Source organism: Cricetulus griseus, chromosome 2 (assembly GCF_003668045.3).
Source record: "Cricetulus griseus strain 17A/GY chromosome 2, alternate assembly CriGri-PICRH-1.0, whole genome shotgun sequence".
In the NCBI taxonomy this organism is placed as follows: Eukaryota; Metazoa; Chordata; class Mammalia; order Rodentia; family Cricetidae; genus Cricetulus; species Cricetulus griseus.
Genome location: NC_048595.1, coordinates 312,152,756 through 312,296,934, shown reverse-complemented (window position 1 = coordinate 312,296,934; position 144,179 = coordinate 312,152,756). Strand labels below are relative to the sequence as shown.

The 144,179-nt window shown below is 41.1% G+C and overlaps 1 protein-coding gene and 1 pseudogene across 1 annotated transcript; one reads left to right on the top strand and one right to left on the bottom strand.

The window, feature by feature from the left end:
- Positions 1 to 12,822: 12,822 nt before the first annotated feature.
- On the bottom strand, positions 12,823 to 13,412 carry LOC100759215 (annotated as a pseudogene).
- Positions 13,413 to 78,134: 64,722 nt separating this feature from the next.
- Jmy (junction mediating and regulatory protein, p53 cofactor) lies at positions 78,135 to 142,966 on the top strand. Its single transcript, XM_027401722.2, is given in 12 exon segments — positions 78,135 to 79,643; positions 93,300 to 93,473; positions 102,510 to 102,660; positions 110,680 to 110,849; positions 123,280 to 123,445; positions 123,831 to 124,018; positions 124,503 to 124,589; positions 131,262 to 131,357; positions 132,575 to 132,960; positions 132,962 to 133,173; positions 134,411 to 134,721; positions 137,691 to 142,966. Coding segments are annotated over 11 exon segments (2,937 nt in total). The 5' UTR covers positions 78,135 to 78,644; the 3' UTR covers positions 134,719 to 134,721; positions 137,691 to 142,966.
- The last annotated feature ends 1,213 nt before the right edge of the window (positions 142,967 to 144,179 follow it).

Sequence of the window (144,179 nt, the reverse complement as noted above, 5' to 3'; positions counted from 1 at the left end):
TATGCTGTGGCATTATCACAGTCCTGGTAGAATCATCATTATGAGGCCCCATCCTCCTTTTGGAGAGTTCAAAGGTCACTGTTAGGCATAGTCATGGTTCACTGCCAAAATTTAAGCATTTTAAATGTCATATACAGCAGATCTCAAAGAGGTTAAGGATTTTTTATATACATCCAGAGTACAAAAACTTAATTCCTAGTTACCTGATAGAGACTCAAACGTGAAATTATATATAGGAAGCTAGATGAAGCCCCTTTCTAGAATTAGTTAGTACTCTATATGACCATTAATATCATGACTAAAGTTTAAAATGCATATTAATCTTATAAATTTTGAGATAATATTTATTATAACATGAACTTTCTGGCCTGGCTGAGTCCCACCGCCCTTCTCAGCCCCAAAGAAAACACACGGACGCTATATTAGTATAAAGCTGTTGGCTGGCAATATGGGCTTCTTATTCTTAACCCATAACTACTAATCTATGTATTTCCTCATGGTCTTATCTTACCTGAGAAAGGTCCAGGGACTTCTTACTCCTCTGGTGTCCTACATCTCGACTGCTCAGCGTCTCAGCAATGAAGAGAGAAGAAGAAAGCAATTTCCTGTTTGTCCTTGCTAATATTCTGATTCTGCCCAGCTACATATCTTCCTACCTGGCCAATCAGCCAATCAGTGTTTTATTCATTAACCAATAAGAGAAACATATACATAGAATGACTTCCCCCATCAATTTATACCTTAAGAAAAGCTTTAGGCTGGGCGGTGGTGGCTCACTCCTTTAATCCCAACATTCAGGAGGCAGAGGCAGGTGGATCTCTGTGAGTTCAAGACCAGCCTGGTCTACAGGAGCTAGTTCCAGGAGAGCCGACAGCCTCCAAAATCACAGAGAAACCCTGTCTCGGGGGGAGGGGGGGAGGAAAAACAAAGAAAAAGCTTTAAGGAATCGAAATAAAACCAAAGGATTATATTAGTATCAATACAATAATCCCTAATTTTTGTTTTTCTTCTGTCCCATATCAGGTGACTCTTCTGACATGAGAGGGAGATTTTGGATTTCCCTTTAACAAGCATGGTTGGGTTTGGAGAAGGAGAAAGCCACACTCCAACTCCAAACACAGCTTTAATTTTTAATTGGACTAGGACTACGAAAAGACCATGTGCATTATGTATCTGTAGAGAACAACAGAAACAAACATTTGGGAAGAAATCTTATCATGTTAGAAATGTGATATGCTTATAGACCAATTTACTCTTTTTCTTGGGACATTTTTTTTTTCTGGATGACTTGTCCTTTCTCTTCAGATGTTTCATTTGTCCAGTGGTCTTCAGATTCCTTAGCTGGATACCTTCATTTTCCTGAAAAGACAAAAACAAAACCCTGCCCCAACCCTAACTTTGGGGAGGCTCCCTTTTGGCAAGTTATATCTGACCAAATGAAAAGCACTTGTTAATCTTATAAGTTAGTTTAGATTGAAGGGCCATGTTGTTTGATGAACTATCACCTCTTCTAATCAAGAGGTCTCTCTTGTTCAAATCTGATCAGTTTTGATGGTATCCATAGCTTTTCTTCTCCTGCGGAAACAAAAGCAAAACCTTTTCCCCAATGTAACACATCCTGGTTTCCATTCTGAGGTCAACACATCTTTAAAGTATATAGGCTGATTTAATTCAGTAGTTTTTTTCTATTATTCAATGTCTCTCTGAGGCTGTCATTCCTTTCTTATTAGCATTTAGAAAATTTAAAGTTAATAAGCATTATGCAATCTATTTATTACTCCTTTCTGTTTATTAAACATATCTTTTAGAGTTCGATTTGATCTTTCTATGACTGCTTGCCCTATAGGATTGTGTGGTATACCTGTAACATGCTTTATGTTGTAATATGCAAAACAGTTTCATTTTATGAGAGACATATGCTGCAGTGTTGTCAGTTTTAATTTATACAGGTATACCTATGATGGCCATAACTTCTAGCAATTTTGTGATTACAGAATCAGTCTTTTCAGAACTCAAAGCAGTTGCCCATTGAAGCCCTGAATATGTATCCATGGTATAGTGTACATATTTTAATTTCCCAAATTCTACAAAATGGAATACATCCATCTGCCAGATTTCATTTCTTTGAGTATCCTTTGGGTTACTTCCTGTCAGTAGTGAAGTTTGGTTGCATAAAGAACAAGAAGAACATTTCCTTATAATTTCCTTGGCTTATTGACGAGTGATGGAAAAATATTTTTGCAAACCTTTGTTATTAACATATTTTTTATGAAATTCTGAGATTCCAGCACATTTTCTATCAATGGCCTGGCAGATCCATATTGGATGTGATATATATATGTGTGTGTGTGTGTGTGTGTTTATTCCTATTTCTTGTAACTGAATAAATAATAAAGTCAACTCTGTATCATCTGGTATAAATTCAGAAGTTTCAATATGCAAAACAACTCTTTTTTCATATTGTGAATCAGTAACTTTGTAAAGAGGTTCTGGAAAATCTAATACTACCATGAGAATAGCATGTAATTCTGACTTTTAGACAGAATCATAAGGGCTTTGAGACACTTTACTTAAATTTCCTGATTTGTAACCTGCCTTTTCTGATTTGTTTGCATCAGTATGGAATGTAGGGGCTCCAGATATTGTTGTTTCTCGTACAATGTGAGGAAGGATCCAGTTAGTTCTTCTTATAAAAAGAATTCTCTTGCTTTTGGGATATTTGTTGTTAATATCTCCCCCCAAAATTACTGCAAGTGCTTTGCCAATGCTCATTGTCTGCCCATAATGAGTCAATTTCAACATTAGTAAAAGGTACAGTTAGCTGGACCTATTCCTGCTAATTGATGAAATCCTGATTTTCCTTTTAGAACCAACTCAGAGATATTTTCCACATAAGTTTTTAATTCTTGACTCTGTTGATTTGGTAAAAATATCCATTCTAAGATAATATCTTCCCTCTACGTTAAAATCCTTTTAGGGGAATGCATAGAGGATAAAATAACTGGAGTGCAATCAAGCTTTGGACCCAAGCTATCCACATGTGCATCCTGTAATTGTCTTTCCACCAAAGCCAATTCTCTCCCAGCTTCAGTTTTTAATTTTCTGGGACTATTTAAGTCCTTGTTACCTTTCAAAGTTTGGAACAAATTATTCGGTTCTGGATTTGTCACTCCAATAGTGGGCTGTAGATGGCAATGTCTCCCAGCAATCTTTAAAAATCATTAAGAGTCTAATTAGCACCTTTTGGGGTTGAATTTTTTGTGGACCAATTTTATATCCTAAGTAATTAGCAGAATCTCCTCTTTGTATTTTTTCAGGAGTAATTTATAATCCCCATCAAGGCAAAATTTTCTTTACTTCTTCAAACATTTTTCTAAGGTATCTACATTTGAATCAGCTAGTAAAATATCATCTCTATAATGGTAAACTATAGATTAAGGAAACTTATTATGTATCATTTCTAATGGCTGACATACAAAATATTGGCACAGGTTAGGGCTACTTAACATCCCCTGTAGAAGAACATTCCATTGATATCTATTAACAGGCTTAGAATTATTATATGTAGGCACCCTGGGGGTAAATTTTTCTCTATTCTTTTCTTATAAAGATATAATGAAGAAACAGGCTGTTAAATCAATTACTATAATTGATCATCTTTAAGTAACAGAGAAGGCAAGGGAATTCCAGCCTGTAGAGAGTCCGTTGGCTGAATTCTCTTATTAACAGCTCTTAGATATGTTACCAATTCTCCATATTCCAGATTTCTTTTTAATAACAAATACAGGAGAATTGCAAGGGCTGGTTGATTCTTCAATATCTGAGCATTTAGCTGCTCCTGTACCAGCTGTTCTAAGGCCAGCAGTTTCTCTGTTGTTAAAGGTCATTGTTCAACCCATACAGGTTTGCCCATCAACCATTTTAAAGGTAGGGCTGTTGGTGCCTTTGGAAGATCAGCAGCTATTATGCACTGTTCTTCATGTACAACCTGAATCGTCAGAGACTGTTCTTTTAATGCTTTTCCCATAAGCATACCTTATTTTATGATTTGTTTCTGAGATTTGGAGGAATGCTTTTTTGTTGTTTTGATTTTGTTTTTTGAGCCAGGGTTTCTCTGTAACTTTGGAGGCTGTCCTGGAACTCACTCAGTAGACAAGGCTGGCCTTGGTCTCACAGAGATCCACCTGTCTCTGCCTCTCAAGTGCTGGGATTAAAGGTGTGTACCACCACTGCCCAGCAGGAGGAATGTTAATCTGAGTATTCCATTGATGTAACAAATCACATCCCCATAAATTCATTGCTACGTTAGCCATATATTGCTTTATTTGTCCTCTCTGTACTTCTGGACCTATACATTTGACCCATCTTGCTTTCTGTTTTACCTGAGATGAAGTTCCAATCCCTAAAAACTGAACATTTACCTCCTGATGAAGCCAATTTGGATGCCAAGATTCTGGTACAATCATTATGACATCCACACCTGTGTCTACAAAGACCTTCAATGACAACATCATTTATTTGTATTTTTAACTTTGGTCTTTGATCATTTATAAAAGTTTGCTTTGTGGTTTCTCCTGAAACTTTGTTTGTCTTCTATAGCTGTTCTATCATGCAGAGGAGTATGGTTTTTTTGTTTTGTTTTTTTCAGTAGGCATTAGGTTCTTAACTGCTCTGGGAAGGAGTTTCCTCCATGGTGACAGGAAATGAAAGAACTGAATTTGGCACTGGGGTATGTGAGAGGCTCCTGATGCTTCTGTCAGGCATTTCCTGATGACAAATGGTTACCTTGTCTGTCCCTTGTTGATCTACATTCACTGGTCTAATGCCGGCCTTTGCCACACCTTCTGCATACTCCAGAAGGCAGAGGCAAATCTGTTTGGATTATTCTTAGAATAAACATTATTTCTAGGAACACCTGCTTATAATCCCTCTTTAGGTGACCTTGTTTGCCAAAATTAAAACATCTGACATTTTTAAGTCTTTGGAAATCACCTCTTCTATCCAAGCATCACCAAGGTTATGACATTCAATATTGACTGTATCTCAGATCCATTCCTCTATGGATGCTGATCTTGCCTTTAAAGGCCTAATTACCTTTTTGCATTGTGAATTAGCATTTTCAAAAGCCAGAGATTCAATTATTATTTGTCTAGCTTCTGAATCTGGTACCATTCTATTTACTGCTGAGATCAATCTTTGTAAAAAATCAGTGAAGTTTTATTTTTGGCCTTGTATAATGTTAGTAAATGACTCAGTTCTCTTTTCAACTTCTTTAATTCTTTCTCAAGCATTCAAGGCTGTTGCACGGCAGAGAGCCAGAGTGTGGCCATCATATATAGACTGCCTTTGTATATCAGCATTGTTAGGACATACACCTGGCTGACCCAGCCCCCTAATGACAGGCCGGCATGCACAGGGACAAGTTATGTCACCTGTCACACATTACAGCCTGCATGAGGACTCTGCGCATGCATGGAACCTCAGTGCACATGCACAGTCTTTCCTTTATAAGTTCCAACTTCCCCACTTCACTTCTCTCTGCCCCCTCTCTGTCCCTCTTTCTCTAGTGACTGGCCATAGCAGTCAGCCATTAACTTTGTCTCTCTCTGCTTCTCTCTCTCTGCCCCTCTCTCTGTCTCTCTCTGCCTCTTCTCTCTGTATGGCGATCAGCCCTTAACTCTCTGTCTTTCTCTTCTCTTACTCTCTGTCCTGCTCTGTTCTACTTCTCTCTTGCTCACTCTCTTGTGATATAACAAACTATCGTTAACATGTCTCTTAGTCCCATGTCTCATCCTGCGCACTTCTTTCTAATTTAAGCCGAAACCTAACAAACATAATTTCCCTCTCCAAGAAGTTGGTCTGGGGAGATTTCAATGCCTCCAGCCCTACTTCATTGTTTGATAGTCCTAGCCTCATCTTCTACCAGGTCCTCCACTATAACACAGGACTAGGCTCTAAAGCTGCTATGACCAAGTCTCCTCCAGTCTTGTGGGATAATTCTGTTACAAGTTAATCATGAGTTTAACATCTGCTTCATAAAGCATGAAGCATTGCCATATGAGACTATCACTTTCTTAAATCTCCTCAAATCTAACATTTCCACAGGAGTCCATTCAGCTCTTGCGTAGCCTTAGGTATATCATTTGGCAGTTCCTGTAAGGTGACTGGATAAATTAACTGCCAGGAAGACAGAGGGTGGGGCAGAGGGGGCAGTTGGAGACTGTTTATCAGCTAGGATGAGTTATTGCACTCTCCTGTTGAGAACTCCCCCAGTACCTTCTGTCCGCCAGGAAGGGGACAGCCTGCAGCTTCCTAAGGCAGGTCTGGGGCTGCCAGATGCTCCAAGGCAAGAGCTGAGGAAGGTCACAACTGTTTACCCTCTAGCATGGATGACAGTGTTGCTACCCAGTCTCTCTGAGCTTCTCAGAGGAGCTTGCTAATTCCCTCTTTATCCTAGCCAGCCTCTTTTTGATGTTGTCCTTGGAGCCACAGGGATCACTTTGAAGGGGTGCACTCTTGGGGCCCAGAACATAAGCACCGGGCTCCCCTTTTTGCATTTTGCAATCCTTGGTCTACTAGGCAACCTCATAGAGAGCAATGCTGGAAGTATGGCCACAAAGGTGGTGCAGAGGGCACGCACCATGTGCTCACATCACACTTACAGGGGTCTCCTTGGCCTCTTCCTAGATGGTGTCTGTCTTGTCCTCACTCAGGCAGTAGAGCCCCACCTACAGAGCTTCCTCACCTCCTCCTGCTTGAGGATGAACATGCCTTCAGGTCATCAAACACCTTTGTAACACCACTAGAGATACCTACACCCTAACCCTTGTTTCCAGACTCAAAGGGGAGCAGCCAAGGAGAGGCTGGAAAACGTCAGCCACCCAAGTGCTGCTGGGATGTGACTAGCAAAAGTAAGAAGAAAATAATATTTTTAAAATATTGTCTCACATTGCCCAGGCTGCTCTCAAACTGCTAGGCTCAAGTGATCCTGCTCCAGTCTCCAGTGTAGCAACAGGCACATGACAGCTGAGAAAATAATTAATTATTATTACAATCAAGAATTCAAAACTGGAAAAAACAAAGCATCTTCAACAAATGGTGCTGACATAACTGGATGCTGGTGTGTAGAAGACTGCAGATAGATCCATATCTATCACCATGCACAAAACTTGAGTCCAAATGGATCAAAGACCTCAACATAAATCCAGCCACACTGAACCTCTTAGAAGAGAAAGTGGGAGGTACCCCTGAACGAATTGGTACAGGAGACAGCTTCCTGAACATTACACCTGTAGCACAGACACTGAGATCAACAATTAATAAATGGGGCCTCCTGAAACTGAGAAGCTTCTGTAAGGCAAAGGACACAGTCAACAAGACAAAAAAGCAGCCCACAGAATGGGAAAAGATATTCACCAACCCAACATCTGATAGAGGACTGATTTCTAAAATATACAAAGAACTCAAGAAGCTAGTCACCAAAACACCAAATAATCCAATTAAAAAGTGGGGTACAGAACTAAATAGAGAATTTCAATAGAGGAATCTAAAATGGCTGAAAGACACATAAGAAAGTGTTCAACATCCTTAGCCATCAGGGAAATGCAAATCAAAACAACTCTGAGATACCATCTTACTCCTGTCAGAATGGCTAAAATCAAAAACACCAAGACAGTTCATGGTGGAGAGAATGTGGAGAAAGAGGAACACTTCTCCACTGCTGGTGGGAGTACAAACTCACACAGCCACTTTAGAAATCAGTATGGCAGGTTCCTCAGGAAAATGGGAATCAGTCTATCACAAGATCCAGCAATTCCACTCTTAGGCATATACCCAAAAGAAGCACATTCATACAACAAAGACATCTGTTCAACTCTGTTCATAATAGTAACATTATTTGTAATAGCCAGAACCTGGAAGCAACCTACAACTGAAGAATGGATAAAAAAAATGTGATACATTTACAAAGCGTAGTACTACTCAGTGGGAAAAAAACCCAGTGGAATCTTGAATTTTGCAGGCAAATGGATGGAACTAGAAGAAACCATCCTGAGTGAGGTAACCCAGTCACAAAAAGACAAACATGGAATATAGACATAGAGCAAAGGATTACCAGCCTACAATCCTCACTGCCAAAGAAGCTAGAAAACAAGGAGAACCCTAAGAGGGACATACATGGTCCCCCGGAGAAGGGGAAAGGGACAAGATCTCCTGAGCAACTTGGGAGCATGAGGGAGGGGAGAGGGAGTTAGGAAAAAAGAGAATGGGAGAAGAGGAGGGGAGAGTTGGACATGAGAGAGCAGGAAGATTGAGTCAGGGGAAGAATAGAGGAGAGGAAGAAAAGAGATAATAGAGGGAGCCATTATAGGTTTAAAGAGAAATCTGGCACTAGGAAAATAGGATGACCCCCAATTAACAATCTAAGCAATAGTGGACAGGCTACCTAAAATGCCCCTCCCAGATAATGAAATTGATGACTACCTTATATGCCATCCTAGAGCCTTCATGCAGTAACTGATGGAAGCAGAAGCAGACACCCACAGCTAAACACTGAACTGAACTCCTGGAATCCAGTTGCAGAGAAGCAGGAGTGATGGAGCAAAGGGGTCAAGATCAGGCTGGAGAAACCCACAGAAACAGGTGACCTGAACAAGAGGGGAGCTCATGGGCCCCAGATTGATAGCTGGGAAACCAGCATAGGACCGATCCAGAACCCCTGAACGTGGGTGTCAGTTAGGAGATGTGGGCAATCTATGGGGCCTCTAGTGGATCAGTATTTATCCCTAGTATACAAATAGACTTTGGGATCCCATTCCACATAGAGGGATACTCTCTCAGCCTAGACACACAGGGGAAGGCCTAGGCCCTGCTCCAAATGATATGACAGACATTGAAGATTCCCCCATGAAAGGCCTCACCTCCCTGGGGAGCAGAAAGGGGATGGAATAGGGGATTGGTGGGGGTCAGGGGAGGAGGGGAGGGAGAGGGAACTGGAATTGACATGTAAAACAAGCTTGTTTATAATTTAAATTTTAAAAAAGGAATAAGGAAAAAAAAGAATTCGAAACTAGCCAGCATGATAGCACATGCCTTTAATCCCAGCATTTGGGAAATAGAGGTAGGTATATCTCTGAGTTCAAGGCTAGCCTTATCTACCTAGTGAGTTCCAGGCCTGCCAAAGCTAGGTAATAAGACCCTGTTTAGAGAGAGAGAGAGAGAGAGAGAGAGAGAGAGAGAGAGAGAGAGAGAGAGAAGGAGCAGATGATGGAGGGAAGGAGGGAGGAAGAGTGAGTATACAGCATCATCAATAAAATTTTGGAAGATCTTCCCTGCAAAGTAAAATTTTAACCCTTGAAAAGGTGTATTAGAGCTGGGTTGTGGTGGCATATGCCTTTAATCCCGGTATTTAGGAGGCAGAGGCAGGTGGATCTCTGTGAGTTTGAGGCCAGCCTGGTCTAAAGAGTGAGTTCCAGAACAGCCAGGCTACACAGAGAAATCCTGTCTTAAAAAAGGCATACTAAACTGAATAAACTGGAGGAAAAGAGCTACTCTATATGTGACACGTAGTTCTTCTTCATTACCAATAGCTTCTGGGTTGATTTTAAAGAAATTTTATAAGCAATAGGAATCCTCATTTATTGTTGGTGGGAATACAAAAATGGCACAGACACCTTGGGAAACAATACAATAGCTTCATACAAGACTAAATATGCTCTTCCATAGAATCCACCATCCTTTGCATTTACTTGAGGGAGCTGGCAAGTATGTCTCCAGGAAAAGCTGTACATAAGCTAGGCATGTGTCACACATAAATAAGGCTTGCTGTGATACAGCACCCAGAGGCAAAGGCAGGAGAACCATGAGTTCAAGGCCAGCCTGGACCAAACCTGCATATCAGTAGTCCTTCAACCAATGAGTAAATAAGCCATAGTTTCAACATCTACACACTAAAATATCATTCAGCTTTGAAGACACAAAGAGAAGAACATTAAATTGCTGTGGAGTATGCTCATTGTTAATAAAATGCTTTGCTGATAGCTAGGCAAAAAGTAAAGGTGGGGCCATCAGACTGATGATGCTGGGCGAAAGAAGGGAGGAGTCAGAAAGATGCTAGCCAACTGCTGGGGAAATAAGATGTGCTAGAGGGCAGGTAAAGCCACAACCTGTACAGACCACCAGACCCCTACGGTTAGCTAGTGGCAAGCTCCATTCTTTGACCCTCAGGCAGGCTTTATTTGTACAAGCAAGACATCACTACAATGTGGCAAAACAGAGATTAATAGAAATGGGTTAATTTAAATATAAGAGCTAGTTAGTAATAAGCCTGAGTTATCAATCAAACATTTACAATTAATATAAGCCTCTGTGTGGTAATTTGGAAATGGCTCCTGGGATGGGGAAAACTCTACCTATATTAAATACTTGTTACTAAGTCTAAGAAGCCAGTCTGGACTATGTACTGTGTAGTCCCAACTATAAAATATATGGAAGCAGTAGGAAGACTGGGGGTGCCAGGGATTGAGGGTAGGAAGGCTGTATATGCAGAGCACAGATTTTTAAGGACTATTCTGTATGATCTTGCAGTGGTGAATACATACATGTCATATGTATCTGCTGAAACCCATACAGTATATTGTTGGCTTTCTGTAGCCGTGGATTCTACTTTTTCGGATTCAACCAACCTCGGTTTACCTGTCTATGATAGTTGTATCTGTATTGTACATTTACAGATACTGTCTTCTCATTATTCTCCAGACAATACCATTTTGAAATACTTTACACTATTTACATTCTATTGGGTACTAGGAGTAAGTCAGAGATGGCTTGAAGTATATATGTATGGAATATGTGTGTACTTACTACATATGAAAATACTACATCATTGAATGTAAGGGACTTGGGCATCCATATTCATGGACTTTGGTATCCTGGGGAGGGGTCTGGGAACATTCCCCTTCAGGTACTGAGACAGACAGCAGTCCTAAAATACCAAGGAGGAATGCTAATGTGAGATTCAGACCTCAGTGAGTAGTAAGGGAAGAATATTGGCTCATCAATGGCAATGGATGTATGACACCAGTACAAGGTACTAATAACAGAGGGAAATAGAGGGAAGGAATGGAGGGTGCTGAGAGAATGGGTAGAAATGTATACGGGAGATCTCTACTTTCTACACTTTTTCTGCAACCCTAAACTGCTCGTAAAGTCTATTGACTTAATGTATTATAAATATGCAAAATGGGCAACAGTTGAGGACTCTATCATTCAGTTAGAAATAACTGGCTATCCCAGTACTTAGGAGGCTGAGAAGGGAGGATTTTGAGTTTGAGGACAGCCTGAACTATATGAAACTTTGTCTTGGAAAATGAATAAACACAAAGTGGCTAATAAACAGAAAACATTTTGAAAATTGTTAATAGTGAATGATTACAAATATAAATGGTAATGAAGCGCTCTGTATCCTTTTAGCTTTGAAAGGTATTTTAATTACAGTAAGAAGCGGGGACATAGCTCCGTTGTGTAGCACATTCCTAGCACATGTGATCTCCAGGACTGCAAAAAGAAATAAAGCACAAAACCAGATTTGTATACACCAGTAGTGGAAATAAAAACCATACTCTTCCCGAGCTGAATGTGGTGACTCACACCTGTGATCTCAGCACTTGGGAGGCTAAGGCAGGAGGATTGCCAAGGGCTTGTTGAGAATAACCTGAGCTACAGAGTGAGACTGTCTTACAAAACCAAAACAAACAAAAGGAAACCACGCTGGAAAGAAACTGCCTGGCATGAACCTCAGTGTGTTTACTTCTTTTGGTGTGTTTGTTCTCTTCTAGAGATCCACACTAGAAAGGCTTGTATGTGTCTGTGTGTCTTTATGTGATACTGAAAAATTAGTACAACAAATGGGTGAATTATTGAATGTTCACATGACATATGACACAAACTATAAAGTTATGCTTTTGAAGAATATTTAATGAGAAAATGCTCAAGCTATATTTAAACTTTTGCATGTGTATTGTGGAATGTGTATGTGTTTGCCTGTTCACATGTGTGTGGGCCCATGTGTGTATATGTGGGGGTCCACGTGTGTGCACATGTGTGTGAAAACCAGAGGTGATCATCTAGTGCTTTCTTCAATCACTTCCAACTTACAGACTGAAGCAGGGTGTCTTATTTGAGCCCAGAGCTTGCTAATTCAGCTAGTCTAGCTACCCACATTACTCTGGAGATCTCTGTCCACACCTCCCATTGAGTGGGATTCCAAATGGGCTGCACCTACCCAGCATTGACATAGGTTTTAGGGGCCCAAACTCCAGTTCTCACATTCTCCTCCTTCTTACACTTTACCTGCCGATCCATCTCCTGACCCTTTCAATGTAGACTGTTTGTTTGTTTGGAGGGTTTTGTTTCATTGGTTTTTTGAGACACTGTCTCACTATGTAGCTCTGGCTGTCCTGGAACTCACTCTGTAGACCAGACTGGTGTTGAACTCATAGAGATCCAATGGTCTCTGCCTCTCAAATGCTGAGATTAAAGGTGTGCACTACCACACCCAGTTTCTATGTAAATTTTTTGTAAGTCCATAAACTATTTATTCCATTTCCAATTCTCTGGAAATCTTCTAAATTCAAGTTTCAAAATGGCACACCAAATTCAACAAGGTAGAAGATGTCATTAAGGCAACAATTTCACCATCATAGCTATGCCCAGAGTTCTGATTTCACCATATCCCTTCCCTCATCCTTCAGGACTACCTAGTCCTGCCTACTGCTTCTCAGCAACAGTTGTCCAGCATCCAGAAGTCCTGAACAGTCCTCAGCCTCACAAGCTGGGGGCAATCCAATTAAGGATCCTCATGACAATTTCAAAGCCAAGGAAGCAGGCTGCATTGGCTGGGAAGGCTCTTATCATTACTGCATTGAATCCTTTGTACAAGGAAGAGTCTCTCAACACATCTCTGAAACCATTAGGATATTTTCCAGGAGGTGCAGTCTGGAATCCAGACTTGAGCATATCTGGTGGGATTGCCACAGCCCAGTTTGAAGATCCCCGAAAAGCCTGAAGCCACCAAGATCTGAAGTACACTGAGGTCACTGACACTTTCCCTCTGGAGTGAAGAGATTTTTAAGCCATTCATATGTCATGAAATACATCCCACTGACTAGAATACCTTGCACGAAGGTGAGCACAGTCCCTTTGTAGAAGCCACGGATCCCAAACTCCTGATAGAGCTTCTTTGAGCAGTCCAAGGTACCATTGTATTTGGTTTCCCCTGAAGAAGCCTGAATCTGCAGTAAGAATTTGATCCATTCTCCAGGGGTCATGATTCTTGGGGTGAACACACCAAATAACATCCCAGCTTCAAACAGCTGTAGGAAGCTCAAAAAGGCTGCCACATCTACTTCAGACATACAAGCCAAGCACACAGCTGACAGATGAACAGTCAAAAGACTTTGTTTTATGTTTCTTTTCATTTAAACAGAGGTCTTACATTGCCCAGGATGGCCTTGGCCTCTTAACACAGGCCACGGGACCAACTTACAGGGTCTCAGAAAAAGACTATAATAATTTACTTGTCATTAAATTTGATTTTCACTTTTTTTGAAGTTTTTTTTATATATCTGCAATTTGAACTGGATCCTGAATTCCTCCTTACCTATAAGGCTACAAAATCAGCTTTTCGTCACTGTAGTAAAATGCTTGAGGCAGCTGACTTTATAGAGCTCAGTGGTTTATTTAGCCCACAGTTTGGGACATTCAGAGACTTGGTACTTCAATCGGCTCAGTACTGGTAAACATTTTAAAGTGAATAGAGATGGCAATCCAAGGTTGTGGTAGAGGTTGATTTTGATTGACTCATCCATGTGTTTCAAGACATGCTTCAATAGATATGAGGGGCTCCTATTAAGCCCCACATCATTTCCTTATTTTTTAGTTCTTATTAGTATTTCTGATGCTGTAAGGGTAAAATCCTCCATTCTAGAGTTGGGAGTGTAGCTCAGTGGTCATGTTTGCCTAACATCTGGAAGGCCTGGAGATCGACCCCAAGGGAAAATTCTTGATTCTGCTTCCTCATATTCCTCACTTTGTCTCGTACCACCATGGACAAGAAGACAATACAAGTAAAAACAGCTAGACAGTGGTGGTGCACGCCTTTGCTCCCAGCTCCAGAGAGGCAGAGGCAGGTGGATCTTTGTGAGTTTGAGTGAGGCCAGCCTGGTCTCCAGAGCAAGTTTCAGGACAGCAAAGACTACACAGAGAAACCCAGTCTCAAAAATAAAAACAAGTATAAGCCATGCCTGTTACATAGTAGGTGAGCAGTAATGCTTCCTATACTTGAAAGGATAATTTTTAAACTCAAAATTAACAAATCATCAAGGAAATAGTCACCTAGATACCGGGAGGCCAGAGCAAATGTCCCTGTTGTGTGATATTTTGATCATATTCTGACAATAAAGTTTGACTTGAGTCAGAGGGCAGAGCTAGCTACCAGCTGGGCAAAATTAATCAAAGAGGTTTTAGATGACTAAGGACAGATAGGAGACAGGAAGTAGTAAGATCTTCCCTTGTGGGCTGGAGAGATGACTCAGAGATTAAGAGCACTGACTGCTCTTCCAGAGGTCCTGAGTTCAATTCTCAGCAACTACATGGTGGCTCATAGTATATATGCAGGCAGAATACTGTATATATAATAAATAAATAAATCTTTTTTTAAAAAAAAAAGATCCTCTTTTACTTTTTGGATGGAGGAATGGAAGAGATAGAAGGTTACTGGTGGCTTCATCATCACTTATCTGATCATTCAGGGTCTTACGCCAGTATCGGACTCTTGAGTTTTTATTGATAAAGAATAATTAAACACTTCACATCCTGGGATTCTAAGACAGCTTAAAAGGAAGCTTGGCCCTTTTTCCAGGTTGGAGTGTGAGTGCCCAGAGAGAGTATGATACAAACACTTCCACTCACCACGGAACTTCTCAGACTTGTCCAGTCTTTACACAAAGCAACACCTTCCAACTACTTGACATTGGAAACATGTATTTGATCATCTAACTCAGTTTGCCAACAAGAGTTAGCAGTTTTTTGCCTGCTTATCTGTCTCCTAGACTAGCAGCTAAAAGCTAATTCCCTATAATGACTTTTTAAAGAAAATCCTTCATGTCTCTTTTGTTCACTTTCAACATAGCCAGTAGGGTGCATCTGTGTGTCATAACTTTGGGGCAATTTCTGCCCAAATTCATGCTTGTCCACCAGTTTTAAAAATCTCAAATCTAAAAGACCTCAATCAAGTTTGAATGTAATTTATTCCTACTCAGAGAAAGGGTTTAAACAATCTCCCAGAGGAATCAATAGCATTTCCTGGAGGTTGGGGTATAGCTCAGTGTTAGGAGCACGTGCCTAGCAACAAGCATGAGGCCCTGGGTGCAGCCCTTAGCAAACCTGGGGAGGAGGGAGCTGATGCATGAGCATTAGGTGAAGAGGTTCCAGACTCCTTGGGAAGATACATTTAATTTTGAGTTTTAAAATCTACCCTTTCAGGTACAGGAAGCATTACTGATCACCTGCTAGGTGACAGGCATTGTTTTCACTTTTATTATCTTACCTTAAACAAAACAAATGCTTATTAGATGTGTTGTGTCCACTATAGTATAAGACAAAGTGAGGAAAGTGGATAAGTGGAACCAAGGGGAAGAGGATTATTTCAATTTAAATCAATTCTAAATTATCAGGCCCTCCCCCTTTCTATTCCTCCATTTATCATCCATTCACAGACCATTCAGGAATTGAAATCTCATGCCTAAGCCTTTGTCTCCTTAGGATTTGAACAGTTAAACATCTAAAAATTTGCCTCATCCTCCTGGACTTCTCAAAGGTGACTGGGTTTAACACAAGTTCATGGTTTCCCTATCACATCCCCCTCTCCCCCCTAATCTCTTCACTCAGCTTCCTTCTGTGTTACCCAGTATCAATAAACTAGCCATCCTGTCACCATGACAACTTTCCCTACCTCCATGTGAAAGCCATCTACAATCTGTCAAAACTCACTTTCCCTCTGTTGTCTCCACTTCTGTTACTGAAGCATGCGTGTTTACATTTAATAACCTCCTACCCACCCTCCCTAGACCCTTTCTAACCTCTGCCAAATATATTTGCCATGCCAGAGTAAAAACAAAAATGACTCAACTGCATACCAAGTCCCCTCAACAGCTCCTACCATAGATCCTTATATACATTGTATTAAATTAAAATGATCTTCTCTCCTTAATAACCGGAACTTCTTTTTGAGGCTGAGTCTCACTGTATAGCTCTGTCTGGCCTGAAACTTGCCATGTAGACCAGACTGGCCTCGAATTCACCAATATCCACCTGCCTCTGCCTCCCGAGTACTGGGATTAAAGGTGTGTGTAACACTAAAAATAAAAGACCCAGAGACAGATATTGGGGTTCAAAGTTCAAGCTGAATATCAGAAAAGCAAAACAGCTGGCCACTAGCTTCTTACCTCTACCTCAGGCTGAATGGGCTATATAGGTACAATACCTTGAACTATATTAGAAACCTATGTACAATATGTCTTAACAAATTAATCTCAAATTTTATCAATATACAATATTTGTATACAACATACAGAAGTCCAATCAAATGTGAAATATTTCAAACTAGTAGCTGCTTTTTAGAGTAGATTCAATAATGTACCTTTTTTATGTCATCATATCTAGAAGTAAAAAGTATTCATTCTCGAGCCACACTGAGGAGAGGTTACAATCTGAGGCTTAGTGAGAGCTCATGGAGATAGGATCAGCTCGTTCAGCCTGAGGTAGAAGTAAGAAGCTAGTGGCCAGCTGCTTTGCTTTTCTGACATTCAGCTTGAAGTTTGAACTCCAATATCAATCTCTGGGTCTTTTATCTTTTGTGTTACAGGTGTGCATGATCACACCCAGCGCCCAACTTTTTCACATTTCTAGTGAAGCAACAATTTCCTGTGGAGCTTTGCTTTCCTTTATAATGAGGTCAAATCTCTACTTTTCAATTCTGTGCAATTCTTTAATATTGCTCATCAACTTTGGTTTCTCTTCAGATTGTATAAATCTTTTGCCTTTTAATATTGCTTATCAAGTTGAAATCTGATATCTATCTGTTAAGATGTCTCACTAATCTCAGGTGTAGGTCACAGTTAATATCTTCTTCTTCTTCTTTTTTTTTTTAAGTACATACCAACACCACGTTTGGAACATAGTTGTTGGGCAGCTATTTATTGGGTAAATAAATGCATGAATTCCTACATCAAATCTTCTCCCAATAATAAATGCCAGCCAAAAGGAAAACTAAACATTCTCTTGAACAAAAGAACATATGAAAATTACTTAGTGTTTTGTAGGTGCACATGTTTATAAAAGTGTACCTACTTTATAACTCCCACAAAGCCAGGTTCTGCAAGCTACCCTTCTGTGAATTTCTGGAGACCAGGACCCAGGATTGCTATTTCTTTCCAGAATGCAAATAACAGTATACTTCTATTCATCTAATTCCTAATGTTCTTTGCTTTGCACATACAGACTGTGAACACAAAGACACATGAGCCCAAAAGACAGGAAGAGTGCCAAGGACATCCACTTGCCTGGTGGTCACGTTGTCTTGGAGGAACAAAGTACATGTAGGCACTTAGCTATTCAGTCCTAAGGCCAAGGTGAAAACTATGTTCTAGAAAGAGAATTATGTCTGAATACAGGACAGAAGATTCAGAATGTCAGATTAGCTCTCTCCATGTGTGAGTGAGCTACTCAGAGGAATGGAAGATGAAAGGGTTTAAGTGTGTGAGTTCATTTAAGGACACATCCCAATAAGGAAAAGCAGGGCAACGTCTGATTGTTTTAGAAAACAGTGTGAAGGGAATTGTTTGGCACTGATTGTACATAACAAACTCACAATCTTGTCTTTAAATATGAAACCCAAATCGCCTCCTCTAAAATAATGCTTCCTATCAAGAGTGCTTAGTGACTACTCACAGGAAGAAACACAGGCCTGGAGGTGGAACCCTCAGCTCTCCTCAGACAATGACTCCCACTTAGAATCTGGTCAAGGCACTTCCGGTTCCTGCCCCATTTCTCTGCTACTCACTGACTCTGTGGCTCTCGAGAGGCTGCGGTGCTTCAAGGTTGAATATTTTAACATCCTTAAAGTCCCTTCCAGTTCAGAATCACTTGATTTGGGCCTGTGTTTCTGCCAGGGGATTAGAGTCACATTAACAGTTTGTCCAGTTGCATGAACATTTGATGAAAAGGTTCTAGACTCCGAAGAAGGATCCATTCATAGGAGGAATTGATGTAAACTTAATAAAATGGGTAAAGAAGCCTGCCCTTTCTTTTTAAACAGGAACTAATAAAAGCTGGTGTGGTGGTGTGTCCTAGTTAGGGTTACTATTGCTGCCATGAAACACCATGACCAAAGCAACTTGGGGATAGAAAGGGTTCATTTGGCTTATACTTCCATATCAATGTTCATCATCGAAAGAAGTCAGGACAGGAACTCAAACAGGCAGGAACCTGGAGGCAGAGGATGATGCAGAGGTCATGGAGGGGTGCTGCTTACTGGCTTGCTCCTCATAGCTTGCTCAACCTGATTTTTTATAGAACCCAGGAGCACCACCCACCATGGGCTTCACCCTCCCACATCAATCACTAATTAAGAAAATGCCCTACAGCCTGATCTTACGGAGACATTTTCTCAACTGAGGCTCCCTTCTCTCTGATGACTCTAGCTTGTGTCAAGATGACATAAAACTAGCCAAGATATGTTGGGAGGCAGTAGTGTGGCTACTTGGGAGGTCCATCAGTTAAGGTCACAAGTTCAAGATAATCCTGGGCTACAACTGGGAGACCCTTTTCAGAAAAGAACACTCTGTCCCAGTAATCCAAGAGCTTTGGAGGCAGAAATGGGAGGTTTGCTGAGCTTCAGAGGGATTCTACAACAGCCTGGATGGCATATGATGACTTTGTATAGGGGAGGAGGTTGCTATGAGTGTGGGCCACACAAATTCAGGGTGCTCCAATCACCTGCTGCTTCCTCCCCCAAAAGAGAGACACCTCGTCCCATCTTAGGAAGACCAAATGTCAGCCACTTGATCCATAAGACCAAGAATATGTGGTGTAGATGGAAGTCCTGTTTGCTCAACTCCTCTGCCAGAAAAAAAGGACTCTGAAGTTAATTCTTTGCTTTGTTTCACGGTTGCCAGATATACTGCTTTGCCCAGGCTTTTCGTGATGGTTTGTTTGTTTGTGTGGTTTTTATAAGACGGGGTCTCACTATGTACCCCAGGGTAGTTTCCATCCATCAAGCCTCCTGCCTCAGCCTCCCAAGTGCTAAGATTAACAGCATGCATTGGTATATCTGTCCCCTTATAAAAAATACTCCTTTACTTTGAGATTATAACATATAATATAATTACATCTTCACTTTGCTCCCTCCAAGTCCCCCCATATCCCTCCTTGCCCTTTTTCAAATTCATGCCCTCTTTTTTCATTAAATGTTGTTATGTATGTGTGTATGTAATATATATTATATATGTATTACATGTGTGTAATAATATATGTGCGTATATATATATACACAAACATATATATTCCTAAATACATAAATACAACTGCTCAATCTGTATATCGCTACTTGTATACAATTGGCTGAAAACATACAAACAATTGGATAGCCAATTGGTGTGCTCTTCCCTGAGGAAGACTGTTTCTCCTGCTGTCAGCATCTCCAGTTGCCTGTAGTTCTTTGTTAAGGCTTCCTGAGCTCTCCCTACCACTTTGGCATGTCTATTGTCCTTTTACAGCTCATGTTTAGGTGGTCACATTGGTGAGACTTCATGGGTGTAGCTTCTGACATTCCTAGGAGAAAGTGCCTCACAGCAAACCCCTTGTTACCATAAGAAAAGAAGCTACAGAAAATAGAATTTGTTAAAGTAATTCTCAAATTTAGCACCTATGACTATAAAATCTCTAACATGTAGCAAAGTATAATTTTCATGAGTAAGCTGAGAAACATATTTGGCTATAATACACATCTATCATTTCTCAGACAAGCTTAATGTCAACTCCCTTTGGAATCATGTTGGCTTCTGTTACAGATTGACTTGAATCTTACACAGACATGATAAAAAGGAATTTTGCTTTGAAAGACCACAATGAGTTCATTTTTTTAGTCTCCAGTACTATAAACTTACTCTGAACATTTTCAGACTAAGCTGATCTTTCAATATTTATGTAATGTATGTAAATAACACATGGCCCTTCAGGCAATGCTGCTAACATTCCAACAAAGCAAGTACTCCAAGGACCCACTGTTGTCACTGGCGTCTCAAGGCTTCCAGTTCAAGTTACCCAGTGACTGTGGGCACCACCCTCATCCTATTGGATTCCTTATGAATAACACAAGCATAAGGACGCTTGTAATTAGCTATAGTCAGACATCCCTCTTTGAAGTTCCCAAGAGCCAACTGTTCCGGGTTGTCCACAATCGTTTATTAGTTGCTCAGATTACAAAGCATATCTTAATTTACTCAAAGCAAAGAGGCATTCTTTCATGTTTTAAATCTAAGTGTCAGTATCACTAACTTAAACACAGAATCTGCACATAGAAACAATCTGTTTTCATGGAAAATAGCACCATCAATAGATTTGAACATATAACCCCTTTTGTTTTAAGAGAATGGTTACTAACATTGAAAATGGTCAAGTCCCTATAAAAGGAAAAGATAATATTTTCCACGTAAGGTATACCATGCATTTCAGTGATAGTGACTCAGTGCTCATAGCAAATTGCTCATCTTAAGATGGTGGAGCAGGAATATGAGGTACACCTGTAACTCCAGCACTTAGGAGGTTGGTCAGCGTTATCCTCAGCTACACAGAGTGTCTAAGACCACTCAGGCTACATGTGACTGTCTCAAAACAAAATGGCAACATAAAGTTGAGTAAGAATGCTCTGGGGACACTGCCATCTAAATTCATCACGGCTGGCTACTCCTCCCACCCCCACTGCATCAAGTCTTAAACCTCCTCTTTTTGTTTTGAAAGTCTTTGTCTGAACTTCCTGGTGACTCTATATCCCATTTTTTTTCAAGATTTATTTTAGTTTTAGTTTTGTGCCCTTGTGTCAGGGAGGAGTAAGTGCACATAAATACAGATACCCTCAGAGACCAGATGAAGGCATCAAATCCCTGAACCTGGACTTACAGGTAATTATTACTCCAGACCTCTGCAAAAGTAGTACAAGATTTTACCCCTGAGCTGTCTCTCCAGACTCTACATCCTATTTTTATATAGGAAATTTGATATAAGAAAAAAAATCCCATGCTTATTTTCATCTATCACCATAGTAACTACACATCAACAGCCCTGTAAAACATTAGACCAAGACAAAATCATATAATCAAGAAGCAAGTATTTCCTGAGCATTGGCTCTCTGAGCCAGTTTGGTTCATGTGATGGCCAAACACAGTCTCCACTCACAGTAATAGAATCAACTGTACCCTTCCCCCAGCCCTTGAGAGATAATATGAAGTCTGTGTGGAATTGTGCACTATCCCATCTTGTGCAAAATATGTAATGGTAGAAACAAAATTAGGGCTAAAGACCTGAGTTCAGATCCTTAGTCCCCACCAAGTTATAGTGGCCATACCTGTACTCCCACCACTACGAAAGCAGAGTCAGGAGAAGGGGGATTCCTGGGGCTTATGGCCAGCCACATACGTGGTACACATACATATTTGTAGGCAAAACACTCACACACATAAGGTAAAGTAAATTAGTCCTTAGAAGGTGTTAGTATAAAATAATAATCATGTGGAGAGCAGTTGAGGAAGACAACAGACAGCACCCTCCAGCAACCACAGGCACACACACTGGCATGCACCTGGACCAAGAGCCAAACGGAAGATAAACTTTGCTATCAGGTGTGTCATAAGTGGCTTCCCAACATTTAAGCACAACTATGAGTTCCATCGAGGGAGTGATTCCCCTCTCCAGCAGGAAAGTCACTGGAACTCCGATGAGTCACTTGTTGATATGAATGTGACATCAGCTTGCATCCGCAGTTCAATCCCATAATTTTTCCATGTGCTCTTAAAAGTCTAAAGTGATGATTTTGTGAGCTGCACATTCCTCAGATAAACATGACAGACTTTACAATGTTATGCAGCCAAGCAACAGTCATCCAGTGGCTGGCCCTCTGCCAGACAGGGCAGATCACAGCAGCACAGCACAGTCACTTCTGTGTTTATGCTCCTGTCTCCCCACCAACCCTCATAACGCTCAGGTGTTATAACACCTCAACTATTACAACATGCAGATTGACAAAGATTGATGCGAACGACGAAGTTGTGTTCTCATTGGCAAATGCTTCAGATAATTAAAATAAAGATAACAGCAGTGAAGTTAGTAAACGGAACCTAACAATAAGGAAAACAATGGTTTACAGTGTAGAAAACAAAGGGTCCTGGCCTAGAGTCATAGAATCCTTCAGATGGACAGTGTGTTATAGGATATCTAGTTTAACCAGCCACCTGATACAGATACTTTTCTTTTTTTCTTCTTTTTTGTTGTTGTGTTTTTCGAGACAGGGTTTCTCTGTGTAGCCCTGGCTGTCCTGAACTCACTCTGTAGACCAGACTGGCCTTGAAGTCAGAGGTCTGCCTGCTTCTGCCTCCCCAGTACTGAGATTAAAGGTATATGCCACACCTGGCCCTCTTTTTTAAAAAAACATTTGTTTCTCCCTCTTTCTTCTCTCTCTCTCTCTCTCTCTCTCTCTCTCTCTCTCTCTCTCTCTCTGTCATACACACGCACACACACACACACACACACACACACACACACACACACACACACAGAGATATCTTCTGGAGCAGCGTGACGTGGGTGCTGGAACCAAACTTTGATAGTCTGCAAATCTGCAAGTGCTCAGAGCTGCTGATCCAACTCTCCAGCCCAGACACCTTTCCCACACTCTCCTTGACAGCAGGCACTCGGCCTCTCCTTGTCCCCGTGTGAAGAATACACCGCCAACATCAAGTCAAACTATGCTTTGCTGAATCTTCCTCTCACCAGCTGTTCTGCCCCTCCCTGCAGCAGTTCAGTTGTTTTGGTTTTATAAAGTACATCATGATGGCACCTGTCCCCTGCTGTTCCCTGCTGTCCCTGGACAGCACCTTACCCCAACCCCTGGTTTTTACTTTCCTGATTTCTGTGACTCCACATTATATAATCACATCTGAGGAATAGATGCAAAAATAGATTCCTTGCTAGGATCCACAGATAGGCAAGTACGTAGTGTTTGCCTTTCTGGGTCTAGGTTATCTCACTCAGGATAACATTTTCTAGTTCCATCCATTTCCCTGAAAATTTTATTTTTTTGCAGCTAAATAGTATTCTGTAATGGATATATGCCACATATTCATTATCTATTCTTCAGTTTGAAATGACCCACATGAGATAGTTATTGACAACCAAACTGATTAAGCCAATTAAAGTTTTAGGTCCTTTTTATTGATGGCCAGACCAAGAGCAGGCTTGTGCCTCTGAAAAGCCTCTTCATGCCCAAGCTCAGGGATGCAGAGTTTTAAAGACAAAACTACCAAGACCATAATTTACATCAAAGTTAGATGAAGGTCAGCATAACCTTGAACTGTTCATTCCTGACAGAGCGTGGTAGTTATTTTAGACATAACTTGTCAATTATTTTTGACTTATATCTTTTCTTGTTGTTTCATTTACTTAATGATTTTGATTAATACATCTGGACCATGGTCAAGGCCATGGAAATCCCAAATCACGTTGACAAGGCAGTCGTGACTGTTGTGGGAAGGGGGGTAGAAACTGTCTAAGCACACAAAATGGAATTGGAACAAAATGATGCTACTTTAGTCATTTCAGGTTGAAGGACATTTAGGTCATTTCCATTTCCTAGCTATTGTGACTAGAGCATCAACAAACATGGCTGAGAATCATCTGTGGAGTAGGATGTTAAGTCCTTGAGCATACGCCAAGGGGTGGTATAGGTGGGTCATATGGTGGATCTACTTTTAGCTTTTTGAGAATTCTCCACATGATTTCCATGGTGGCTGCAGTCCCATCAATAGTGAATGGGTTCTGCTCCCCACTCCTTGCCAGCTTGTTGTCAACTGTTTCTTTAGCTGCCGAATGGGGTGAGAAGAAATCTCAGAGTACTTTTAATTTGTATTTCCCTAATTATTAAGGAGGTGCTAAGAAAGAGGACAAAAGAAAAATGGGGGGCAGACTTTAAATTGGGGAGAGGGAGAAATGGCTATACAGAGAAAGGGGAGAAGGATAAATAGCACTAAGGATGTTGGAAAAGCCATAAGAAAACATTTCATGTTTAATATATGTAATTATGTATAAATATACATTTAATATACAACATATATTTAAACATTGTACAAGTTGTTTGACTTTTTGTGCCTCAGTTCCTCAGCTGTCTAAAAGGAGGGCAGTAGTAACCATAATGTCTACCTACTAGAGCTGAGGAGACTGAGTGCTAGCATGTGTGATGTACTTAAAACTGTATCTAGTGTAGTGCTTTTGCCTGACATGGTGGGACACACTTGTAATCACAGCACTTGGGAAGTAGAGGCAGGTAGATTTCTGTGAGTTCAAGACCAGCCTGGTCTACAGAGTAAGTTCCAGCCCAGTCAGAGCTACACATTGATACCTTATCCCAAACAAACACACAAACACACAAACACACACACACACACACACACACACACACACACACACACACACACACACACCCCCCACAGCATGTAATACAAGAATAAGCATCTAGCAATGTTGTTATTATTTATTTATTTATTTATTTTTCTTTCTCCCCACTTCTCCAGCTCTCTGTCTGTCTCTCTCCAAATACTGGGATTAAGCCTGGGGCTTTGCACAAGCAAAGCAAGTATTGCCACCGTCTTAGGGTTTTCTAGTGCTATGAAGAGACACCATGACCACAGCTACTCTTATAAAGAAAATACTTAACTAGGGTGGTGTTGTGGGATATTTGTACACTGTGAAGAGATGTCACTGTGATTGATTTAATACAAGGCTGAATGGTCAATAGCTAGGCAGGAAAGACAGGCAGGACTTCCAGGCAGAGAGAGAAAGAGAATAATTGAGGTGTGCATGACACCATGGAGACAAGGAACAAGTCAGACACACAGAATGAGAGAGAGGTAAAGGCCATGTAGTAGAACACAGGTTAATAAAAGTACCAGTTAATTTAAGTTATATGAGCTAGTGGGACAAGCCTAAATTAAGACCAAGCTTTTATAATTAGTAAGTCTCTGTGTTGTAATTTGCAGGCTGGTGGTCCAATGGAAAAAAAAATTGACTACAGGCTTGCTCACTTAGTTTCGGAGGTTCAGTCCATTATCATCATGGCAGGGATCATGGCAGCATGCAGGCAGATGTGGGTGCTGGCTACATCTTGGCTTGCAGGCATCAGGAAGTCAACTGAGACACTGGGTGATATCCTGAACATAGGAAATCTCAAAGCCTGCCTCCATAGTGACACATTTCCTCCAACAAGGCCATACCCACTCCAACAAAGCCACACTTTGTAATTGTGCCACTCCCTATGAGATTATGGGGGCCAATTATATTCAAACTACAACAGCCACCAAGATACAAATTCAGCCATTATTTCTATAGTATGTGTATATTCATGTGTATGTGCACATATGTGCAAGTGTAAGGGCACAGTGTGTGTGTGTGTGTGTGTGTGTGTGTGTGTGTGTGTGTGTGTGTAGAAACCAGAGGTCAATGATGGCAGGTACAATTAAATTTTTCTCCATCTTATTTTTTTTGATACAGGCCACTTATTGGGTACTGGGTCTTGCCAATTAGCATTGGCTGGGTGGCTAGTAGCCCCAGGTATTCTATTCTCTCTACCTGCCTAACACTGGAATTACAGGCAAAGGCCATCAAGACCGGCTTTTTCCATAGATGCTTACACTCACTTTGTGCTTGCCAGGCAAGCATTTTCCCTCCTGTGCTGTCTCCCCAGCCCCTTTGCCATCATTTCTATAATGCTCCAGTTTGGTAGATGAGGACACTGCAGTGAAGGCATTGGGTGACATAAGTATGGCAGTTTCAATTATTGTCAAATCACTACAAGAATCAACATTTTTACCTCTTTACTATTTCTTATATATTTGCTGTTCAGTTAGTTTTGCATGCTAGCTTTGCATGTTGGTCTATTTTTAAACAGATTCCATTCCAGAATTCCTTTCAGTGTCTGGTTTATTCTGAGTTTGGAACTGAAACTATGGCTTCTTCCTAAGAAATACTCCTACTACTATAGTTTTACCATTAAATAAAATTATCTAGTATTAACTCAAAGGTGGCAAAAGTATATTTGGAAAACAGTATATTATAAAATGTATCAAAATTCATACAACTGGGCTAGGTCTGCTGATAAATTCTTGTAATCCTAGTTAGTGTTCAGGAGACTGAAGCAGGAACGTCACAAGTTTGAGGCTAGCATGAGCTACATAGCTAGTTCCAGCACAGCCCTGGCTACTCAGCAAGGCTCCGTTTCAAAAAGTAAATTAAAATTAGCCTTTAACATTGATATATTGGCTTAGCAATAAAAATATAAGCTATAAAAATGCATCTATGCCATGGAGTCTCTACTTGACTTACTTGGCTCTCCAAGCTGAGATATTCAGGAGCGCTCTGCTATCAACAGCACAAAAAACCTGCCGTGTGCATTATGCAAGAGAGGAAACCGAGCCCAAATGGAGCAGGGAAACATTACTATTTAAATTGTCACACCAGTAGCAACACAACTGAAAATGACACCCCCGCAGTATTGTTTTTCCCAGAGAGTGAGTTTCACAAGCCCTCTGTGTACAGCTCCGTGTCTACACTTGTGGATTCCTCCTCCTCTGAGCCTCTTTCTGACTCTAACAAAGGAAAGGAGAGAGAAGCCCATCTGTTAGCGGGGCTTGTCAGATTTCCATGGTGCCGGGCCAGCAGATACAGTGGCAGGATCGCTCTGTGAACAAGCAAGGGAGAGAATCAGCTGTCTTCAGAGGCCGGGGCTCTGAAGATGGCCTTGAAGTCATGGGCAGATGCCAAGGAGGCTGCAGTGGCCCGTGCTTTACATTGGTTAGAAGAGAAGGAGCAGGGTCCTGGAGCAGGTCCCTCCACCCACTAGCTGTGGGCTCTCAATGGCTTTCTCTTGGGCACTTGGCCACGGACTTCTGTCTTCGTGTTCACTAGAGTATAGAAACACACTTAGGAAGAGAAAGAAATATGATAGGTTTTGGGGTTTTTGAAACCAAGTATTTGTAGTTTAGGCTGTCCTGAAACTCACTATGTAGCCCAGACTGGCCTCCAACCCACAGTGGCCTGCCTGCCTCAGCCTTCCAATTGAGGATTACAGGCATGAACTACCACACCTGGCCAAACAAATTTTTTTCTGGAGGTGGGGAGGACAGGGTCTCACTGTGTAGTCCCTGGTTGGCCTTGAATTTGCTTCAATTCCCTGCCTCTGCTTCCAGAGTGCTAGGATTATAGGTATGTGTCACCACACTTGGCAAGAAGTGATTTTTATAGCAGAAAATAATAAAACACAGTATATTGTATATTTTGCATGTATACTGTACATTATATGTGTTTGCATATACATATACATACATACCTACATGGCGGTGGTGTCCCACACCTTTAATCCAAGCACTCAGGAGACAGAAGCAGACAGATCTCTGTGAGTTGGAGGCCAGCCTGGTCTACAAAATGAGTTCTAGGACAGTCTCCAAACTACACAGAGAAACCCTGTCTTGAAAACCAAAACCAAATCAAAACAAAACAAGAAAACATACATACCTACATATACACACACACACACACACACACACACACACACACACACACACTTGGGTGCTTTTACAGAACACAGAGACACCCTCCTTTACACAGGAGAAACAGTAGCTCCGGGTTCCACTGAGGACTGAAGTTTCTCATGGGGAGAACCTGTAACTTCAGACAGGCAATTAATTCTTTAGGTTGGTGGATTGAGAAGTCCATGATCCCAGCATGCCAGGCAGTTAGCAATATTTTTATGAAGGGCCTGAGAAATCCCGTGTCACAAAGCTTAGCCAAAGAATGACGGAGAGAGGAGAAGGAGCATATAGAATGAAAACAACATTGCTGACATCCAGGTTAATAAAGAGCCAGGCCCAGCTTTGAGGCACTCGCCTTTAATCCCAGCAGTCAGGAGGCAGAGGCAGGGGGATCTTTGTCAGTTAAAGGCTATCTGGTCTACATAGTGAGTTCCAGGACAGTAAGGACACAGAGAAACTCTGTCTTAAAAAACAAAACAAATGATCAAAAAAAGAACCAAAATGGATAGACCTTTGTTCTTTGGGTAGTGATGAAACCTAGGGCCTTGTATGTGCCAGGGAAACACCCTGCTGCTAACCCTCCCAGCCCAAAAGATTGTTTAGTTCCGATAGTGCAGTAAAATAGTCAGACTATGGAAGAGACTAAAGAACACCTTGTTAATATTTCCTTTCCTCAGAGGCTTTTTTTTGGGGGGGGCGGGGTCCAACAACTGATTCCTTTAGCCTCTTTGTCAGAAGACTCATTGGAGAAAAGACCTCTGCACACTGCCTACACCAGAGGAGGAGTGAATTCTGAGACAGCACAGATGGGTGTACTGTAAACAAATGTGGGCAGAAGCAGGAAGGGTAAGAAATGCCACTGCAGCTACTGTGTCCATCTCCCAGAGCCCAAAACAAAAGATGAGAGGAAAGCTCCCTTCCAAGAATCATTTTGATATTAATTAAATTGGCAGATACAGTCAAAAGCAACAAACAAAAGTAAAACAAAGCTATTTCAGCTTTAATGAAAAGGCAGGGCTTGCCGGATAGAAAAGACCTCAGCCAAAGCAGGAAATGATGTTCAACCTGCCAAAGGATGCCAGTCATGATAACTGAAGCCAACTTCCGCTCCACAGAGCAACATGAGGAAAGAATTTGTGGTTCTAGTAAACACTGTGGTCAATTGGAAAGGGAAAAAATAGGTATTTTTAATGGCTCATGCATGATAGTGATTTTCTGAAATGATACAGGGAAAATGTCTAACAATCTTAAACTCAGTCAGTCACTGGGGCAATAGCTGAGCAAGACTGCAAAGGCTTCTGCAGCCTGGTGTCTCCAGAGGCCAAGACCAGTCTGACCAGTTTGCAGATAGAAATAAAAATAAATGAGAAAGAATAGATCAGAGAACAAGCACTGTGCAGAGCAGGTAGAGCCTGTCAACAGAGAAAATGGATAATTCTCAACCCAGGAGAAGCAACTACATCATCCCGTTAAAAAGAAGTCAACTAAAAACTTAGTAAAGCCGACAAATTAAACAAGCCCATTATCAACGAAGGGTCGGCATAGACCTCTTGGGCAGATCACTCCTGCTTAGAAACAGAACAGCTCCTGCATGAGAGTTCCATATGAAGATGTAAAGGACATTATTTCATTAATCTAATACCACTGTGAAGAATTTGGGGGGGGGCAAGAGGGAATAGGTGGACAGACAGCACATGACAGTGACTCTAGAGTTGATGACCTAAGTGCTTCATCAGAATACGACTGAGCCAAAATTTGGGAGAATTAAAGTTGATGAAAAATAATGAGTGTTTTATCAGAGGCAAATAATGCATTCTAGAATATTGTTTTCTAAATTCAGTCAAAGGGTATGTTCAAGTTGTCTTCACTTGTGGAACAGAACACATCAGTGTTTTGTTTTGTTTTGAGACAGGGTCTGTGTAGCTCTGGCCGTCCCAGAACTCATTATGTAGATCAGCTAGCCCGTAAATGACAGAGATTTAATCCCTGCCTCTGGATTAAAGGTGTGTGCTATCACTCCTAGCTCTTGAATATATCTCCTATATTATCATTACAGTGTAGACTTTTTTTTTTTTAAACAGGAGCTCTATATAACCCAGCCTGGCCTTGAATTCACCTCCCCAGGCTGAGATCACAGTCACACACCAGCATGCTGCAGTGGAAGTCCCCTTCTGACAGTCCTTCCCCCCCAGTGTCGTGGTTATCAGTGGGGATTCCATCCTAGTGATGGTACCTGTGGATGCAGATTTCTGGTTGTGTTATTGTTTACATTTTGTTTTGAGACAATCCTCCTCCCTAACCCTCTCTGCTATCTTGATTCATTAATAACTTTAGTTGTGGCTGGGGAGGGGCAGTAACCATACCCTTTCATTGCCATCATTTCTGGCAGAAAAACGTGTTTTACAAGGCCCACTTCCATGCCAAAACTCTACAGATAGCATTGTTCATTGTTTACAAATGCTTCTTTTCCAGACTCTGGGCTGAATGTGGGAATATTTCTGAGGATGAACCCTGTCCAGAGCTCTATCCCGAGTGTGACAGGATCCTGCCTTTGGGTTGAGGGGCAGAGGGTTGGGTCAGAAATGGAACCTTAAGAAGAATACAAGATATAGACATTCCCAATACTATAAACCTTGCAAACCTAGAACTAAAACCATAGTAGACTCCCACAGCATGCTTTTCAGAAATAACGGTTAGCAATTAGTGAGTACCAAAAACCATAAATGTTTTCAGATACAGACTTCAATAAGACCAGTTCCCCTCTGGCAGAGCAGGACACTGTCAGCATATCCATGTGACTTCATAGATGTCACAACTTCCCAAGACCAGATGCTATAGGCGGAGAAGATGGAATCTGACTTTGTGGGTCCCAAACCAGACTCTGCCCCTAACACCATGCTACTCTATCACTTGTCTTCACATTCTAGGGTCGCAATGGCAGCAAGTACTGTAAAAGGGACCTTCTCTGTGATCTAATGAAAAATTCACCATAGAATTCTGGTCTCAGCTCTGCTAATTAGCCCTGTGAACAAGGACACATGTTTTGGCAGTGTCCCCATGTCCCCTGTCCGTTCCGCCGCCCCAGTCTAAAAAGCATTGACAGGAATCATACCACAAGGACACTTGCTCAACTATGTCCATAGCAGCATTATTTGTAATATCCAGAACCTGGAAACAACCTAGATGCCCCCAAACAAAGAATGGGTAAAGAAAATGTGGTCCATTTACACATGGAGTACTACTCAGTTGTAAAAAACAATGATATCAGAATTTTTCAGGCAAATGGATGGAACTAGAAAAAAATCATCCTAGGTGAGGTATCCTAGACTTAGAAAGACAAACACAGTATTCACTCACTCATAAGTGGATATTAGATGTAAAGAAAAGGATAACCAGACCACAATCCAAAGCCCCAGAGAACCTAGGTAACAAGGAGGACCCTAAGACAGACACACATGGATTGCCATATGAAGGGGAAATAGATAAGATCTCTTGGGTAAACTGGGGGCAGGGGGGGGAGAGAGGATGAAGGATGAGAACAAGAGAGAATGGGATGGTCGAGTAGGGGAGCGGTGGAGTGGGAGAGCAATAAAAGAGACATCTTGATTGAGGGACCCATTATGGGGTTAGGGAGAAACCTGGCACTAGGGAAAATCCCAGGAATCCACAAGGATGACCCCAGCTAAGAGAAGTTACCTAAATCAGCCTCCTGTAATCAGATTGGTGACTACCCTAACTGTCATCATAGAACCTTCATCCAGTAACTGATGGGAGCAGGTGTAGAGATTGCAGACAATTACTGGGCTGAGCTCCTGCAGTCCAGTTGAAGAGAGAGAGGAGGGATTATATGATTGGGAGGGGGAGCTCAAGATCATTGTTTTTTCTTTTATTCTATCCCTATGTTGGAACACTAAAATGTTGTTGTTGTTTTTATGCTCTTTACTTTTTGGCTCTTGGGGGGCAGGGCATCACCCGGTTCCAAATAAATCCCACACAGAGATGTATTCTTACTTATAAATGCCCAGCCTTAGCTTGGCTTGTTTTTTGCCAAGAAAACTTAACATATATTATCCCCATTTACCTTTTGCCTCCAGGCTTTTTCCTTTTCTTACTTCTGTATATCTTACTTTCACTCTTATTCCATGGCTGGGTGGCTGGCTGGGTAGGACTGGGTGGCTGGCCCCTGGCATTCTCCTCTTTTTGTTCTTTTGCTCCTCTTTCTCTCTTCCCAGATTTCTCCTCCTATTTATTCTCTCTGCCTGCCATCTCTGCCTATCCTTTCTCCTGCCTTGCTATTGACCATTAGGCACTATATTAGACCATCAGGTATTTTAGACAGGCAAAGAATCATAGATTCACAGTTAAGCAATTTGCATTGCTTTAAAAATACAGCATAAACTAAAGCAACACATCTTTACATCATTAAGCAAATGTCCCAGAGCATAAACAAATGTAACACACCTTAAAGTAATATTCTACAATACATCATGATGGGGAAACCCTCAGAGACAGCTGACCTGAGCTAGTGGGAGCTCATGGATTCTGGATTGACAGCTGGAGAGCCTGCATGGGACTGAACTAGGTCTTCTGAATGTGGGTGATAGTTGTGTGGCTTGGGATTTACCTCTGGCACAGGAACTGACTTTTTGGAGCCCATTCTATATGGTGGGATACCTTGCTCAGCTTTGATGCAAGGGGGAGGGACTTGGTTCTGCCTCAACCCTATGTGACAGGCTTAGTAGACTCACCAAGGGAGGCCTAACCTTCTCTGAGGAGTGGATAGAGGATGAAGGGAGAGGTGAGGGGGGATCAAGAGGAGGGGAGGAGGAAACTATGGTTGGTATGTAAAATGAATAAAAACATAGTTTACTGTCAAAAAAGGGAAAGAAACAGACTGAGCAAACCATGGGGAGCATGTCAGTAAGCAACACTCCTCTGTGCCCTCTGTATCAGTTAGCCTTTGCATCCTGGTCTCTACTTGAGTTTCTGTTCTGATTTCCTTGCAGTGATGGGAATGAGACCTTAGACTTGTAAGCTGAAATAAACCATTTCCTACTCCCTCCCCAAATGTTGACATGAAACTGAAGAGTCACAAAGTCAGACCAGGCTTAGTTCCATACACTTGTGACTCCAGGACTTGATAGGCTAAGGCAGGAGAATTTTGAGTTCAAAGGCAACCTTGGCTATATGTATTGAAACTCTGTTTCAAACAAAATGTAAGCCCAGTGCAGTAGTGTTTGACATTCAAAGACAACCTGGTCTACAAAGTGAGTCCCGGGCCAGATGGGGCTACTTAGTAAGACCCTATCGAAAAAAAAAATCATTTTAAGCGTATGTTCTAAACTAAAGAGTATGTTACAACTTAGTTTTTAACAGTTTTGTGTGTATAGGTATTTTGCCTACATGAAGGTCCCTGTACCACTTGCATGCCCACAGAGTCCAGAGAGGGCATTGGATCTGGAATTACAGACAGTTCAGACAGTTGTGGGCCCCATGTGGGTGCTGGGAAATCAAACCTGGGTTCTTTGGAAGAGCAGCCAGTGCTCTTACCCATAAGCCATCTCTTCCACCTCTTAAATTCTAATTCTTAGTCCATAATGGCCCTACTTTTATACCTTATAGAAAAGGTGCAGGATATTTTTTACTCTCATGCAGCCTTTACAGAAAGAAGAGTCTAGTGTTAATCCCACTGGTTGAGAATAAGACCACTTCCATAGTTTAAAGTCAGTTTTGAAGCTTTAATTAAATACTGGCTAGGTGAGTGGACTCTGGCTAGGTCCATACCCTGGTTCCCAAGAAATGGCCCTGAAACTACAGTTTACAGCAGCTCAAGTATTTCCCATCAGGTCCAATTTGGGGCAAGCATACATTCTGACATATTTCCTGCCGGTGAACTTCCCACTCACATGCAATCAAGCACATAGGTGCAGATGGGTCAAACAAACCTGTTTAGGGGAGTGAAAAATGTGGCTTGTTATCTCCCATAAACAATAGCCTCCATCATTTCAGGAACCATCTGTCTTTGGGCAAGGGGCTTGCAGATCAGAGGCATTTTTGTTTCATGATCTCTTAGAATAGTAATTGAAACTTAAAATGAAACTTTGGCTCTAATACTAGCTGTGATAATGCCTTGTATTCATTAGGCACTGGTAGAAGCCAGGCAGAGACAGGCACTTCCTGCAGTGGTCTCAGGACACCTCCCTTGACACAATGACCTATAGATGGGGGACAGTGTTGTTGGTACTGGAGTGGTAGAGACAGAATTCAAGAGAGGGAAGGGTGGGGCATACCGGAGGGAGGGACATTCCCAGCTGCCAAGGTTGTTAGCAGCAATGACTTTGCATAAGGGAGACACACCTATATATATATATATATTATTCTGTAAGTGGTTCCTGCATACAACTGTACCAACCTACTCAGTATTATCCCTCTGTCTTCTTTACTTGTTCTGACTCTTGCCTTTACCGGCTTGAATCTCTGCTTAGGCATTTGTTGTGTGACAAAAGTTTTCTTGGGGAGGTACTACACATCCCAGACAGTGAGTCCACAACAGACCAAAGTGCAGATACCACGAAAGTCCAACTTGGTGAACAATGAATTTTATTGTGGTCACTTACAAGAAAGCGAGGGGTTTTTAAAGGAGCAGAAATGACTCTGAGACAGCGGCATCACCAAAGCCCACTCAGCATGGCTGACCACTCGCTCACAAAGCTGGGAACCTGGAGCACACTGCACAGCCTGCAGGCAGCTCAACAGGTTTGGAGAGTGCCAGGCTGGTCTTAGAGCCCTCTTTGAAGTGTGGCTTCTCTCAGAGTAACTCTCAGCAACTTGCCTTGTTTACTCTTGGGAAAAAAAAAGGGCCTAGTGAATCTGGTTGGTTTTAAGGAGTTCCTGAAGCTATTTTGAATTGTTTACCTTATGGCTTATGAAGCTTCCCTGCAGGATGGGTTGTTTCAATCTTGGAGTAAATGCTTTTGTTACACAAAAGTATTATCATAATGTTGGAAGGCTCCTTGGACAAGAATAGGAACAAAATGGAGTTACAAAAAAGAAAAAAAAACACACACAAAAAATGCCCCCCCCTTTTGATTGGGGTGTATAAGAACTTTGAGCAATAAACTTAGGGCAGATACCAGTATTCACTGGATGCCCTCCCAACTCTAAAAACAAAACAAAACAAAAAACTGACCTTTTTAAAACTTATTTATTTATGTGTCCAACTATTTAGCTTGAATATATATATGTATGCCACATGTATGCCTAGTTTTCACAAAGGCCAAAAGAAGGCATCAGATCTCCTGGACTGGATCACAGGCATTTATGAGCTGTCACGTGGCCACTGGGAATCAAAGTCAGGCTCTCTACAAGAACAAGTGCTCTGAACCACTGAGCCATCTCTCCAGCCCCGGAATTCTGAAAGAATAAAAACTAGGACCCAAGGTGCACTGGAAGTTCTAAATATTCTGTTGTGTGAAACTGAACACTGGAATTATAGATAGAGAGATACCAGAAGCTAACATTTAGCCAAAACTGGTGGCTCATATTTGTAGTCTCAACACTCAATAGACTGGGGCAGAAGGATTACAGGTTTAAGGCTACCTTGGCCTATAAGGCAGATCCTGTCTCAAAAGTCAAAACAAAACAAAGAGAAACAATAAAAGCTGACATTGCCAAGCACTTACTAAGTGCTGGGCTCTGTTCTACAATATACTATGAGTTTATGTTGTCTATCTCATAGCTGTGTGAAGTGGGGATTATCAATTCAGATGAGGAATGGACTTGATGACAAGGTTGTATTCCACAAGGCTTAAGGGCGAAATGGAGATACAAGCTTGAGTGGTCTGGTTTCAGAATCAGACAGCTCCTGACTGTCAACCTCTTGGTCTTTTTTTTTTTTTTTTTTTTTTTTTTTTTTTTTTTTTGGTTTTTTGAGACAGAATTTCTCTGTGGCTTTGTAGGCTGTCCTGGAACTAGCTCTTATAGACCAGGCTGGTCTTGAACTCTTGAACTCACAGAGATCCGCCTGCCTCTGCCTCCCGAGTGCTGGGATTAAAGCCGCCACCAACGCCTGGCTTCAACCTCTTGGTCTTAGTATACAGATTATTCTCTGAAACTCCAATTCCATTTCGCAGATGGGGAGCCTGAAGATCAGAAATATTGAGACCTGCCCACATTCGGACAGCTAGAGAATAGCTAAAGAACCCCAACTCCTTGAATCCACTAGAAATTCTTCACCTTTTGCTGACCCTGACTCAGATGAGGACAGAGGACCTGAAGGGGTCTTCTCATTTTCTTGTTCCAGGTCCTTGACAGTTTTGCCACTCTTCTCTGTGTGATTCTGGCTTTCCTGTGATGGGGAACCTAGAACATTCTATAACTGAATATCTGCATTAGTCTGGGACTAGGGAAAGGCCCTCTATCCTGCCTAAAAGAGTTCCTGGCAGCAGCTCACAATGTCAGAAGCTCACAAATGGCTATAAATCCAGCTCCAGAGGATCTGGAGCTCTTGGCCTCTCTAGGCAACTGCGTGTACATGCACAGAACACACACACACACACACACACACACACACACACACACACACACACACACACAGAAAGAGAGAGAGAGACAGAGACAGAGACACATACAAATAAGATAAATCTGAAAAAAAATTGTTCACTTTTTTTTAAGAACCACATAAGCTTGTCAGCGCATGTGTGATAGTGCGGACTATAACCCTAGCACTTGAGCAACCGAAGCAAGAATATCACGTCCCAGGACTGCCTGGTTCAAACCAAACTAAACCAAACCAAAGCATGCAATTATTCATTGTCAAAAGTAAGCCCAGATCTTACTCTAAGATGATCTGGCTCAAATTCTGAGCTTTTCATTCTCATGCATCAAAGTATTTCTTTTTTTGTTTTGTTTTCTTTCTGAGACAGGCTTTCACTATGTAGCTTTGGCTGTCCTGGAACTCACTATGTAGACCAGGCTGGCCTCAAACTCACAGAGATCCACCTGCCTCTGCCTCCCTAGTACTGGGATTAAAAGCATGTGCCCCATGCCCAGCTGTTTTCAAAATATTTCATGAAATGTACACACACACACACACACACACACACACACACACACACACAAACACACACACCACATACATATGGGATCCTGAGGCAGACCAAACAGGACTTCATGTCTGCTCTATCAACTATCACTGAAAAGTTATTACCTAACTTTTCCATGCCCTGGTTTCTGCCTTACTGAAGATTGTTGGCTGCATGGGATCATTGAGAGAACTGTCCTGAATCAAACATAACAAACATGTAATGCTAGCTGCTGTTAGAGGTAACACATATTAACCCCCTTTGAGAGACGATTTATAAATGTGAGAAACTTCTCAAGTCCGATCAGTGTGTGCCAACGACACATCTGACAGTTTAGGGCAGTGAGCTTCAGGCTTCCAAGAATGGAACCCCTCTCTGCATTGGACTCAGTGTAGACGTCGGAAGACGTCTCCTCACTCTTCTGAAGCATCATGAGGTGTGTAATGTGTTAAGTAGCACACAGAGAGGAAATCTTCTAAAAAGAAGATTTACTATACTATACTATACAGGAATGTATAGTAAGACAGCACAGTAGTCCGCATGGAGGATGACTTGCAGAGACTCAGCTCCCCTTGAAGATGGCATGTCACATTATCACTTACTATGTTTACTGACCTAGTTCCAAGCTTCTAAACACCACCAGCTTATTATCTACAAGCATACTAAACAACAACAAATCTGAACTTTTAGTCTCTTCTAGATTCTGCAGCAACACACCTCTCATGTTCTATGTTAATTTCTGCAAAGGAATGATGCAAACATGAGGAGGCAATGTAATGGCCAGGTGCCAAGGAATCGGTGGATGAAGGTAAAAGAGCTGTCTAACGGTCTATAAATAGCAATGTATTTGAGCATCCTTAATTTTTTTCTGTATATTTTGTTTTAATCAAATGAGACATTTACATGTCACTATTTTCCTGTGTATTGCTTGAGATATTAGCATAACCATAAAATATGCCAAATAAAATAAAAAGCTGTTGATTCAGAAGTCATTAAATCTCCCAGTGAACTCACAACTATTTATTCGAACGGTTTCATTTTCCTGATTAAATAGCAGAAATAATTTAATAAATTACCCAAGCAAATCACTGCTTGAAATGAATAGTATAGGTCTTCTAAAAATGAAGCTAGGCTTATTTGTGAGTGGAGTACAATAAGATGGCTAAATTAAAGAAGAGATAGGAAGCTGAAGTCAAGCTTATTACATTCCCTCCCCCTCCCTTTCTGAGTAGTAATCTAAATTTAAATAAATTTTTATTTAAATCAATTCCATCTAAATTGCCTGCATCAGTGCAATCATCCTGAATGGTGGATGGAGCAGAATGGAAAACACAAACACACACACACATACACACACTCAGAGATTCATAGGATGAATAGTAAAAAACAAGCCATCATCTTGTTCTAATTTGAAGAAACATCAAGGATAAAGTAACCATTTAAGGAATGTATGATATCAAAAAGAACTCTATGACCCCATAAAAGAGACACCATAGGAAAAGATCCTTCAAACTACTATTTGTCCAAACCACCCAATCAGATTCCCTGGACTTTGTGTATCAGTTATTGATACTTATCAACTAAAATTCTTAAAAGAATTATATATGGAAAACGCAAAGATTAAAAACTCAGAGAAGTTAAGAGGATTGTCAATCAGCATGCTAAAATCTCATCTTGTTCCCACCTCATCAGCTTCCCATATTTAAAATTCATACTTACCTTACCATATGTGGCAGTCTTTTATTTTAATGCTGTATCATCCAAATCATTAATCTGTGTAAAATAGTCACATGAAGTCTAACTCACGGGACACATTCATAGACTGTCTGATGGAGGCTCACACATGTATAATCCCAGAATGTGGGAAGTGGAGGCAGGAGAAACAGAAATTCAAAGCCAGTCTTGGCTATAATCCGGAGTCCAAAACCAGCCTGGGATACATAAATTCCTTTCTACAAAGAAGAGAGGGAGAGAGGAGAGGAGATGGGGACAGAGGGAGGGGAGAAGAGAGAGACACACACAGAGACAGATTCCTGGTGAAATGGTTTGGGTGTAAAGAAGCCACCACTCTCTTTGGAGGCAAGAAAAGTTCAAATTCCTGCTCTTTCATAATTGCAGGTAGCACGGGTACTTATAAAGCTAATACAATGTCATTGTTTATCATCAGCACCAGAACCTCATTTCACTGAGTTTATTTCCATTCTCCTCCTGGCCTGTGACCCTGACCATGCTCTGATGGGTAGACTCCTTTGTTTGCTCTGGGAGTGGTCTGACACTGGACCAAAGCAGAGCAGGATGCAGGTGGATGACAAAAGAGGAATGTTAGCTGCTGGTTTATGGGTGTCATACCCAGTGGTGCTTCATGCTAATTTCCTGCTATTTGGTGCTTTAAATCTGAACTGCTCCACTGCATTAGCCAGCAGCTGAAGATAATAGTCGTCACCAGATGAGTCAGTTTTACCCTCCGGAGGCCACTGTGCACATTGTCAACAATATTCAGAACAGAAGTCAAGTCAGCCTCCATGGATGGGTTGTTTGATAAAGAAATGTGTTTTCCTCAGTGAGACCAGTGCAATAATAGCTCATCCAGGGACTTTATTGGAAAGTTGTGTTTTTTTAGGGGTGTGGGGACAGGATGAACAGGTTCTCAGTATATAGCCCAGGCTGGAATAAAACTTTGGATTCTCTAACTTCAGCCTCCCAAGTGCTGATGCTACAAGGTGTGTACCACCACAGTAGGCTAGAAAGACAATCCCGATCCCCACACCCCAGCTATCGACTCAGAATCTCCCAGAGGCCCAGCAACTTGAGTATGAACAAACTCTCCAGGTGATTCCAACATATAGTAAAGTTTAAGAACCACTGGGTTCTCAATGTTCAAATTTATTTTGTGTGTGGGAGACTTGATTCTATCATAATTATGTCAAAGCCTCAGTTTCATGTTTGTATTACTGTGTGTCATACATGCCTGTGAAACTTATGGGGAGTGAACCGAAGGGAAGATTTGTGGGACAAAAAAAGGAGTACGTTTAACAACAACTAACACTGTGATTCTAGGCAATGAGTCTTAATGGACAAGGACACGAGTCTTTCCAACACTTAAGCTTGCTGAGAAAGACCAGCTTTCCTGGCCACTGTGGGCATTTCACGATCACTCTTGTGGGACTTCTTATTGTCACTGCTGTCTAAATACCAAGACAGTTTTATGTCAGGTAAAGTCCTGAGTGCCAGATGCAAGTTCACAACCTTCTAGGTCTGTGGGATGCCTGTCCCTTCCCGTGGCAGCATCTAGGTCTCTCCTCTGCACCATGGCCAGGCCCTATAGCCAGAACTGCAGCCAAGGAGCACCTCCCACTCTCCCACTCTTTCCCTTCTACTCTTTTCAAATGTTCTCGTCTTCTACCTCTGCCCCACCTCCAAGCTCCTATCTTCTTCTGGGCTTTCAGAGCCTGAAGCAAGATAGAGATGGGCATGGCCAGGTGAGCACAACACAGTCTCCAGGCCTTCTCCAGTATCACAATCTGCTCCCTCTCATTCTCCACTGTCCTGCTTCCACTGTCTCTCCTCAGACAAGGAACCTGAGTGTCAGGGCCTCAGAGACCATGGAGACCATGACTAGCTGCAGGCCTGCAATTCTATAGGTTCTCTAGAACTTGCTTTTGTAGTGTAGCCTGCAGCCTCCAGTTCACTTCTCTAGAGCTTTCCTCCATATTCTGCCCCTGTTTTCCACTCCTCTCGCACTCTCCTCCTCTTTCTGCCCATTAGCAGCTTGTAGAAGTTGGGAGTTGCTCTGTACTTCATGTTGGAGTCTAGGCTGAAGGTGACCATCACAAAGCAGCAAAGGTGCTGGATATAGGGAAAAATACATTGAATTTCTTGCCTTTGTAGATGTATTCTGGGCACAATTTAGCTCTCATATTGGAGGGGCCACATCAACTTCAGCACTGCCCCTCTGTGAGTGATTTGAATTTAGGGATCTTGGATTTGGTGATGTAAAGTTCCAAGGGTAATGCTTGTCTCAAATTTTCTGGCATTACCTCTCTGCTTCCTACTCTCTCACAACCAAAAGGCTGCTTTGATCTTTCCCATCACCCAAAGAGGGCTTGACAGAATGAGTCCCAACCAGGACTTCCTGTTGAGCAATTTATGCATCTATAACTTTGGTTACAACTGCCAAGTACCTTCCAGCAATATCTCAACTCATATTTGATTGCTTCCATGAAAGAGATGTGTCCAGTTCCCACTGGGACAGAAATCACAAAGGGTTCTGAGTCCCCAGGTCCTACCTGCAGAGCAAGTTTGTGGAGTCTACAAATAGCAGCCACAACCTCTGGATTTCTTTTCTATGGCACTCAGACCCATTAATAGAGGGAGGGAGTGCTGGCTGGGCATGGTGGTACATGTAATCCCAGCACTCAAAAGTCAGAACTCTGAGTGAAGTCAAGGGATATAAAATAGGTGAGCCTGGGCCACAAACAAGTCAGCCTGCTACACAGCTAAGATGCTCTGCTTAAAAACAAACAAACAAACAAACAAACAAAAACCAGAGTGAAAACAAAGCCCCATGTTATGTAACTGATTGCTGACTGGGAAGATATTTTCTTCTGCCCGGAGTTAGAATAATTCAGGCATTACGGCAACAGTTAAACTGTTTTACCAAGTGAGACTAGGGATGTACTTCAGAGAATGAGCCCCTGAAGTGTGCTTGCTTTATGTGTGTACTGAAGGTACTCACTTAGGTCTTCTTGCTTATAACAAGCACTTTACCCACAGAGCCATTCCCCAGCACCATGAACTGAGACAGTGCCTCATTAAATAGCCTTGGCTAGCCTGGAACTCACCATGTAGACCAGGCTGGATTTGAACTCACAAAGATTCTGCTGCCTCTACTTCCTGAGTGCTGTGATTAAAGGTGTGTGACCTTAAAAACATCTGTTTTTTGTTTTGTTTTGTATCGTTTTTTTGAGACAGGGTCTCTCTATGTAGCCCTGGCTATCCTGGAACTCACTATGTAGACCAGGTTGTCCTTGAATTCACAGAGATCCACTTGCTTCTGCCTCCCTCCAAAGTACTGGGATTAGACATATGTGCCATCACACCCAACTCCTAAAATTATCTGATCTAAGAGCATTTGGAAGGTAGACTTACTATATTCTGGGGCTACTGGATATGTCCCAAAGAATATATATTTTTGTTTTATAGGAAAAGAATATAATTTTATGTTTTATGGGATTTTATGGTTGGCTCTTTCAAGGAAATCATAGATAGACAGATAGATAGATAGATAGATAGATAGATAGATAGATAGATAGATGTATATGGGCCTGGTGGAGTGGAACTGTAATTCCAGCTAATCTGGAGAGCAAGGTGGGAAAATCATAGGTTCTAAGACTGCCTGGGATACAGAACAAGTTCAAGGCCAGAGTTAGAATAATTAGGGTAATCTAGAAAGCCTCTACCCCCTCAAAAGAAAAGGTAAAAGTGTTTGGGGGGAAAGGGGGTTATATCTCTCAGTGATAGAACATGCATGTGGTCCGAGATTTGATCCTTAGCACTGGAACCAAAAGTATGTATATTTTTCATCCTTACAAATGTCTGGATTAGGTGACTGATGAAGGGCACTGATGGATCTAGAGTGGGGAGAAAAAAAAAAAGAGTTCATTTGTGCCCAGATGTGGGTGTGAAGAAGGCTCCTATTTGGAAGGCTGAAGAGGCTGGATCTCAAAGGGACCATTAGGAAGTTGGGTGTCAAGACCAGCATGGATTCTTAAACTTTTGCTTTGCTTTGAGATGGGGTTATTTTGTGATGTTAGTCAGGCTGTTCTCCAAATCTGCATCCTCTTGCTCCAACCTCCCAAGTAGCTGGGGTTAAGGTGCACCACCATGCCCAATCAGAATAGGTCTTTTGACTAACCAGAAGTCACCATTACCCTTAGAGCCAGACTAAAGTTTTTAGCCTGTCCTAGAATTAGAGAAAATAAAGCAAATAGAGAAGTGGTTTGTTGGAAATGATGGGATTTGGCACCATTGTATCTCTGGGGGAAGAAAGCTGGTGTGTAAATACAGCTATGAGCAAATAAGCCCGTGGGGCTGTGCAGAAGGGAATTTGTGAAGCAGCTGGCCCTCAGTCAAATGGCCTCACTCCCAGAGACAGGCCCAACCCAAACCCTTCAATCATCCTCTGTCCTCTGGCCCTGCTTATGCTGATCTCTCCAAACATAAAATCGGGGCCGTGGGCTTTGCCAGTTTCATGTAGCCAAAGCTCATGGTGAGGAGTGATTAGCGCTTCAAAGCATTGCCCTCCAAGTTTGGTTTCTGTGTTTTCTCGGGATGAAAGCCAGGTCATGATGGAGTGCTAGGAGCTAAGGGTTGTTCATGCCACTCGAGATGCACTGCATGGAAAGGGAGCGATGGGACATCAAACTGTGGGGCTGATTGAGGCATCAAGAAGAATCACACCACCCAACAAGAAGTAGAGCTCCCCAAAGTGGAGAAGCAGGCCTCAAACCTCTGAAAATCCAAAACCAGAAAAGTCATGTGTGTTTGGACTCTGTGAGGGAGGGCAGAGAGTGGCCCACAAGCAAGGAAATCTACAAGCTGTAAGAGGCAAATGCTGTTAATGCAGCCCACCATCTGCCAACATCTGTGAAACAAGCTCCTGGGAATAAAAGGGAAGCATTTGTCTGAGAAGGCAGGGTCCATGGGTTTGAGGGCTGATGGCAGAGAAGTACAGTGACACACTGAATTTTCTGACTGACAATGGACAGGCAGACAGATGCACAGCCACCACCACCCAAATACACACACCAAGCATCATAGCTTTTTACTTCTATTTATTTATTTGGTTTTTCAAGACAGGGTTTCTCTGTGTGGCTCTTTCTCTTGTAGACCAAGCTGACCTTGAACTCATAGAGATCTGTCTGACTCTGCCTCCCAAATACTGGGGTTAAAGGTGTGTGCCACCACCGCCTGGCAAAATGTCATAACTTTACGGCAAGATCTCCATGGCACCTTTGGATGGCTACTAAGCTAAGTCTTACGTCTGGATTCTAACTGAGACATGTGCTCATTCACTACCATTTAAAACTGGAAAAATATAGCTAAAAGCTTAGCTTCTCCAACCTTCCCCAATCCCAGCAGCTACAATATAATTGCTGTTTGTGACAGATGGAGGTACTTGCAAGAGATTTCTGTTATTGTCCCCAATTTACAGGTAATGAAACAGAAGACTGGGAATGGTCAACCCAGGCTTTCAGGAAACAGCAAATCTGCTTTTCAAACCCTCCAGTCCTGCATGCTGCACCTTGCCCTGCATGCTCCTCCACACCACCAGTCCCCAGTGTACCCAGTACCAGGGCACATCAGGACCAGGACCTCTAGAGCCAGCTGAGCAAACAGAAGGTTTCCTATCCGAAGTCAGATTACATGGGAAGCCAGAAAGACTGGAGTCACTTGACCCCCATTTAAGCACTTCACACCCCATCAACACACTGTTATTGAGATGATTGTCACTGAAGTCTGGGTGCCCTTTTCCCATCAAACAATTATGGGGATGAGGAAGCAAGAGAATCCTTGTGTGATATCTATTCTTGGTTGTCAATTTGATTATATCTGGAATGAACATTAGTCCAGAAATGGAGGGCACACTTATGATCCGGATCTTGAGTCTGGATGACACAGGCCATTAGTCCAGACCTTGAAGCAGGAAGGCACACCTTTGATCTGGGTCACGCCTTCTGCTGGAAGGACAATGGAAGAAGGAAAGGGGTGTGTTCGTTCTTCTCCTGCTTGTCCTCAACTTGTCAGCACATCCTTTTACTTTACTGGCATAGGAGCCTACTTCTTTGGAATGGATCAGGCTTCTTTTGATGTGGATCAGGCTAATTTCTGTTAGCCCTTCACCTGTAGTCAGATGGTCTCTGCTGGCAGGATCACAGGGTCTTGTGTGCATGGGTGTGCTGCAGTAGGTGATATGAGAATTTCATCCCAGAATGTCACATGGGACTTCCGAGGTAGACTGTGGTGCCTGGCAGAGAGGATCGCTTGGAACAGCCAAAATCAACTTGGCAAATGGTTCCCCCTTAAGTCTAACCTATATGGGTTGAATCCTAAAGCAAGTGTGGAGTTTGGCACTAGAGCAGCCTTGGCTCTTTACAAAGCTGAATTCAGATATTCTGGGACCATGGTTGCTCTAATGTTCCAGGTTTGCCATAACTCAGTCTGAATGTCATCTCATTCCCTAGGCCTCTCCCTGGTTACTTCTATCCCCCACCCCAATCTGCTGAGGAAAGACACCATGACTAGGTCAGCCAACTAAAAGGATTTTAAAGGTGGGGAATAAATATCAGGATTTTTCATAGACGAGGAGGGGAAATTTAAGGTACTACTTGAATGAGACCTGATGCTTCAAGGTGATTTCAGAACATAGCTTCCAAAAGGGAATCAAGAAGAGCAGTGGTGGCACATGCTTTTAGTCCCAGCACTCGGGAGGCAGAGGCAGACAGATCTTTGTGAGTTTGAGACCAACCTGGTCTATAAGAGCTAGTTCCAGGACAGCCTCCAAAGCCACAGAGGAACCCTGTCTCGAAAAAACCAAAAAATAAAAAAGGGAACCAAAATACCTCAAAGAATACAGGATAAGAGCTATATCCCACCCATCTGATGCTGGCCACAGGACTGGGGGGTGAGGAACTAAAAGCAGAGCCAGATTGGGGCATCAAGAGAACCAGTGGCCAAAGAAACTGTGAAAGAGCCTTTCCCAGCAAAGTGTTTAAAAAAGACAGGGGTGGGCAGTAGTGGCACTCGCCTTTAATCCCAGCACTCAGGAAGCAGAGGCAGGAGGATATTTGTGAGTTTGGGGCCAGCCTGGTCTATGAAGTGAGTTCTAGGATAGCTAGGACTGTTTCACAGAGAAACCCTGGAGAGGGGGCAGGGGAAGAGAAACTTTGCTTATCTTCATTTGCCTGGGAAAGTGAAAGGAATGAATGAATAAAGACAGGCAGGAAAATCACAGCACCTCAGCACCTGGCTTTTCAATGCCAGGATCAGAGAGAGTAGACATAGAGAAGTGACTGGACAGTGATAGTCAGCAGTATATGTCAATTAAAAGAAGCAGACTGTGAAGTTAGTCTTATTAGGGACCAAATGTAAGATGTATCAAGGCTGCAGAGAGGATCAATGGGCTGGGTATGGTGACACACACCTTAAAAGGCTGGTGGGTCTCTGTGAGCTTAAGACTAGTGGGGTGTACATAGTGAGTTGGTTTTTCTAATAATTTATTTCTTTGTATTTTATGTGCATTGGTGTTTTGCCTGCATGTATGTCTGTGTCCAATCTTTGAATACAGAGAGTTGTAGGCTGCCTTGTGTGTGCTGGGAATTGAACCCAGGTCCTCTGGAAGAGTAGTCAGTGCTTTAACCACTGAATCATCTCTCCAGCCCCTACATAGTGAGTTCTAACCCAACCAGGGCTGTGGCTGTATAATGAGATGTAAATGAAGTAGATTATAGATAGTCACTTATAATAGTCAAAACTTATAGTTACATTAGTTAGGGTTTCTAGATAGACAGAGATGATATATTTCAAATGGATAGTTATTCTTCAAAATCTTTAAAAGACCTAAAGAATATGGTATCAAAATGGTTCATTAGGTTTCATGACAATGAGACATATCTCCTGGCATCACCAATTATGTCAGAGAGGAAAGTGGGCAGCAAAGAAACTCGTTATAGAGTTTGCTTTCAACGTGGCAGGGATAGCCATTTGGACAAGAAACTGCTCTTGCCTGGACTGTTTGATAGCATGGTGTCCAAACTGGACAAGCAGGTTACAAAGAAAAGTGATGGTTGAACTTGTCAAGGGACAGGATGGCCCTTTAAGGTTCCTGCTTCATCAAAAAGCCTGGCAGACATTCTGGGCCTATAGGCTGAAGAGGGATGGCCCAACATTACAGAACTTTGGGTGACTGTCCAGGCAGGAAGATGTCTCTGTCAATTCTAGAGTTTATATATTATCCTTCTGAGGTCTTTGAAGGAGTTGAAGACAAATAGTTATTGTTATGTTTTTCCTTAGTTATGATAAAAGATGAGTTATATATAAAACTTTAGATTCACAAAGATAGGATAAATGATAGAATATTTTCTTTAAATTTTGTCATATGTTAATGGACTAAATATTGTAACTATAATTCTTTCTTGATAACTGTTTTGTTATATATAATTTTACTATGTTAAAGTTAAACCTTTCTTTTTATTTAGACAGAAAAGAGGAGATGATTGGGGATGTCCTTATGTATGCTGTGAATATATGTTTCTCTCATCGGTTGATGAATAAAGCTGTTTTGGCCAATGGACAGGCAGGATTTTAGTCAGGCAGGAAATCCAAACAAATAGAGAAAATAGTAGGTGGAGTCAATGAGACACCATGTAGCTGATGAGAAAGGAAGAGGCCCAGGCATTACTGGTAAGCCAAGACTACGTGGAGATACACAGATTAATAGAAATGGATTAATAATTAAGAGAGAGCTATCCAATAAGAAGCCTGAGCCGCTGGCCAAACAGTTTATAATTAACATAAGCTTCTGTGTGTTTATTTGGAAATAAATAGCTGAGGAACCGGGTGGGACAGAATCTTCTGTCAACAGTGAGACCCTGAAGAGAAGGAAGAGGAGAGGGAGAGGACAACCTATGATCTGAAGCTACTTTAGCATTAGGAAAGAAGATGAATAAACTCTTTAGCAGTTTTCTCGGTTTGACTGTTCCACTCTTTAAACAGATTTCAACCTCTCTGCTCCTGTGCCCTGCAATATGCTTCCTTTATCACACCTGTTTGAAGGTTAGCTATTTTCCAGCACCTGTGAGGTCAGACAAACAGCTTCACTCTGATGTGGATTTTTTTTTTTTTTTTTTTTTTGGCCCAGCGTAGGAGGTTAGTTCACAGCAAGGGCTGTAGTTGTTTAACTACCTTTCCTAGTGAGCTATCACTTATAGTTTCAAATTTTTAATTACTACTTTTTATTTAATGTGTATGGGTGTTCTACAAGCATGCATATCTGTGTATTGTGTGCATGTCAAGTGTCTGAGGAGGCCAAGAGATGGACAGATCCCCTATAACTGGAATAATAGGTAGTTGTGGCACGCTGGGATCAAACCTAGGTGGTCTACAAGAGCAGCCAGTGCTCTTAACTGCTGAGCCATCTCTCCAACCTTACAGTTTCAAATTTTAAACAATACTCCATATACATCTATTTTGCCCAGTTAATAACTCTTAAAGCTCAATTCAGAATTCTTTCATTTCCTGATGTACTTTCTCACGGCATCATAAAAATGAATTTGTTATATTAATTTGAAAATCAGTTGATCTTAATTTTCTTAAACTCAAGATTTTTTTTATACTAGCATTAGATTAACAGCAAAACTAGACAGAAACTGCATAGTCCCCACATTTGTTCACTGACCACCCACAGCCTCCTCCACCACCAAAATCCTGTGCTTATGTTACAATCCATGGACCAAGGCATTGCCAGCCAAAGGTTATGGCTTATAGGTTTTTTTAAAATTTATTTATTTATTTTATATGCATTGGTGTTTTGCCTCCATGTATGTTTGCATGCATATATGTCCAGAGGATGCCAGATCCCCTGAAGCCAGAATTACAGACAGTTGTGAGCTGCCATATGGGTGCTGGGAATTGAACCTGGGTTCTCTGGAAGAGTAGCCAGTGCTCTTAACCACTGAGCCATCTCTCAAGCCCCTTATAGCTTATATTAAAAGCTCACTTTCCTTCTTTCTTCCTTCCTCCCTTCCTCTCTTTCTTTCTTCCTTCCTTCCTTCCTTCCTTCCTTCCTTCCTTCCTTCCTTCCTTCCTTCCCTCCCCTCCCCTCCCCTTTCTTTCCCTTTCCTTCCCTTCCCTCCCCTTCCCTCCCCTTTTTCCTCCTCCTCCCCTTCCTCCCTCCTCTCCCCTCCCATCGCCCTCCTTTCCCTCCTCTCCCCTCCCCTCCCCTCCCTTCCCCTTTCTTTCCCTCCCCTCCCCTCCCTTGTCTTTCCCTTTCCTTTCCTTCCCTCCCCTTTCCTTCCCTTCCCTTCCCTTCCCTTCCCTTCTCTTCCAAGACAGAGTCTCCATCTTGCCCTGTAGTCCTGACTAGCCTGGAACCTACTATGTAGGCCAAGCTAACTCCAAATCAGTAATCTGCCTGCCTCTGCTTCTCAATTGCCAAGAGTAAAGGCATGTTCCACCACATCTGGCATATTAAGGGGATTTGCTCACATTGAACAAGCCATGGATTTTAACAAATGTAATGGCATGTATTTACCATTTAGTATGAGGAAAATACTTTTGCATTTAATCTTTTAATTAGAATGTTTTGAATTCATTCACTCATTCATTGGAAGGAGATTTTATTTTGTTGCCTAGGCTGATCTGGAATTCCTAAGCCTCACCTGCCGAGTGCTGGAGCTATGGGCTCAGGGGCCAAACAGGTTAAGGGACTAAAGATGTGGTTCTGTCTGTTTGGTTTGTTTCTTTGTTTCAAGACAGGGTTTCTCTGTGTAGCCCTGGCTGTCCTGGAACTTGCTTTGTAGACCAGCCTGGCCTTGAACTCACAGAGATCCGCCTTCCTCTGCCTCCTGAGTGCTGGGATTAAAGCCCCCACCCCCACCCCCATGGCTCTGTTTTAGAGTGTCTAGTATGCCCAGAGCACTGGGTTGGATCTCTAGGTCATGCCTTTTGTTGTTGTTGCTGTTGTTTTGTTTTGTTTTTTTCTCTTTGTACTCTTTGGGGGGGCTGCCACCCAGGTCCCAAATAAATCACAGGAAGGCTTATTCATTTTTATAAATGCTTGGCCTTAGCTTGGTTTGTTTCTAGCCAGCTTTTTAAAGCTTAAATTATCCCATCTTCCTTTTAACTCTAGGGTTTTACCTTTCTCTGTTTCTATGTTCTTTCTTTCCTTCTTATTCCATATCTAACTAGCCCCTTGTTTTCTTAATCCTTGATCTCTCTCTTCCCAGATTTCTCCTATTTATTTTCTCTGTCTGCCAGTCCCTCCTATTTCTCTCCCCTGCCTAGCTATTGGCTGTTCAGCTCTTTATTAGACCAATCAGGTGTTTTAGACAGGAAAAGTAACACAACACAGCTTCACGGAGGTAATCAAATGCAACATATAAGAATGCAGCAATCTTTGCATCATTAAATAAATGTTCCACAGCATAAACAAATGTAACACATCTTAACATTCTTCAACACATGCCCACAGAAAATTCAGTCCTGGGATGGGAAAAGCACATCATCTACTCTCCCTCCCTTCCTTACAACACATCTTGGAAATATTTTTATTTGAGATTAGTGAAATTTAAGATTTCTGGGCTGTTTTCCAGGCTAAGGTAAAATTCAACATTGTCAGTCTTGCCTTTGTTCAAAATGAATGGTATCAGTTGTCACTGCACAGCTCAGGGTCATTAATCTAAGTTGGGTGACGGACGTAGTGCATAAAAAATAGTTTCCTGAGGACTCCAGCTGGCTGTGTTTCTTACAAAATCAGTGGAACCATCTGCTCAGGGACAATGGAAAGGTCAGTTGTTCTAGGGTTAGACAGCTTCCAAAGGGATGCTTACATAGTTAAGAGCTCTTTGGTAGGGAATGTGCCTAGTAAAGGCCCTCAGTTCAATCCTTAGTACCAGAGGTGGGGGTGGGGTATTTACAGAGCACTTAGTCATCTTTAGTAATAAGGTACCATCTCACCGATCATGACAGTTTCTAAGAATGGGCTTTGTTCAGTGCCTGTAAACAAAAAATAAATAAGTTTTAAAAATGAGATAAGGAAGCCAGGCATTGGTGGCGCACGCCTTTAATCCCAGCACTCGGGAGGCAAAGGCAGGCGGATCTCTGTGAGTTCGAGGCCAGCCTGGTCTCCAGAGCGAGTGCCAGGATAGGCTCCAAAGCTAGACAGAGAAACCCTGTCTCAGAAAAAGAAAAATGAGATAAGGAATGTAAGGTTGTAATAATATCTAAGAGATCAATGAAAACCTTTTGAGAATGCAACACTGTTAGTTGAGTTCCTGGAAGCAAAGCCATAGGCAATCTAGGCAATGTTATTGTGGAGGTGATATCTCAGCTAAGGAAGACATGACTGGAGCCTTTTGTCAGACCTCCTTGGTGGCCCTCACAGTGGCAGGTCCACAGAGAAACCAGGCCCATGAGAGGGTGGGTGTTATGGCTGAGGACTCTTCTGAAGTACTTACTGGGCTTTAACTGTCAGTGCTTTTTGGATCTAGGGGAAAAGCCAACTACATGGCAACCTGAACTCCATGGCTAATCTGAACAGTAGGAGTACTGAGTGCCCAGTGACATCCTGCCAGGAAGCAGGAGGGGGAACTGGAAACACCGTTTTGGAGAGCAGTGGCTAGGCGAGTTAGAGGGTAAACTCCCATGCTGCTGCTGCTCCTGGTCTTCCATTTGAGACAAGGCCTCTTGTTGGCCACTGCAGTACCAGGCTAGCTGGCGCACAGCTTCCAGGAGTGCACCTGCTTCTTCCTCTTGTGTAGGGCCTACAGGCATATACAAAGATGTCCAGCTACATGTGGGTCACCTCCTCACACCTACACAGCAAGCATTTTACCCACTAAGCCGGTGGTTCTCAACCTTGCTAATACTGTGACCCTTTAATACAGTTCTTCATGTGGTAGTGACCCCCAACCATAAAATTATTTTCATAACTGTAATTTTGCTACTGTTATGAATAATGTAAATTTTTTGGAGATAAAGGTTTTTTCAAAGTAAACCTCTGAACTGTAAGGCAGCCCCCAATTAAACATTTCCAAAAAAAAAAAAAAAAAAAAAAAAAAAGTTTGTCAAAGGGGTCCTGACCCACAGGTTGAGAACCACTGTGGCTAAGCCATTCTCCTCTCCAGGAAAAGGGAGAATTCCTGGTTGGGTAAAAGACTTTCGAAGCAAATTTCTGTGAATCATTTCCTTTAGAAGTCTGGGTTATCTTTGTTCGTTTTTCTGTAAATCTGAATTCACCAAATTGAATTTTGGGTTGATTTGTTTTGGTTTTGTTTGTTTGTTTGTTCATTTGTTTCTGAGATAGGTAGCCCTGCCTGTCCTGGAACTTACTCTGTAGACCAGGCTGGCCTCTGCCTCCCTAGTCCTGGGATTAAAGGCCATGTGCTACTACCTGGCTTGGTTTTGTTTTTTGGGGATTTTTTGTTTTGTTTTGTTTTTGTTTGTTTGTTTGTTTTGAAAATGGGTCTCTCTAGGTAGTCCTGGGTATCCTGGAACTCACACTGTAGACCAGGCTGGGCTCTAACTCACAGAGATCCACCTGCCTCTGCCTCATAAATGCTGGGGTTAAAAGTGTGCATTACCACACCTGGCTCTGAACAGCAATCCTTCTGCTTCAGCCTCCAGAGTGAGTGCCAGGATTTCAGGTCTGTGCTTTCTCCGCTGTCTCCTGGCATGGCTGAGCTGACATGTGTTTGTAGCAGATACTTCTAGCCTGAAAAGGGAGAAAAGCCAATCTGCCGGATCCAAGATTTACCAGCTTCTGCCAGAAAGAAGACACCTCCTTCTTCTACCCAGGCCCCCTCTCATTGGATTTGTCCTGATCATTGCAGCAATAGACATATACCATGGTAGGCTTAGTTTTGTTTTTTGTTTTGTTTTTTTTTTTTTCAGCTTGTTTTACAGCATGTTTCCATAGGGAACCTGAGAATCTGCTTCCTATCTCATGCCTACTTCATGCGCTGGACCTTGTAGACATAGCCCTTGTTCTCCTGAGAATGGGTTTGTTTGTTTTTTTTTTTTTCTAAGAAATTTAAGATTTTTTTTTAAAGTGGGAAGTTTTATTGTGGTGTCGGAGGGGAGTGGGAAAGGAAAGGGAGAGAGAGGGGAGAGAGAAGAGATAAAGAGAGAGAGACAGCAGAAACCTGCCTGCCTTTTTAGAGAAACTGCAGAGAGAGAGACAAGTAACAATTTTTTGTTAACATAGAGCTACAGGTTTCATTGTTGTTTTCATACATATAAAAAATCATAAATAATCATAAATATTGATGATTTGTTTTTATTTGCCCTGTGCCACATATCTTAGAGTGGGCTTTTAAAAAGCAACCAAAGGCATGGTGGATGGCTCCACCAAGATCTAGCCACTAGACTTTGCCTGTAGTACTTTTAGATTTGTACGACAGTCTTTCTTCTTTGGGGGTGGGGGTGGGGTGGGGAATGTTGGGTCTTTCTACATAGTCCTGACTGTCCTGGAACTCATTATATAGATCAGTCTGGGCTCAAACTCATAGAGATTCTCCTGCCTCTGCTTCCTTAGTGTCAGAGTTAAAGGCATGCACCACCATGCCCAACCTAGTTCTTCTTCTTCTTCTTCTTCTTCTTCTTCTTCTTCTTCTTCTTCTTCTTCTTCTTCTTCTTCTTCTTCTTCTTCTTCTTCTTCCTCCTCCCTCCTCCTCCTCCTCCTCCTCCTCCTCCTCCTCCTCCTCCTCCCCTCTCCTCTTCCTTCTTCTCCTTCTTTCCCCCCTTTAGTTTTTCAAGACAGGGTTTCTTTGTAGCTTTGGAGTTTGCCCTGGAACTCACTCAGTAGACCAGGCTGGTCTACTGAACTCATGAGATCAACCTGACTCATCCTCCTGAGTTCTGGGATTAAAGGCATGCACCATGCCAGGCTTAGTGCTTTCTTCTTAAGGTCCCCCAAATATCATAAAGATCCTCTACCTTCAGAATATGACCTTTCTTTGTCACCTCTGAGGCTGAGGGCTCTGTAAATCAGTATCTCATCATGCCTCTCCTTTGAGAGAGGTAAAGTAATGTCTGTTCATCCATGATATAGAAGGGACCAACAGACAAAGAAGGGCTCTGGTGAAGTCTAGCTTGGTGAACCAATGAGTCTATTGGGTTATTTACAGGACCATGTATGACTCAGAAGCATGACCAAAGAGTTCCACTCCATCCATTGTTTACCTCTTACATAAAACTGAAGACAGGTGTGATGTTTTGCATGAAAACTGTTCCTCAAAGTCTCAGGTATTTGAATACTTGGTTCCCTATCATCAGTTTAGGGAGGTGGTACAGCCTTCCTAGAGGAGGTACATCATGGGGGCAGGCTTTGAGAATTCATCACCTTGTATTACTTCCACTTTGCACATTCTGCTTCATGTTTAGGTTTGAAGATATGATCTCTTAGCTTCCTGAACTGACTGCCTACTGCCGTGTCTTCCTTGCCATTATGCACTCTGTCACTCTTGAACAGTAAGCCAAAATAAACTCCTTCTCTCTTAGGTTGCCTTGGCCTTGGTGTTTTATCACAGCAACAAAATGTAATTATACAGGGGCCTCCCCATAAAAGCAATGTGAGCCATCCCCCTCTCTCCAGGAAGGGAATGTCAATAGGCTCAACTTCTCAAAGATAAGGGTCATCTGTTGGTGGTCCAGTTGCTCTGATTCAAGATGGCCATAGTCCAGAAGCTGATACGCAATAGCCAGGTACTAGAAAGATAACAAAAGAAACTTTGCTGGTGTTAGCTTCATGAAATTTATGGCAGCTCCCAAACGTTCTGAGACAAGATGTATATATATATATTTGTCGGCCTAATACATGCTATGTCACCCAGGCTATCCTCAAACTGTGACAATCTTCCCTTCTGACCTCCCCAGCACCAAACTATTGATTCTGTAATATCTTGAAGTTTTCTGTTTAACCTTTGAAGACTCAAATATGAAACAAAGACTTTAGAAAAATACAGCATTCAAACGAAGGTCCAATGCTTTCAGGAAGTTGAGAGTTGTAGTTACTATCATTGGTGACCTTGGTCCAGCATGGATAATTAAAATTTTTTTTAAATATTCCATAACCACAAAGACAGACCTGTATGAAAGCTAAACAATTTAAACTCAAACCAGTAAGAAGCAAAATGATAAAATCATGAAATCATGCAACTTTCCCAAAGTCCAAACAGAAGAAAAGAAAATTCCCTAGCATTATGCCAGAAAAAAAAAATGATTCAAAATGTTTTATTTCCTTCTTTTCTTTCTTAATTTTATTGTTGCTTGTTTTCAGGCAGGTTTTTGCTATGTAGCTCTGACTGACCTGGTACCATTTAAGCCAGGCTTTCTCAAATTCAAAGCAATCCTGCCTCAGCCTTCCAAATTGACCACTCCTAGTTATTTTTTAACTGCATTTTGTGGGTGATGGGGTAATGGTATTGGAAATCAAACCTAGGGCTTTGGGCATGCTAACAAAGTATTCTGCTACATCTCCAGTCAGTACACTTTTTTTTTTTTTTTTTTGAGACAGAGTCTCACTATTTAGTTCTGACTGACCTGGAAGCTGCTACATAGCCAGGCTGGCCTCAAACTCTCAGCGATCTACCTGCCTCTCCTACCAAGTGCTTGCCTTATCATGCCAGGCCAATACATATTTTTAAATTAGTACTTCCCCTTCCTCTTTCTTTGACAATGAAGTGATTTTTCAAAAGAATGCTGTATTTGTTCAAGATATTTTTCTAAAAACTTGGTGCTCAAAAAAAAATGTTGGTGCTCAAAAAAAAAAAAAATGTTTGTTTCTCAGCATCAGACAAGAGATGTCTAATACTGAGAGGTAAAATAAAGTTTAAAAAGCTGTCTCAAGACAGCAACAAAGCTCAATGGTAGAGTGATTGCCTAGCATGTATGAGGCAATCACCCTTAGAATCAAGAAAAAAAAGAGTGATTTTTTTTTTTTTTTAAGAAGTTTGCTTGAGCTAGGAATATTGTTCAAGACCAGTCTAGGCAACATGGCAAGATCTTGTCTGGTAGGAGGGGGATGCCAGGTGTTATATGGGACATGTTAAGGCAGGAGGATCTACAGCTCAAGGTCAGCCAGGGCTACACAGCAAGACCTTGTAACACAGCTGGATGTCTGCTTGTAGCAGTGCTGGGAGTCCAGATGTGAATCACCAAGTCCAGCATTGTTACATAGCCCTAGCTAGCTCACACTCACCGATCTAGTGCTTGGCAGGATGCTGTTACTGCCTGGGGTGGTTGAGAATGTGGAGTTTGGGCTCAGCCCCATCTCCTTTCTAAGTCCCTGTTCCTCTAAATGCTGAGGCTGTTGTGAGTGAAAACACCCTGGGCTGTATAGTACCAGGCCAGCCAAACCTACACTCTAAGGCTCTGTCTCAAAAAAAACCCAAACCAAACAAAAAGTTTAAAGTTAAAGACTAGGGGCTGGGGATGTGTGGCTCAGCTAGTAAAGGTCTTGCCTAGTACGAATGAGGTCCTGGGCTCAAGCATGGCGGTGGGTTCCTGAACCCTAGCTCTTGGGAGATAGAAATATGAGGATCAGAAGTTCAAAGTCATCCTGGACTACATCTCAGGTTCAAGGCCAGCTACATGAGACTTGCCCCCTTCCCCGTGTGTGTGTGTGTGTGTGTGTGTGTGTGTGTGTGTGTGTGTGTGTGTGTGTGTATACATATATAAAAATAAATAAAAATTAATCTGAGGTCAGCCACTTGAAAGTTTTGTGGCTTTCTCCCCTATAGAGCAAGAGTGAAAATATGGCTTCCCTAATATCTTGGCAAAAATTTGCACTATTTTGCATGAAACATCTAGACATTGTCTAATTCTGAGTTAGCCAAAGATGTGCTATGTGCAGTTTCTTGTTATTGTTGCTAATTACTTCACCATATAAAAGGAAGCTGGAAGAAAGAGTCAGGATAGTGTTGGAGAGCTTTCATGAAGAAGATGAAGTAGACAGCTATAAACTGTCCAAAAGCTCAAAGAAAACTGCTGGCATTCAGGACATGCTAAGCCCGAACATGGCACCATGGCGTCGGAACGGCAGAAGCAGGGGGGTCTCATTGCCTTTATCCTGTGAAGCAGGTCATAAAACCTTCATTCCCAGGCTGCCCTCCCCATCCTGGCAGGAAGGGAACATGTTTATCCTCGAAGACACAGAGACGCCCAGAAGAATCTGAACAAACAGGCTTGCTGAGTTCGCCCTCAGTTATTAGCATGAGCTCACACTTTGTTTAAGCACACCCCTGCACTACCCCCTTCCCCCCACTCATCAAGCCTAGTCCTACACACAGAGTTTTCTCTTTCTTTGGTTCTTCATGTCTCTCCATGTCACATGAAATTGGTAGTAATAAAATTGTATATTCTGTCTTTTATTATATGTTCCTTAACCACAAGTCTTACTATGGGTAAAGAAAAATGTTGCATTTTCTCCTCTGCAGAACCAATGGGAAGACATTGTAAAAATGCATCCCTGGCTGTAGGTAAGAGGGTTTTTAGAATGATTAAATTGGCAGTAAGAGTTTGAAAAGATGCCAAGAGAGCTCTTTTATCACGGGCCTTAGAAAGTTGTTTGGTAAGAAGGTTGTAAATTAGAATCTTGTGATGGTAGATGAGGCTTTTCAAATCTGAGATTTATTATTGTAGTTTCACAGAGGTACCTTGTCTCCACATAGACCATATTTAAGGACCTTAGTTCACTTGTATTAATAAGTGAACAAATCGGTGAGTTGACTCAGTCATTCGTGTCCACAAACATTCCATTCTGTCTTTCTATCTACCTTGGGCCTGTAGTCTGAAGGGGCCACTCATTACACATGTTCACTTCTATTTCCCAGTCTTCTCCATGGTTACTTAGGACACCTTCTCCTAGCCTTGCCACCTATTCATGAATATAGTGGGGATTTCTCTTTTAATTTTTTGTTGTTGTTTCTTGAAACAGGGTTTTGTATGTAGCCCAGGCTTGCCTTGACCTCATGATCCAGCTGCTCCGCATCCTGAGCTCTGTGATTATAGATGTGTGTCACTATGTTGAACAAATACAGCATCGCCAACCCACTTCCTCTACTACCTTTTAATTAAAATCACCAAGCAAACAAAGGCACGTGTTAAACTAGGACAAAAAACCAACACTCTGTGGAGAAATAGGATTGGATATGACTGTAATGTGTGTGATCATAAAAATCTAAATATGACATAGGCTTGGTAGAGCAGCCCTATAATTCCAGATACTTAGAAAGCTGAGGCAGAAGATTCACAAGTTCAAAGCCAGCCTGGGAAACTAAGTATGCCCTTTAAGAAAACAAAAACAAAAACAAAAACAAAACAATACTAACTAAGGAAGAAGAGCTGGGTCTACAGTTGAGTTGGTAGAGTGTTTGTCTAACATTTATGAATCCCTGGGTTTGTTTCTTGGTGCTGCATAAACAAAACCTAGTGCAACAAATCCCTGCAACTGGGATACAGAGGCAAAAGCATGGGAAACCCAAGGACATCCTCAGCTACAAGTCAAGTTGGAGGGCAATTCTGGTTATATAAAACCTGAGAGGGGACAAAGGATAGAGCTTAGTGGCAATGCACTCACCCAATACCTAACAGAAGAAAAAACAAAAAACAAAAAACTGAACATGTTCCCTTGTCGGCTGTCAACTTGACATAGCCCAGAGTTATCTGAGGGAGTCTCATCTGGGAAATTGCCCTGTGGGCAAGTCTGTAGGGACATCTACTTGATTGCTGTTGGTGGTATAATCCTTAGGTTAGGCTGGGGTCCTGGGCTATATAACAAAGCTAGCTGAGGAGAAGCTAGAGAGTAACCCTGTTAACAGCATTCCTCTATGTTTCTATTCAAGCTCCTGCCTTGTGTTCCTATAGTGACTTCCTTTAACAATGGACTGTAATCTGTAACAAACTCTTCTCTTCCTGAGTTGTTTTTGGTAATGGTGTTTATCACAGCAACAGGAAATCAACCCCTAAAAGACGTTGGTACCAGGAGTGGGGTGTTTATCGCTGCAACAGAAAGCAAGCTAGGACAAACACAGAAAGAAACCTTATCCAATTCTACATTACTATTTAGTTGCCTTTATCTCCCTGAGTTTGAATTTATTTATTTATTTATTCATTTATTTATTTGTGCTACAGGGATCAAGTCCAGGCTTTTGCTCAGTCTAGGTCAGTGGTTCTCAGCCCTCCTAATGCTGTGACCCTTTAATACAGTTCCTCATGTTGTGGTGACCCCCCAACCATATAATTATTTTGTTGCTACGTCATAACTGTAATTTTGCTACTGTTATGAGCTGTAATGTAAATATCTGATATGCAGGATATCTGATCTCTAGAGAGTCACAACCTACAGGCTGAGAACCACTGCTCTAGTCGCTTCTTAAAAAGATATATTTTTGCACTGGCAAGATGGTTCAGTGAGTAAAACACTTGCCTCACAGGCCTGGTGACCTGAATTCAATGCCCAGAACTCACATAAAGTGAAAGGAGAGAACTGGCTCCACAGAGCTGTCCTCCGACCTTCCCCATGCTCATGCACATGGCACATGTACATACTCAACCCAATCTCCCAAGGCCCCACAATCATAGTAAATATTGAGACAGAGAGAGAGAGAGAGAGAGAGAGAGAGAGAGAGAGAGAGAGAGACAGACAGACAGACAGAGACAGAGAGACAGAGAGAGAGAGGATTGCTCCTTGACTTTTACTCCAGAGATGTTTTTCATTTAGACGTGACCTGAGAAGCACACACCCAGCAAGCTTTCCAGAGACTTCTGACACGCATTGCCATCTGTGTTAAGTTTCTATTGCTGCATGACAAATTACCCGAATTCAGCCACTTAAAAGAACACACATTTATTAGCCTTCAGAGGTCCTGGGGCTCTGAAGGAACTGAAGAATTTTGAAGCAGCTTGATTGGATGGTTCTGCCTCAGGGTTTCTCACAAGGTTCTGATTAAACTGTCTCAGAGGATCTTTCTTCCATGTTCATACTAATGCCTGCTGCTCAGAGGTTCAGTCTGTACCATGTGGGCCTCTACATAGGGCAACTCACAACACAGCATTGTACTTCTTCTAGGTAAGTGAACATGGATGTGAGGAGATGACAGAGATAGACCAGAGGTGGGGATAGAGAGGGAGTGATAGAGAGGCAGGGACAGAGAGAGACATGGACAGAGAGAACCAGGGATAGAGAGGCAGGGATAGAGAAAGGCAGAAAGGGAGGTAAGAGAAGGAAGACTCAATAACCAAAACCCCAGTCTCTAACATCCAAACAATGGAGGAGACATACCTGGGAACAGGTATAGTCTATTAGTCATAGAGACAAGACAGACATGTGGGAAGAGATAGGACAATGTTGAGAATAGCCATGGGCCACCTTGGAGGCTAGCTGCCACATCACATTTGAGAAACCTCCCTCCCCTCAAAAAAGATTACCACCAGCTCACTCTAAGAGATACTTACTCCTGCAAGAGACAGTACATAGGAACAAATGACCTAGTAAGAGTCCTGAGGTTGTTGGGGAGGAGGCATGCTTAGAAAGAATCGCTAGGCCAGTGGAGTGGCTCAATGGGTAAAGGCACTTGCTGTCACCCCTGATGACTTGAGTTTAATCCTGATACCTAATGGGTACATGAGAGATGTGACTCCTACAAAGTGTACTCTGACCTCCACACATGTTCCATGGTATGCTAGGAGCAGCGGCCAGGGGAAGCCTCTGTTGAAAGCCGAAACTTACTCACCTCTAGGCAGCTAGAAACTGGGTGGATGGTTCTGAGCAGCTCAGCTGTCGTGGGTCGGCTGCTAGCCGGGAACGCCTGTGGAGAGAGGGCGCTTTCCGGGCCTAGGCCGCGGGCCCGATGGAACCCACAGCCTGTCCCAAATGGGGTGTGGGTTTCCAATATCCCGCTTCTGACAACCAGATATAGTAAAAAATTACCAATACGGAGTCAGGTAGAAATATAAGGGTATTTAATAGGGAAAAGCCTTACTTACAGAGCAAACCAGCCAGCCGGTGGTAGTCTGTACAACAAAAAACAAGAGAGAAAAACCAAAACCGAAACACAGATCCCCTACTCACTCTCACCACGCCCTCACAAGCCTGCCCAGGTACTCCTATAGCCAGCCCCTAAGAAGGTGTGGCTACAGCTTCCCCTACATAAAGGCACTTGCTGTCACCCCTGATGACTTGAGTTTAATCCTGATACCTAATGGGTACATGAGAGATGTGACTCCTACAAAGTGTACTCTGACCTCCACACATGTTCCATGGTATGCTAGGATGGGGGCGAGGTATGTGTGCTCACATGCTTGCACATGTGTGTACATGCACACACAAAATAAATTAGAATTTAATTTAAGGGGCTGGAGGGATGGCTCAGCATTTAATAGCACTTGCTGCTTGCTGCTCTTGCAGAAGATTCAGGTTCAGTTCCCAGCATCTATATCAGGAGGCTCACAACTGCCTGTAACTCCAGTTCCAGGGCATCTGAAGTAGTCTCCTGGCCTCCACAGTTACCTGCATATGTACACATGTTTTGTTTTTTTGTTTTGTTTTGTTTTGGTTTTTCGAGACAGGGTTTCTCTATGGCTTTGGAGGCTGTCCTGAAACTAGCTCTTGTAGACCAGGCTGGTCTGGAACTCACAGAGACCTGCCTGCCTCTGCCTCCCGAGTGCTGGGACTAAACGCGTGTGCCATCACTGCCCAGCTACATGTACACACATGTAGTGCACACCCATACATATACTCTTGTGCCTGCATGAATGTGGTGTGCATACATACGCTACACACACATACACACACACACACACACACACACACACACACAGAGAGAGAGAGAGAGAGAGAGAGAGAGAGAGAGAGAGAGGGAGAGAGAGAGAGAGGGAGGAGGGAGGGAGGAGAGAGAGAGAGAGAGAGAGAGAGAGAGAGAGAGAGAGAGAGAGAAAGAAAGAAAGAGAATAAAATAAACATTTTAAAATGTAATTCTAAAAAAGGATATGCTAAGAACAAATTTCCCTCACTTTATACTGGTGACATAGGTCTGAGCTGAACTGGTATCCTTAGAATGTAATAAAACATAAAATGTGTTACATAATAGGTTGGGTAGTTTTCAGAATAAACAATGGGGCTAGAGTTATGAATGGCCATTCATCAGGCAATTAGGAAAACTCAGCCTATATGATATACTTTTTGACATTGTAGAGCAGAGAGTGCACATCCCTACACAATGGGCTTTTGTGGCCTCTCAATGGGACACAGAAGTGGATGCCAACATCAGGGCATTCTTTTTGGCATTATTGATTAGCGAGAGGATAATGGCTTTCCCTAGGGCCATCAGAAACTGCTGGCCTCTGGCCACCTTGTTCTTGCACCCTATGGAGAGATGTCTCACTCTCTTGCTCTTATTTCCTCCAGGCTTTTAGACAAAATGCCTCTGTGTGATCCAGGCTGGCCTCAAATTTCAGGCAATCCTCCTGCCTGCATTAGCTTCCTGAATCTGGAATTACCGGCAAGTACTACCATATACACTATACGCAGCTTACATGCGTGCTCTGTCTCTTTGTCTCTGTCTGTCTGTCTGTCTGTCTGTCTGTCTGTCTGTCTGTCTCTCTCTCTCTCTCTCTCTCTCTCTCTCTCTCTCTCTCCTTTCCCTTGCTCCCTCTTCCCACTCTCTTTCCAAGTCCTAGGACTGCAGGCAGGTATGTTCCTCCACATCCAGCCACCCTGGTCCTTTGGCTCTCATTTTCTTGGTGCCAGGGTCTGACCTCACTGATTAAGATTTGTCATTCTGAGCTGCACAGCCCTCTGATGCTCATTGCCTTGTCCTTGCTCTGTTATCCCAGGACAACTTTTTCTCTACCTGCCCTCTGTCCTACCTGCTTTAGGCCTGGTGCGGGTAATTCCTCCTTGTTTAGACAAAAGCCTTCAGCTTCACACAGCCTATATTTTTAAATAATTTTTGTGAAACCTAGTCTTACTATGTATTTCAAGATATCCTCAAACTTGTAATTCTTCTGCCTCAGCTTCCTAACTACTGAAATGACAGGCATATACCGTCACAGCTGGCCACAATCTGTCTTTTGTAGGGATTTCTGTTTTAGTGTCAGATACTGAAGATCAAACCTAGGGTCTCATGCACAGTGAGCAAGTACTCTTCCATTTTTCTGTCCTTTCATCCATCATCACTCAATAATCCTAACTAATATATGTTCTCTTCCACTGACTGCATATCTGCGCATCCTTGTTCACATATGCTGTTCCTCTCCATGAAGAGTATATTCTATTTTCTTTTTCTTTGAATCTGGACTTGCCTGTGGTTTGGTCTGACCAATAGCATAATGCAAAGGTATCCCCTGCTAGTCCTAGGACAGGAGCGTAAAAACTAGATAGCTACTATTCTGGCTTTCAAAGTCCTGGAGCCACTGTGTAAAATAGTCCAGCTCCTTCATTGAAAAAGAAGGCAGTGATGGGTGAAAACATGAGACATTTTATTGAGTCCCAGTCAATCGGTCCCTACCAACACTACTTGGAGCTGAGAGCTATGATCCCCACCCACCCCTGCCTAGCCTATTCAACAAAGACACAGTTATTGTTGTAAGATAATAAGTTTTCAGAGCAGTTTTCAATAGGACAATAAATATCATACATTAAAATGGGAAACATAGAAACAACAAGCATGAAACCTCTAGAAAGTTACTAGAGCCGACTTGTACATCTGCCACTTTAAGACTAAGTGGTTGTGAATTGAGTCAGAAAAGTTACTGGTTTCAAAAAAGCAGTGGCTCTGGAGCCAGGTGCATGCCTATAATCTCAATACTTGGGAGGCAGAGGCAGGCAGATCTCTGAGAGTTCCAGGATTGCCATGGCTGTTACACAGAAAAACCCTGTCTCAAACAAACAAGCAAAGCAGTGACTGATCCAGGAGTAGTAATATACATTTATTTATATTCCAGGACTAGAGATGCTGAGGCATGAGGATTTTGAGTTGAAGGCTACAGAGAGAGAGAGAGAGAGAGAGAGAGAGAGAGAGAGAGAGAGAGAGAGAGAGAGCACAGAGGCTGAAAGTGTGCCCCTAGTGGTAAAAATTTTACTTAGCCTGATTGTGGTGGTTTGAATAGAAATGGCCCCCATAGGCTCTAGGGAGGGGCACTAATAAGATCTATAGCCTTGTTGGAGTAGGTATGAGGTTGTTGGAGGAAGTGTATTATTAGGAAATAGGCTTTGAGGTCTCAGATGCCCAAGCCTGGCCAGAGTGTGTCACTCTCTTTCTGCTTGCTACCTGCAGATCCAGATGTAGAACTCTTAGATGCCTCTCCAGCACCATGCCTGTCTGCATGCCACCATGCTTTCTGCCATAACAATAATGAACTGAACCTCTGAACTGTAAGCCAGCCCCAATTAAATGTTTTTCTTTATAAGAGTTGCTGTGTTCATGGTGTCTCTTCACAGCAATAGAACCCTAACTAAGGCACTGGTCAAAGCTCTAGGTTTGATCCTTAGCACCCAGAATTGGAGAAAGTAGAAGCTCTGTCCAGTTTGTAGGGAATTGAGGGGAAACTAAGTCACAAAGAAAAAAAAAACTCAGATATGGACCAATGATCCCAGAAATTAGACTAAGTCACTTTCAATCCTGTCAGTATATTAGAGTCACTAGAGGTGTTGTTCTCTTGTTTAAGTTTTAAAATATAAAAAGGGCGCAAGATGAGACTTGAGAATGAGAGATGCAATAACCATAGTTTATTACAGGTGGGGGAGGGATAGTGGGAGTTGGAGTAGAAGAGACAAGAGAGATGCAGAAGAGGAAGAGGATGAGAGAGAACAGGGAGGAGGTAAGAGAGAGTCCAGAGAAGAGAGAGAAGAAAGAGAAGAGGAGAGGAGAGGAGAGGAGAGGAGACGAGAGGAGACGAGAGAGGAGAGGAGAGGAGAGGAGAGGAGAGGAGAGGAGAGGAGAGGAGAGGAGAGAGCATAAGTGGGCAGGGATCTGTCTTTTAAAGGGGTCTTTTATACCTGTGTGCAGACTTAGTTCCCATGGAACCCCTGGGCTGACCAGGGTACTCCCTGAGTGGATTCTGCCAGGTAACAGGGCCACGCCAGTGTAATGCCTGAACCTTTCATTCCCACCTTTACTTATTATTAAAAAGGTGGGGTGTTAGACATGGCAAGTTAGGGAATAAGGACGTTGAGTTCTTAAGACTGCTGACCTAGTGGGCCTTGACCATCTTTGGGGGACCTGAGAAAGCTGGGGTGTTGCCACATCCTGGGGTAGCTGGTTGGTCCATCGCAGTCCAGGCTGAATGGAACTCTCTGGTGCCTTTTAGACCTGGCAAGATGTTAGCAGAATAGAGGACAATAATAAGTTTAGTAAAAACATTTTTTTCTGAGGTCCTGGTACTTGAGGGAAGGATGACTGTAAGATGAGGGAGGGGTTCCCCACAGGTCCCAAGATGAGGAAAGGGAATCCAGGACCAGGGAAAGATTGAACAATATCTGGAGTGAATTTGATCTGTTTGATGGGTCCAATTTAGCTCCCTGGAGCTTACAAGAATCCTTTGAGTTTGTGAAAACATACATTTTAGACATATTCATGTTAGAAGTGACTTGGCTGAAAGCATTAACATTTTAAAAACTGACAGATATTTTTAGGACAATGAAAAGCACCTTAATCTTGACTTTGCAGTTATGATCTTATAGTGACATATGTTGTTTAGTGCTCTGTCAGAATTTTGGATTAGTAGCTTATCAGAACTTTATTGATTACTCTTAAGACTATGAACAGTAGCATGAGAAAGAGAGAAATCTGGAACATAGTTCATTCTTTTGAATGTAAACCTTAAAATACCTATTCCTGAAATCTGTTCTGCTTTAAGCTGGCAAGACTACCAGTCATTAAAAGCATCAGAGTTCTTGAGAAGGATAAAATTTTACCTGAGTTAATGATTAAAGAATAACAGAAACTTGCCAGCTGGCTGCATGGACAGCCACCCTCAAGGTCCTCAATGGTTGTGTGCAGCAGGGTATCTGCCTTCTTGTTGATAGCATGTAACCTATGAATTAGGGAACTTTAGGAAGACTTGCCTACCATGTTGACCCAAGCAACATGGGGAAAGTCGATTCCATTGTTCTCTAGTCCATGGTCTGAAGAGTCCTTTGCAGCAGTTGAAGTAAAGGGCAGGGTTGCTCAGTGACCAGCATTGCCATTTTTATGGCTGGAGTTTCTTCAGTGCCCACCAGTCTTCTTAGAGGAAATGGGGTGGGGCCAGCTGTTAGATTTCTGCTTAAATTAAAGGCGCGCTCTATGGAACGTGAACCACAAAGAGTACATTAAACAAAGTTTATTACAGGTGTGGGGGGAGGAGAGTGGGAGAGAGAAGAAGGCAAGAGAAAGAAGAAAGCCATGAGAAGAGGAGAAGAAAGGGTAAGAGAAGAGAGAGTAAGTAGGCAGGGGTCTGTCTTTTAAAGGGGTCCTCTACACATAGGTGCAGATTTAGTTCCCATGGAACCCTGGGCTGACCAGGGTACTGTCTGAATGGATTCTGCCGGGTAACAGGGGCAAGTCAGCATAATGCCTGAACCTTTCACCCACAGCTGGCCTGTCTCTCAGTTACAAAAAGCTTTTTAATAAAACATTTTAAATGCCATGTTCTCTAGTCTCTGAGCATTTGAGGGCTATTTGTCTGTTTAGTTCTTTTGACAGTGAAAATCTTTCAATCCCACCCTTTATCATCCTGTTTTAAATTATGTGGAGGGAAGAAAAGTGTCCTGCAATGCCACTGAGGTTAATAATAAACTATGACAAGTAAATAAAGAGCTGAGGATATATGGTTTAACCGGTAAAGTGCTTGCTTTGCAAGCCTAATGATCTGAATTAGAATTCCAGATGCTGCAGCGTGTGCATTGAATCCAAGCACTAGGGAGACAGAGACAGGAAGATCACTGGGTCTTTCTGGCCAGCCAGCCTGGCTGAATCAATGAGAGATCCTATGTTCTATACAGTACAGAGAATAATCTATGGTAGCTATACTTTTCGTTGAATGGGTGGGTCAGCCTAATTCCAGATTAAGGGGGATGCTTGACATAAACACAAACATGCTTAGATCTGAGAAGATAGGGCAACTGTTCCCAGAACCAGGTTCTCAATGGACTCAAACAGCACAAATGTGGTGCATAAACACACATGCAGGCAAAACACTCATAAACATAAAATAAATAATTCTAAAAATTATTTTTTGTGCGTCTGAGGCATTGAAGAGAATTTAAAGGCCAGCCTACGTTACCTTTCTGGAAATAAAATAATTAACTTATATATATCATATTTTGTGTTGGGAGCTGATAATTATTCTATTAGAAAATTTCTGGGGGTCCAGACCTTTGGTTCCAGTATCTGGGAGCCTTAGCCTCCATTGTATTGATGATGCTAGTTGAATTGCCACTGAATGGCTAGCCTCAGTGGAGAATGTCTCCTAGTTTGCATTTCTTCAGGCATAAGAATTTGAGTAGGCCTGCACCTTGGTGGAGAACTCTGTCTGCCTGGGTAGAGACTGTCTTTGAGGTGGTGTCGAGGGGATCTATAATGGGAAATGTACTGTGTATGTTCATCTTATTGATTATTGAATAAAGTACTGTTTGAATAAAGTAACTTGCCAATGAGACAGCAAGTTAGACAGGATTAGGAGTCAAAGAGGATTCTGGGAAATGTAGTAGAGAAGTGGTAATCCAGGCAGGAAGTGACATAGCAAGGAGACTCATATTTAAGCAAGGAAAACAGGAAGTTTCCATTTTCCCCTTCGCATCCTCCAGCAGTGCCATGTGGGCCACCAGCAAGAGAGGGCACCAGCAGAAGGCATCCTTGATAAGTCTTGTAAAATATATAGATTTATGATAATTAAGACTGAGCTAACAGATGAAAATCCTAGTCATTGGCCAAGCAGCATTTGTACCTAATAGAAGTCTGTGTATTATTTTGTCCATCCACGCGGCTGGCAGAACTCGGGTGGCTGGTGGAGACTGCCTACATGGCGGTAGGGCTTGGGTGGCTTTGGCAGAAAGATTTATCATAACAGGTCTAGAGAGAGGTTGATAAGAAATAGTCTCTGCTGTCACCTGTCAGGGGTGAACAGTTAGCAAGCAGTTGAGGAATATGCTGGAATAAATGGGAGACTCCAGTTTGCAGCATGGAACTGAGAGCTCTCCAAAAAAAAAAAAAAAAAAAAAAAGACAAAATGCCTGTGCCTGGTCTTTATTGCCATTGGGTAGGTAGGAATTTCCAAGTCCATGCTCCCCCACTCAGGCCGGACCCTGTGGCTCCTGTAGCTTGGGACTGATACAAGCCAGGCCACGTCAATTTTGAGAAGTATCTCATGCCACTCATACTAACCTAGAAATGTCTGTTACCAAGAATGACATTAAATTCCTAGTCTTCTTGCCTCTACCTCTCAAATTCTGGGATTACAAGAATGTGCCACCATACTGGGCTCAAAACATAGTTTTAAAATAAGGCTTATTATGAATGGTAAATAAGAGGAAAATTTGCACATGGGGATGTGTGTATTTCCTCTCTCAAAAATATCGTTTTAATATGTAGTTACTGAAGCTGGGTGTGGTGGCAGATGCCTTTGATCCCAATATTTGGGAGGCAGAAGTAGGCAGATCTCTGAGTTAGAGGCTAGCCTGGTCTACAAAGTGAGTTCCAGGATAGCCAGGACTACACAAAGAAACCCTGTCTCAAAAAACCAGAAAAAAAAATGTAGTTATTGTGGGTTGGAGAGATGGCTCAGCAGTTAAGAGTACCCGCTGCTCTTGTAGAGGACTCGGGTACAATTCCCAACACCCACATGACAGCTCACAACTGTAATTGTAGTTCCAGAGGAGCCAACACCTCATACAGACATACATGCAGGCCAAACACCAATGTACATAAAATAAAAATAAATCATTTAAATAAAAATCATTAAAAATGTTATTGTGTCATATCTAGACTTTATTCATATCTGGATTTACTCCACCAGGAAAAATTAGTACAGTAGTGTCTATGCAATGAGAAAAAGTCCAAACCCTATTTTGTAGTTACCTTAGAATCAAAAAAAAATTGCAAATGAAACAAAGAATCTTTATTCTGGCAATTAGCCTTGGGATGCTCTGAAAATGTGGCTATTTTAATTTCACAAAACTGTCATGCTAATCCATCAACTGGAGTTGATAACTAGGTTGTAAGTGCCGTCCGTGATCATACTCACAGTTGTGTCATCAATGTGTCATGAATCAATGAATCAGTAGTAGAAGGCACAGATGGTATTCATGGCAGCAATGAGAATGGGCCTTGGATTTCTAAGCATAAGCAACAGATGCCCAGGCAGCTGCTTTAGGATCCTCCACCCTTCCCCCAGGCTCCCAGCCAGTGATGGAACAAGGCAGGGGGACTAGGCAGGCCTGCTCCTGTGAGACATGGAAAGCCTCAGACAGTGGCCTCTGGAAGACCCCTACTGTTGTACAAATAATAAAAACTCAGAGACAGATATTGGGGTTCAAGCTGAAAACCAGAAAAGCAAAGCAGCCAAGCCACTAGAGAGTTCTTACCTCTACCAAGGCTCAGACCAAAAGGGGTCGGTCGATGTTGCCCTCAGAGTGACTGCAGACTGCAATGCTCTCCACCAAACCTCAGACTGCACTGAGCTCCTACATTATATTCCTCTCTAGTTCTGGGATTGAAGGCATGGGACCCCAAAGTGCAGTTTCTCTTTTAGACTGATTCACTCTCATGTAGCCCAGGGTGGTCTTGAACTCACAGAGATCCATCTGCCTCTGTCTCCTGAGTGCTGGGATTAAAGGTGTGGCCACCACTGCCTATCTTCTATGGCTAACTAGTGGCTTAGGTGTGGCTACTGGTAGCTTAGCTCTCCACTCAGCTTTATTTGTTAGATTATAAAGTACCACTACACCCCACACTGACCTTGCCAGAAAGTCATTAGCCACATTCTACTCTAGGATGCTTTGTGAGACCTTTCTTCCCTTCCCTTCGCAGCGGTCAGGTGGACCTTTTAGCCTTCCAGCGCTTCTTACCCCAGCTTCCTTCTTTCCCTTGTCAATGCTTTCCCTTCAAATTTCTTGCATGTCTAATCCCACACTATGTCTGTTGCCTAGAGAATTTTTAAATAACAGTGTTTAAATGTCTGAGTTTCAAAGGAGCCCCTAGACAGGATGTAAGAAGAAAAACAGACATAATTAAGGATGTGCACTAATGCACATCTAAATGTCCTGCTTTGCATCCGATCCCCAGCGATACACGCCTGCATGTACACACACATACATTCATTAAATGTCCTGAATGGCTATTATTATGTAAAACTTTACACAATGGAATTCTCTTTGGATTTTTGTTTGTTTGGTTTTTGAACTTGGTATTGCTATATAGCCCAGGCTAGCCTCTAACTTTCAATCCTTCTGCCTCTGCCTCCCCGGTACTGAGACTACAGGTAGGTACTACCACATTGCATCATGGAGTTCTTTTTTTAAAAATATTAAATACAAATAGTAACATTTTAAAGACACATTAGGCAAAGGGTAATTTACAGAATAGTATTTACAATGGGATCTCATTTTTATGTAAATAAACATAGAAACAGATGTAATGAGATATACACCAAGGGCTTTTTGTTTGTTTGTTTGTTTGTTTTTTTGTTTTTTTTCCGAGATAGGGTTTCTCTGTGGCTTTGGAGGCTGTCCTGGAACTAGCTCTTGTAGACCAGGCTGGTCTCGAACTCACAGAGATCCGCCTACCTCTGCCTCCCGAGTGCTGGGATTAAAGGGGTACGCCATCAACGCCTGGCTCACCAAGAGCTTTTTTGTTTTGTTTTTTTTATGGTGTTGAGGTTTTGTGCATGCTAGGCAAGCATTTTAACAACAAAATTGTCTTCTTAGGCCTGTGGCAGAAAGTTTAAAGCACCCGTCTCTAGGAAGCATTTAAATTTTCTTAGGCAGTATGTGGTGGTGTATGCATTTAATCCCAACACTCTGGAGGCTGCAGCAGGAGGATCTCTGTTAGATGTAGGCTAACCTGGTCTACAGAATGAATTCCAGGAATGCCGGGGCTGCACAGAGAAACCCTGTCTGGAGCGGGGTGGGATTTTTTGTTTTGATGAGGCTAGAGTGATGTCTCAGCAGTTAAGAGAATTTGCCATTCTTATAGAGAACCCAGTTTGAGTTCCCAGCACCCACACAGTAGGTACACACATGGTACACAGACATATATACATTCAGGCAAAACATACACATAAAATAAACAGATTAGCTGGGTGTTGGTGGTGCACGCCTTTAATCCCAGCACTCGGGAGGTAAAGGCAAGCAGATCTCTCTGAGTTCAAGGCCAGCCTGGTCTCCAGAGTGAGTGCCAGGATAGGCTCCAAAGCTACACAGAGAAACCCTGTCTTGAAAAACAAACAAACAAATAAATAAATAAATAAATAAATACCGATTAATTAAACAAAACAAAATTTACTGTTTGGTGGCTAGACAGATGGCTCAGTGGTAAAAATAATAAAGTGTGTGCTCTTTTCCTTCTTCCTTCCTTCCTTTCTTTCTTCCTTTCTTTCTTTCTTTCTTTCTTTCTTTCTTTCTTTCTTTCTTTCTTTCTTTCTTCTTTTTTCTTTTTGAGACAGTGTCTCACTGTGTAGCTCTGGCTGTCCCCAAACTCACCATGTAGGCCAGGCTGGCTCTGAACTCACAGGGATCACCTGCCTCTGCCTCCCAAGTGCTGGGATTTAATGTATGTGCCCTCATACCTAATATATACTGCCCTTTCAAGGATGATCTGAATTCAGCTCTCAGCACCCAATTCAGGTGGCTTACAACTTCCTGTAACTTGAGCTCTAAGGGACCCAATGCCCTTTCTTGAAGTCTGCAGCACCTACATTCACATGTGTAAATACCCACATATAGACACACACATACATATAACTTAAAATGATATAAATCTTGCACATGCTTTTAATCCCAGGGCTTGGGAGGCAAAGGCAGGTGTCTCTCTGTGAGTTTGAAGTTGGCCTGGTCTACATAAGGAGTTCCAGGACAGCCAGGGCTATGTAGAGAGACCTTGTCTCAAAAGACAAAAATCTATATGTATATATCTTTAAAATTAAATAAAATTTTGTTTTGGTTTGCCTGTAATTTCAAATATATATACATAATATGCATAAAACACATTGTTTTTTTTGCAATAATAGACTTTTTTTTAAGCTTTAAAGAAACAGTCAAGTCTGTGATTATGCATAGGCAGAAGGACGGTAAGCTCAAGGTCATCTTGGACAACCATAGCTAGCTCTTGTTTCAAAACACAACAAAATTAAGCTAACAAAAATCAATGCGGGAAGGTTAGAGAGATGAGACAGAAGATGCAATCATGCAGTCATTGCTGCTATTGCCCATGACCACATGTTCCCCAACATGGATATTGCTGGAATATATGACCATTGGACATGTGGTAGTCCCATATCCACCTGTTGTAGAATTTTCTCAGAACTGGTACAACAGAGTACATTAGGATATCCTACGTGAGTGAATTAGATTCTGTTTCCATTAAACTCTTATCCAGGGATGACCATGAATGAGAGGAGGAGTAACTGTGTGAAAGATGTCTTCCCAGAAGGCAGATCTCCATGAGAGTCCATCCAGTCAATCACACTGTGAGAGACACAGAATCAAACTGTGTATAGATTAGTGGGCAGTGAGGAGAGGTCAGGATCCTGGAAAGAGAAAAAATAGAATATTACAGACAAGAAGTGAGGTACAAGGACATGACAATGTGCACGACCTATGAAGGGGTTTAAAAGCCACATTAATGCCCTCTAGAATGTACCTGCACAGCAAGGGCATCAAATAGCCAAAATAACTCAACTGGCTGATATTCATTGTCATGATAAGCAAGTGAATGACCACAGTGACAGACACAGAATTTGTGTATGGTTTGGAAAATGTGGATTCTGCCAGGCATAGTGGCATATGCATTTAATATCAGCATTTGGGAGCTAGTGGCAGGCAGAGCTACATAGCAGGTTTCCGACCTGCTAGGCCTACAGAGTTACCTACTTAGGCCCTGATCTCCTCCCACCCATGCCTCACCAAAGTGTGGTGGGGAAAACATGGATCCATGGATTCCCCACCTACTGAGACTGACCTAATGAGCCTTATTAGATGGTTCACCTTGTCAGGAAAATAAAACAATGCTGAGCCCCTGTATAACACTATTGTTTGAGAAGTTTGTACTTGGAAGAAGGTGGACTATTACATGAGATCCCTTTTCTTTATTTGGGAAGGGATTTTCCTTTTTTCTCATAGGAATAGAAGTTTTATCTGAGTATTGGTTTGCCTTTCCTGCCCCCAGAGTCTTAGCCAGTACCAATATCAAGCCATTCATAACAATGTGTGGTCTACAGACCCAACACATCATACGATCCAATCAGAGGACCCTCTTTACTGATGTATTATAAACTGCCTTCTCTAGAAGTCACCAAATAGGTGTAGTATTGGCTTGGTATGTTGAAGGCACAGTGAAAGTACTGGCACGAAGCAATGTCCTGAAAGGATGGGCAGACAACCCTCTAGGTCATGGTGTAGACAATGAATTATAGAAATTTACAAGGCATTATGTCCCCAGTAGGTAGAGTGCATGAGTCTGAGAACCAAGAGAAAGAAGCAGGAATTGACTCATTCTCTACACTCTTGGAGACTTCCAGGAGTTACCACAGTTCTAGATTCCACAGGGTCAGGGATTTATTTTTGCCAGGGACATAACAAAAGTCCCATTGAACAGTAGGGCAATATCTTCACCACATATTTTGAATTCTGCCAACCAGACCAAGATAAAGAATCAGTGGTTCATAAGAGCTCATTAACCATGAGCAGTAGGAGGCAAGAGATTGATGGGAGCAAGAAGCAATGCATATAGAAGATGCACTGGAGTGCCTGACCCTGGTAGTCATTTTTTTTCCTTTTCCTTTTTTTTTGTTTTGTTTTGTTTTGTTTTGTAAGACAGCATCTCATGTAGCTTAGACTGGCCTCAAATTTGCTATGTAGTTGAGGCTGACCTGAAACTCCTGATCCACCAACCAAATGCTAACGTTACAGGCATATGTCACCATGCCTGCTTAATTATAATATATATTGTAATGATATATGAATAAAATTACCAGGATTCAGACCTCACAAGAAGGAGGATTTGGGACAAGGTAAGCAACTGATGTTAGTAGGGAGAACAGGGGGCTCTGGAATGCAGAATGGAGGAGATAGCAAGTTAGGTATGTCCATGAAAGCAATTGAAGTCATAGAGTCTGTAATTAGTCCCTCATCTATGCTTTTCCTCAAAAAAGAGGCTTACTGAAGCCCTGGAAGAGCAGTTCCCTAAATGTGACTCACAGGCAAAACTGTAATGTGATAGAAATGAAGATGTCTGAATTAGGTCCTTTTAATCTCAGCGCTTGGGAGGCATGTGGATTTCTGTGAGTTAGTGGCTAGCTTCGTCTATATGGTGGGTTCCAGCCTGGCCAACGCTACACAGTGAAAATACACAGGGCTACCCCATCTCAATAATAACTAAATAGTTAAAGAGAGAAAGAAAGGAAGAAAGAAAGAAAGAAAGACAGAAAGAAAGAAAGGAAGAAAGACAGACAGAAAGAAAGAAAGAAAGAAAGAAAGAAAGAAAGAAAGGAAGAAAGAAAGAGAGGAAGGAAGAAATGGAGGTGTGATGGGGGAAGTGCTTCTGTGTATGTGTTTGTCTTATTGGATAAATAAAGCACTGTTAGACCAATGAGGCAGCAAGTTAGGCAGGGCTAGGAGTTAAGGAGGATTCTGGGAAATGCAGTAAAGAAGTGGTGATCCAGGCAGGAAGTGATATAGCAGGCAGACTCATATATAAGCAAGGGCAAGAAGGAAGTCGTTCCCTTCTCTCTTCCTCCTGGTCTCTGCTCTGGATTTGCCATGTGATCCACCGGCAAGAGAGGGCACCAGCGGAAGGCATCCTCGATAAGTCTTATAAAATATATAGATTTATGATAATTATGACCTAGCTAGCATATAAGAAATCCTAGTCTTTGGCCAATCAGCATTTGTACCTAATATAAGTCTCTGTGTATTATTTGGAGCCCTAACTCAGTGGGTGGAACTCGGGTGGCTGTCAGAAAGCGCCCACATGGCAACGGGGCTCGGGCAGCTTTGGCAGAAAGATTTATTGTTAAGGAGGTGAGTGAGTTCAAGACCAGTCTCAGATAAATAGTAACTAGACAACAACAGCAAAGGATGACTCAAGCTGTGAGGAGTGACAAACTGACAGTACTCAGCATTTAGGGTCTTCTGAGTCAATTCCAAGTTTTCATCTCACGCTTTCCTCAGGGTGGTCCTCTGCTGCCAATGAACAAACAAGGCATAACATTTCCAGCAGAGTTGGAACCCCTGAAAGACACAATCTTTGTCTTGGAGTTTGACAAACTTTGCTCAGTAAGGCACTAAGTCCCGCTTCGGCCTCTTCGTCTTTCACAAATGTTAAAACTTATGCTACTGGCCATCCCAAGCCTTTATATTCCTCGTTTCTTTTTAGGTTCTGTTTCTGGGAAAATCCAGTGGGGCTGGCAGAGGTTTTAGAGCCTTCTCCCTTAACTCATCAATCACTCCCTGACCCTTGGGACTGATCCTAACTGTCCAGAACTCCTGTTTTCTCACATGCAAAGTTAAAGTTACTCATTCCTTTCATCCCCACATTGCACTGCACTGTGGGGATGGATATACTGTGTGCGGAAATGTCATGCTTCTTAAAAATCACAATTAAACTACTCAAGTTTCTATTAAAAGGCCTAAAGTGTTAAAGTATTTCCCAGATTACCAAACAATCCTCAATAGTTTCAAAGCCTTTTCAAAGTTAGTATAGTGTATGGTCCCCCCCCCTCCCCGGCTTTGCTTATTCCCAGGGAGTGATTTACACACTTGACAATCAGATATAGACCTAAATAAAGAATTCTAGAGCACTACAGTAACCTGTCATGGGAATTTGGTTTGTTTCTTTTCATTTCTAGGAGAACAATGACTAAGGTAGAGGAAACATGAAACATCGAGACTTGTCTTTTAGAAAAGCACAGTAGCAAGAATGTTAGGAGAAAGTATACAACAGCTGTGCAACCATGAACCCATTTTCCCTTGCTGGTTTGTGATAAGACGAAGTTTTATAGCTGTAGATAAATATTACAAGTAATAAATGTACATAAATAAAATGTTCTGTGTGAAACAGGACTTAACTCTGTAGCTCAGGCTGGCTACAGAAGACAATCCTCCTGCACCAGCCTCCCAAATGGTGGGATTACAGGTATGAGCCACCAAGCCTGTCATAGATTTCTATTAATCGGTTTTAGCTTGTATTCTCCAGATTCATTTTTACATATAAAATGTATTGAACAAAGACAGCTAGTGTTCATGTCAGTAGCTGTACCAGAAAAAACTTAGCAGTTATATTTTTATCAAGATGAACAGCTTTCTATACTATTAACATATTATAGGCCACCATACCCAACTCTCTTTCAGTATTTTCAAAGGTATGTTTTTGATTTGCAAGGGAGAGCTGACACAAATGCACATACAAGTTTTGAAAACATACGGTTTCATACAAAGTATGTACCACATTGAAGTCATTTTTGCTCATCTTCCTCCTTTGAGTGCCCCCCCCAATCTGGGAGGAGGTATGAGCTTCAAAACAAAAGTGTAAGGTCTAACATGTTCAGCCAAGTGATGGGGCCAAAACTTTTGACTACTAATTTAGATGTCAGGACAATACAAAGCTGAGTGTAGCTGACAATGTGAGGGTAACCCAAACATTTTTTATACAAGTTTTAGAAATGTGGCTTAAAGTAAAACTAATTTTTATTTATGCAGGTAACTTGCACATCTACAGGAAAGATAACATCAATAATACAAAATGAATTATAAAACTACTGGGCAATGCTAGGAATGTTTTTAACATAGTTTCGTATGAATAACTAGATTTTTTTCTTTTTTTTCCATTCATTTATTTAGCTCATAAATAAAGTCATGCACAATTATGATACATAATACAGTATGTTCACAATGGCATGGCTAAATTAAACCAATTAACATGTTATACCACACATATTCATCATTTTTGTTTTGAGAACACTTAAAGTATACTATCTCACAACTTTTAAAGTATAGCATATTATTATCAGCCATATTTATCATGCTCAGTAGACCTCAAGACATCACAGAGTCCATGCCTCTTGTCCTCTTGCAGTTTTATATCCTTAAACCAATCATTTCCCCATTGTTAAAAGACCCACATTAAAGCCTAATAGCCACAATTCTGCTCTCTGCTCCCATAAGTTCATCATTTCTAGGTTACACATAAAATTATGTGACATTTGTCTTCCAGTGTGTCACTTATTATTTTTTTTTGGCAAGCATATAACTTTACTACTTACTAAAGATGAAATCAAATTTGCATGCACAAATAACTAGATTTTTTTTCCTTTTTGAATAACTAGATTTTTATGACTTGTTTTTGAAATAAGGTCTTTTGTAGCTGGGGCTGGCCTTGAATTCCAAGATCCTGCTGAGTCTACTCAACAAGTGTTGGGATTATGGGCATATACTGCGTTGCTGGGCTGATAAAACTTGTTCGTGCTGTCTGGGAACTCGAGATAACTGAATACAACTTCAAAAAGGTTTTAGCCCAGTGTCTGCTCAAAGAGGTTTTCATAACAGTACACAATTATGAAGGCTGAAGCAAAAAAAAAAGAAGGATATATTGAGACAAATGTTCACACATGACTGAATTTTTCTATTGTTACTATTGTTACTATTGTTTCTATTGATACATACTGTATTATGTATCATAATTGTGCATGACTTTATTTATGAGCTAAATAAATGAATGGAAAAAAAAGAAAAAAAATCTAGTCCCACTGAGTTGTCTTCGGATACTTGTCTATAATTTTGTCTCAGGGATGTGAGGAGAGAAGCGAACCGATTGGCTTAACCTTGTATACTGCGTGGCAGAGTCCCCTTACTGTTTACTGGGTAATTTTTGAACACAGGTGTCCATCAAGATTCCTTCAGGGTTAAGGGAGGCCAATGTACACGTGAGGATCCCTGGAAAAAAGTCTCAGCGTCCCTCTACCTTTGCTCCCCTTGCCCGGGGTTCTAATACCTGTGCGTGTCTCGGGACTCAACAGCTTCTCCATCTGCAATAAAGCTACAGCCTGCAGCCACTAGCTAGGGGCTGAGAAGGAGGAGGCGTGGCTCGGGCCAGGAGCGCCGCGGCGCGCAGGCGCTAAAGGGGGACGCGGAGGGGCGGGGCGGCGCCGCGCGGGCACGATGCGCGCGCCGCCGCCGCTGCCGCCGCCGGCGCCGCGTCAGCAGCGTGCCGCACGTGCCCGTGTTTACGTCCCTCGTGGAGCCGCCGACGTCACAGCCGAATGGCAACATTGTGGCGATGCTGAGACGCCGAGTTTAGGAGTCTGGTGTCGAGTTCCTGCTGGCTCGGTGCGGTCGGCGGGACGTAGAGAAGCGGCGGGGAGGTCGGCCCCAACGAGCGGCGGAAGGGACGCGCGCCTCAGCGTATCACGCAGCTCGGCGGCCTCGCGCAGGCCGGCCCGGCGGCCCAGGGCCCGGCACTGCCGCAGCGAGCGGCTTGTAAACAGATCTGGCCGCACGTGACCATGTGAACTACCTGCTCCGGGCCGCGTATTGTCTCTTCAGAGAGTCGCACCACAAAGGAGCCGGTGGGAGAGCGGCAGGAGCGCTAAGATGGCTGAAGGCGCCCGGCAAGGGTGAGCTGGGGGCGCGGCCACCGCGGGCACTCGGCCGGGCGGCCCCCCTCGGCCGGGTACTGGTGCTACCATGTCGTTCGCTCTGGAGGAGACACTCGAGTCCGACTGGGTGGCGGTGCGGCCCCATGTATTCGACGAGCGCGAAAAGCACAAGTTCGTGTTCATTGTGGCCTGGAACGAGATCGAAGGCAAGTTTGCTATAACCTGCCACAACCGGACGGCCCAGAGACAGAGGAGTGGTTCCCGCGAACAGGCGGGGACTCCTGCGCCTGATGGGAGTCGCGGGCCCGGCAGCCCGGCGACCAGGGTTCGGCCCGAGGCCGCTACCCCTGCCACGGCGGTCCGGAGCCCTGGGCCGCGGAAGAGCCCGGCCTGGGCCGAGGGTGGCTCCCCGCGCAGCGCGCGCAGCACGAGAGGGGATCCTCTCCGGGGTCCGGCCGGCAAAGGACCTGAGAGTCCCCTCCGTAGCCCCGCGCGGGCCAAGGCCAGCCCGCTTCGCAGAGGCGCGGAATCCCGAGATGCGGCCGCCGCCGCTGCTGCCACGCCAGCGCCCCCGGCGCCCCCGGTGTCGTCGGTGCGGGTGGTGAGTGCCTCCGGGGCGGTCTCCGAGGAGATCGAGGTGCTGGAAATGGTGAGGGAGGACGAGGCGCCACCGCCGCTCCCGGACTCGGAGCCTCAGCCGTCCGCCGCGGAGCTGGAGTCCCCTGCAGAAGAGTGCAGCTGGGCCGGGCTCTTCTCCTTCCAAGATCTGCGGGCAGTGCACCAGCAGCTGTGCTCTGTGAACTCCCAGCTGGAGCCGTGTCTACCAGTGTTCCCCGAAGAGCCGTCTGGCATGTGGACTGTGCTGTTCGGGGGTGCCCCCGAGATGACCGAACAGGAGATTGACGCTCTGTGTTACCAGCTCCAGGTCTACTTGGGCCATGGCCTGGACACGTGCGGCTGGAAGATCCTCTCCCAAGTGCTCTTCACCGAGACCGATGATCCCGAGGAGTATTACGAAAGTCTCAGCGAGCTGCGGCAGAAGGGCTACGAAGAGGTGCTTCAGCGGGCAAGAAAGCGCATCCAGGAGGTGAGTGTCTAGTCCCAGCGGTCGACCAGGCTTTGGTGTCAAGGGCTGGAGCCTCGGTTTGGGTGTTCTATCCACGAGAAAAGGAAACAGGAGGGGGTTTCTGACTTAGCTTTTTTTAATTATCTCAGCGAAGGACTTTTGGGAAGTCTTTTTTTTCCTCCTAAAAGTGCCCAGTTTACTAAAGGTAGGTAGAAATGAAAGCATTTAGGAAAATAGGTGTTCTGTAAACTTTACTTGCCCAGACATCAACTGTTCTTTCCAGGAGTCAAGATTATGTATTCAAAATAGTTGTCTTATGGAACAAAGTTGATTTCCTTTTCCTTTTTTGTTCCCCTTGTACGAGGGTATGAAATTTTACCTTCCAGTGTTTTGCAGTGCTGAAAGTGTACCCCTGAGCCACAGCCCAGCACCAAATTCACTTTTAAGTGTGTTGACTTGTCCAAATCACAATTGACACAAATTTTTATACTATCAAGTCTTTACAGATGGCTCAAGTTTCACTCCTGTTTTAGGGAGAAGGAAGGTCATGGTCAGGAATGCTCATTGTGCTTGCTTTGTTTTTTTGTGTTTTACCAAGACAGGGTTTCTCTGTGTAATAGTCCAGGCTGTCGAACTCGATTTGTAGACCAGGCTGGCCTCGAACTCGCTGGGATTAAAGGCGTGTGCCACCATCTCGCGGCTTCATTATGTATGCTTTTGTTTGTAGTGTGCAAACTTTTCCGTTCTCTTTAATTCTTTAAATGACAGGAAATAAAGAGGGGGGATATGCCTGAATGACCAGACATATGGAGTTCTGCAACGTGTGTTTATAAAGTCATGCCTCCTTACCAGCTTCTGTTGAAATTTACTAAAAAGAGTAAATTAATAGCTTCTCCTTCTGAACAGTATATGTAGTTTTTCAAAGCAATTTACTATTTTAATGTCATTATATATTATGGTTGGATTTGGGATGGAGAAAAGCTCCTTTTCATGGGTTTTTATTCCTGTCTTGGGGTGTGTTTATGTGTGTGTGAGAGAGATAGTGAAGTATTTAGCAAACATTTGTTTCTCACTTATATCACACACAGTATTTTTACAACCTCCTTAATCAAGACTCTTCACTAGTAGGTGCATGCACATCCTCAGTCCCAGTACTTTGGACTCTCGCTGGAGGCAGGGGCAGAAGGATCTTTGTGTGTTGAGGCCAGCCTGGTCTGAATAGTGAGTTCTAGGACAGCCAGAAACACTTAGTGACACCTTGTCTTGAAAGAAAACAAAAAGATTCTTTACTCCTTCCCTTTGGTTACTGTATGGTAAACATCACCAGAGTGCTGGGTGATGTTTACCCAGCCTGGCCTTGTTTTTTTTTTTTGAGACAGGGATTCTCTGTGTAGCTTTGGAGTCTGTTCTGGAACTGGCTTTGCAGACCAGGCCAGGCTGGCCTCAAACTCACTGAGATCTACCTGCCTCTGCTCCCAAGTGCTGGGATCTAAGGCATGCACCATCACCACCCAGCTTATTTTATTCTCTTTAAGATGTTTTTAACTTTTTTTTTTTTTTTTAAGTAAGGGCTCGTTCTGTAGTGGCTTGGAAATTTACCAATATGTAGCTCAGGTTGGCTTCAAACTCCTTATCTTCCTGACTGGAACTAACAGATCCGCCTGCTTCTGCCTCCTTCCAAGTGATTGGATTAAAGGCGTGTACCACCATGGCACAGCTACACTTTTTTTAAGGGGAGGGCTGGAGATGTAGTTCAGTGGTAGAGGTTTTGCCAAATATAAGACCCTGTATTTGGGTGCCCTGGGGATAAAACCTCCCTTAAGTAATTCACTGATCATCTTGAACAAAAACAAGTATGGACGTTATAGCTAGGAAAGTCATGCTGTAGGGGTAGGTAACAGATTCAAGGAAATTGAAGAAGGAAAAATATGAACAAGAACTACATGTTCAAAGTTTTATCTCTTAAAAACATGATTTACCAGCCGGGCGTTGGTGGCGCACGCCTTTAATCCCAGCACTCGGGAGGCAGAGGCAGGCGGATCTTTGTGAGTTAGAGGCCAGCCTGGTCTCCAGAGCGAGTGCCAGGATAGGCTCCAAAGCTACACAGAGAAACCCTGTCTCGAAAAAACCCCCCCCCAAAAAAAAAAGAGAGAAGAAAAAATGTGTTCAATTCCACAAGCTATGTTGATTGAGGTAGGAAGACAATACCAAATCAAGTAGAATAAAAATAAACTCAACAGAACTAATACAAGTGATGTATATAATTGCTATAAAACAGATTTTACCTTAAAAAAAAAAAAAAAAAGCCATGGTGCATGCCAATCATTCAGTGAGAGGCTAATGTGAGATACTGTACTCAAGGGAAACCTGTGCTATTCAAGGCCAGCCTGAACTAGAGTCCCGGTTCACCAACCAAATGTTACGTCAAGAGATGACATATTATAGCTCTTTGGTAGAGTACTTGGTTTAGCATACCACAACTTGCCCCCGCCCCCCACTCTGCCATCCCAAAAGCAAACTACCAAAACAGAAAAGAGTCTAAGCTGCAGGAGAACACATTAACAACCTAAATAAGTTACTTAGAAGTATTTTTTGCTGCCTTGCATCATCATGTCCATGGCAGATATCACTAACTAGTCTCCACACTCAATTTTCCGTATAATTCAGGGTATTACAAACTTGTTATCATTGAGAGGTATTCCTGAAATGTCACTCAAATAAACTTCAGGAAAAGCCAAAAGCTTACATATTTGTTGTTTATGAATTCATAATAAATATCTTGCTTCCCAAGAAAAAAAAAAGACTTTAAAATTATTTTAATTTGTTTTGTTCCTCCACCAAAGAGAATAAAGCTGTCAGATGTGGTTCACAGAGTGAATACTAGGACAGCCAAGGCTGTTATGTAGAGAAAACCTGTCTCAAAAAACCAAAAAGAAAAAATGTGTAAAACAACATTGTAACAAATGCCACTGACCTTGACACAGTTGAATTCCCTGTTTTGCCACCACTAGTTCAGAGAACTCAATATTAGTAGATAATGTCCTTTTAATGTAAAATTGTAGGTAAATGCAATTTTTATGAGTTGATAAATGTATATTCTTTAGGGAAGATGCTTTAAAATATTAAAATTGTTAGTTTTTAGATTTTGAGGCTGTCCTCAGATTAATGATCCTTCTCCCTTAGCCTCCTGACAGGGAGAATGTGGGGGTCCCAACTACTGGCTTGTTAACTTTTAAATACCAAAAAGGAATGGGGCCTGGAAGCCTGGTTTATGGAGTGCTTGCCTGACATGAAGCCCTAGTTTCAGTCCCCAGCACTGGAACCCTGGTATAGTATCCCTAGCCTGCATTTTGAGTCCTTTGAGGTAGGGGCAGGAGGATCAGAAGTTCAAGATTATCCGTTGAAGCCAACCTGGAATACGTGAGACCTTGTCTCAAACATAAAAATCAACAACAACCAGAACAAAAACCACTAGTGCAAATTATTGGCTCTGCTATGTAAGGTTGTGACACTTGTGTTTTAATATTTGCAGCACCCTTAAGGTTTAATATGGGTTACCAGGCCTTTAGTGTCAGCTACTCTGGAGCCCAACGGGGGAGAATCTCAAGTTTAAGACTTGCCTGGGTGAATTTAAGTGGAATCCTATCAAGAAAATAAAAGAAAATAAAGAGCTGGGGAGATAGGTCAATGATAGAGCACTTGCCTACTGTGGGTGAGACCTAGGTTAATCTCTAGTACTGCAAAAAAGAAAAAGAAAGAGAAAGAAAAATTGGTATGGAGGAACTTAAGCCTTCCTATGTCTGTTATCTACTGGAAGTTTTTGTTTATGATTCACACCTGGAGATTATAGTTTATGAGGATTTACAAGTTATACAATAATTCAATATTAATTTTAGATGACAGACACATTCTAAGATTATATACTAAAAGCCGGAGTCTAAGTAAAAGGTAGTATTTGTTATTTGTAGTTTTGTCTTGGACTTTTTACATGGGTTTATTGTAGTATCTTCTATTTATACAGCAGACAGACAATTTTTATATGAATACAAGTACCACCAAGGCCTCTTTGAACAGTGTAGTAGTAGATTTTAGTTGTTCAGAGCTAAGGTTTGTATTACTGTGTGTGTACATAGGTAGCTTAAAGCTTAACTTGGACCTAGATTTTAAAGTAATGGTTTCTTGTATAATCATAACTATTTTTCAGGTGGTTGATTTGGGCATTTTAGCTCAAACCTCGATTATGATAGAGGCTTATTTAAGAATTTATTCTTGTATAAATATACTGAATTCTAACTTTGAGTTAAATCCATTGAGAGCAGAAAGTGCTTCCAAAGAGGCACACTGACCATCTTGCCAGGGTTTGGAGTCAGAGCAGTCTGGATTTGATTAGGACTCATTATTTCTGATGGCATGCTTAGCTGTTTAGTCTCTTAAGTGTCTTGCAAGTTAGGACTTTATGAAATCACAACTACCTGGCATTTCAAAGGTGGCTTCTAATAACTATGGCATAGGTATCAAGGTTTGAGTATTCCTGGTGGAACTCATCTAGACTGTGCTCTACCAATTAGTTACAAATTATCTCCAGTCCAAGTGGATGCCTGCCTATTTTATTGAAGCCAAAGTTGAGGCTTAAAAAGGTCTTGGGTTTGGCAAAGTTAAACTGTTAAGGAGTGATAGAATTCAGATGCAGACCCAGGCCTGTCTTACCAACCTTGTGCTTTTTTTCTGCCATAATGTGCTACTTGTTTGGTTTCTTTTTCTTGCTTCTTCCCTTTTTCTTTTCTTGACAAAAATAAAGTAACTAGAAAACGGTCCGAGGTAGCCTAGGCTGGCCTTGAATTCCTGATCCTTCTGCCACTACTTAACTGTAATTTTGCTGCTGTTATGAATCATAATATAAATATCTGTTTTCCCATGGTTTTAGGCAACCCTTTTGAAGGGGGTCGAGACCCACAAGTTTGGAACCATTTATCTAAATGCTTACACTCTTTGAAGTCATTAGAAGGGGTTCAAGGTTGCATAGTGCCCAGTCAAATTATTTCACACATCACATCTGGGTTTGATTCCTCCTTGCTAAAGCAGGGCCAACTTGTATAGATTCCTTAGTAATATGATGTGTGTGTTTGGAAAGGAGAAGGTATGGGTTATAATTGCTTTCATTTCCTAAGCCTTCACCTATAACTTAATTGGTGTTAGTGTTCTCCATTATTATTAACTTGGCCTTTTGCTGACTATAAAGTACTGTTAACGATGGAAAACCAAAGATGGGCCATCTGTGTGCTTGTTTTCTTGTAATGAGAAATTTCTTGTGGCTCTTTACTCTGTAAAAGACTAAGAAATGGTTCCCCTGAATCTGCCTAGTTCTTTGTTCCTGATAGGATTTATTTCCAAGGTTAAGATGAAGACATTGAAGACTTAGTTTTTACTGTATTGCCATGAAGGATGCTTGCCATAAGCAACTTAAAAGGAGCAAAGATGTTGGCTCACAGTTTCAGTTCATGGTTAGTTACTCTTGTTTGAACCTGAGGTAAGGCAGACTATCATGACAGAGGGGGTGATGGCTATGGACAAGATACATCTTTCAGAGGCACACTACCAGTAACCTGCTTCCTCTGGATAGCCTTCACCATCATTCAACTATGAATCCATCAGTAGATTAATCCTAAATAATGTCACTGTCCCACAAAGCCTTAAACACATGAGCTTTTAAGTGGCAGGTCATATGCACAACACAACAGACTATAAATAGTTCTTGGTGATTTTTGGTATAGTTGGTAAAATTATTTTTGCTTTTCTAGCATTTTGTCACACACAGTATCTGACTTCTGGAAATAGCACAACCTCAGGCATATTGAGGTACCAGGACTGTGATGTGTGCTGAAACAAACTACCTGCCAAAAGCATGGATGGATAGAATTTCTTTTCTTGGACTGTATGAGGTTGCTGTTAATCATGGTGGTGAAGCTATGGTAGCATGAAACAGTTAGTAATATTGCTCCCCTGCAGTTGGTGAGCAGAAAGGTGAATGCTGGCCCTCCCGATCACTCTATTTTTATATAGTCCAGGATCTCAGCCTGTGGAATGGTACCACCCATATTAGGGTGGGTCTTTCTACCTTAGTTAACCTAATCTGTAAATACCCTCATAGAAGTGCCAGAAGTTTATGTGGTGATGCTACAGTCTAACAAATTTACCATCAGGATTAACCATCACACCACTTAATGCTTTTGGAAGACTTTGATTTTGTACATTTACTATAACCATCTAGTTATGGCTGACCTGGAACTCCATATGTAGAGCAGGTTGGTCTCAGACTCACAGATTATCCTCCCTTTGCCTCCAGAGTGCTGAGATTAAGGACCTTCACCATGCCTGCCTGGCTTTTTTTTGGGGGGGTATAAAATTTATTTTATGAAAGTAAATAACTTTTCTAAATACATATAAAAGCATTCACCTTTCTGCTTACCAGCTGTGGGGAGCAATGTTACTTTTGTAGTCAGTCATGGTGGCTTATACCTGTAATGGCAGTGTTTGGGAGGCTGAGATATGAAGGAGGTTCTATGGATTTTAGGCAGATTGGGCTACAAAATGAGATACTGTCTCAAATAAAACCTCTCCTCCCCGTGTGTGTGTGTGTGTGTGTGTGTGTGTGTGGTGTGAGAGTGTTTCTCATTATAAAGCTATAGGAGGAATATGTTTTGTGTGATGCTTTTTTTTGCTTTTGAGACAGGTCTCACTATGTAGCACTGTCTGGTTTAGAACTATGTAGACTAGGCTGCCTCTGCCTCCCGAGTGATGGGATTAAAGGCTCACACCACCTTGCCGTGCTAAATATATTGAAGTTCTGTCTTATATTGTTCTGGCCAGGAGTAACCACATTTTTCATGGAATTCCATCCGTCTCTCTAAACTCAAAAGACTGTTAAGAACAAACTGGCCACGAGTACAGGCCATATGGTGAAGTATAGTTAAGAGCATGAGTTAGTCTGGGAGCAGCTGATAACTTTTTCCTGGACTGAAGTTTTGGGAAGTTATTGAACCTCTGCCTCTGGTCCTCTCATTTCTGAAGTAATGTAAAATTGTACTTGCTTCATAAGGTCATTAGTGAGATGTACCTGCCTATGCCTAATAGATAGAAACTCACAGTAAATAAAACTACCATTTACTTTCCTCTGAGATACTTAATATTAGCTGGCTGTTGGATTTCTTTGAAATCCAAACCCATTTCTACTAAAAACCAGGTTGGTAATTCAAAGCCATGTTGTGATAATGGAAGTTGGTCCCACAAAAGTAAAATATTCCCATAGTTGTACAATGTCTTGATAAGAATAGCAAGTTGGTCTTTGTGCGTTATCAGAAACTCTTCCATGGCTCCCAAGACACATGTTCTTGGTATCTATGTATCTAATTATCTTGGTTGACTTTTGGTACAGTTGGTTATAATTTTAATTCTCCCCATCCATATCCCAGAGCTTTTCTCCTGTCAGGCATGCACTCTGCTTGCCCTTGGTACCCCTTTGATTGTTTGGAGTTTAGTTTTTGTATTGTTCAGGCTTGCTGTCTTAATGTCCTGTTGCTGTAAAGGGACACCATGACCATGGCAGCTCTTGTAAAGGAAACATTTAATTGGGGCTTGTTTATAGTTCAGAGGGTTAGTCCATTATTGTCATGGCAGGAAGAATGATGACATGCAGGCAGACATGGTGCTGGAGAGGTAGTTGAGAGTTCTACATCCAGACCAGCAGGCAGCAGGAAGAGAGAAACTGGGCCTGGCTTGAACATTTGAAGCCACAAAGCCCACTCCCCACAACAGACTTCCTCCAACAAGGCTACACCCACTCCAACAAGGCCATACCTCCTAATCCCAGTCAAGTAGCATCACTTGATGACCAATCATTCAAATATTAAGCCTATGGGGGCCATTCCTATTCTGTCACGCTGGTCTTGAACTCCTGGGATCAAATGATTTACCTCAGCCTCCCATGGAGCTGGGACTACAGGTGTGTACTACTGTGTCTGACAAATATTTTTTCTTCATTATTTCTTATAAATCTTATCCATATTTTCTATATCTTCCTTTTACCTACAAGCATGTCAGACAAGCTTGATTACATTAGCAGAACTACAATTGGAATAACTTAAATTGTAAGTACTGACCTAGAAGCCCTTAAATTACATTCCATAATTTATTCATAAAATAGTTTCTGGGACAGGAGGTGTAGTTTTGTGGCACAGCATATTTTGTAACATGAGTAAGACCCTGGTTTGACCTCTAGCATCATAATCATTAATAACCAAGCAACTAAATAATACTCAAGAGTTTTCTTGTCAGGTACCAGATGCCCCTTAGCCAGGCATGGTGGCCTACACCTTTAATCCCAGTACTAGGAGAGGCAGAGGCAGGCAGATCTCTGTAAGTTCCAGGCTAGCCTAGTCTATATGATCAGCTACAGACAAACAAAACAAGTAAAAAACAAAACAAAACAAAAAAAACAAAACCCAAAAAAACCCCAATGTAGCTGGGTGGTAGTGTCATACACCTTTAGTCTCAGCATTTGGGAGGCAGAGGTGGGTAGATCTTTGAGTTTGAGTCTCCAAACCAAGTTTCAGGATAGCCAGAGCTACATGCAAAGAAACCCTGTCTTGAAAGACCAAAACCAAAACCAAAACCAAATCAAGCCCCCCCCCCCAAACAAAAGTAGCTCCTTAAACTTTACTAAACATTATGCCAGTGGTTCTCAACCTGTGGCTCTTGACCGCTTTGGAGGTCACATCTGATATCTTGCATATCAGTTATTACTATTCATTACTATTACATTACTATTCACAACAGCAGCAAAACTATTAGTTTTGTAGTAGCAACAAAATAATTTTATGGTTGGGGGTCCTCACAATATGAGGAACTGTATTAAAGGGTTGCAGCGTTAGGAAGGTTGAGAACCACTGAATTATACCCATCTGTTCTAATTTTTCCTACTTTCTACTTTTTAAGTGATGTTTTGATCAGTATTTTGATATTTGCTCTTGCAAAATGTTGTGATTTTTTTATTTCACTTATACATGTTTACCTTGGTCTTGAGTAGTCATAGATTGTGCAGTGAAAAAACACTATCTTTGTGGGAGAATTATATAATGTGCCTTTAGGGTATGACATATCTGATAGTTGAGAACTCCCTGTAATTGACTTCCTTCCACCTTTACTTTTAGTATACTTTTTCAAAAGAGTTTTGTTTAGAGACAGGATCTCATATAACCAGGAGTGACCTTGAACTTCTGGACCTCTTGTCTCTTATTTAGACCTGCTCTACAGTGTCCAGTACAGTTTTATTACTTATTTAGTTGGTTTACATTATATATTTGCTGGTGTGTGTGTGTGTGTGTGTATACCTGTGGAGGTCAGAGGTCAGTGTTGGATGCCTTCCTCAGTTGCTCTCCACCGTACTTTATGACACAGGGTCTCTGATTGTTTATTCACAGCTAGCCCTTGAGCTTCAGGAATCTGTTCTCTTTGCTTCCCCAGCATTGGGATTATAAGTGCATGCCACCATGCTCAAACTTTTTGTCTGGGTTTTTATGTGGGTGCTAGGGATCTGAACTGAGGTCCTTTGTTTGCATGGCAAGCATTTTACTGACTGGGTCATTCTCCCAGACTTTTATGCTTATGAAGAGTTATTTTATAAGTCAGTTTCTTTGAAAGTATCTTCCTAATTGAGGAGTGGTATAAGACAGTTTCTTACACTGTCCTTACATAATCGTAGGTGTTACGGCACTGTACACTTAAGCTACATGCTGTTGCTGCTATGTTACAAGTCTGCATAACGTATTACTATATGGAATTCAGTAAACAGTTGTAACATAATGAACATCTGTGTATCCAAACAGAAGAGGCACTGTAAAACATGTCTCCATGTAAGGCAGTATCAATGAATGGGTCTTGCAGGATTAAAAGTTTGTGAGTCATTGAGATTGAAAGCTTAGGGTATGATGGCACTGGAACTGTGGTAGGATTGCTGCTATCTGTGCCAGTTTTTCGATCATAGTGATAAAGTGTACCTCATGTCATTAGAAAGATGATCCTAGTATCCATACCTGAAGAAAAGTGGCAGTTTTTTCTTTTGCTATAGTTTTTAAGGGACCCTTGAGAACTTTTATTCTCAATCATGATAATGATGTGGCACTAGGTACATCTATATATTACATATTGATATAATCAGGATATTCAGGTATTATCTCATATATTTAATTCTTTAAAATCTTTGTTATTTTGGATTATATGTAACAGTGTAACTACAGAGTAATGACCTATGTAATAGAACACTCATTTATTCTTCTGTGACTTTGTACTGGTTTAATAGTTTCTCCCCATCCTCACCTTTTTCCCCTTTTCTCCTCCTTTTAAGACCCACCTTTTTCCCCTTTTCTCCTCCTTTTAAGACCCGCTCTTCTGCTTACTAGGTCTGTGAGCTTAGCTGAAAAAGAAATTCAAGTTGTTACCGACTCCTTTAAGAAATAAAAGAAAACTGTATGTCCTTGTGTTTGAGGAATTTTTCATTAAGCAGACTTTAGACTTAAAGTTGAAACCTCTTAGATGAAGAGCCTATTCTTACCAGGATTACATTGAGATGGAAACAAATTAAAGTATATCTAGAGGGGTCTGATGCAAACCTGTAATCCCAGCTGCTTAGGAGGCTGGAGTAGAGTTGCAACTTCAACCCTTATTTGAGCTACAGGAGGAGTCCAAGTAACTTAAAGACTTCGTGGCAGAACAAAGCGGGGGGGGGGTGGTGTCGCAAAAAACTGAACATGATGGTTCACCTTTAATCCTAGCACTCCTAAGGAGGCAGAGGTAGTAGGATCTGTCTACATAGCAGGTTAGCCAGAGCTATATAGTGAGACTCTTTCAAAAAAAAGGAAATAAAGAGCTGGATGTCTCTGTTGGCAGAATGCTTGTCTCCCGTGTAGAAAGCCCTGGGTTTAGAAGCTCAGTATTTGGGAAGTGGGACAGAAGGATCAGAAGTTCTACTCAAGGTCTTTTGGATGCTTAGAGAGTGGACTGCTAGCCTGCGCTATATGAGACTATGTCTCAAGGACAAAGGAAACAAGGGTTGGAAATACAGCTAAGTAATGGAGTGTTTGCCTAGCTTGTGTAAGCAAAGTTCAACCCTCAATCTCTCTCTCTCCCTAAGACAGACAGACAGATGCACGCACGCACGCACGCACGCACGCACACATGCACGCACACACACGCACACACACACACCATTTGTTTTACTTATTAGGCTTAGGTAGTTATATGTAATGCTTGGTAAATTTTTACTTTGTGTCTTCTATGTTTGTGGAGTAATTCCCTAAAATTGCTGAAGAGCTTTGTCAGAGTAAAAAACAAACCCAAATCTTTTATATTAATTATTTTTATAGGTGTTCAGCCTGCATGCATGTACAGATCACCCCATGTGTATGCAGTGCCTGTGGACACCAGAAGAGGGTATTAGATCATTTAGGTCTGGAGTTGTAGACACAGGTGTTTTTGAGCTGCTGTGGGTGCTGGTTGGGGCCCCTCTGGGAGAGCCCTCTGTGTCAGATCTTGAAGCAGAAATGATGCAGAACTTTACTTTCCCCACCCCCACTTCTCCATTCATCTCTTCTGTAGCTGTGTTTATGCTGATTGGTTTTGAGCCCTTAGAAAATACTTTGCAGGGATGTTTTACTCATATCCAGGTACATCTGCATTCTTAGTGTCACAGTGAATGCTTTCAAATTTCTCAAGCTTGTATTGGCCTCATTTAGACACTTCTCACATTTTAAATTCTCTGCTCTTCTCTATCCCTGACAGCCTCAATAATCCTAAATATTCTAATTGTCATAATTCCTTTCCATTCATGTATATTTCAGTTTGTAACCTGTGAGTGTCCAAAGCAGTGTGTTTATTCTCTGAACTTTTCCAGTTTTTCCTTAGTTGACTAGTGCTTGTCTTTCTTCCCCCTTTCTTTGCTCTCCGTTCCCTGTACTAGGTAGGTGGTGAACACTCACCCCCTGTGCCCCATTGAATTCCTTTATCATGAATTACGGAAGATTTCAAGTGTGTGAGTATATTGTAATTTTAAGCACATTTCATTTAAGATTACTTCCAGGCTACTTAGGTTAAAATAGAAATATAATTGAATTGAAAATACAGTTATCATCGATTTTAAAGTAATCTAGTGTTGGAAAAGCATGAAACTTTATAGCAAAGACAGATTAATAAATTAGTATTGTTAGGTGAGATGCCCTGGGCTTCTGCAAGAGTATTAAGTTTAGTTGCTGCATAGTTGAGTACTGCCCTGTTGGAGAGTAAAATGCATGTAGGGAATGCTGGATAAGTATTTTAATACTTGAAAACTGATTTTTGCCTTAGTTCTTTGTACATTTATTTTGGCAGAAAGTAGTATCTACATGTGTTGGTACCACATTGACTTTGGTGTTCTTGAAAGCAGAACTCAAAGAAGCCTACTTAGTATCTGAGGTTTTCTAAGTTTGAATTGTGGATTTCATAGTTAAGTAGCAATGAAGGAGGAGGCAGAGTTTTGCTACTTAAACATTTTGCTGCCATTCTTTTTTCATTTATTTTGGTGTTTGTGAAACTTGGTGTTTAATTATTTTGAAGAAAGTGTTTCATTTTTAAGTAGAGTTAAAGATAAGGTTCATCTACTTTTTCTCTCAAGGTTTTATTGCCTTTAGAGGTACAAATTAATAGCTTATGATTCACTAAAAATTTATAATGCCTGCTCTTCCCTCCTACCCTCAAGCAGGTCTGATCCTTCCCTACTGTTTTTAGTGTTTCTGATGTGTGTAGCGTGCAGCATCCCTTGGAGTGGTCAGTCACAGTTAAAGTAGGCACTCTTGCCTCAAATTAGAACTCATTGGTGGGGTCTGAGAAGAGCTCCTTTTGCAAGAATAGACAGTGCAGAACCATCTCTCCAGTCCCTAACTTAGATTTTTGGTAGCTTTCCAGCTATTGTAATTTTATTGTGGTTTAAAAAAAAGTTTTTAATACTCTAGTTCTGTTCAGTTTAAAAAAACTTATTTATGGCCTAATATAGGTCTGTCTTGATACTTGGAGGTGGTGGGGTTTTGTTTTATTTTTAGGTGTGTGTGTGTGTACTTTGTGCTGGTGGTAGTTTTTGAGAGAGGATCTCATGTAGCTGAGGTAGCTTTCCCACTCTATAGATAAGGATGACACTAAGCTTCTCCATAACTTCTGCTCAGCTACATTATATAACTCAGGTCCATTGTCTAGGATGGGCCTCCTGCATCAATTAGTAATCAAGAAAATGCACCTGTGGACATGCCCATAGGCTAGTTTGATCCTCAGTTGAGATTCCTTCTTCCCAGATGTGTGTAGGTTTGTGTTAGCAACTAACCAGCACAGTAATAAAGTGGGTTTTTTTGCTGTTACTATTTTGTTTCATTATATGATTGGAGAACACTACTAGATGAGGATTTAAAGACAGGTAGGTAGTATGTACTCCTTCACCCCTAATGAATCAGGTCTCTTACATATAATAAGACAAAAGTACGGAGAGGAGTGATGGCATGCAAACCATCTGTTTAGTAACCTCTTAATTCTGCATCAAAAGCAAGTACAGTATTATCGGTTACTGTATTTAGTTTTCTTAGTATTGAAACTTTTTGTTTGCAGCTCTTGGACAAGCACAAGACTATAGAGAGCATGGTGGAGCTTTTAGACTTGTATCAGATGGAGGATGAAGCCTACAGCAGCCTTGCAGAGGCTACAACTGAACTCTACCAGTATTTACTTCAGCCATTCCGAGACATGAGAGAGCTTGCCATGCTGCGAAGACAGCAGATCAAGGTATTTTTATTTTTATTTTATTTTATTTTATTTTTTATTTTATTTTTTTTAAGCATAAACTGTAGCCATTCTAGTTCTGAGCCTGGCTAGTCATACGTTTTAATTACAAAAGAAGCATTCAAATAATGCAAACTGATTCTTGTCCTTTCCTGTCTAAGGTCCTTTGTTGGGACAGTAAGTACACATATTATTATACTCTTACTTGAACTTTTGAGAAATAATGAGTTATCAGTTATTTTAAAATAAATTTGGCACTTGGATTAAAAGGATGTCAGAAACCTAAGACTGGATATTAGAAATTACATTTAAAAATCAACTGTAGACATTTTTTGAGAATCTACCCTGAAAGCCTGAAAAGAACTAGCTATGGTGTCCCCCAATACTGGACTGCTTGTAGTATTTGCAGACATCGCTTTTGCAGTTCAGCATTGACTGTTTAAATTTTAGGTTCATTCTTAGAGGCAAGTAATTAAGGAGTGTGCATTGAATATTCATTTGAGAAAGTCTATAAACTGAATGAGTGAGCTACTATCACTGCTTATTTCATTTTTCTTGGGAAACTGAGGAGAAACATCATATTTAGTTAATTTGTAACTTTCTTTAAGGCAAAAAGTGGTATTTGACTATATTTGTTATAAGCTATTGCTTCTCACACCATCAGCCACTACTGTTTTATTCTTTGTGCTTATGAATGCTTGCTACATACAGGCATATTTTCTAATAATTCACTACACCTAGTTATTGAGTCCTTATAGCACCCGGAACCATCAGCCTAGGGATGGTACTGCCCACAGTTCATAGTGTGTCAGATGAATGAATATGTTAAGTGGTATTGTTACACAAATTACTCATTTATGTCCTTGTTCATAGCTAGTAATAGTCATTTAGGTGACTAATTCCAAAGAATGTCTTAAAATTATTTATTATTACTAGTTACTATTAAGTTAGAAATACATATATTGTAAAAAAGGAATTATAATTTTTTGACAAAGTATTTGTTATAAAATAAAAACTAAAAACAATTGTTTATTACATAGTATGAGGATATGATATAATTTAGTTATTAGCATTTCTTTTGGTGTGATAAAGCACCATGACCGAAAACAACTTCAGAAGAAGAGGGCTTTTTCAGTTAAAGTTCTCCATCACAGTGCATCACTCAAGTCAGAACAGGAACTCAAAACAGAGCAGGAACCCGGAGGCAGGAGCTGATGCGAGGCCATGGAGGATGCTGCTTATGCTTACTGGCTTGCTCAGCCTGCTTTCTTACAGCACCCAGGACCACCAGCCCAGGGATGGCACTGCTCACAGTGAGCTGTGTCCTCCCATTCCAGTCATCAGTCAAGTAAATGCACCAGAGGTTTCTCCACAGGATAATCCAGTAAGGGGGCATTTTCTCAATTGAGGATCCTTCTTTCAAAATAACTGGCTTTGTATCAAGTTGACATAAAACTAACTGGCACAAATTGAGACTTGTCTTTGGATTATAACCAAGCTAACTATGTCAATAAAATTTCAAAATCCCTTCTTATAATTTTTGTTTTCTGCAGTGGTTAAATTGAATCTAGGGATTTATGTCTTTAGACAGCCCCTTTACCACCTTAATTCCTGGAAATTATTTTATGAAGATAAATTAGTGCGTGAAATAGAGGTGGAAACATGTTTTACTCTGACCCATTAGTGCAATGTGTATTGTGTGTAGAGATAATTACAACTTTAAAAGTCTTGAAGCAGGGACTGGAGAGAGAGCTCAGCAATTAAGAGCACTGACTGCTCTTCCAGAGGTCCTGAATTCAATTCCCAGCACCCACAGGGTAGGTCACAACCATCTGTAATGATATCTTGTGCCCTCTTCTGGCCTGCAGGGATACATGCAGGCAGAATGCTGTACATAATACATATTTTTAAAAAATTCCTTTTAAAAAATGTCCCGAAGTAGGGAAAGTAGTAGAATATATACTTACCACTTTTGCAATTATTACTAATGTTGGAATTTATTCTACAGCTTTATTTTCCCTACATATTGTGCCAGATTTGTATTGAGTTGATAGTTTTACAATTTTTAATTTTTTTCCCGATTTTCTGCTTCCCAAGTGCTGGGATTAAAGGCATGCTCCACCAATGCCCGGCTTAAATGTATTTTCTAACTGGTAGTTAATAGAGGTTTTGGTTAGCCCAGTCTGTATTGTTTATATTCCCATGTTCCCAAAAGGATTGCCTTGTGTGGTGGACCTTACTACACTTTGGGTGGACTTCTTAATGTCTCTGGGAGAACTGACTTCGCTCTGCACCCTTGACAAGACATCTGTGTGAAACTGAAGCTCAAGGGATATTTATGACATTAAGTATTTGTTAGAGAGGGGTCTAAAATAACCATTGAAGGTTCTCAGTGAAGACACTAGAAAAAAACAGTGGTAGAGTGTTTAGCTCCACAAAATAAACGTGTTAAGGAAAACAAAACAACAACAAAAAAGATTGAGAATAAGTGTGAAACAGACAAAACTTAGACAAAAATCAATGAAACCTTACCCTGGTTACATTAAAAAATACATATTTCAGTGTATTTTAGAAACTTAGTTTAAATGTTTTTTTTCTTTTTAAGAAAGTAGTAGACATATATTGTTTGTGTGGGGAGAGAGATTGTTTTGTTTCATTTTGTTACAGGGTCTCTTTTTATGTAGTCCTGGCTGTCCTGGGCTCCCTATGTAGAATAGGCGTGAGCTCAAATTTTCCTTCCTCTGCCTCCTGAGTGCTGGGAATAAAGCGTGTGTCACCACTCTCACTTCCATTTCAGTCTTTTCATACTTTTTTATTCAGTAGTGTTCTAGAGGTCTAAGCAGTCCAAAATGTCTATAAAATAATATAGACAAAAAGTATAATAAAAAACAAAAACGTAAAAGTAATACATAAATTGGAAAAATTGAAGAAAAGTCTCTGCCACCCTAGTGCTGATATTAAAGGCATGCACCACCACTACCTGGATAATTCTAAGGAATCTTAAGAGTTGTTCGAAAGAGTATATAAGTTTAATGGAATTTTGGTATACAGTCAATATGAAAGATTTGGTTAAGTATTGTCCTCTGGATGTAAACAATTTAAAATTGAAAAAAATTTAAATGCTACTTACATTAGGAATCCTTGTACACAAAACTTTCAGTAATAAATGTCACTAAAATGCATGAAAGTACTTTAAAGAAAGAATTGTGAAATAATGCTGAGGTCCCTGTAGAGTACCTGTTCTAACATACCTACTGCCCCGGGATGCAGTCCCCAGTAGCACAGAACAAATGAACACCAAAACTTCTCGGAAATTATAGAATGACTAACTTTAGAGGTGTTGCACATTAATAGATTGGAAGACTCAATAATGTTTATAGTATGTCAGTATGCTGGTCTGTTTTTGTTACTGCAGCAAAATGTCCAAGATAGGATCTTTTTTATACCAAGGAAAGATAAGTTAGTAGTCTAAATCATGATGCAGGCTCTGGTGAGGGCATCAGTAATATCACCTTTTGGTGGTTGCAGTAATATGAGTGCAAATATGAGCATAAGTTCATGCAGTCAGTCAGCCGGCCGGCCGGCCGGCCCGCCTGCCCACAGGCCCCTCTGAGGTTGCCCTAAGCTGAACTGAGAGACTCTTATTAGTTCCCTCCCCATCACCACCACCCTGGGAACCAACTTTGCAACAGATGAACCTTTGGGGATTAGAAAGACAGTTAAATTATAGTAGTGAGATCTCATTCAATTAGTATATGGAATAAAATCAATTTTAGCAGTGCCTTTACAATTTATTTTTATTTAAGGTTAACATTTAACTTAACAATAAAATTTCATCTACACTAATATTTTGTTATTTTATTTATGTGCATTCCAAGAGCTAAATTGGGTATGGTGGTGCACACTATTATCCCAGCATTCAGGAAGCAGAGGCAGGTGGATCTCTTTGAGTTTGAGGCCAGCCTCAACAAAGGAAGTTCCTGGACAACTGGGGATATTATACAGAGAAACTCTATCTCATTAAAAACAAACAAAAAAATTTAGAAGGGCTAAACTGAACTAGTTAATATCTTACATACTTTACTAAATTTTGGTGAGAACACTTAAGATCTGCTGTTATGTTTTTTAAAAAATTATACATTGGTAAATATATTTTACTATGTTGTAACATCTCTTTAAGTTAGTCTTCCTAACTGAAATTTTGTATCCTTTAACTAAAATCTTCCCTAAGCCCCAAATTGCTCTCCTCTACATGAGTTAGTACCATTCTACTCTTTGTTAAAGGCTGAATGACGTGTGTATGTGTGTGTATGTGTGTGTGTGTGTGTGTGTGTGTGTGTGTGTGTGTGTGTGTGTGTCCGTGTTTTCTTTGTCCATTCCTCTGTTGAAGGACACATGTATTCATCCCATTTCTTTATTGTGAGTTATGCTGAAGTTAACATTGGGACCTCATATCTCAACATACTGCCATCAAGTCCTTGGTCATAAACTTAAAGTAGAACTGGAAGAACGTGTGGTCTGTTTCTAATTGTCTGAGGAGCTACCATAATAGTTAACACTAATAGTTCCCACCAACAGTATGCAAAAATCTCCCCTTTGTTCATCTCCTTTCTAACATTTGTTATCTTTAGTCTTTTGGATAATATCCATTTAAACAGGAGTGATATCACAACTCAATTTGGGTTTGGCTTAATTTCCCTGATGACTTGTGATATAGAATATTTTTCATGTATTAGTTAGCCATATGTCTTAGACCCTTTGCCCATTTTAATTGACTTCTCGTATTTGGATACTAGTGTTTTACAAGATGTATGGTAGGGAATCAAATCCAGGAGGTTATCTTTTGAAGCCACTCAGATACTATGCCACAGAGCTGCATCCTCAGCCCTCCCACTGCCCATTCTGGCCTTGAACTTTGTATCTGCTCTGCTGGCATCCCAAGTAGCTAGGATTACAGGTGCATGCAGGTACATCCATTTACAGTCTGGGCTGGTGTGTTCAGGAGCTGTGATGGGGCTGGAGAGATGGCTTAATGATTAAGAAAGCTTACTGCTTTTCCAGAGGATCTTAACTTGGTTCTCTACACCCACAATGGTAGTTCATAATCGTCTGTAACTCCGACTCCAGGGGATCTAGTGTCCTCTTCTGGCCTTCACTGGCACCTTACACACACACACACACACACACACACACACACACACACACACACACACACCAAAAAAAAAAAAAACAAAAAATTAAAGTAAATCTTTTAAAAAGTTCTTGATAATTGCTTATCATTGAACAAGCTGCCCTGATGCCTAGAAAAGTTACATTATGCTACACTATGCTACACTAAGTATATTCATAAATCTGAATTGGCATTTGCTTCACCAAAGGATCTTAAACTATATTTTCCCAGTATCTTAACAATGCACAGAAATGCTGTATTATAAGAGCTTATAAAACCACAGTATCCTAGCAATGATGTGCTTTTATAATAGAGAGCTCCATGCCAGAGAATTTGTGTTTATAAATTAGTTTTATTCTCCTGGCTACCTAAACTGACACACACCTTTTTCCATGTTAAAACATGCTCTGTTTTCTTTCTAGCCTTGAAATTCCAAACAGAGCTGTCATTGTTTTTAGCACACAATCCAGCTGAACAGGGCTGCTGTGACATCTTCAAGTTTCCCAAGTTAGGAAAAGAAGTTAAGAGAGGATTGTTGCTTAGTGCATTGAGTACAGGAAAATGATTAGACAAGGTTTCTAGTAGTTGGTTGCAACATTATAGCTGCTGAGTTCAAAAGTCATCCACAAAGCCACAGAAGAAATGCTGTGTAGGAGGGTGTTTGTGTGTGTGTGTGTGTGTGTGTGTGTGTGTGTGTGTGTGTGTGTGTGTGTGTATCTTCTGTGTTGAGGTGGGGACAGACAAGTGCTAATCCAGCAGTGCGCAAGTTATCTTCAGATGAGTATGCTGTTCTGTTTGGTTTTTAACCTCTTCCCACAAAATCCCCAATACAGAAGAATCTCAGTTTTCTAGGTTTCCAACCCCTCCTTTTGTCTGGTGGTGGGTGGTATGGCATTTATTCATGCAGGTGGAAATGATTTCCGTCCTCATGTTCTGAGCTTTGAGTTAGGGCGATTTTTGTTGTGTTTATTTTGTTGAGTTTCTATTCTGTAGTTAAGTCTGTTGAGGTTTGACCAAAAAATCAAATTAGTAACTTCAACAGTGAGTGTGCTAATACTAAGATTTGTTAACTAGGTATAAAGAAAAGCAGGTAATTAAGGCAAGAAAGTAAACTACCTCAAAGGAAGCAATTATAAAAAGAGCTACCACTTTTAGAGGTGAAAGAACAAAGGAAAGGGACTGGATTTATTGAGTTAAGCACAGATGGCTGGTCCCCTGGAGCTACATCCTTCTAAAAAAAATGATGTTGCATCTTGTAGTCTAGTAGTAGCCTTGATGGAGAGATCCAGACCTCTAAGGATAGGGCACTTGGTGTGCTGGTACTGGCTGTCTTGGTGGAAAAGGCAAAGTTGTATTATGAGGCTGGAGTTGAAAAAACTATATATATATATATATATATGACTACTGAAGTGGTAGGTATAGAAATTGTATATTTGGGTAATTAATCCAGTATAAATGAGTTAGGGAGTTGACTAACATTCAGGTTCTGATGTTACCACCACTTCCTCCTCACCTGTACACTGCCAAGAGAAGCACCTCACATTTACCATCTTTGATCTTCTTAGAGGAAAACGGGAAACTTGGGGTTAATGTGCTTTTAGCCCATTCATTGAAGAATGATCTCTTCCTGTTTATTATTATATGTACACCACCACTTTTTCATTGTTAAATATATTTCATTCAGTGAAGAAAGTAGAAAATGTACGGTCTTTTCTTGGCATTTCTCTTTCTCCACGCTTCTCTTTTCTCATTTTCCCTTTCTTTTGACTAGGTCAATATGAGGTAGATCAGGCTGACCTCATATTCACAGATTGCCTCTCATCTTTCTGAGTGCTGGGATAACAGTCTTGGCATGAATCACATACCTGACAGAAACTGCAGTTTTTGTGTTCTTCAGGTGCTGCAGATTGAACCCAGGGCCTTGCACGTGTAGGCAAGAGCTCTACCACTGACTTATATCCCTAGCCCTTGGAAGTGCAGTTTTGAACAGGAAGAAAATGACTGACACAAAATCTGCCACCTGAAGATGACATCAGTAGTACATTTTATATGCTTTGCCCTTTTTTCCCTGGAAATTCACTATGTAATTGAATTTTATTTCATCTTTGATTTTGATCTATATCCACCTACTGTTGTAGCATGTAGCATTCATGTTAAGAGAAACTTTCTAAACATTTATTATTGCAAAGATTTGGATTTTATGACTGTCAAACACAATTTTCTCATTACACATCTGGTATTCATTCCCCCCTTTATTTCAAACACCCCTTGGTGTGAACAGCTCTAGTTACTCTTCAAAGGAGCTTTCTTCTTGAACCTCTCTGTCTCAGCTCCTTATGCAGTTATAGAATCTCTTGCTGTTGGCTATCTTTCTCTAGTGAACACTGACTGTATGTGCATGAGTGTGTGTGTGGGGTGTTTACACCTTAGATGACCTCATTAAACCTTCCTAGAACTCACTCTGTAGACCAGGCTGGCCTCGAACTCACAGACATCCACTTGCCTCTGTCTCTCGAGTGCTGGGATTAAAGATGTGTGCCACCACTGCCTGGCCTAACCATTATGGTTTTATAAATGCTTTCTTTGTGTTGTTAATTCCCAGATTTATATCTGTGGCCATGACCTTTGAAAAATTTATTTCAGTTCTCACAAAAGTAAATCTTAGGTCTTTTCTTCTTTTAAGTCCCATTCCCCCTTAAATGAAGGGTGTTAAATTCCAGGTGATTAAATTTTATTTCAGTTTTAGGTTATTATGTTAATTTCTGTTTCTTGCATTGCTTAGAAAATATGGCTTGTTTTATTTGTACCTTTGAAATTCATTATTTTCAGTGATTTGATACTTGTTTTCATTTAATGTATAGGGGTGTTTTGCCCATATATATATATATCTTCACAGAAGCCAAAAGAGGGTGAGACTGGAGTTACAGATAGTTGTGAATCACCATATGGATGCTGGGAATTGAATCTGGGTCCTCTAGAATAACTGCTTAGCTATCTCTCTAGCTCCCCCGCTCCCCTCCTTTTTGAGACAGAGTCTTTCTATGTAGCCCTGACTGTCCCAAAACTTACCATGTAGATCAGACTGGCCTGTCTCTGCTTTCTGCATGCTGGTTTTAAAGGCATGTGTCAACACTCTTAGTTTTCATTTATCTTAACAGTAATATTACTTTTCTTTCCCATCATGCTTCAGCCTTCTAAAGAGCTGGGGTTACAGACATAGGCCACCATGTCTGTAACTTAATGTTTCTTATTTAATTTCTTAATTGATCTGTGTATGATGATAAAGCAGGTTTGTTTGTATACATAATCCATTTCCATTCATTTGTTGTTTGTGACTTTGGTAATACATAGCTAGTTTGTTTTTATCTTAAAGGGACAGAGTGCTTGCTTGGGATATGTCAGGCCTTAGTACTTGAAAAAGGAAAATAATAAATAAAAGAAAATTTATTAGAGTACTTTCAGTATGTATATGGGCAGACTTTTACAGTGTCACCAGTCTTAAAATCTATATTTTAATATTTAATGGCTTTTAAATGTAATCACTGCACAAATAATTATTAACCTAAAATATTACTATTGCAAGAAGATAAATTGCTCATTATCTCAATACTCAGAAATGACCAAAGGCTTTGCTGTGTATTGTTCCCACATATGTAGAAGGGAATGGAGGGTGGAAGGGGTAGAAGGAAGGCAGATTCTCATGTCAAATATCTTTAGCATCTTTTGCTATGAAGTTACCCAGTTTGTATCACTAATACATCTTCTAGAGCAGGGTACAAGTAGTGTTCTGACTAGTTCCTGGCAGAGAAACAAACATTCATTAAATGTCTGAGGAATGAGAGAGAGATGCTTCCCTTTTTCTCATGCAGATTTCTATGGAGAATGATTATCTGGGACCTCGAAGAATTGAGAGTCTACAAAAAGAAGATGCTGACTGGCAGCGGAAAGCTCACATGGCTGTGTTGTCTATTCAGGATCTCACTGTCAAATATTTTGAAATAACTGCTAAAGCTCAGAAAGGTAAACTTTTCAGTATGATTCCTTAGGCAGTTTTTGAAGATGAGTAGTTAAGTTTTATGTTTAGTCTAATTGTAGTGTTGGGTAAGTGTGGCTCACTGCAGCAGAGAGTAACCATTAGTAGCAAGTCAAGGTATCCTTTCAGCCCCTTCTAGGCATACATGTATGGCCTGCTCAGAGAGTACTGTTGTGGGGTAGCTACCAGAGAATACTTCTTAGACGTGGGGATAAGTCTTTTTTAGCCAGCTGTCAACTTCATTAGGTGTTAGCCTTTCTCAGGGTGAGCTTTTAAGCACAGAATCTATGTTCTGGGTTGACAAACATGAGTTAACAAGAACAGTTAGCCAGAGTTGGAATTGCAGAAGCCAAAAAGCAAGGTTAGTGCATTTAGATACATTCTCAAAATTATGGGTTTTGATGGATTGGGTCTTTGTTTTCATTTTGGCAGGTGGTACTGTCTGCATGCTGAGTTTTATGGTATGAATGATACTTTCATCATAGAGTTAGTTCTACTATGATCTGGGGGCCAACTAAGGATTGAGACTCTGATACAAATACAGAAATAAACACAGTAAGGTTTATTACTGGAAAAACATGATTGAAACAATTAACCATCTATATACATACAAATAAATGTTTTTACAAAATTAAACCTCACAGACTTGACTTAAAAGTGTATCATACTTAAAATAGAACATTTCCCCAGCCTATAATACACTCTATTGATCTTACAATTGCCTTAATATTTGAATACAATTTTTAAAGATGGTCAGAAAATTTAAAAAGACAGAAATATATTTCATATAGAACAGACAATAGGGATAGTTTGTTTGAGACCTTAAAATTGAGGTTCAAGGAGATTCTGAGTTGAAAACTTTAGTTCTACTGTTAGTATGCCTGTTCATGCCACATTAAATAATAAAAAGGTTCTTCCTCTTGGAGTAGTTTAGAGTGAGCACAAACTTGAATTTCATCACTCTGTGCCTTCTGTTCATCTGAAATGTGTGGTCTATTGTCCTTTGTTGTGTGATGTTTGTCTGTTGTCTTTCTCTAACAAAGGGTTTTGCTCCATGTTTATTGAACAACACAGAAAACATGATATGAGAATGAAATGAGAAATTCTCTTCTATAAACATCTTAGAGTTTTGCAGGAGATATTTTATTGATGCAAGCTGACCCAAGATTACACTCAAAACTTAAAACATGTTACCAGCCTATCTCCACATGTTGCTTCCAGCATTTAGGATGGATGTTTGTATTCTTTAAGACTGCTTTCAAGCCGGGCGGTGGTGGTGCACGCCTTTAATCCCAGCACTCGGGAGGCAGAGGCAGGTGGATCTCTGTGAGTTCGAGACCAGCCTGGTCTACAAGAGCTAGTTCCAGGACAGCCCCCAAAGCCACAGGGAAACACACAAAACCACAGGGAAAACAAAAAACAAAAAAAGACTGCTTTCAGCCTATTGGCTGCTTTTAACAAATGATTACCAACCACAACACACACATACTACTCTGGGTCAGGGGCATGGAAGCATATATAGTATAAGATCAAAACTATGCGTTTAGCTTATTATTGCACAATATGATTACATGTAAAGTAGAATGTATAGTAAGATTTGGTTCATTATTCTTCTCTCTGTCTTTCTCTTTTTCTCCTTCCTTCCTTCCTTCCTTCCTTCCTTCCTTCCTTCCTTCCTTCCTTCCTTCCTTCCTTCCTACCTACAGGGTTTCTCTGTATAACAGTCCTGGCTGTCCTGGAACTCTTTGCAGACCAGGCTGACCTCGAACTCTGCCTCCCAAGTGCTGGGATTAAAGGCATGTGTCACCACACCTGGCCCTTCATTGTTTTCTCAAGGGCAAGTTAGACAGGCTGAACACATAGTAGGGAAATAGATTGAGCTCATAGTCAAGGGATGTTATTAACATGGTTGCCTGGTCTGGCAAAATTTCAGTTTTTGAAGGCAAGAGATATTTTCAGAAAAAGCTGTTCCCTCAGTCATTTAAGAGCCACTCAGAATAGCAGTGACTTGTAGCAACAAAGCTTAGAGAGACCAAGAAAAGGGAGCAGCACACCCTCTAAAGAAGCAAATTCCTCATCTGTCAGATCAGCATCACAGGTGATTTCTAAAGACTGTAAGTTCAAGAAACAGCAGTGTTTTTGAAGTAAGCATCACAGGCTTGAAGTCAGCTGGCTGTATGAGCATCAACATAGAAACTTGGTGGTCAGCATAACGAGCTGACTCATTATACTTGTTAAGACGTACATAAATTATGTGCTTATTTCTTAAAGAAAGGAGTTCTAGGGCTGGAGAGATGGTTCAGCACTTAAGAGCACTGACTGCTCTTCCAAAGAACCCTGCATCAATTCCTGACATTCTTGTGGTGGCTCACTTTTGTCTGTTAACTCCAGTTCCAGGGAATCTGATGCCCTTTTTGGCCTCCATAAATGCTAAGCCTACATGGCATGCTTATACTCAGGCAAAATACCTGTACATATAAAGAATTTCTGAAAATTTTAAGGCAAAAGTTATTAAATACTTGTGTTAGTCAGTGTTCAGTTTTTGTGAAGACACGCCGTGACCATAGCAACTCAGTCTAACTTCAAAAGTCGTTCTAGTCTCTTAACAGTCTCAAACTTAATAGTCTAAAGTTCAGAGTCTTTTCTGAGATTCATGCCATCTCTTAACTGTAATCCCTTGTAAAATCAAAATCAAAAAGCAGGTCACATACTTCCAACATATAATGTCTTAGGGTATACATTACCATTCTAAAATAGAGGAAAGGGAGGATAGTGAGAAAATACTGGACCAAAGCAAGACCAAAAACCAGCTGGGCAAACTCCAAACTCTGCATCTCCATATCTGATGTCAAAACACTCTTCAGATCTCCCAATTCTTTTCAGCTTTCTTGACTGCAACATACTCCTCTCTCTTGGACTGGTCACTCCCTGTTAGCAGCTTTCCTCTACAGATATCCCATGACTCTGGCATTTCTAACATCTTGAGGTCTCCAAGGCAATCCAGGTTTCACCTTCACAGCTTCACAAAATGACCTCTCTGGGTTTCTGTGAAGGGACATCCCTGCCACATGCCTACCCTCAGTAGCTTTCTTTAATCTCAGAGGAAGATTTTATAGCCCCTTTCTTGTTTGTTTGTTTTTTTTCTCCATTTTTTTATTTGAATTAGAAACAAAATTGTTTTATATGTCAATCCCAGTTCCGTTTCACTCCTCTCCTTTCCTGCCCCCCCCCACTAACACCCTACCTATCCATACCCTTTCTGCTCCCCAGAGAGGGTGAGGCCTTCCATAGGGGGCCTTCTGAGTCTTGCCTTATCCTATGGGATAGGGCCTAGGCCAACCCCCGTGTGTCTAGTCTGAGGGAGTATCCCTCTATGTGGAATGGACTCCCAAAGTCCATTTCTATGTTAGGGATAAGTACTGATCTACTGCAAGAGGCCCCATAGATTTCCAAGTTCTCACTGATACCCACGTTCATGGGGGTCTGTATCAGTCTGCAGACCAAGAGCTCTCCCTTGTTCAGGTCAGCTGTTTCTGTGGGTTTCACCAGCCTGGTCTGGACCCCTTTGCTTATCCTGCTTCTCTGCAATTGGATTCCAGTTCAGTTCAGTGTTAGCTGTGGGTGTCTGCTTCTACTTTCACTAGCTGCTGGATGAAGGCTCTAGGATGGCATATAAGTTAGTCATCAATTTCATTATCAGGGGAGGCCATTTAAGGTAGCCTCTTGTCTGTTGCTTAGTTTGTTAGTTGGTGTCATCCTTGTAGATCTCTGGACATTTCCCTAGCACCTGATTTCTTTTTAAGCCTATAATGGCTCCCTCTATTATGGTATCTCTTATCTTGCTTTCCTCTATTCTTCCCCTGACTCAACCTTCCTGCTCCCTCATGTCCTCCTCACCCCTCCTCTTCTCCCCTTCTCATTCTCCTAGCTCCCTCTCCCCTCCCCCCTCCCCCCATGCTCCCGGTTTGGTCAGGAGATCTTGTCCCGTTTCTCCTTCTCTGGGAGACCATGTATGTCTCTCTTAGAGTCTTCCTTGTTTCCCAACTTCTCTGGCAATGTATGTCTAAAATCCAAATATGAGTGAGTACATACCATGTTTGTCTTTTTGTGACTGGGTTATCTCGCTCAGAATAAATTCAGCCACACTGGACCTCTCCTAGAAGAGAAGGTATGTGGTACCCTCGAACGAATTGGTACAGGAGACCTCTTGCTGAACATAACACCAGTAGCACAAACATTGAGATCGAAAATTAATAAATGGGACCTCCTGAAACTGAGAAGGCAAAGGACACAGTCAGCAAGACAAAGCAGCAGCCCACAGAATGAAAAAAGATATTCACCAACCCCTGACATCTGACAGAGGGCTGATCTACAAAATTTACAAAGAACTCAAGAAGCTAGTCTCCAAAACACCAAATAATCCTATTAAAAAGTGGGGTACAGAACTAAATAGAGAATTTCCAGCAGAGGAGTCTAAAATGGCTGATAGGCACTTAAGAAAGTGCTCAACATCCTTAGTCATCAGGGAAATGCAAATCAAAACAACTCTGAGATACCTTCTTACTCCTGTCAGAATGGCTAAAATCAAAAACAACAATGACAGTTTATGCTGGAGAGGATGTGGAGAAAAGGGAACATTCCTCCATTGCTGGTTGGAGTGCCAACTCGTATAGCCACTTTGGAAATCAGTATGGTAATTCCTCAGGAAAATGGGAATCAGTCTACCACAAGATCCAGCAATTCCATTCTTAGTTGTATACCCCAAAGAAGCACATTCATACAGCAAGGACATCTGTTCAACTTTGTTCATAATAGCAGCATTATTTGTAATAGCCAGAACCTGGAAGCAGCCTAGATGCCCCTCAACTGAAGAATGGATAGAGCAAATGTGGTACATTTACACAATGGAGTACTACTCAGTGGAAAAATAAAACAATGGAATCTTGAAATTCACAGGCAACTGTATGGAACTAGCCCCTTTCTTCTACCCTTGACTCTAATGCCAGAGCCATGTGCCTGAATCTGCCAAATTCTGCTTTCTAGGTTGGAACATGGCCCTCTTGTTCAATTACATCTTGTTCAGCTTTCTGTCCTTCACTGCCTAAGTGTGGCTGTCCTGAAATCTGCTTTGTAGATAAGAGGCTGGCCTCAGATTCAGAGATCCTCCAGCCACTGCCTTCTGATTACTGGGATTAAAGGTATGCACCACCATACCTGGACCCAAACTGTTCTTTCATTCCTTTTCACAAGTTGGATGCTTAGCTGGGTAGGATCTTGTCCCAAGGCCACCATTCCCTTTATTCCATTTCTTAATCTGTTTATCTCCTTGAACACAGGTTTTAGCAACATTCCACTTCCTGGTGCCCCTTTCCTCCTCATATTGTACATTTTGTATTTTTCCTTGATTTGCTTGTTCCTTTTCATTATAAATCTTAAGAATCAACACTAGTAACAACATGATAGAACCTATACTAGGCTTTTTTGAGATCTCCTTTCAGTGCAATTAATCCAAAACTTTTCACTTTAGCCTTAGGCAGACTTTTCGTACAAGAGCAAAAAATCAGCCACTTTCTTTACCAATAAAGATATCACAAGGACTATCTCTAGGCAAATTCTAAATTTGCCTAAAATTCTAGAATTTTAAATTTTAAATTTAAATTCTAAAATTCTCCTGAAACCTCTAATGCCAGCCCCACCCCACCCCCCAGTCCAAATCATCCTCAGCATTACTGTCTTCCATTATTGCCCATTAAGCAGCATTTAAAGCATCCCACTTCTTTCCTAAACCAAAGTACCACATGGTCAGGCCTATACAGAAACCCCAGTCCCTGGTACCAACTTCTGCCTTGATTAGGTTTCTATTGATGTGAAGAGATACCCCAACCAGAGCATCTCTTATAAAGGAAAACCTTTAATTGGGCTAGCTTCCAATTTCAGAGGTTTAGTCCATTATCATTTTGGCAGGACATAGCAGCATGTATGCAGGCACACATGGTTTGGAGAAGAAGCTGAGAGTTCTACATATTGAGCTGTAGGCAACAGGAAGTGAATTGACTCACTAGGAATATCTTGAACATATGAAACGTCAAAGCACACCTGTGCAGTGACACACTTCATCTAATAAGGCCACACCTTCTAATAGTGCCACTCCCTATGGGGCCATTTTCTTTCAAACTACCACATTTCTATATTGTAAAAGATGATTAGGACAAAGTAATAGTACAAAATTAATCACCCTTTAAAACATAAAAGAAGGTACCAGTGAGTATATCTCATATTAAATTTTGAACTAATCTAATTGCCAATATCTGTAAGAAAGCATCTATCATATTAAAGTGTGATTGGGCATAAAGATACGAGTTAAGGTTTCAGGTGACACCACTGTCAATGCTCCTATCAGTATTCTTTTAAAAAAACAAAACAAAACAACTTTTTGTTTATGTGCACATGTGCACATGTCTATGTGTTTTTTTTTTTTTTTTGTGTGTGTATATGTATGTATGTATGTATGTATGTATGTATGTATGTATGTATGTATGTATGTATATGTGTGAATGCAGGTTCCCATGGAGGCCCAAGTCATTGACTGTACTGGAGCTGGCTTTATATGTCTTTATGAGTTACCCAAATGTAGGTGATGCTAATTGACCTTGGGTTCTTTGGAAAGTCAGTGGGTGCTCCTATTCGTTGAGCTATCTCTAGTTCTGCTTTTGTTTTGTTTTGTTTGTTTGGTTTTTTTGTTTTTCGAGACAGGTTTTCTTTGTGTAGTTTTGGAGCCTATCCTGGCACTTGCTCTGTAGACCAAGCTGGCCTTGAACTCACATATCTCTATAGGACTTTGCCTCCCGCATGCTGGAATTAAAGGCTTGTGTCACCACTGCCTGGCTTAGTCCTGCTTTTTAAAAAATTGTTAGGTATTAGCTATCTACCAACAATTAGTATCTGAGCCAGGCCTATGTTATTACAAACTAAGAAGTTCTTCCTTTCTGGGCAGTAGTGGCTCAAACTTTTAATCCCAACACTTGAGAGACAGAGGCAGGTGAATCTCTTGAGTTCAAGGCCAGCCTGTTCTACAGAATGAGTTCTAGGACACCCAGCATTCTTACACAAAGTTCTTCCTTTTTGCGTAAGGAAGAGGGCTGTGCTCTGTTTCATAGCTTATGGTTCAATTTTTACCTTCTGGATGAGAGCTGAACTAGTGTGTGGTATTAGTTCCTCCTGCATGCGGTTATCACAAAATTTTTAGCTTACACAACGGTAAGCCATGGAATGTAGGATTGAATATTTAGGGCTTAGAGTTAAGCTAGTTTTACATAAGTACTGTATATGTGCATTTTGATCATGTTCACCCGCATTCTTAAATGTTATTTTTATTGATAAATTTATTGTTTTTTTGAGACAGGGTCTCTTTATGTAGCCCTGGCTGTCCTGTAACTGACTCACTATGTGAATGAGGCTGGCTTCAACTCACCATGCCCAGCTTTAAGCTATTTGTAAAAAATGATTTGTACATATTTTCTATTTATGTGTATGTGAGTCTGTGTGTTTATGTGCACCACCAGAAAAAGGTGTCTGCTTCTCTGGAACTGGTCATTACAGGTAGCTGTGAACTGCTATGTGAATTCTATGTACCAAACCTAAGTCCTCTGCAAGAACAGTAAATATGCTTATCTTCTCAGCCCTCTCTGCATCCCATGTTGAAGGTTATTTTTTTGTTTTGTTTTGTTTGAGTCAGTGTCTCACTATATAGCTGTGGCTGTTATAGAATTCACTATGTAGACCAGGTTGGCCTCAAACTTAGAGAGACCTGCCTCTGCCTCCTGAATGTTGTGATTAAAGGCATGCACCATTGCTTGAGATAACAGAATGAATGATACTATTGAACTATATTTTAGAGATATTAAACAATTTATTTTGGGCGTCAGTGAAATTAAGACCTCATAGTTCTTTATTGCCTAGTCTAGTAGTTTTGTGCCTTACTATTTCTACAAAATTGTTATTACCAGCTGTGTATGATCGGATGCGAGCAGATCAGAAGAAATTTGGCAAAGCATCATGGGCAGCAGCTGCAGAACGCATGGAAAAACTCCAGTATGCAGTTTCTAAGGAGACTTTGCAGATGATGAGAGCTAAAGAGATTTGTCTGGAACAGAAGAAACATGCACTGAAGGAAGAGGTAAGAAGAGCAGTCATTAAAATAGATACACTGTAAAAAGTTGGGATTAGCATATATTAGATTTTTGGTTTTGATAAACAATCCCTCCCCACCCCCAGTTTCACTGTAGCTTTGGAGGCTGTCCTGGGACTGGCTTTGTAGACCACGCTGGCCTCAAACTCAGAGATCTACCTGCCTCTTCCTCCCGAGTGCTGGGATTAAAGGTGTGTGCCACCACTGTCTGGTGATAGAAATCTTTTTTTTTTTCTTTTCCTTTTTTTGGGGGGGTTTGAGAGAGGGTTTCTCTGTATTGCTTTGGGTGTTGTCCTGGAACTCGCTCTGTAGACCAGTCTGGCCTCGATCTGCCTTCTGAGTGCTAGGTGTGAGCTACCAATGCCTGGCTAGAAATCTTTTTTGATATTATAACACTTTCTTATTACACTGCCAGTTTTTTAGTGTGTGTGTGTGTGTGTGTGTGTGATATGCATGTGTTTGAATGTGTATGCATGAGGGCAGTCAGTCTTGGGTGTCACTCCTCAGTTTATGACTACTTTGGTTTTTTGAGAAAGGATGTTTCATTGCCTGGAACTCATCACTTTAGCTGGGCAGGCCAACCCAAAGGCTCTACCCTTCTCTGCCTCTCCAGCCCTGGGATTTCAAACTTGTGCTACTACACTCAGCATTTTTATATAGATGGGCCCTGGGGGTCAGATTCTTAGACTTGAATAATATCTTAGCTTCTTTCTGGTGCTATGATACACATATAGATATTTGGTTTATACTTCCAGGTCACTGTCCCTCCCTGAGGGTTGTCATGCAGAGGCTTGACCCAGAAACCATGGAGGAATGAATGCTGCTTGTTGGCTTGTTCTCTCACTGGCTCAGGCTCATATTAAGCTAGTTTGCTTAAACTGCCCAGGATAGCCAGGTGTAGTGATGCATACCTTTAATTCCAGCCCTTAGGAGACAGGCAGATCTCTGTGTTTGAGGCTAGTCTGATCTACAAAGTGAGTTCCAGCATAGCCAGGGCAGCTTCATAGAGAAATCCCTGTCTTGTAAAATAAAAAATAAAACAAAAAGCTGCTCAGGTGATTCTAGGCTGTGTCAGGTTGACAGTTAATGATAACTAGGATACATGGCTATTTTCTAAAGTTATTTTTTTTCTCTCTTTCTTAAAAGATTTATTGTGTATACTGTGTTTTGCTTGTGTGTATGCCTGTGCTCCAGAAGAGGGCACCAGATCTCATTATAGATGGTTGTGAGCCACCATGTGGTTGTTGGAAATTGAACTCAGGACCTCTGGAAGAGCAGTCAATGCTCTTAACCCCTGAGACATTTCTCCAACCCCTCTTAAGTTACTTTTTATATAAGACACCATGATCAAGCAAGGCACCTTAAAAAGAAGGGAATTCAACTTTGGGCTCCTGGTTCCAGAGATTTAGAGCCCATGACCAATCATGGCAGGGAGCATGGCAGCACTCAGGCAAGAATAGCACTAGAGCATTTCTAGACATTTCTGTCTAGAAAGGAGCACAAGGCAGAGAAAGCCAAGTGGGAATGGTGGTAGTCTTTTGAAACCTCAAAACTCATTCCCAATGACATAGGTCTTCCAAAAAGGCCACACCTCCTAATCCTTCCAGAATAGTTTACCAAATGGGGACCAAGCACTCAGATATGCTGGTGGGGCCATTATCATTTAAACCACTATACTTCATAGCCCATTTTTATACCTTTTTCTGTGAGGTGTTTGTGATGGTACCCGCTTAAAGATTGCCACCTGTAGAAGATCTGGACACATTGTATTTCACAGTATCTTTGCATAACAATAGACAGCTATATACCAAGGAACAAAAAAGGCCACTCAAACTTGTTTTGAAAAGCAAGTTTCTCTGTTAGAACTTTGGGGGAGAGTCTTGAGTCAGTAGAGTTGTTTTGGGATTGTCCCTGTCAAGACCATACCATTACCTTTGTTTTATCAGGCACAAACAGAGTTGGGGTTTAGTTTTCTTGACCACCTTCATTAAGAAAACCTCATTGCTGCTTTCATTATCATCTTCTGATCGTGTCGAAGTATAGCATTGACTTCACTGTTGGGGCCTACATTATGCCTTAAAATATTAGATTTGTGTATGTTTTATGTATTTGCCTCCTGAGCCCTGTCTTATGATTAAACTGGTCTGCAATATATTGCTTTTACTGAAGAGCCTGCTCCCCCCTCCCCATATCATCTGTTGATAGTTTTTATAAGAACTAGAAGCAGTAAATGTTAAGGACTAGAAGTATGTTTTTGAAAATGAGGGTAGTGAGTCCCTGCTGAAGATTAAGGATAGTGTGGGAGGTAAACCTTAAGCTGATCTAGTTGCTTATAGTCAGACTCCATTGTTTAGATAATACTGTTTGGTCAGTATGTAACAGGTGAAAAGTGTTGTTGAGGGACAGAGAGACGACTCAGTGGTTATTCCCAACATCCATGTGGTACCTAGCTGGCTGTAACTCCTGTCCCAGTGGATTTGTTTCCCTCTTCTAACCTCAGTGGGCACTGCATACCTATGATGCACAGACATTCATGAAGACAAAACCATCTATAAATGTAAAAATTTTAACATTTAAATGTTTATTAAATGTTGAACTTTTCCCTTACCAGTTTTATTGATAATTGTTTGGGATAATTGTTTATTTTAGTACACATTATTTTTCCCTATGTAAATGAGATAGAATCTCTCTTTGTGACCTTGCCTGGCCTCCTTCATTTCTCCATAACAGATTTTTTTTTTAATTTTAAGTTTTTAAACATTCATGTGTGTTTATGTGTACACTGTTGAATGCCCATGTGGTTGTAAGCTGCTTGCTTGTTGTGGGTGATGGGAATTAAACTTGGATCCTCTGGAAGAGTGGCAAGGACTCCTAACTGGCACCACCTCTATAGCTCCACAGACCCATGATTCTTCAAGATACTTTAATCTCCAAACTTTGATGTTCTGTTTAATTCTTCTTGTTTCTTTGCTATTTTTTCTTGATATTTGGGGCTGTTTTTTTAAAAAAATATATATATTTTATGTATGAGTGCTCTGAATGTATACATGCATGCTAGAAGAGGGCCCCATATCCTATTACAGAAGGTTGTGAGACACCTTGTGGTTACTGGGAATTGAACTTAGGACCTCTGAAAGAGCAGCCAGTGCTCTTAACCGCTAAGCCATCTCTCCAGCCCCAATATTTGGAGTTCTACACAACTCAAATTACCCCTTTGTCCTAGTCACTGTTCTGTTGCTGTGAAAAGACACCACAACCAAGGAAACTCTTATAAACAAAGGAAAACATTCCATTCAGGGCTTGCTTACAATTACAATTACAGAGGTTAGTCCATTATCTTCACGACAGGGAGCATGGTGGTGTGCATGGCCTGGCAGTAGCTAAGAGTTACATCCTGGTCCTCAGACAGAGAAAAAAGAGAGAATGCCTGCCTGGCTTGGACTTTGAAACTTCAAGACCCACCCCCAGTGACATAATTCCTCCTGGCCACATGTACTCCAACAATTTCAATACCTAATCCTTCTAATCCTTTCAAACGATGCCACTCCCTAGTAACTAGAATTTAGATATTTAACCTATAGGGTCATTGTTACTCAATCCACCACACTCTCTCAGTTCATTAAACAAAAATAAGTACTTTCCCCAGAAATTTAAGTGAGTGGGAGAGATAAATGACTCATCCTACCTCCTGCCCTGCCTACCCCATATAGGATGTATTTAAGTTTTTTATTATTATTATTGTGTTGTTATGTAGGAGTGCTTATGCCATGATGTTTCTGTGGAGTCAGAGGAGAACTGTGTGGAGTCATGTCTTTCCTTCCACAATTAAGTTGCTTCTGGAGATGGAATTTGGTGTTCTTGGGGATCAAATTCAGGTTTCCGGGCTTTCCAGGCAAGCGCCTTTAACCTACTGAACCATGTCACTGATCCTGCACATTGCCTTTTTAAAGCTGTTTTTTGAAAATATGAATAAGATATGGTCATAGAATATAGTGAGATTTGAAAACTACATGTGAAAATGATTTGTGAGCTTGGTCAGATTCAAGGTGGACCATTGGAGAAGTACAGAGCTTAGACTAGAGAGTTGTGGGCAAGAGGTAAGAAGCAAAGTTGGAAAAACAAGAGTGTTTGTATGCTCTGCCAAGAGTCAGATTTTATCCTTAAAGCAGCATGTTTCAGCTGACCTGAGCTTGTGGGAGCTCACAGACTCTGCACCAACAGCTAGGGAGCCTGCATGGGACCAACCTAGGCCTTCTGCATGTGTGTGACAGTTGTGTAGCTTTGTCTGTTTTGGGGGCCTCTGGCAGTAGGATCAGGACCTGTCCCTGCATTTGAGCTGGCTTTTGGGAACCCATTCTCCATGCTGGGATGCCTTGGCTAGCCTTGATATAGGGCTTGGTCCTTTATCAACCTGATGTGCCATGCTTTGTTGATTCCTCTGGGACACTTGCGCCTTTCTGAATGGAGGAGGAGTGGATGATGGGGGCAGTATAGATGGGAGGTGGGGAGGAGGGAACAGGAACAAAGGAGGGAGGAGAAACTGGCTGGTATATAAAATAAATGAAAAAAAATTTAATAAAAAAAAAGAAAACAGCATGTCTCCATCGTAAGTAAACATGATAAGATTTGAGCAATTGCTCTAAGTGTAGAGGATGCATTTTAGGGGGATCTTTCTATGGAGAACTCAGTTTCACAAACTTGATTTCAGTGTCAATAGTAGAAACCAAGGTATGAATCAAAAAAAAACACATACAACTCTCCCCTCTCATAATTTGGACCTTTTGTACAGTAGTGGATGAAGACTATATTGAAAGCAATATGGAATTGGGAAAACATAAAAACTACATAAAAAATACTTGGGGGCAATTTCAGGTTACAAAACTTTTTTCCCCCAAGTTTTCTTTATTACTTTTTGTAAGTGTGTCTTCATGACAAGAGTATTCAGACTAGTCATGTCCAGTTCTTATTGTTTTAATGGACAGTGGAATTGGAAAGCAAGCCCAACTTTCATAGTCCCTGCCGCAAGGTGTAACACATGTTGGTTTCTTCTGGAATACAAACATGGTTCTTACTGCTTTAACACCCAGACAATTGAAATCACATCTACCAAATAAAGGGAATGCTACAATGGAGTCAAAACTAGGAAGAGAAAACAGGATTCTCTGTGTAGCCCTAGCTGTCCTAGAACTCACTCTGTAGACCAGGCTGGCCTTGAACTTAGAGATCCACCTGAGTACTGGGATCAAAGGTGTGCACAACCACTGCCAGGCTATAGAAATTTTTTTTTCATCATTTTATAATATCCTTTCTTCGTTTTCTTTCTTGCATTCTCAACCCACACTCAAACCAGTGTACATAGATACATGTGTACATTTACAAAGCCATGCACATTTAAATCCATTTTATTAAGGAGTGTAGCTCAGTGGTGGAACTCTTGCATAGAGTGCACTCGACACCCAGCACTAAAATAATAATGAAAAGTTAAATAAAGCCATTTATATAGTCACATAATAGAATAATCTAGCCATCACCAGCCGTAGTGTTTACACAGAACTGTTGAATAAACAAAACAAATAATAAAATCTCTGAGTCATGATGCATTTGTTTCCAGTCATATTTTTATCCCCACTGGCAGTGTATGATTGTTAGAATGTGGAAAACAATATGTATTTACTTTTAAGATGTATCTCTTGAAATATTTAGCTGTCTTTTCTAACTATGTTCTTTTAATTTTTTTTAAAAAATAATTCTGTTTATTTTCTGGATTCAGGTCTACACAATATAGAACCACATTTCTCTCATTCTCTGGGTTACTCATTTTTATTTTAAAATACTAAATGTGGAGCCAGGTATGGTGGAGCATACTGTTAATTGTCCTAGCACCTTCAAGGTAGAGACAGGAAAATTGAGTTCAGTTCATCCTCAGCTATGTAACAAGTATAGGCCAGGGGCCTTGGCTATGTGAGAGATCCTATATCAACACCCTCAAACCTCAAGTATTTGTCAAGCTTTTACTCTCATGCCTACTTTTAAAACTTGGCATCTGGGTGGTGGTGATGTACAACTTTAATCCCTGCACTTGGGAGGCAGAGGCAGGCAGATCTGTGATCTACAGAGTGAGTTCCAGGACAGCCAGCACTGTTACACAGAGAAACTCTGTTTTGAAAAAAAAATAAATTTTATGTATATGAATGTTTTGCCTGTATGAATATATGTATACTGTATATATGCTTGGTACCCATGGAGGTCAGACATCTGATTCCCTGGGATTGGTGTTAGGGATGGTTGTCTACCATGTGGGTGCTGGGAAATACATTGGTTCCTTTCTTAACTTCGGAGCCATCTTTCCAGGCCCCTTGTTTTATGTAGAACATGTAGTTTTTTCAGGGCATGCGAGAGAGATGGATCAATGGTTAAGAGAACCGACAGCCACAAAGGCAGCTAACAACTCTCTGTAACTCCATTTTCAGACAGCCCAGCACCTTCTTCTGTTTTCTTTGAACACTGTCTGCTCATGGCACATAGATATATATGCAGGCAAAACACCCTTACGCATGAAAGTTTAAAGATTGTATTTATGAATCTGTGTTTGGTTTGAGGAAGCCAAAATGTTCCACAATGGCATTGTTAATAATTTTTCTTTTAAATATAGGGTCTGATTATATAATCCAGGCTGCCCTTGAGCTTGATCTTCCTGCCCTTTCCTGTTTCTCTGTGTTAGGATTGCCAGTGGATGCCAGCATCCTGGGCTTACTGACACTGTAGTAAAGTTTCTCTGCTAGTTTGAAAAACAGCACATGAAATAAACTCAGATGCCTCAAAGCTATACACTAGAAAGCAGTCTTTTTGTTAGTAGATTAAATCATGATTTTTTTCCTCCTCTTTTACATCCCCCCCTCACTGTGTGTGTGAGTGTGTGTGTGTGTGTGTGTGTGTGTGTGTTGCTAGAAGGCAAAGTTGAAAACCTTGTCTGGGACAATTTGCACTTTGTATTCATCATCTCTGAAGGATTTCAGCCCCATCCCATGTTCCCCTGAGGCATTTCTACTGAAATTTTCCTTTAATGAGCTTGCTTCTTCTTGTTACTGGCTATCAGGATTTCTTTTCAAATCCCAGCCTTTTTATTGCCTGTGAAGTAGACTTTGTCAGACATGATTTGTCTGACACTGACCTGCTCTGGCAATACAGGGTGCCAAGGCAAAGACCCCTGACTCCTAACATTAGAAAGTACAGCTCCTGTTAAATAGGCCTCCAGTGGTAGAGGAAGGGTGAGGCTAAACCAGAGCTCTAGAGTTTGAGTCTGTGTGGTCATTTTATAAGCCACATCTGGGGTTGTAATAGTCTGCTTTTAAAAGTCTTGCATTATGTGTCTGAAGTCTTCAAAGGATTTTAAAAAATTGCCAGTTAGTCATTCTTACCAGGTTTATGCATGATAATATATATATATAATATATATATATTATATATATATTATATATTTTATTTTATATGTATTTAACTGTGATGATGTACTGTGTCAGTTTTAATAGCCTTAATTTAGTTTAAGGTGTCTGCATTACTCATGAGAAACACATGTAAAATATTAAACCCATCCCAAATAAATGCTTTGCCCCTGCAGTCTTCTGTTGGTAACACAACCTACCGCAAACTTTAGAGTAAGGGGAGGATACGCGTGCGTGCGTGCGTGCGTGCGTGCGTGCGTGCGTGCGTGCGTGCGTGCGTGCGTGCGTGCGTGCGTGCGTGCGAGTCTGGTGTGTGTGCGTGCGTGCGTGCGTGCGTGCGTGCGTACGTATATTTGTTGAGACAAGGTCTTAACTTGTCTTAGCCCTGGAATTTGCCTTACAGAACAGGCTGGCTTCCTGAGTGCTAAGTTTTATTTTTAAAAATGTCAGTACTTCAGGGCTGGAAAGATAGCTCAGAGGTAAAGGCTGCTCTTTCAGAGGCCCCAGCAACCACATGGTGGCTCACAACCATCTATAATGTGATTTGGTGCCCTCTTCTGCCACTTTACATGCCAGAACACTGTATATATAATAAATAAATAAATCTTTTCTTTTTAAAAAGTCAACATTGCATTTTAAATTGGGAAGAGACAGTATGATCCAGTTCTAAAACATTTGTGTTGTTTGAGAAAAATATTGTAGTAGAAAAGTACCTGATAGAAAATAAAATTATTGTTAATCATAAATACATTATATTTATCTACTGGGGTCTTTTAAAGACAAACTTCTTGATATAAAATTAAATCATAAGATTAAAATTATGAATAGAATTAGGAGTACTTTTCACTAGATTAATGATGACATTTCCAAATTAACTATAACTAGTCTCTTAAGCAATGCTCTATTTAGCATTTGAATTTTATTCACATTTAAGATTGTGGTGGTTTGAATAAGAATGTCCCTGTAGGCTCATATTTGAATGCTTAGTCATCAGGGTGTGGTGCTACTTGAGAAGGATTAGGAAGAGAGGCCTTTGCAAGTGGGCTTTGAGGTTTCAGAAGCCCAAGCCATGCCCAGTGACTCTGTCTTCTGACTGTGGATCCAGATGTAGAACTTCCAGTTCCTTCCCTATGTGTGCCTGCATGCTGCTGTACTCCCCTCCATGATGATGGACTAAACCTCTGAAACTATAAGCTAGCTTCAGTTAAATGTTTGCTGTTAAAGAGTTGGCTGTGGTCATGGTATCACTTCACAGCAATAGAGCATTGACTAAGGCAAAGATTAAACAGTTTCTTTTGATTTGACTTTAATTTGTGATTAGGTTATTTTCTTTATAGTTATTAAGTGAAGAAGATACTAAAGTTAAGGTACCATCATGAAACCAGTCATAGAAAGCAGTTAACAGTTCAGTGGTCAGTGAACTTTTCTATTGGTTAGCAGATAAATAAGAAAGTTCCCAGAAGGATCCTGCCTTTGTATAGAAAGCCTGCTTATCAGCATTTTCTTGTTGACTACAGAGACATTAAACCACTGCTGCTTCTTTCGATTCCCTGAGCTGTTCTTTCTGTGAACAGCAAGTAGTAAACTGCTAGCATGTTGAGCTGAATACTGAATGCCAATTCTGAGACCAACTCATTGTTTCTTTTGGCTTTTTCCTAAAAGCATGTAGGCAAATTATAATTAAGCTTATATTTCCCTATATCAGTTTTTCTTTAATACATGGAATATTGAACATTATTGTATGTGTCTACTTAAGATCTTAATTTATTGTTCATCAGAACATCCTGCAACGAAAGAATCACATTTTTACTAAAACACACACACACACACACACACCCCCCACACACACACACTTGCAGCTGGTAGCTGCCATGCTGAATAGAAAAACTCTTTGGGTCTTAGTTCTGCAAGCTTTCTTCTTTCTTTTCTATAAAATGGTAATGCTTGGCATAGAAGGAGAACACAGTGTTAATTAACACTTTTAATTTTGAGAGGCATTTTGTGTAAGTACTATGAAAGGGACTACAAAGAGAAGATTTCAGTGACCACCAAAGGATGTTATTGAAAGGTGGTGTGGCCTTTGTATGGGTCTTATCAGAAAGCTGTAACCCCAAGGAGCTTAAATGTGGGCACAGACCACGTAGTAGATGGGAGATTGAGGTCCCTTCTTTAGCCCTGGGGATCAAACCCAGGGTCTCATATATTCGAGGCAGGTATTCTACCACTGAGCCTTTTTAAAGGTATCTATTCTTTCAGAAATTTGCATAGAACCAAGGAAGAAGAAGAAAATAACAACCTAAAACCCGAACCAGTAGTAAATCATGAAATATTCAAAAGAAGTTTTAACATAGCTTACCACAAAGCAAACTTTTAATGTTTAAACCATAGCTGGTTCATATTTATGGTAACAAGGTATTATTATTATCCTGAAACAAATTGTTTTTTAAAATTTTTGTTATGTGTATTGGTGTTTTGCCTACATGTGGGAGTGTCAGCTCTTGGAGTTACAGACAGTTGTGAACTGCCGTGCAGGAAATCGAGGCTGTGTCATCTGGTACTGCTCTCAACCACTAGGCCATCTCTCCAGCTTAACCTCCCTGCACCATCTCAAAGATTTCTCTTCAGTTCAAAAGCAGATGCTAAGTTACAGAGTTTCCTTTCCACTTTAAACATACAAAATGTAGAGGCATACTTCAATGGTTATAACAGAGTGGGAAAAGCCAATTACTTTTTAAAGCAAATCCATTTCATAGAACGTACATGTCAAAGTTCCACTATGTTTTGATTTATAGTACTTTAATTTTTTTTTTTTTTCTTGAACTCATCTGCCTGCTTCTGCCTGCCACCATGCCTGGCTTCCTTTAGTTTTTTTGCTAACTTTCTAAAATTTTTTTCTATCTAACAGCTGCTACCTAAGAAAGGTTTTTGTTTTTTTTTTTCCATTTATTTATTTTTATACATACAAGTATTTAGCCTGCATGTTTGTCTGTGAATTATGGGCATGCTAAGTATCTGTGCAATTCAGAAGAAAGTGTCAGACCTCTGAGACTGGAGTTAAGCCATGTGTAAATGTACCACATTTTCCTTATCCATTCTTCAGCTCAGGGACATCTAGGTTGTTTCTACATTCTGGCTGTGGTATAGCTGGGTTTTGTGGTAGATTAATTCCTATATTGATTTCCAAAGTGACTGTACAAGTTTGCACTCCCACCAGCAATGGAGGCGTGTTAACCCTTACTGCACATCCTCTCCAGCATGAGCTGTCGATTGTGTTTTTGACCTCAGCCATTATGACAGGTGTAAGATGGAATCTGAATCATTTTGATTTGCATTTCCCTGATGGCTAAGGATGTTGAACATCTCTCTAAGTGTTCCTCAGCCAGCACAATCTAAAAATCTTGTTCAGAACATCTTTTTGTGCTCTCATGTGTCTATTAACTTCAAGACAAAAGGGATCAATCAACAGTGATATGAATCCCCTGTCTTTCTGCCATAGGCTTTCCTAGAGCTATAGTCAGATATCTCCTTATGCACTGGAGACCCAAGTGATGCCAGCCTCACATGAATGAGGCTTTAAAAATTCCTTTCTGTTCTTCTACTCTGACCGTTGGTAGTTGCTTCTGCAAAGTCACTTGAAGCCTGGGGCCACTTCTCCTGTGCTACCAGGATCTCCAGGGCACAATGATGTCCATGCAGGGGTCCTTGTGGGGCAATGAAAGCTCCTGAGAAAGCTGCATCTGCTGGAAGTAATAGTGTTGGGAAGCAATTTCTGAATCCTACTTTCTCTGTAGTTAATAACTTCGAATATGATAAAGGGGAGAACCCCTCTCTTCAGGGCCAGCCACACAGACCTCATACAAGACATCTACCACTTCAAAAATTATCCCCAGAAATTTTGGGTTTCCCTGATTAGGCCCAATCTAGGGTCCCAATTTCATTTCTGTTAAAGATAACAGACTTTGTTACCAAAAATAACAGTGACTATCATCCATTGACTGCAAGGACTTTTCACATATAAAGCAATTCTTTTAGACTGATGTACTTAACATATACTCACCTTACTCTCCAGCCAGCTGATCCAGGAAGCTTTGCTGCAACAGAGAAATGGGGTGTGTTTGTGTGTGTGTGTGTGTGGGGGGGGTAATTGGCTTTTCCCACTTGACATTTTGTGTGTTTTTGTGGAAAGGGAACTCTATGACTTAATGTCTGCTTTTGAGCTGAGAAGTCATTGGGATCTGTGTCAAGATAATAACACATTTACCCTAAATATGAATGAGCTGTGGTATAAACATTAAAAGTATGCTTTGTAGTAAGTTACGTTAAAACTTTTTGCACTGTTTGTGACTTACTACTGGTTTGGAGTTTGGGGTTTTGGTTTTTCCTGTGTTTAGGAGGTGACCTCTCTCTTTCTTCTTGGTTCTGTGTATATTTTTTAAAAGTATCGCTGCTTCCCCAACCTCCTTACGATAGTGGAAGTGAACCTACATAGTGATATTGTAGAGGTGCAGACTTTTAGAGCTGAGATGTCCTGGCTGCTTTTACTTTTTTACTTTGAGATAAAAGTCTTTGTAAGTTGTCCAGACTGACCTTGAACAAACTCTTTAGTAGGCTGGCCTTGAGTTGACATTCTAACATCAAGTCCCTAGTAGCTCAAGCAGCTGCCATTAGGCCTGTGTTCTCCAGGCTAGCCTTAGACTCCTGGCCTTAAGTGGTCTTCTGGACTGTCAGTGCCACACCCAGCTTAGAAGTGTTTTGTTTTTCTTCAGGGTTTCTCTGTGTAGCTCTGGCTGACCTGGAGCTCATTCTTTATGCCTGGGATTAAAGGCATGTGCCACCACTGCCTGGTACTTATTTATTTATTTATTTTCTTAAAGCAGTTGCTTTTGGGACTTACCATAATGGATTAGTATTAATATCCAGTTGACTTTTTTCCTTGTCTGCACCAGTTAATAGTAGTGTTACTATTTTCACTGCAGATGCAAAGTTTACAGGGCGGTACAGAAGCTATCGCTCAGTTGGATCAGCTAGAGGCTGATTATTATGATCTGCAGCTTCAGTTGTATGAAGTACAGTTTGAAATCTTGAAGTGTGAAGAATTACTATTGACTGCACAACTGGAGAGCATCAAAAGACTTATAACAGGTATGCTGTGCATTTAACCACAGACGTCCACAAAAGGTAGAGGACATGGAGAAAGTATACATGGATCCCAACTTTGTTTTTCTAAGACTTAAAGTAGTCCTTGAACTGGAATGATTTTGTGAATTCAGCAGTTTGGGCTACATGTTGCTTTTGAGTATTTTTGTAGCATACCTACTTTGTTAAAGTGTAATGCTACACTTAAAATCAGAATTTTTGCAGTTTTGCATGGGTGGAGTGTGTAGAAGAGTTAGGTCTTTACTTATTGAACACTTACTGTGTACCAGACATTTTAGAAATTTTGTATAATTTAGCCTGAGGTCTATTTCCTCTCCTTTTAATCACTGTTTAATAAAGAAGCATGTTCCTAACTACAACTCTGTGACAGAAAAGAGAGATGAAGTGGTATACTATGACACTTACGAAAGCATGGAAGCCATGCTGGAGAAGGAAGAGATGGTGGCGTCTGTGCATGCACAGAGAGAGGAGCTCCAGAAACTGCAGCAGAAGGCACGGCAGCTGGAAGCAAGAAGGGGGCGTGTCTCAGCCAAGAAAGCCTACCTCAGAAATAAAAAGGTATGGAAACCTTGTTTTCATTGAGATTGTGATGATTTGTCATCATTGCTTCCATTTTTAAAACAAGTAGCCATTACCTATTCTCAGCTTCTTGCATTAAACATTTGTGTTTCTCTTAGAGTTGACCTCTGACATATATCCTAGCAGCCAGTGTTGACTGCATTCCACCTATTCTGAGGGTGACTCACTAAAGGACATGGCTACAGGGTCCCCTGCAGTGCATTTGGAAGGACAGCTAAAATGTTCTGATTAGTCTTACTTAGTGAGTTTGGAGTATTAAGAGAGTGGACTGAGGTACTGCTGTTAGGTTAGACAGATCTTAGTGGCCAGTTCTGAACCTCAGGACATGTAGAGATGGGTTTTAGTGGTCTGTAGTAAAGGAGGGAGGAGCTAGTCCTCATTACTCTGTGCTTCTGAATAAACTTTGTCTCCATCTAAGTCTCACTTTAATTAAAACACATTTTTATGTTTTTTCCCCCCCTAGGAAATATGTATTGCAAAACACAATGAAAAGTTCCAGCAGCGTTTTCAGAGTGAAGATGAGTATAGAGCCCATCACACAGCACAACTAGTAAGTCAGGACTCTTAGAGACTTGGAACAAAACCTTACATGTGTCTGAAAGGGGAAAAATCCCAGAGTATGAGAATTAGGTCACTAGATGTTAGTGACTGTGAATATGTATATTTGAATGAATGAATGAATGTTTGCTTAGTTTTTTTGGTTTGGTTTGATTGGTTGTTTTTGTTTTATTGTTTTTTTTTCCCCCTGGAGACAGCGTTTCTCTCTCTGTATAGCAGTCCTGGCTGTCCTGGAACTTGTTTTGTAGACCAGGCTGCCCTCAAACTCACTGAGATCTGTCTCTGCCTCCCAAGTGCTGGGATTAAAAGCATGCGCCATCAATGCCTGGCATGAATGAACATTTGAATAAATGAGAGATCCAGTTTAGGAAAAAATTAATGGTAAGTACAATAGTTCCCATGTGCCACTCTTAGCTGCACCTCCAGCTTTCTGCTACTACTAAAGTTGTACATGTGTTACAGTTAGCAGCAAGTCAGTGTTGGCACATCATTGCTGGCCAAACTCTATTGATTATGTTCAAGTTCTTTCCTGGTGTTATGAAGTCTACAGATATTCTCAGATGTAAAATGTCATGTATCTGTGACTGAGAGTCAAACAGGTTCACGTTTCACTGCCCTGTGTATATTTGTAATGTACAGAGTGTAGCATATGCAGGTTGACATATTTCACTTAGTAAGGCAGATTTAAGGTTTTGATTGTTGAACTGTAGTGTAAGATGAAATGTGCTCATTTGCACTTAGCTCAGCAATAAATGAGAGTTCTATATTGTCGTACCCTCTCCAGCTTTTGCTCTTGTCACTGTGGTAGCTGTTCTAATGGACAGTAGTATCTTAATTGTTTTAGTTCATATTCCTAAATGACATGGTGTTGAGCATGGTTTTCATATGCTCATCTGCCCGAGTATGTATTTTCTTTAGTAAAGTACTTGTTCAGATTCATTGCTCAGGCTTTTTTTATCTTTTTTTGGGTTGTTTGGTTTTGATAGGATTTCATGTGGAACATATAAAGTTCCTGTGTAGCTGATCCTGCTGCCTCCACCTCCCAGATTACAGGCATGTACCAGCACTCTGGCTTTTGTTGTTCACTCAGAATTGAGCTTTTCTGTTCTCATTGAGTTTGGAGTCCTTTATCAGGTGCCTTTTGCTTAATCTCTCATTCTCTAAACACTCCTTTCCAGAGTTTTTACTTTGAGCAATATCCAACTCACTAGTTGTTGTTTTATGCTTTGCATTTTACAGTTAGATCTATGACCTGTTTTGAGTTAAATTTCATGGAATGTCTAAGGTCATTGTCTACATTCACTGTTGGCATGTTCATGTCCCCTTGCTTCAGCACCATTTGTTTAACAAACTGTTCCACTGTACTGCCTTTGCCCTTTAGTCAAAGGTCAGAAGTTTTTTTTTTTTTTGTCTCCATGGATCTGTTTGGAGACTGTTTTATTAGCCTAGATATTTTAACTGCTAGATCAAATTGAGAAGTAATCTATTTTTACTGAAGGACTATTTAATTATCTTATTTCATTTATCAGAGTTTTATAGTTTTTTTCATTTAAATCTTATGGTAGATTTTGTCTTTGTGGGGATTAGCAGTATTTCATATTTAATTTCAAATTCTTGTTGGTGGACTAGGAATTGTTCACAGCATCTCTGTTCTAATGTTCTACTGTTTTATGCTGGTTTTCTTCTCTGCTTTCTACGTAGATTTCAACAAAGTTTTATTTCTTGCCAATGTGTATACCTTTATTTCCTTTTCTTGTCTTACGGCATTAGTGTAGGACTTCCATTATCATATGAGAAAGAATGGATGAAGGGGACACACTTGGCCTTTTCCAGTTTGGCAGAAAGCTCTAGCTTCTTGGCAAGTGTGATGTCATGTTTTCCTAGGTTGCTGAGAGTAACCAGTTTATTTTATATGAGCTACATTAGGAATTTCCTTCCTTGCCATTATTGCACTTCGTCACACCTGCATACAGTGAGTTCTCCAGGTTTTTGTATTTCTTTCTTTAGCATCACACCAAAGGTCAGTTGACTTGTGTTCATTTTTAGTTCTTTGAGCTAATTTTGCACAGTTGAACTAAAACTGCCCCTTATTATAATAATTACATGGGGATCAGTCACTTACCCTTAAACTATATGACTCTTTCTCTCAGAAGCCAGAAAAAGCAAATTAATTAATGCCCTTTGTTTTTCATCTATGTCTGTGGGTCAGAAAGTGCTGTGTCTTGTTAGGCAAGGGATGAGATGGGGAGTAAGGATGCCCTTGCTCATTTATTTCCTGGGTTATTTATTAGCTTGATTACTGACAGTCTACTCTCAAATTTGTCCATTTTATGTGACTATTCTGGTTTCTGATAAAATGCCAGTATTTTAGTGGATGAAGTAATTTATTTGTACCTTAAAGAATTTTTTTGAAAACAAAGAGGTAAAATAAATAAAAAACTACAGGAATCTAAGAGATAAATGTTATCTTAAAAATTGGCCAGATGTCAGCATTAGATAGAATACCTGATCAGACAGAGGAAAACAGTAGCAAAGTAACTCTTTCTAAAACATTTATAGCTCAGAGGAAATGAGAGTTGGTTTCAGGCATGTCCATTTTCAATCATCTTAAAGAAAATCAAACTCAAACATACCATAATCTCACTCCATCTCATAATGCTGTAAGTTTACATTTTTTTGTGTTGGATCTTAGTTAGAGCTGCCCTTGGATGCACGAAGCTTCATTTGGCTCATAAGCCTCAGGTTGTGAGTGCCAGAGCCTTAGATTACAATTGGTTATTGTCTCTCAAAATCTGTTTTGAAGCCGAAGTTATCTTTATTGGAATTTCTTGGGTGATATATTAGTTAAAATATAACTTCCTAATAGATTAATTTTATTGTTTTAACAGTTTTCCATAGAAACCATGCAAATTAAATATGCAGGTCTAAGGTAGTCTAACATCTAATATTAACTCAAAAAATGAACTAAAGAAAGCACGAAGTTTACTTGCTGACCACTACCAACCCTGACAAATAATAACAAGAAAATGGCCAGAAAAAAAAAAATCTCTCACAGATTTATATGGTGGTACACAACTATAGTTGTAGAAATTGGCAGACAAAGGCAGGAAGATTACTGAAAAATTGAGGCCAGCATGGGCTACATTGAAAGACTGTTTTAAAACCAAGACAACAAAAACATGCTTAAGGTGGGCCTGGTGACATACACCTGTAATCTTATCAGCACCTCGGAAACTGACATATGAGGAGTCAATATTTGAGGAGAGATGTGGCTTCAGCCATGGGAACCTAGTAAACTGTCTGAAAATGTTAAAAGCTCATAGCAGGCTGGGGTACAGATGAGTATCTTGATCAGCCCTCCTCAGAGAAGCTGCTGCTTCTTAGTAGATGGAAATTAACAGAGTCCCACAACTGAACGGTGAGGGTCTTGGAACACTCAGTCCTACATGACTGTTGTCAATAAAGTCCCTCAAAGGTCAGCAGCCTGTCTGGAAGAGGAGATGGCACGATTCTAAGAGCCAGAGGTTCTGGATGACTGTAAGGAAACTGTCTTCTAGATCTAACAGAAGGATGCACTTAGTAGTGGACAGAGACTGGGGCAACATGCACAAGACACGCACAGGCTCAAGCCAGAGAGGGTCTCGGCATTGGGGGGTGGGGGAGTGGATTTGGGTCCCACACCAACCAAGAAGCCGTCTGCAATTGATACTTACTGGCAAAGGAAAAATCATTAATCATTTCTCCAATGGAGTCCCACTGGGTATATCAACCACACTCTCCATGTTCTGACTGTGCCATATCCAATCTCCCCATAGATTCTTTTTTGTTTTTGGCTTTTGTTTTTTTTTTGAGACAGGGTTTCTGGCTGTTCTGGAACTCACTCTGTAGATCAGACTAGCCTTGAACTCACAGAGATCCATCTGTCTATGCCTCCCAAGTGCTGGGATTAAAGGCGTGAGCCACCACCACCCATCTCAGATTATTTTATAACTGGGCTGGCAAAATGACTCAGGGAATAAAAGTGCTTACCATGTGTTTGATGACCTGAGTTGATGCCTCAGGTCCTACAGTGGAAGGAAAGAACTGACTCTGAAGTTATCTTCTGACCTCCACTGGTATTGTGGTTACTCCTCAACTCCTCATCCCCAACATTCCCCCCCGCCCCCCCACACACATACACACATAAGGAATCTTGAATTTCTGTATTCTAAGTATCCCTAGGTGACTGGCACCTAACTGATGCTAACAGAACCCAGTCTCCTGTGTTAGCCTTCCTCCAGGTCCCTCACAGGTGAGCGGGTTTAATTTTCTAGAGTGGTTTAACCAAAGTGTTCTGATATTAAAGGAGGAAACTGACGTGTACTCCAGGCCTACCATTTAGGAGCTATGCTCTTTTTGGTTTTTCGAGACAGGATTTCTCTGTGTAGCTTTGGAGCCTATCCTGGGACTTGCTCTGGAGACCAGGCTGGCCTCGAACTCAACAGATCCTCCTGCCTCTCCCTCCCGAGTGCTGGGATTAAAGGCATGTGCCACCAAAGCCCAGCTAGGAGCTATGCTCTGAGAGACAGTACTTACTACATTAGGTTTTAGGTTATAAACATTATACTTCCCCAAACAGCCTTGCCACTTCATATCTCTCCAGCCGGATTTAAATACTAACAGATTTGACTTTGAATATACCAGCTGACAGATCAGCAGTATGATTAATACATTCTTCTGAACTCTGTCCATCTGACTCACATATAGAGATGCAGGCTCACAATGGAAGCTCCATCCAAGTCTCTTGGATAATACAGTTTTTCCCTAACCATCTCAACACCAGTGCTGTAGAAAACACTTTTCTGTAAGCAGAGAAATCTGTTCATTGCTCCTCTACAAACTTCAGAGTCTGTTCTCTTGTGAATTCATGCATGTATCTGAATGTAGGAGAATGCAAGCTGACTCCCATATTCCAGGTGGCTGCCAGATGTCCACTAGGATGGGGAAGTTCCTTCATTTGACTGAATCAGCTGAGTTTGGAGGGTATACATTTTAGCTGTGGAACTGAAGTGTGGAGAGCAGGGGCCAGTAGGTGAGTGTAGTCTTAATTCGATGTTCTTAAGCAGTTCTGGGCTTCCCTATCTAAGGAAGAAGGTATGTCAGCGTACAGATACCATTTTGGTTAAACTTGTGTGATCCTTCCTGCCTCTATGGAGAAATCCCCACTCTAGCGGATCATAATGCATGCCTGTGAATTCAAGGCCAACCTGAACTCTATTGTGAGACCTTGTATCAAAACCAAAGTATTGTGGTTCAGTAAAACCCTGACCTAGCATGAGATAAAAGAAAAAGGAGGCAATTCCCACCCTTTTCCTGATGTGTGCAGTTGACTTATAAATAAGTAAATGATGGAGAACATGGAATTAGTTGTTCTTAAACATACTCTTTCTTACTACTTTGTTTGAATATTTTAACAAATTACATGACTTTTTCTGTTCTTGTATGAAGTAAGTTTTATCCTTTCTGTATTTTTTATGTCTGTATAAATTTTGATCATACATCAGATGTTAAATGCTGGGTGGTGGGGGCACACACTTTTAATCCCAGTGGGTGGTTACACAGAGAAACCCTGTCTAGGAAAAAAAAAATCTAAGTTTATTATAAAGTTTTGATTTAACCTCTTGACAAGCAGAGTCTGTCTCATCAGTTGAAAACCCTTATTGTGTATAATATATAAAGTGATACATGATCATCATAGGAGAATAAATGAATTCCAGAATTAATTGTTGCTACTTTTAGCAAGAGACCTTAATCATGACTCTGAAAGAACTATTCGAATTTTATAGATTCATTGGGCTTTGGGATCAGTGCATTGGGCTGAGGAAAGGAAAGCAACTGTTGCTGTCCTGCTTTCTCACGGCTCCCCTTTACATTCAGTATGCTGTGGATGTGGATAGGAAAATATCAGAAAACTTACTTTGGTCATTCATGTCTCTCAGTTGTTAAGATTCGGTTAGAGTTAAGTTCATTGCTTATCAGCAGTTCTCTGCTGCTCACTTCTTTATTTCTAAATATATTTTGTTCCTTTTAGAATGGTTAAGGTTTCATTAAGGTACTGTTTAAGGAAAGTATTCTGATATTTTCTTAATTCTTGCATGTTTGTGGAATGTTTTCTTGTTAGTTTTCTGATAGACTAGGCTGGCCTTGTTCACAACAGTCTCTCTCTGTCTTGTCTTCTCAAGTCTTGTAATTAATGTGCATCACGATGTCTTGGCTCTGTGTGTGGGGGGGCGTGATATACACATGCACATGGGAGCTGTCTTGGATGCTAGAGGTCAATGTCAGTTGTCCTTCTCAGTCACTTTCCACTGCACCTGTCTGTGACCTATCAGTTCACTGGCTTGACTAGACTAGCTAGCCAGCTCTAGGAACATGGCTTTTACATCGCTTCTTGGGGCTCATGGTTTGCAGTATGAACTCTGCTGACTAAGTCATCTCTGCAGCCCCACTGCTCCTTTTTTTGTTTGTTTGTTTTGTTTTTTTTTTTGTTTTGAGACGGTCTCTGTACGTAGCTCTGCTGTCCTGGAATTCACTCTGTAGACCAGGCTGGCCTCAGATTCAGAGCCCCTCCTACCTCTGCCTCCCGTGTGCTGGGATCAAAGGTGCATTTGTTTTATTTTACCAGAAGAGAGAAAAATTACATGATGAAGAGGAAAGAAAAAGTGCCTGGGTTAGCCAAGAGAGACAAAGGACCCTGGATAGACTTCGAACATTTAAGCAGGTAATAGAAACATTCTATTGATTAGTTTTCATTGCTTTTCAGAGAGAGCCATAGTACTCTCTCTGTTTAGAATGTAGTCCAGCCATAGTAGTTTGGTTGGCTCCCCTTCCTGTGACTGAGTCTGACAGTAATAGTCTTTGACCCCTGGTGTACAGCTTCAGGAATGTAAACAATGGACAAAGTGTCAAGAAAGCCCAGATTCTGTTGAATCTAAAAAAAGCCAATACTAGCCGGGCGTTGGTGGCGCACACATTTAATCCCAGCACGCAGGAGGCAGAGGCAGGCGATTCTCTGTGAGTTGGAGGCCAGCCTGGTCTCCAGAGCGAGTGCCACGATAGGCTCTAAAGCTACTCAGAGAAACCCTGTCTCGAAAAACCAAAAAAAAAAAAAAAAAAAAGGCCAATACTACAGCTCTCTCTCCCTTCTATCATAAAATCATCAGGCATTTTTAAAAGTGCCTTGCACTCCCCCTTTTAAAGGTTTCAACTTTTTTATATAAGAATTTGAAAATAAACAATAATAGTTTCTTGGCTCCCTGCTAAGTACCAGTCATAGATAGATAGAGACTGCCTTGAGTTTTATATACTGTTTTTTCCATTGAAGAGTTAAAGACATGTGGCTGGTTTTCTTGTTTGCTTATGATATATTTATATCATATTATATAATATATAACACCTTGGCCGGGCGTTAGTGGCACATGCCTTTAATCCCAGCACTCGGGAGGCAGAGGCAGGCGGATCTCTGTGAGTTGGAGGCCAGCCTGGTCTCCAGAGCGAGTGCCAGGATAGGCTCCAAAGCTACACAGAGAAACCCTGTCTTGAAAAAATAATAATAATAATAATAATAATAATGCCTTGGCTAGACCGAAATGTATGTAGACCAGGCTGGCCTCAAACTCATAGCTATCCACCTGCCTCTGGGATTAAAGGCAAATGCACCCCAGTGCCCTGCATATGGCACTTTTAAGCAATTGGCTTAATTGGGTAAGAAGGAACAAGGTTTATTATCTGATAGCAGGCAATAAAAGAGCTGGTGATAATGGTTTGAAAGGTATTGAAAGTTTAGGCACAGGTATTCTAGTTGTCTTTTTTTCCTGTCCCTTGGGGAAACAGTCAGGAAAGAGCCAAAATAACATTGTGTTAGAGGGCAGAATCACTAAGCATTGGTTGGCAATTATTTTAATATAACATACTCACACAATAATTCTGGTATTTTAGAGGTATCCTGGGCAGGTCACCCTTAAATCAACCAGACTAAGAGCAGCTCATGCCAGAAGAAGTCCAGCGAGTCCTGTGCCCTGTGACCAGCAGTGTGCCTCTCTAGCAGGAGTACTGCAAGGAGAGGAGAAGACAGAGGTTGGGGAAGAAAGAAGCAAGCTTGAGTCTTCAGAGACAGCAAGACCCCAGAGCCTTGTCCATCTTGAAGACACTTTGTCAGTACAACTTGAAGCCACTTCATTACCTCCCAATGCTGTTACCTCTGAACTGCCTCCCCCCTCCTCGCTTCCACTTTTGACTAGTAATGACCTCAAACCGTGTTCTGCTACAGTGGATCCACCCCCACCCCCTCTTCCTCCAACACCTCCCCTCCCTCCACTACCTCCACCCCCCACCCCCACCTCTGCCTGTTGCAAAGGACAATGGTGCCACCACCAATTCAGAGACACTGGAGAAAGATACACTTAGAAAGGAAGGCAGTGAGAAGAGGATCCCAAAGTCAGCCAGCGCCCCGTCAGCACAGCTCTTTGATAGCAGCCAGCTGGTCAGTGCCCGGAAGAAGCTCAGAAAGACTGCTGAAGGCTTACAGAGGAGGAGAGGTGAGTGAACAGGACCTATCTGACTCTGGTGTAACACAACGCCCAGGGAAGGAGCTTTGTATTGACTTCTGTGTTGCTGCAAAGCCTTAAAGATTGTTTTTGAACATGATTTGACAGGCATTCAAGGTCACAGCACTCGGGAGGCAGAGGCAGGCGGATCTCTGAGTTTGAGACCAGACTGGTGTACAAGAGCTAGTTCCAGGACAGTCTCCAAAGCCTTAGAAAAGCCCCCTCCAAAAAAAAAAAAAATCCAAGTGACATTAGACCTATGTGTTAGGTAGTACTTTTAGTGTTAGGAGAAACAACTCTGATTTTTAACTTGAATGGTAAACTACCTGAATGGAGAGTCTAGCTTAGTGGTGGAGCTCATATGCTATTGATGATGATGACGACATCATATATAAGAAATGGGGCGAAGCCATTAAGATCACAGTTTAATATTGAAGACTTAAGAGTGTTATATAAAAAGACAAAGAAGAGCAGGAGGTTATGTGAAATTTATCACATGTCCAGTATGCCTCAATAAAGTCATTTCTAAAAATAACACATTTTTTTGCCTTTGAGGAACTTTCAGTTTGCATGGGGCAAATAATACAGAGCATATTACATACTAATCTGAGAATATCCAGTAAAATATTTCATACCACAATCTGAATAGAATCTCAGATGTGAAGTAACTGAAAAAGCAACAGTGAACCAATATTAAATTTTGTGTGTGTGTGTGTGTGTGTGTGTGTGTGTGCTAGCTTGTCAGTGACCCCACTTCAACCCCTCAGGCACCACCTGTCACCATGTACTTCCCAAGTACTGGGATTACAGGTATGCACCACTGTGTCTAGCTTTTATATGGATGTTGGAATTTGAACTCAGATCCTCATCTTGGGCACAGCAAAGATGTTACCCACTGAGGTGTTTGGTAATGCATGCCTTTAATCCCAGCACTCAGGAGGCAGAAGCAGGTGGATCTCATGAGTTCAAGGCTGGCCTGGTCTACAGAGCAAGTTCTAGGACAGCCAGGGATACACATAGAGAAGCCCTGCCCTGAAAACAAATTAATTAATTAAATGTAACCAAACACTGCCTTACTTTGGGCTGGTGGTGGATGCAATATGGGGGGGGGGTCCTTTGGGAATCTCACCCATTGTATCAAGTCCATCTCCCAGCTTTATTGGAGGTCACAGAGTTTGACATTAAATACAATAATCCTGACTCTGATTGTTGATTTTGTTTTCCAAAGTGAGTTCACCCATGGATGAAGTGTTAGCATCCTTGAAGCGTGGTAGTTTTCATCTGAAAAAGGTTGAACAGCGGACTCTGCCTCCTTTTCCTGATGAAGATGATAGTAATAATATCTTGGCACAGATAAGGAAAGGGGTAAAATTGAAGAAGGTTCAGAAGGAGGTTTTGAGAGAATCCTTCACACTCCTGCCTGACACAGATCCTCTGACGAGGAGCATCCATGAAGCTCTAAGAAGAATTAAAGAAGCATCCCCAGAGTCAGAGGAGGAGGATGAAGCTTTACCTTGCACAGACTGGGAGAACTAGCAGGTAAACCACCTGCTATCTTTTGTCAGCATGAGCCAGTATCCAGCTTTTACATTGGCTGATGAGCTCCAGCATGTCTTGTTGCTTGTGGCCTGTTCAGTATATGGCTCAGTTTCAGTGTGGATAATAGATAACATAAATTCCAGGTTTTAACTCAAAAACATTATCTTATTTCCACCTGGATATTTGGATATTTGATTGGCTTAGTACCCCTGTTCCTTTATACAGCAGTTCCTCTTGCGGGTATATTTCTAAAGGCCACATTCTGTATTATTGGTTTGTTTTTATATCATTGTTTTCTTTATTGTATGTACCTTTTAAGGTAGGGTCTGTCTGTATCCAGGCTGGTCTGGAACTCTTTGTGATTCTCTTGCCTCATGGTACTCATCATACCTGGTCAGGAAAGTGTTTTGTTATTTCTGTTTCTACATGTGTTTCTGCATCAGGTTTGTGTACATGGATGTGTTACCTACAGAGACCAGAAAAGAGCATTGGATCCTCTTACAGGCAGTTGTCAGCCCCAACATGTGTGCTAGGAACTCATTTCAGGGCCTCTTGCAGAGTGTCAAGAGCACTAAATCACTGAGCCTTTCTCCAGCCCCGGAAAGCTCCTTTCAGAGGCAATGGCTATAGAAACGCTATGTGATTTTTTTTTTTTCTATCTTGCTCATTAAAAATATCTGCAGTATAGTTATATTCCAAGTGAAGAGACAGTCTTATTTTTATCTTGAACAGAAAAGCCTTTTTAACTGAACTATTTAAATTAGGCATATTGAAATTTGATCCTTTCTTAGCTGCTTATAATTATTACATGGCTTTCTAAATACTTAAAACTATTCAGTCATACTACTGTTCCTTTGTTGTCATATAAACATTATAGCTACTTTTATAAATACAAGTTATAATCATCTTGAGTCCTCTGCACAGTAAGATTGTATTTGGTTACATACACATTCTAACACTTGCAGTCTGCTGCTTTTTGCTTATCTCCTTTTCTTTTCTTTTCTTTTTTCTTTTTCTTTTTTTTTTTTTTTAAAGATGGGGCCTCACCATGTAGCTTTAGCTGGTCTGGCACTGGATATATAGATCAGGGTAATCTTTGCCTCCCTTCTTCCCACTTGGCATCTGTCTCCCTGAGTGCTGGAATTAAAGGTGTGTGCCACCAAGCTCTCTGCTGCTTTTAAATTGCACAGGTTATACTATGTTAAAAGAATAAAGCAATTGTGTCACATGCTGTTAAAGGATTGGCAATGGGTTCAGCTGAAATAAGATAGCATGTGCAAAATGTACAGAGTATGTAACATGTTCTGTTTTCTGATAGACTCTGTGGTATTTAGTCAAACAGGAAGACTTAACTAGACTTGGTTGTGCAGTTCTGCAATAAATACCTAGGCAATGTTCAGGAGGTAGAAGGATCATGACTTTGAAGCCAGATACGATTACACATCAAAACTCCATGTCAAAAACCAAAACCAAAAGCAAACCCCAAGAGGAAACACTCTTTCTAGAAAGTATATATGCAAGATAGCTTTTTTTTTTTTTTTTTTTAAAGCCAGGTATGGTGGCACACATCTTTAATCCCAGCACTCAGAGGCAGAAGCAGGAGGATCTCTGTGAGTTCAGTAGAGCTTGGTCTACAGAGTGATCTCCAAGACAGCCAAGACTACAGACCCCCGTCTAAAGGAAGTGGAAGATAGCTTATGTTTAAGTGATTTTCTAGCATGGATATATCCAGGATAATTATCTTTGGATGGGAAGGTATATAGTGATCCTGACTATCTTAAAAATAGCCTAAGGGACTTACTAAGAAGTGTGGAATCCTGTCTTTGACTCTGATCTAACTAAGTGGATATGTAATCCACAAGATCATATATGACTTTTGACAACTTGGCACAATCAAATGTAACCAAGTCAATGAGAGCATTAATTACTACTAAAGTACTCCTACCTTTTCCCCTTGGACCCAGGAAAGGAGGAAATGCTGTCAGGTCCCTCTGCATCAGTGTCTGTCTCAAGCTTCACAAGGTTTCTATCACATTCCTTATAGTATGTGGTTGTGTGTTATCCAACCCTTAGTTCAGCCACTGTGGATTCTGACTGGCGTTTTCTGTTATTTCTATTTATCTCACTTGTTATAAACACTGGTATTTATTTCCTTTAAGAAATGTAGACGATGATAAATATCAGTATTTGTAACTAATGGGTTAGTATTCAGAGATTCAAATTGCCTTTCACAGTATATACTTGCATATCATCTTCCTCTCAGTGCTTGCTCTTGCTGTATTGTCTACTGCTTGTAGCCGCCCCCTCCACCCCACCCCAACCCATTTTTTCCAAGACAAGGTTTTTCTGTGTAGCTTTGGAGCCTTGTCCTGGAACTCACTCTGTAGACCAGGCAGTCCTTGAACTCACAGAGGTCCCCCTGCCTCTGTCTCCTGAGTGCTGGAATTAAAGCCACCACCACCCACCACCACCACCACCACCACCACCACCACCACCACCACCACCACCACCACCTGTCTGTAGCTTCTCTTGCCACTTAGGCCTGTATCTCACCCACTCGCTGCTGATTGGATAACTCCATGGTTGTATTTGTATTAAATGAATTTTGTTCTTACCTCTTGAAAAATACAGCCATCACTAGGTTTAAGAGATGGTTCAGTGGTTAAGAGCATTGGCTTCTCTTCCAGAGGCCTTGAGTACAAGTTCCAGTATCTCCATGGCAGCAGCCACAGGGGATCTGATGCCCTCTTCTGGCCTCCACAGGCACTATAGGCACATGGTGCATATACATTCCCAGGCAAACACTCATACACATAAAATAAAACTAAATAATTATAGGCATTTTTGAAGGAAATCCTAAACTGTATAGGTGACTATTAAAAGAAAAAAATAGTATTCATTACAGATATATACCCTATATTTAAGAAGCATTTTGTCCTAACACATTGTGTTATTTTGTTTACTAACAGGTAACTTAACAGAAAGAAGAAAAATACCCATGGATGAAGACTGGGTCTGATTCTTTTGGGGGAAAAGTTTAAGCTCTTGGTCCCATATTGGATTCCATTAGACCCTGAGTACATTGGCAAAGTCGTGTGAAAACAAGGAAGCACAATTGGAAGATATTACTGTTCAGTCACTGTCACTGGTAGTGGTGACGTCAGTTTTAAATGTGCAATGTTCCTGACTGCCGAGAGAAGGCCTCCTGAAGACGGCTATCTCTTACACACCTTCTCTTCCTATCTGCCCATTCGTGATCTCACAGTGGCCAGTTACACCTAGGAGTCACTGTGAACTAGAAGAACACTGGGTTGGCAGAGTTCTACTGTGTGAGCTATTTTGGGATTCATCTTCAGTGAATGGAGAAGATATTTGCTAAAGTACAGCTGCTTCCACATCAGCTTCTAGAATAGCGTGACATGCTAAAGAAGACATTTGTCATGGTAGTTTCAGTCAGGAATTAAAAGGAAACAACATGGTATACACTTAAGATTTCCACATTTTCCATCTCCAGAGATGTTCACTATCTGAGAAGCTAATGGAGATACCCATTAATGTGTGCACCAAACATGACACATTTAACAAGGCATATTTTTAAGAGGCCACCATCTTACATTTTGTAAGAGTTTGAAGTTAAAATTTCCATGCCTTTAAAATAGTGTTTCATAATTCTGAATTTAGAATAGTTTTGAATTTTATGTGCACCGTTTATGAGGAGCAATGCTTCATAATTTGATAATATTTCAAATTATTTTTAGTCTTTTTGTTTGAACTACTGCTTGATTACTATAACTCATGACTTTCCTATTGAGAATCAAAACAAGGATTCAATAGTAGGGATACAGATGTTCAACTATATCATGCACCAGTTTTAAGTTTTTATTGTTGTGCTCCATGGTGAAGAGCACTTGTGTTCAGTAAAGGTCCAGAAGATAGCCAATCCCGTAAGCCTCCCACTGGCATTTGCTATTTTCTTAGTCTTTGGATAGGGCTTTAGGGGAGCATTTGTTGCTGTCACTAAATCTTTAAACGTACATACTTAGTTTGAATGCTGACTTAGGGTTCATTTCTGAATGGAGCTGGCATGGCTTGTCAATGGGATTGTGTGGACATGCATGAGGGTAGATGTGCTGGAGCCATTTTACAGCATGCTGCAGTGTGTGCTGCTGCTGAAGACAGATCTTGGCTTTATAGGGAGGGATTAAAATAACAAAAAGCACTTCATTCCTAGAGAGCTCTTCCCCAGCTTAGCCCTGAAAGCACCTCACTGTCCACCATGGTCTCCTCCTTTTCTTGATATTTTTAAGAGAGATTTTTCTTTAAATTCATTATGGGAAAAAATTCTGGTAACGGGTTAAAGTAAACCAAATCTTTGCACTTAAGTATCCATAGCATGTTTATTGATGAGACTGGTAGCTTCTGTAGCATTTTATTTATATATTGGTTTTAGTCCTAGCACTATTCCCATATCTCGTCTGGCACAATGAAAACAACTCTGATACACAAACCTCACCCCAAGGTGATAGATGGGTCCTGTGTACTCCAGTAAAGCATCAGCATGTGTTTAACCCAAAGAGTCATTAGCTAGATAAAAATATTTGGAAAATTTGCAGTTTACAAACTTCCTAAAAGTCACCCGTCATTTATACACTTCCAATATTAGAGATCCATGTATCAGTATTGTATTTATCCTGTTTTTTTTTTTTTTTTTTTTTTTTTTTTTTTTTTTTTTTTTTTTTTTTTTTTTTTTTTTTTTGAGACCAGGTCTTGTTCAGGAGCCCTGGCTGGCCTGGAACTTGCCATGCATACTGGATTTGCAGTGTTCCTCCTGCCTCTCCCTCTCCAGTGTGGGGATTCCAGCTGGTGTCAAGGTGGCTGTCTCCATTTTTGCCTGTTTTTAAAGATTCATTTTTTTAAAATTATGTATGTTCGCAGAGGCTCTTACCTGGAGCTAGATTTACAGACTCTCATGTGGTTGCTGGGAATCAAACTTACATACTCTGAAGTAGCAGTTCATGCTCTTAACCCTTGAACTATTTTTTCAGCCTATTTTTCTTTTAAACTTTAGGAAAATATGGAATATAATGTTCAATGTGTTGTAATCAGTCTTAGCACCAAACTCCTGGCCTTTTCCATGAATGACTTTATTCTTGACAATCCATGGCTACAGCACCAGACCCTTCAGCTCACTTTCAAGCAAATGGTTTTCTCCCAACATGCTGGTTTCCCTGCCTCAGGATTCTAGTTCTTATACTCGAATGTGGCTCAGGAGTATGGTTTAAGACCTGTTCCATCTGTAGTATTGCTTCCTAACCCCCAAGAAAATATTTCTACTTGATAAAATCACACACCATTGGAGTTATCCACAATAATATAATTTAAAATAGCTAGTATACAGATGTTCAGCAAATCACTAGATTTAGAGCCCCATTAAAATGGCAATAAGCCTGGTGAGTTTTTGTTGTTGTTTTCCTCCTCTATCTTAGTTCCCTAGACACTTAATAAAACAAGGACCTTTGACTTAATTTTGGAAGAAGTCAGCAGACCAGAAGTTATGAGCTCTGGCCTTCACAGTACGGTTATATGTTTAGTTGTCATGGCACTCACAGTCAATGCTTTTAATTCCCAGTCTGCTTCTACAGTTAGATCCCTGCTTGTTTGTGCTGTTCCCAAATACGGTATACTGAAGACAGGGAACAAGTAGATGACTTGGGGATGCTTAGCTTAGTGTTATCCTTCGTATTTGAATGTCAATTTCAAATATCCCCCTAATACAACCAAAATTGTATTTAATAGCCAATGTAGTGTGCATAGAAAAAGGCATATCTGATGGCTTAAAGTCCTGATTGTATTTCAGCAATCAGAAATTGCTGGGGAACAAGGACTTTAGGGGTAAGCAATGATGGGGGGGGGCATGAAGTTCATAAAAACAATCATTCCTTAGCTGTTCAGTGCACTTACCACCACCACCCCAGCCCCAGACAGGGTTTCTCTGTGTAGTCCTGGCTGTCCTGGAACTCACTCTGTAGAACCAAAGCTGGCCTTGAACTCAGAGATTCACCTGCTTCTGCCTCTTTGAGTGCTGGGACTATAGATGTGCACCACAACACATCATGCAAATTTCATTTTTAAAAGAGATACTGGTATGGTGGCCTTTCCTGTAATGAATTTTGTTGAGTCTACCATGTGTGTAGAACAATACTTTGTGCCACAGTATGTCCTAGAGTGTGCTAAATTGCACAGTGTACCATAGACACCCGACGCTAAGAATTTCAAATCCAGTGGGATAGTTCCTCATAGGCAGCATCTATGTCGCACAGAGACACACACATTGATGCAGTTGCATTCTCTATACTCCCTGAGACTTCTTTTTGTAACTCATTCACAGGATGTATTTATTTAAATCAGTGCTTTTAGCCTTGCTTTGTAATATGCTCATCACCAGAAACCAATCTATGTAGTTACTTTGGGTCTTTAGCAGACCTATCAGGGAGTTTTGAGGTTATATTTTTACCAAGAATAACTTGGTATTTTTTACTTAGAATAACCAAGAAATTCTGACCAACTGCAGAACATTGCAGACAGCCTAAGACAGCCATTTGACGGAAGTGGAAACTTTAATTTTTCTTTGTTTTTTGCACTGAATATAAATGATTATATAATGCTAAATAAACGTATTGAACATTTTATTTGTGCTTGGCGATGCAGTGACCCTTGAGACTTGTTTTAGATGGAAGAGAGGTGAGAAAGTAGAAGCACCTTAATGTTTAGCATTCAGCATTTATGTCTTCTACTGACCATCAGTGGTCATGCCTCAACTTTCCTTTTTTGTTAAAGCACAGTAAAATTCTGCCTAATTGCTTTGTAAAGTGAAGCAATGGTATTTTTTATCCTATTAATATAATGTAACTTAAAGTTTTCATACAGAATAAGTTTATATCATTGTCTAAGCTGTCATGTATTTAAACAGAGGTTTTTAAAAGTGGGAGGCAGAGTGAGAGAGAATGTGTGTTTACTAAATGTTCCTTGAGTTATGTTAAAAATGCTAGTATTTTAAATTTTCATTTTCCCCACAGTGAACGCACAACTTAGCATTTGTAAGACTGATTTCCGAATTTAGAAATATCCCCTCTTCAAAGCACATTTACTGGGTTACTACAAGGTGCAGGTACAGAAAATACCTCTGAGTTGACATGCTAAACGTTGTGATTGCTGTTCCACACCAACTCTAAAGCAATTATTTGTTTTGAGAGGAAGGGTAAGTTTCATTTCTTTTTTGTAGATTCAGTTACAGTTAAGAGTGACTCAGTTTGGGACATTGAAAGTGTATAGGAAAGACCTGGAGAAATTTGAAGGCAAAAGGTGTGTGTGTTAGAGTTGAGTTTTAACAGGAGAAGACATTTTTACTTGCATGTTGTATAGTCAACTATCAAAGGGTGTAATGTGTTGTTTTAGGTTTCTCCATGCAAATTCCATTGTCTTTACTACAAAGTCTTCACAATTACCAGTGGGATTCCCTTCATTTGTGTGATGTTACAAAGGTTGGACAGTGCATCCCATAACAGTAACATACAATGTCTTTGACACAGTCCCCACACTGCCTTGTCGAAACTCTCTCTGTACTGTATGCATTGCCAAGTGTGAAACCATAATATGTAGTTTATTGAGAAATGGAAGGCCGCAGATCATTTTGCATGAGTAAAGCCCACTGGGGCTAAAGAAACTGACACTTTTTTCTTTTTACCTGTTTTGGGTAAATGAAAATTACAATGGCAAACTGACTCACCACTATTAGCTTTGTGCAATGTTATAAAGGCAGAAGCAAAACACTAGTGCACTGTGCTTGGCTTTACGGGATGGCTTGCCCACCATTACATTAAGTGGATTGTCTGCATCATACTGTAAATGCCATCTCTTGCAAATTCATATACCTAAATATGCTCAGTTAACATTCTAAAGTATTAAAAATACAAAGAAAATACTACGCAGGCATTTATAGCAATACTATGAAATCAACAATAATTGTTTTGACTATTGCCTTCTGCTCTTTAGTGCAATCTTTCTGCATCGTAATTGTTGTGTTGCTTTCTTTTTTACATTTCACACTCCTGACTTCAGAATTAAGTACTTGCTCACCCAAAATTGCACTCACCTTTCTCTTATTGTACATGCAATGTAACACACAGTTTTGGTGCTTAACAATATTCTTTTTTTCTTTAATAAAGGATATTTATTTGAATTATAACTTGGTTTTGTTTGTTTTAAATGCATTGTTGGTATTTCAAAAAGGAGGAGCATACCAATATTGCACATTTTTAATAATATGTGTTATCTTAGTTACTTCCTACTGTGACTAAATACCTTGACAAGAGGCAACAGGGAGAAAATTTATTTTGACTCAAGAGTTCAGGAGAGTATGTCCATGACAGCCATGGTGAGGAAACGATACTGTGTTCAGCTTGTTTTCTTCTTTTCCTTCAGTCCAGGTAACCAGGGGATGATGTCCCCACATTCACAGTAGGTCCTCCTCTATTAAACCTTCCCGACAACACCCTCATAGATATTTCCAGTGCTGTTGATTCAAGATTAATCATCATGGTTACTGTAGAACCTGATCCATGGGCGATCCATGCTGAACTGCTTCTCTGAATGCTGCTGTATTTTCATGGCAGCTTTACTTGAGCTGTTTATTGTATGTGCTGTTAGTACACACACACACACACACACACAATCTTCAACGTGTTTTCCAAAACTGGGAGATCTTTAAATGCCTTCATTTCAGGAGTTTGTTTGTGATTATCTAAATTGAGAGACTGCCTGCAGACACTGACCAGTTTCTGTCAGCATAGTTTAATGGTATGAACAGGTGGAAAGGTACTCATCCCCCCAGGGCACGGGATTCTGGTTGATAACAGATGTTTTGTGTAATTGAATGCAGATTATGTCAGAATTTGAGATAGGAGTCTGAGGCAGGAGAGGAGAGTCTGGCTGCCTGGGGTACAGTCCTGCCATTTCTGTGGTCAGGTTTGTCCGGTTGGCAACAGTTGCCCATAATGGGATCTCTTTATGCTGACACAAAGATCCAGACCTCTGATGGGCCAAGTTTTCCAGCCATTAGCATTCCTCTCTCCATTGTTTATTCCCCCACAGGCCAGTCTGTGACCCTCTTTTCAGACACAGGTTAGCTTTTGTTCACACATAGGGCTCAGCTCTACAATCTCTGAGTCTGCCACTGTCAGAGGTGGCAGCCATGCTGTTCTGTGCCTGACACCTCTATCTGTATTCATGTAATTTTTGTTTATTATTATTAATTAGTGTGTGTGTGTGTGTGTGTGTGTGTATACATCACCAGTACAGGGATCCTACTGGTTCACATAAGAGCAGTTGTTTTATTGCCTGTTTACTCAGTAAAAATTTGATGGTTTCCCCAGGATGCACTATATAGCTCAGTCATGTGT